Source organism: Pleurodeles waltl, chromosome 7 (assembly GCF_031143425.1).
Source record: "Pleurodeles waltl isolate 20211129_DDA chromosome 7, aPleWal1.hap1.20221129, whole genome shotgun sequence".
Lineage (NCBI taxonomy): Eukaryota > Metazoa > Chordata > Amphibia > Caudata > Salamandridae > Pleurodeles > Pleurodeles waltl.
The window spans coordinates 119,542,717-119,686,895 of record NC_090446.1 but is presented as its reverse complement, the minus strand read 5'-3'; the positions used below and the strand labels follow the sequence as shown (position 1 = coordinate 119,686,895).

The window sequence follows — 144,179 nt, the reverse complement described above, 5'->3', positions numbered from 1 at the left end:
TCAAGACTGTTCGAAGACCATTTAAACTAACATCCACCACCATTATGCATCTGCAATCTGGATTATATGGTTTCAATGCAGGAGCCTCAATTATGGTTCTTTTTATCTCAGTAAAGAGTTATTGCAGTTCTTTAGTCCATACAAATTTTACTCTTTTCCTCAGGAGCGCTTTTGAAGGTTCCCCTTTGCAAGAGTAACAATGCACAAACCTGATGTAATATTCAGCCAGACCAAGAAATGATCGAAGACTATCCCTATCTTTCAGCGTGCTAGCTTCTTGTATGGCTTTTATGAGTGAAAACGTGGGTGCTATCCCTGATGGTGATATTGTGGCCCAAAAATTCTAATTTTTCTACTTCAAATTGACATTTATCTTGTCTACTTGTCATACCCAGTTTCTGATAATTTATTTAGGACTTTATCCAAAATACCATTATGGGTTTGAATATCCTTCTCAAATATCAAGCTATCATCCTGATTAGCTTGTACACCCAACATATCAACAAATAATTTGTCCATTGGTTTCTGACAAATGTTTGCCGCTGACCTCAACCCAAATGGAAGTCTGCAATATTCGAAAGCTCCAAATGGTGTTATAAATGTTGTCAGTTCTCTTGAAGATGGCGTCACTGCAATTTGGTGATATGCAGAATGCAAGTCTAACAGGGTAAAAATTCTGGATTCACCGAAATTTGCTAATAAGTCCTGAATTTTAGGTACTGGGTGTCAATCAACCATGATGTTTTTATTTAATGTGCATAAATCTGCACACAGTCCTAGTTCCCCTGATTTTTTTTTTGTCACAACTATGGGACGAACTCATTGAGATAAATCAGTTGGTTTAATGATGCCTTGTGAATACATCTCCTGAAGAGTTTTCTTCAAATCCTCTCTTATACTAATAGGCACATTACGTACTTTATGGATTACTTGATGGGCATCAGGTTTCAGCTTGATATGATGTGCGAGACCTTTTACAAAACCAACTTTTTGGAGGAAAACATCTTTATAATTTTCACACATTCATTTTAGTGTCCTTCTGCACTGCCTCAATGCTAGCTAACTGGTCATTGCACACACACATTCATCCACCCTCATCAATTTTTTGGATCCAGGAACTAAATACAGGCCCATTTTACCTAAGTCTTTCAATCCAATAATTCTTTTTTCCTTAATGGCCATGTAACATTTGGTAAAAGTAACCCTGCTTAAGTATTCTATTTTGGTATGAAAAAACAATCATATTGATGTATTTCTCACTGAAAGCTTTAGGGTTGATATCAGCAGGATTAAGATTTCATTATTACCCCAAACCTCGAAGAACATAGAATCTCTCAAAATGGTTATTAAGGAGCCTGAATCCGCCATTACTTGGAAAGTAAACTCATCAATCTTGGCTTGTACTAAGGGTCCTTCTAAAACATCAGAATTTGCTGCTGAATTACATTCAACTGTTAACAGCACATTACTTGTTGCTTTTTCTAAAAGCTCTATATTATTCACTTTAATAGATGTTTTGTTGCTTCTGCACACCGCTTGGAAGTGACCAACTTTTTAGTGAAGCACACATTGTTTTCCCGGTGCAGGGCAATTAGAGTTGTTACCAACATGAGTTTTTGATCCACATCTATAACAATATGGTGTTTGTTGCCTCACTATTTTCTATTTCTTTTCTCCTTTTCCGTGTACGGTAATTTCACCAACAGCCTTAGTATGTTCTTCAACATCTTCAATTCTAGTATTTACTACATGAAGTCCCTTCATTTAATACTTTGGAAGAAATCATGGAATGTTCAGTTCCTTTTGCTAAGTCTATGACTTCCATAAAAGTTGGATTTCTACACGATAATAATCTTTCCTGAATTTTGCATGAATAGCAATTGAAAACAAATTGATCTCTAATATGTATATCAATATTTGACCCAAATTCACAAGTAGCTGCTAGTATTCTATACTCTTCTACACTCTCATCAATATTCTGTTTGCGTTTAACAAACTTATGTCTCTCAAATAAAATAGTAGGTTCTTCACAAGATTTGCTTAATCTTTCAACTGCTTCCTACTAGCAATCTATTTCTCCTTCATTATCACATGCTTGGGCTTGCATTGGTGTTGCTGCTGGCAAATTATCAAATAATTTGAACCACTGTTTTCACTTGAATAGTGCTTTTCCAGGATGCTGTAGAAAAGGTGGAGGTTGGACAAATTGGTGAGGCAAACCTTTTGAAGACTTGTTGAATATAAAGTACTAAACATGACTATTCAATCACTGTATTAAAGATTCACACTGTATAGATGTTAATTTTCAAATCTTATCCGAGAAGAATGCTTCCAAAATAGTTCAAATTGTGCATGTCACTGGGGATTAATGACAGGCAATATTGGGAAATTCGTAACCATTAATCATGTTTGTCTCCTATTAAAGTGTGTCAATTGCTGGGTTAAATGGGCACATAAATAATGAGAAAAGCGTGCCAAGCACTGCAGATTATGTAAAATACACACATTTTCCCAAAATATGGCCGCTGTAAGTGTTCAACGTCTTAGTTTTTTTATAAATGTGGCTTGTGTCATACTTTAAATAAAGCAAGACAACAGCATCAATTTGAAGAGTGTTTTTGGCCTACTACAATGCCCAAAGCAAGATGGCCGCCAAGCGTAGACACATCAAACAGTGGACGTCATGACGTAACAATGGCCATCAAAGTAAAAATTGCCAAGCAACTTGTTGGGGTCACGAGGGGATCTACTGTAACCCTAGATGTGTGCACAACATTTGCAAGCCAAATCGCTTGAATTATGTGGGGACAACCTAAATGCAGCAGTGCAATATTACTCACAAACAGCCTGGACTCCAGTCCCATGGGACTCTGATCTGCATGCTCTGGTACGGCGCAGTAGAAGTAAGACAAAGATTGTTGAGTAGCGATTACGGGGTTGGTGGGTGGTTCATCTGTACTCCAGTTCACACTCATCGCCAATCTGAAGTAAGTGACTCCATTCCAAATGGTTCTTGTTAAGATGTATTTTATTACAAAGATAAACACCCACAACAAGCACCACTCCTTTATGTCTTCAACTCACAATGTTCTTTCACCAACTGACATACCTGTTGCTGCCAGAGCTTTAAGAACAATCTTAGCCATTCTACATTCTGGCACTCATATGATAACCTTCTACTTACCACACCCAACTTTTGATAAGAGGTCCTCCCTGCCCTTATCACTCCGCAAGCAACTAGAAGCTGGCGCAGTAATACCATGCTTGCAGGTTTTTCTTGCACAAGTTATCCAACATGTTTACCATGACTACCCTTTTTCTTCTGACACCTGACCTCCAGTGCCTCCACTTATAAATCTATATACCCAGAAAAATCAACATCCTTGCTGGACCTGCAGTCTTTTCAAGTCCCAATGGCACCCTACTTCTCTATTAAGCCTTGCAAGCTTTGCAGTGCCCCGAAGCATTACTCTTTGCTCTGCCTCCCGAATAGGAAGAAATCATTGTGGTAATGTATTATTCTCTCTCATCCTGTAGCTTCCATAAATGCTGATACAGTGTCACATTTTGCTATGGTGATATCAAGCTGCCTTCACTAAATCATTTAGCTTCAATACTTTATTTTAGCTATATGCTATAAAAGTGAATGCATAAAAAAGAAAATAAGATCACTTTGAATACACAGTTACTTCACATAAAGAAATTATCAAAATACAATAAAATATCAATATAATAACATTTAAAAAACCCATTGCTAAAAAAGGTTAAGATCCTATTTGCTAAAAATAGATTACCAATAAATAAATCAATAATGTCACCTGCCGATCCACCAAATATCATCATCTGTCAATGCACTGAAGTCAACCCCTCTGGAATGCAATAATTAACTGATTGGCCCTAAGGCCCTAATATGTATTGAATGAACCTGAACTGGCATGCTTCTTTCTTGGGAACCACTCCTACTGGAGATAAAACCAGCCTCTCCATCTGCCAGTCCCAAAGGGACTCATCCTCCTGCTTTCTGCTGCCTCCTTCTCCACCTTTGCTTGTTGAGCTTATGGGTGATCTTGTGATAATTGCATATTCTCTGCCCATATCTTTGCTGTAGGATCCTAATACCCCAATCTAAACTGTTCTGTTAAGCCATTTAAAAGAACATGGAATTCTTCTTGAGCGAGTACCCCTGTATTCACGTGTTCCAATATTCAAATTTTAATTGGAGTAACTGTCTATGCCCAAATATCCTTAATTCCTTCTGCCCCTGGCTTACTGGAAGAGTCCTGTCCCCACTTGCTGGCTTTGTGAACCTGTCCACCCAAAGCTGCACTGAGAAAACCTGGCGAACATTCACACCAAACTTGAAGTTGTCCCTTTTGCAAAAGCCTCTGTTAAGGGCCCAGCATGGCACATCTGATCAGGTCTTTCCTTTCCAATTCCCACTCAAGTCTCCTCTAGTGGCCATCCCTGAGTCGGCCAGTAAATAATGGACAAACCTCAAGCTATGTATTTTGTTTGCAATGGACTTATCTCGCCATTTATTCAATCCTTAACTCTATGTCCAGTTATGTGCATTGTCTGTCCGCATATACTTCCCATCTGTAATACACCAGCTTCATTCTTCTCTTTAACTATCGGGTATCATTCCTTGCCCATTAATCTCTCAGACCACCAGTGCCACTCATTCAAAGCATCCTATACCACTTCTACAATTTCTCCTTTTCCACCCTTCAAATCCTCCTCTTCTTAATAAACTCTGTCCTCTCCACCCCATCATCACATTTCTTTCCACCAATGCCTTCCTCGTGTCAGGCATCTCTCTGTCCCGCACCCCTTCGTCCCAACATCCTTCAGAAACATGTTGAGGTCAGTCCATCTTCATCAGAGAGGCCACACCAGACCCCCTCCGTCCTTGACTGCTGACATCTTCTGATGATTCCGGGACGGACACACAAGACTGTGCCCTCAGTTTGAGTCTGGGTAAGGGAGCCATTCCATACTCTCCCTCCATCTGTGTCTGCTGGCGCTGCATCTTGCCTGCTGCTCCATCCTCCTACCTGTCTAACCCAAACCTACCTGGTCCTCTGTGTTTTCTGGTGGGGGCTCATTTTCACCCATCATCATGTATCTACCCCTCTGTCCATTCCCCCCACTCCAAAAGCTTCTCCTGCTCCTTACTAAACCACCCTTTCTACAACTCACTACCACTGTGTATGTAGGTCCAGGACATCCTTGCCTCATGGTCTTGCACTCATTCATCCTGATCTTCTTTAGCTTTCTGAAGCACTAGGAAGTGCACCCCCCTCTTGCCAGTTCCCACCTCCACTCACCCTTCCTCTGATCCAAGGGCCCCTCCATCCAGGCCAGCTCCGCACATGAGATTTGGACTAGCTTCTGGCTAGACTCACCCAAAATGGGTGCTCCTTCTTCCTCACTGTCTTCCTGCCAATGGTTCTTCTGTCAGGTGCTGCACTGCTATGTCCTCCACCTCTTCCACTGTAGGGGCTGAAGGGGGCTGCTGGTAGACTCAGGCTTCTCCTTACAGGTGGAGCCCACTGACCTGTTTGCATCTGACCTGCTTTCCATCCTTTTTCAAAACAGGGCCAGCAGTTCTACTGCCCACTGCCGGCTGGCCACACCCACCTTGGAGATGATCTGGCCTCGAGAGTTTGCAGTCTGCCAGCTCCTCCACTGCCTGCCTAGGCGCCGCATGGCCCAGTGAAATATCTTCCCTCTATATTTACCCCCCTTCCTCACCTGGCCCATGGCCTATTGCTGGCTTTTTTTTATTTTGCTTTGAGTAGGGAGGGTAGACCAAAACTACTGTAGCAATTTCCCCATTCTCTCCCTCTGCCGACCACCTACCGGGTCTTGCCCAGGCTTCCCAGGACATCATATCTGCTTCGGATACTGCCTTCTCCTTCCCCTCTTCCATATCTATTCTTTCCAGCCCATCAACTAAGGCCTTCCTCACCACAAAATTCCTACACTACAGGGTGATTTAGAGTTTGATGGAGAGGGTACTCAGTTGCAGCAGCGGTGGAGCACCATCTCCGCCAAACTGAATGTCTGCCCGCAGCATTTATAGATGAGTGGGCCTTCATTATGTTAACAGCGGGGACTACCTTGTCTCCGCCACTGACATAAACCTCTGACTGCCTGATGGAATAAAGGCCATCTAAGGTTTGTCCATGTGTCTGCACAACCAATTTAGAGTAGGCGAACAAATGGCCAGTTTTCACTGTCTGTTACAGCCAGGTTAAACCTGTCAGTTAGTAGCAGTAAAAAATGCAAGAGAATACGTCCCTCATCATGGGGGAAAACTCCTAATGCACGGGGGACGTTTTGTTTTTCAAAAAAATTCCAAAACAAAATCCCACTTTGTTTTCGTTTTGGAAAATAAAAAAATATATAAATTTGCTGTGAGGCCTTGATTTGTTGACGGACCAATCTGTCGAACCCTACAATGTATTGACAGGAACTGCCATGATGGCGGTTCCTGCCAATGCTAGAGATATCTGCTAGGCCGGCGGACATCTTAGAATTTGCCAGGTGGTGATGCCGTCAAGGCAAGAGAGTAGTTTATTCCATTGCCCAATGAAGTAAAACCCATTCTGCCAAACTCTAAATCGTCCTGTAAGTCCTCAACTGCCCCAACACCTATCGTCTGTCACCTACCTCTGAAAAGACCCTTCAAAGTCTCACAGATCTAAGACCCCCTCCCTACTCTTTTATATCTCAAGCAATCCCCCCCCCCCCCCCCCCCCCCCCCCCCCACTACAGTTCACTAACAGCATCACCCGCCAGCAGAGGCCGTGGAGAGAGCTCTTTCTTTGCTCCCCATCCAAACCCCCAGTGTCACTGGTAAGGAGACTGGTCTGTTCTCGTGTTTCATTTTGGAGTTGCATACATAAAATGAAAATAAATATTGTCTGAAACCACAGGAGAAGTAGCTGATCCAGAAATTATTGGCGGCAGTGAAACCTAGAACAGTCCGTGAAACCAGTGTGCAACCTTGTACTGCCGTCGTAGATAGTTTTTAATTCCAATCAACAGAATTAAATAATTTATGGCCACTCTGCTTTTGCTTCCCTTCTGCACCTTCCATCGATTTACAGGGCTGGCTTTGATGTCTCTAAAAAAGTTTGCATTTTAACACATTCCTGTTGTTTAATATAACTGAAACCGCAGAGTGGACAAAAGCTGATAGCTAAATATAACGAGCGCTGGCACGCAATGGGTCTCACCTCATTTATCTGGCATTGCCAATCTTTTTGACAATTCTTTACAGCATCGGAGAAGGGCAAAATACCTTTTGCTGATGCTGTGTAACATCTGAAAGAAAAAAAAGAAAAAAAGAAGCTGATGTGGCTGGTGGCCGCATCATTCCCTAAGGTGTGCACATGTGATGACGTGTGCACACATGAGTGATGATGTACCACCATGCATGTGACCGCCTAGGAAAGGGCCCCATTTTTAATTTACCGAACCAAGATGGCAGACACCACTTGGATCAGTAAATACAAAAAGTTAATTTTTGGAGCACTAAAGTGTTTTTAGTGTTGTGGAGTGGCCAAATGACACTCCAAACTAAAAAAAAAATTATAATACAAATATGGATGGCGATAGATGCATATGGCCGTGAAAGAGAGGGTGGGAGCAGCCTTTTGTGGAAAGCTACTGATAGTGGGCAGGGTGAGAATGCAAAGGAGACACTTAAGGCTGGGCCCAGAGAGGGCTTTAAAAAAAGGCAAATGCCAGGCAGTGTAGGGAAAGCAATAGGCAAGCATGGAGAAAGGGATTAGGGAGAAACGTGGAGCAGGGCAGAGGCTGTATCTGATGGCGAAGCAGCACAGAGGGAGGGAGAGCTAGAAAACACAGGCACTCTCATGGAGTGCGGAAAGTAAAAGTACAAGCATTGGCAAAATCAATAGGCACCGTCTTTGAACTTATTGGCTTTGTGAATAAAGTTTGCTGATGCTGTGCAGCATTAAGAAAAGACAAAGGGCCTCATTATGAGTTTGGCAGTCTCACTGCAGGACTGACAAACTCGCAGAGAGAACTCCAATGCCATGGCGGTGACGTCCCACTGCGGGTATTACAATGTTCCCACCGGGCTGACTAGTGGGAACATTGTAGTACACTGTTCCCGCCGGGCTGCCGGCACTCCAACTCCCTCGGAAATCGCACTGTCTGCAAAGCAGACAATGCTCATTCTGACAGTGCTGGGCAGGGGGGCCCTCCCGGGCCCATACCCGTGTGTGGCTCCCGGCACCGGCTTTCCGCCAGCCGGACCCTACGATTGAAAGGCTGGCAGAAAGCTGAGTTGTAATCAGCCAAGCCAGACAGCGCTGAGTTCAGCGCTGTCCTGACTAAGTACAGCTAAGGGCGCCGTCACCAAATCAGAAACCATGTTCCTGGTAGTGACGGCGGTCTTCAGGCGGGTCTGCCTGCCAGGGTTGATATGTGGCAGTCGGACCACCTGCAGTGTGGCGGTCCGACTGTCACTGCGAGTATGGCGGTCCTCAGACCGCCACACTTATAATGAGGCCCACAATTATTTTTGCTGATGCCGCACATCATTGACCAAAAATAGAAGAAAAAAATTTGGATGACACTATCATGCATGCTTACACCCCCAGGATGACACAGGTGCTATTTTTTGTTGTTGACCACTTAAGATGTTGGACGCCACTTACATTAGTTAATATAAAAAAAAAAAATGTTAAGTGTGTGAAAGCATTTTTAATGTAGCAGAACACTAGGTAGAAAATGGCAGATATCAGGCCACCTAAAAAGTGCAAAAAAGGATCTGAAATGCCTATGTGAGGTAGGAGCACAACAGAGGGGCTGGGGGGCGGAAATAATGGTGGGATAAAATTAAAATAAATGCGAATAGTAGGAGGTGGGGAAAAGTATAATATGAAGGAGCAGGAAACACAGAGCATGGGGAGCAGGGCATAAAGCACACAAGAGAGAGAGAGAGCAGCACGCAGGGGAACGGTCAACATAGAGTGCAGACTGTGGGTTTTTGAGGGAGGGAAGCAGCACATGAGGGAGCGAGCTAGGAAACACAGACACACTCGTGAATTGCTTACAGAAAAAGTAAAAAACATTTCCCTGAATATGAGTAGTTGAGGGATGCAAACCATCTAATCAAAAGAATGGTAAAGAGGCTATGCTTCAGGGGAGGGACAAACACAAGAAGAAAAATGAATGCCATCAAATCAGAATCAAGCACATTAGAGTGATAACAAAGCCAATGTTTAATAAGCAATGGGTGGGCGCTGAGCCTATTGTACGGGTTTTATGTGGCAAACAGGAGGTTTTGCTTAAAGACAACTAAAATCTGTCTGGTAGGTGAGACCTCAAAATGTGCCCTTCTTTCAGCCTGGTCATTCCAGCGAACCCCTCTCTGAAGCTACAAGGAGTGAGCTGGGTTAGATATATCTCTACCTTTTCTATGAATCCTCCATTTATTTAATGCCCAATGTTCTGTTGCGGTAAGCCCTTTATTTGTTTTAAATGTAGTACCACTAAGGAGGTTCTCGTGTGTTTAGTACGTTTAGTACAGTGTTATATAGCATAGATGGATTTGTAAAAGATGCATCAATACAGAAAATAATGTTGGCTTTTGTTTGGTATATCTTGAGGAAGCCCCATTTTACACATTGCCCGTGATTTCAACAATGGGCAAGGATTAATGTGATGTCACCATCAAACTAATAAGTGTTTTTTAAACTTTAAATTCATACGTTTAGAGTGTAGAGGTCTTTTAGTTTTTTTTAAATGCTATATTAATTCAGTTATTTTCATTTATAACAAAAATGCTGATGTATTATTTGAAAAAAAAAGCTGTGAAGTTGCGAGCAATCAAGCCAAATTAGTTGGTCCATCTAGACAATAATGTTTACATTGTGCTTATCTAGAGCTTACAATGTCTGATGAGGCATTGAGTGTAAATTGCTAGTGTTGGGGTATATGCTGTGTTTGTGTGACAAATGTAAATCAGGTGTAAGAAAGGGGAGTATTATGTGCAAATGTTACCTTTTCACAAATTTTGTGTAGTTATTTTTTTAATTTGTTTGCACTTATAGTAGCAAGTGCAAGCCCAATTTGTACTTAAATTTAGGTGCCAGTGCTGAATCAAATACAAATATCACTTACACCCCTTTTTACCATTATTTCATAAGTCTAAATAACGGTGTGTAGACGACGTCACAGCTTGCGTTCTATTAAGAAAAGAGGTGCAGTGTGTTTACCACCTCAAGTACTCAAAGCTCTGTATTTTTCTGTGAGCCATGTTTGGCTTTGTCAAGTAGGGCTGGATGAGTCACATGGAGTTCCAGCCAAATTCCACCAATTACTGCATGGCTGAATTTTTTCTCGCAGGCAGCTCCAGAAGGTATGGTGGCAAGCGAGGTGTGGCATCCCCAGCGCCATTTCCGCCTGCTAGAAAATCTACTTGAGTGGCAGCAAAATCAATTCAAGTAGCTCCGCCCTCTGGCATGTCGCATTGTGCCATTCACATTGACTATTCAGAGGAGAATATGCTACCAGCGCTAAATCACAGCACAACATGCTTGTTTCCATCTGTTGGCAGAACCATGTGAATTCCACCCACCCCTGTTTTAATTTTTTTATTTATATAGCAGAAACTCAACCCGAAGGTATTGGAGTGCTTTACGTTAGCACCAGTTACGTTACACAAGGACACATTCATCTTTTTTCTTTGTTTGGCACAGGCACTGAGGCCCACATTTATACTTTTTGACGCAAATCAGCGCTAGTGCAGATTTGCATAAAAAAGTTTACCGCCGGCTAATGCTATTCCAACGCGCCAGCCGGGCGCCTTATTTATGGAATGACGTTAGCCGGTGCTGCGGCCTGGTTAGCGTCAAAATAAATGACTCTAACCGGCAGCGGAGGCGTAGGGAAGAATGGGGGTTGTGCGTCAAAGAATGGTGCAAGTCAGGTTAGAGTCAAAAATATTGACTCAAACCTGACTAGCGTCAGTTTTTTGAAGCACAACCCCCATGGAAATGACTCCTGTCTTAGCAAAGACAGGAGTCATGCCCCCCTGCCCAATGGCCATGCCCAGGGGACTTCTGCCCCCTGGGCATGGCCATTGGGCACAGTGGCATGTAGGGGGGCCCAAGTTAGGCCCCCTATGCAACTTTAAAAAAAAAATACTTACCTCTGCTTACCGTAGATGGGTCCCCCCATCCATGGGTGTCCTCCAGGGGTGGGCGAGGGTGGCAGGCGGTGTCCCTGGGGGCAGGGAAGGGCACCTGTGGACTGCTTCCATGGTCAGAGACCATGGAAATGAGCCCAGAGGTCCCTTAATGCCTGCCCTGACCCAGGCGTTAAAAAATGAAACTGGTTTAGAGTCATTTTTTTAGGCCCTCCCCGTCCTGTGTGTCATTTTTGCACAGGAGTATAAATAAGGCGCAAAGGCCTTAGAGTCATGTTTTGCCCTGGAACGCCTACCTTGCATCTCATTAACGCAAGGTAGGTTTCCACAGTAAAAAAATGACTCAAACTCCATAAATTTGGCGCTAGACAGGTCTAATGCCAAAGTATAAATATGGAGTTAAGTTTGCGCTGAATTTGCGTAAAAAAATGACGCAAATCCGGCGCCAAGAGTATAAATATGCCCCTGAGTGATTTGGCCAGAATCACAGGATGTTGAGCCGACACACGAACTCGAACCTGGGGCCAGTTGTATGAAGAATCCACCTTACGATTCTCTAATAGCGATTTTTAAGCTATTCCAAAATGGTATGTATCATTTTTGCGATTCGGTAATAGTGATTTCTTAAAAATTGCAAATGCTATTACTGAATCGCAAATAGCGATTCTGAGCCCATTAGCACCTATGGGCCTGTAGGCCCATATTTGCAAATTTTTTGCATTTCCCAAATTGCGAATTCCTAACTGGAATTCGCAATTTAGGAAATGCAAAATCCCAGGGTGCTGGGGCCCTAAGGCCCCCTCTGCTGCACCCCAAAAAAATATTTCAGGACATGTAAGGCACACACACGCCAAAGGATTTAGGAAATGCAAAATCCCAGGGGCATGTGTGCTTTACATGTCAATTTTAAAAATGCATTTTAATGCACATGGTAATCACCAAGTTTTACTTGGTGGTAATTGCGATTCCTTTATGCCCAATTCGCATTAAGGAAAAGGTTGATCCATGTGCTTGAGAAATCGCAAATAAGGATTCCTTATTTGCGATTTCTTATTTAGAGAATCGCAATTTGCAATTCTCTAAACGGGCTCGCAATTTTAAGGAATCGCTATTTTAGCGATTCCTTAAAATTGCATAGCGAATGCCTTTCATACATACTGAAAGGAATTTTTGCAATCGCAGACGGCCGTACGCACCGTTTGCGAATGCAAAAACGCTTGATACATCGGCGGTTTCTAAGATTCCAGGTGTGCAGCTCTGGTCATTACGCCACATCCTCTCCCGATGGATGCTTTTCGGTTCGCACGTGTGATTTATACGAGGTGAGAAGGTGCGTTGCAACCCCTTATCTATTTGATAATAGTAGTTGTTATTTCTAGAGCATGAAGCTACAATACGCTCCTTGTACTCGAGTCATGTGGATAATGAGGATTTACAACGGGATGCGAATTACAATTGTCTCGAAATGCCGAATTCCCAGCATTCGTATCAATTTAAACTTTCCTTCACTCGATTCAATTTAACAAATGCTGCACCCGTGCTAGAATATCCCATAATTTAGTGATATTTTTTTTGATGGAGAGTTCGTCGGCTCTTGCCGCAGGCCGGTCCCTCACCATGCAGGAGACTGGGAACATTTGGAGGGATTTTTGCTCGTTCTGTGCAAGGCTCCTTGTGCTGGGTGTCATATGTGGCGATTCCTCCAGGTGGCGCTCTACTCCAGCTATACTCGGTAGACTCATCAGTCGCGCACCTCCTGTCGGTGCCGCAGGTGTTGGGGGTCTTCCGATTGTCCGTGTAGGGGCGGGGACACAACATTATAGTAGCGCATGTCAACATCTAAGCTGTCACTATTTTTAATTGCATGCATGATTACCACAGGAACTGCACAGCGGCAGCTGTAACACCAATTAACCCATTAACGCGAATACCACCCATGACGTCGCGCCCGTCTTCTCTTGCTGTCCTGCGGGTCACCCCCATGCCTCCGTGAAGTGTTAGCTTGAAGGGCTACTTGCAGTAATGACACTGCGCGGAGGGTGATTCATGCCGGTAATGGCGCTACCTCTCTCCATCCAAATTATCCATTTGTCCGCCTCCCGTTGGCAGTTTACCTATACTGTCACCATGCGCCTTGGCTGGAGAGTGAGTCACCGTGCGCTGCACGCAGGCGGCGATTGGTTCTTCTCGGGCGCACAAACGCATTTTTATTTAGGAAGAGCAGAGCACTGTTGCCATTGAATGCCGTGGACTAGTCAAAGCACGTCGTGCGCGCGCTGCGCAGATCAAGGTTACTTTTAACCATCACTAGTAAGCATCTAATGTCCGCTTGATCCAGCAGACTGAGGAGATGTCTGCAGTGGCGCTCGTGTACTGCTGGTTTGTGAAGCAAAGGGGCATTACGGTGTTATTGACCGGGGCAGGGTGGGGAGTGATCAGTCCTTAATTTGAGCCGGTGCGGGGCACCGGCTCTTAGTTCTCTGCATCAGGCATGTACTGCCATCAAAAGACACATATGGGAAAGACAGAGGAAGAAAAAAACGAAAAAGTGTGACAAAGGCAGAAACCTGCAAGATGAGCTAAAGGGGGAGGGAGTGGCTGTAAATAGATTAAAGAGGCCGAAAATGGCTTCAGGATTAGGCTGCCTCAGTATTCAGTGCTCACACATTTAAATGCAGAAGGCGCGTGTTTCAGAGGAGAGCTTTGGGCGCCAGCACGTTTTTATTTACAAATTAGGCACTGGGAATGACACATTCAAGATAGCTAACTAGCTAATAGATAGACAGACAGACATATATCTAGATAGAGATGTATATAGATATTGCATGGTTAATAAAACACCTTTACAAAACAGACGAGCATAGGATAAAAACAACGGGTTCACGCTGCAAACAAATACAAGAAGCTTAAAAAATAATATTTCGTTCAAGACTCGGTTTTGCTATAGAACAGTATTTGGTCTAGAAAGTGCCAATGCGCCTGTGCAAAAAGTAAAAAAAACAAGACTCTGTAGTTTGTATTCATCTTTAAAAAACGAATCCTTATGTATATGTTTCACTTGCAAAAACTAAACATATTACTGAGTTGGCACTGGAAAGAGAGCAACCGTGATTTAAACAGTAAAAATCACAAAATATAAACATTGCTATAATAAAAGCCCTTCTTGGGTTAACATAACAGATACATTTGCTTTCCTGGGATATAAGATGATAAAACCATCCAGGCGTGGGACCCCGGGGCCAGACTTAAAAGTCTGCCCATGGACGTGGCGTTGGGGTTCACAACTTGTTTAACTTCATTGTGAGTAATGCCGAAACCCCATGCCCCATGGATATGTGGGTCACCCAGGCATACCTCCAGGCGTCGGGCGTGAGCTTCCTTGCCCCCAGCTCATTCCATATCACGCCACTGAGCATGCTGCTTTGATCTCATGACACAGCTTGATGAATGCGCTTTTCCTGGCCACAAGTAGCTGAAGAAGTCCGAATTCCAAGGGAACCTGAGCCACTGAGGCTGATTTTCGTAGTAGGTGGATACATTTATTGATTCTTACCATTAAGGCCTCCAACATTTTAGCATCATTTCCCAGCATAATTTCACTTCCTTGTCTTAATATCGGTAATAGCTTCGCCTGCATTACCTGGATGGTTGGTTCCAGCTGGGGCCCCACAGTTTTTTGCTACGTTTAAGAAGGTGCCCTGGAGAGCGCAGGCCTTGTTTTTAATGGACTCCTTTTTCTTCTGAAAAGCCCCTCTTGAATCTAATCAGACCCCAAGATACTTATATTTTGGGATTGTCTCGATGTTAGCGCCCCCTTCCGGCCACACAGTTCAGCTCCAACTTGTTTGAATGTGGATCTGTAGAAAGGGTACTTATCACCCTCTGCGAAACACTCTAGTGCAAGGATACTCAAAGTACGGCCCGCGGGCCTCATGCGGCCCCTCTGACCTTTACATGCGGCCTCTGGGGGCAACAGGAGCACTGGGCAGCTGTTTGCTTGACTCCCACTAACAAATTTTAAATACACACACAATCATTTATTTCAAACTTAATTGGTGTTAAAGGAATCAGTGCATTGAGATGTATTCCTTTTAAAGTGATAGTTTTCAAACATAAATTTGGAAACATTAAGGCCCGTATTTATACTTTTTGACACTAAACTGCGCTAACGCAGTTTAGCGTCAAAAAGTTTAGCGCCGGCTAACGCCATTCTGAAGCGCCATGCGGGCGCCGTATTTATTGAATGGCGTTAGCCGGCGCTAGCAGACCGGAGCTGCCTGGTGTGCGTGGAAAAAAACCACGTACACCAGGCAGCGCCGGCGTTGGGGAAAATGGCGTTAGGGCGTCTTAAAAATGGTGCAAGTCAGGTTGACGCTAAAAAATCGCCTCCACCCGATTTGCGCCATTTTTAACGACGCCCAGACGCCATTTACATGACTCCTGTCTTAGTAAAGACAGGAGTCATGCCCCCTTGCCCAATGGCCATGCCCAGGGGACTTATGTCCCCTGGGCATGGTCATTGGGCATTGAGGCATGTAGGGGGGCACAAATCAGGCCCCCCTATGCCAAAAAAAAATATAAAAAAAATGTATACTTACCTGAACTTACCTGAATGTCCCTGGGATGGGTCCCTCCATCCTTGGGTGTCCTCCTGGGGTGGGCAAGGGTGGCAGGGGGGTCCCTGGGGGCATGGGAGGGCAGCTGTGGGCTCATTTTGAGCCCACAGGTCCCTTAACGCCTGCCCTGACCCAGGCGTTAAAAAGAGGCGCAAATGCGGGGTTTTTTGCCCCGCCCACTCCCGGGCGTGATTTTTGCCCGGGAGTATAAATACGACTCATTTGCGTCGCAGTCATTTTTTTAGACGGGAACGCCTACCTTGCATCTCATTAACGCAAGGAAGGCGTTCACGCAAAAAAATGACGCTCATTCCTCATACTTTGGCGCTAGACGCGTCTAACGCCAAAGTATAAATATGGCGTTAGTTTTGCGCCGAATTTGCGTCGAAAAAAACGACGCAAATTCGGCGCAAACGGAGTATAAATATGCCCCTAATTATTTCCCTTACCCTGAGAACACCAATAGTAAATTAAAGAGGCAAGTCACTTGGTATGTGCACTTTATGCATGATAGGAACCCAGGCCACCCATAAACATTATAGTTATTTAAATCAAACATAGAAGAACGAGTTACTTACCTTCGGTAACGACTTTTCTGGTGGATACATTAGCTACCTGTGGATTCCTCACCTAATGAATACTCCCATGGCGCCAGCATTCGACGGAAATCTTCTTCCTAGCTTCTGCACGTCGACGAGGACGTCACATTAGCCCACGCAACGCCATCAGACGTCATACAGGCAATAAGACGTCCTCGCCGACGTCAGTACCAACATTTTTTTTTACGTGCATGAGAACAATAACCTTATGCAATGAAAGATCAAGGCAACATCTCATAACATTGCAAAGTACACAACATTTCAATAAAATGGCTATAGGTTTAATATAACTTTTGTTTCTTTTTTTTTTTTTTTTTAAAACAAAACATTTATATATACCAAATATGTATATACACAAAGAAATATATACATATACAAGTATCCATATATACAAAATCTATTGCAGTCCTAAAGACCAAGAGGAGCACACCCAAGGATTACTTGGTGAGACCAAAAAGGCAACGGGGAGGTGGGTGGGACTGTGAGGAATCCACAGGTAGCTAATGTATCCACCAGAAAAGTCGTTACCGAAGGTAAGTAACTCGTTCTTCTGATGGATACAACTACCTGTGGATTCCTCACCTAATGAATAGAGTCCCAAAGCAGTACCGCGCCCGGTGGTGGGTGCCTGTATGGTCAAACCAAGAAATCCTGCAGCACTGACCGCGCAAAATGGCCGTCCCTTCTGACCTCAGAGACCAAGCAGTAGTGCTTCAGAAAAGTGTGAAGGGACGACCAAGTTGCGGCCTTACAGATGTCGACCACAGGAACACCCCTAGCCAAAGCCGAAGTGGCCGACTTAGCCATGGTGGAATGAGCTCTTATACCATCAGGAGGATCCTTCTTTGCTAAAGAGTAACAGAATTTAATGCAAAGAACAACCCACCTGGAGAGTGTTCTCTTGTGGACTGCCTTTCCTCTCCTCTTGCCCACGTATCCGATAAACAGCTGGTCCTCCAGCCTGAAATTCTTCATTCTGTCAATGTAGAAGCTTAACGCCCTCTTTGGGTCCAAGCGATGTAGTCTTTCTTCCTCCTTTGAAGGATGAGGCGGAGGATAGAACGTGGACAAAGTGATTGTCTGGGCCAAATGGAAGGGTGAAACAACCTTTGGAAGGAAAGCAGCCTTGGTCCTCAACACCACCTTATCCGCATAAAAAGTTGTATAAGGGGGTTTTACTGATAAAGCCTGCAACTCACTCACTCTCCTTGCAGATGTTATGGCCACCAGGAAAACTGTTTTAATAACTAAGTACCTTAAGAGTCAAGAATGCATAGGCTCAAAAGGGGACCCCATGAGGAAAGTCAGGACCAAGGACAAATCCCAATGAGGCATAACGAAAGGTTTTGGAGGGTATTTATTCATAAGGCCCTTTAAGAATCTAAGAACTATAGGGGATTTAAATAACGATGGTTGGTCTGGAAGACAAATGAAGGCTGACAAGGCAGACAAGTAACCCTTAATCGTAGCCACTGCACAACCTTTCTGCGCTAGAGACAAAGCAAAAGATAAAACGTCCGACAAATGAGCACGTAAGGGATCAATCTGCCTCTCTCCACACCATACCACAAATTTAGACCACCTATTAGCGTAGATAGTTTTAGTGGAGTGCGCCTGGCCGCTAAGATAACATCCACTACATCAGGTGGGAGAGAGAAGGAACTCAGGTTGCCCCGTTCAATCTCCAGGCATGAAGGTGCAGTCTCTGGAGGTTGGGGTGTAAAACCTGCCCCTGCGACTGCGAGAGGAGGTCTGCCCTGAGAGGGAGACTGAGCGGAGGGCACATTGAGAGTTGGAGAAGATCGGAATACCACACCCTCCTTGGCCAATCCGAAGCTATTAAAATTACTAGGGCCCGGTCTTGGCGAATCCTCCACAATACTCGAGGAATCAAGGGTATGGGTGGAAACGAGTAAAGCAACTGGTCGCACCAGCTTCTCTGAAACGCGTCCCCCAAAGCCCCCTGCACCGGATACTGGAGACTGCAGTATAACGGACAATGCGCGTTCTCCCGAGTGGCAAACAGATCTATTTGAGGAAACCCCCACATCTGGAAGATCAACCAAACTTGATCTGGATGGAGACGCTACTCGTGGTCGGCCGAGAAATGGCGACTGAGACTGTCCGCACATACATTCAAGACTCCGGCCAGATGATTCGCTACCAAGCAAATCTGATGGTCCTTTGTCCAGGACCATAGTCCAAGAGCTTCTCTGCAGAGAAGGTACGACCCTACTCCACCCTGTTTGTTTATATACCACATCGCGGTAGTATTGTCCGTTAGGACCTGAACAGACTGACCGCGAAGGGATGGGAGGAAGGCCTTGAGAGCCAGACGTACAGCCCGCAACTCCAACAGATTGATATGAAAAAGCTGTTCCTCTGGAGACCAAAGCCCTTTGATCTCCAGATCCCCCAGATGAGCTCCCCACCCTAGAGTGGAAGCATCCGTTATTACCGTGGTCACTGGTGGTGACTGCGCGAATGGCTTCCCTTGTGAAAGATTGTTGCCCGCAATCCACCACTTCAAGTCCGTAGCAGCATCTCTGGAGATCTTGACAGAACCTTCGAGATCTCCTTTGTGTTGAGACCACTGCCTTCGAAGGCACCACTGAAGAACCCTCATGTGCCAGCGAGCATGCGTGACCAACAGTATGCAGGAGGCAAACAGACCGAGCAGACGAAGGACCTTGAGGACTGGAATGACCGCTCCATTTCGAAACATTGGAACCAACTCCTGAATATCTTGAATCCGCTGAGGCGGAGGAAAGGCTCGATCCAATGTTGTATCCAGTACTGCCCCTATGAACAGGAGACGTTGAGAGGGCTCTAGGTGAGATTTGGGCACGTTCACCGAAAAGCCCAGGTCGAACAACAACTGGGTTGTTGACTGCAGATGATGCGACACAAGCTCCGGGGACTTGGCTTTGATCAACCAGTCGTCCAAGTAAGGGAATACTGCAATCCCCTTCCTTCTGAGCTCTGCCGCAACCACCGACATCACCTTTGTGAAGACTCGGGGTGCTGAAGTAAGACCGAACGGAAGGACCGCAAACTGTTAGTGTCGCGACCCCACCACAAACCGGAGATACCTCCTGTGCGACTTGAGTATCGGGATATGAAAATAAGCATCCTGCAAGTCGACAGACACCATCCAATCTCCATTGTTCAACCCCAAAAGCACCTGAGCTAGGGTCAGCATCTTGAACTTTTCCTGCTTGAGGAACCAATTCAAGATCCTCAGGTCCAGGATTGGTCTCAACCGACCATCCTTCTTGGGAATCAGGAGGTATCTCGAGTAACAACCTCGACCCCTTTCCTGCTCTGGGACCAACTCCACGGCGCCCTTTAATAGGAGGACTTGAACTTCCTGTTCTAGCAACAGGAGATGTTCTTTTGAGCAATACGATGGGTGGGGCGGAAACTCCCAAAAGGGAAGGGTGTAGCCTTTCCCCACAACGCTGATAACCCTAGTGTCCGATGTAATAGTCTGCCACTTGTGAAGAAAGTGTCGTAACCTTCCCCCTAAAGGAGAGGAGTGAGTGGGGATTGGTGGAAGCCTAAGGCTGCTTCCCCTGCTGCACCCCTCCAGAGGACGAGGAAGAGGCAGAGTGCTGCTGAGAGGCTCCCCTGGTGCGGGCCCTGCCCCTCCCTCTAATTGATCTAAAGGTGAGAGAAGAGGCAAGTTGCTGGAATCTCCCCCAAAAGGAAGAGGAGGAAGAGCCACGTCCAAATCCACGAAACCTCCTAAAAAATCTGGAGGAGGCAGAAGAAGGGGCTTGCAGTCCTAGTGACCTGGCTGTGGCCCTGCTTTCTTTAAACCTTTCCAAGGCCGAATCCGCTTTGGCTCCAAACAGTTTGTCCCCATCAAACGGGAGGTCCAACAGGGTCGACTGCACGTCCGCAGAGAACCCTGAGTTGCGGAGCCAAGCCTGCCTCCTCGCCACCACAGCCGTGCCCATCGCCCTAGCCACCGAGTCAGTCGTATCCAACCCAGTTTGGATGATCTGAGTTGCGGCAGCCTGGGCATCCGAAACAATGTTCAAAAGTCCTTGGGGAAGCTCCGTATATGATGATGTTATGTCGTCCATAAGAGCATAGATGTACCTCCCCAAGATACAAGTCGCGTTGGAGGACTTCAACGCCATACTACAGGACGAGAATATCTTCTTGGACTGTGAATCCAACTTCTTGGAGTCTCTGTCCCCCGGCACCGTCGGAAAGGATCCAGGCGCAGATCTAGAAGAACAGGAGGCCTGGACCACCAAGCTCTCCGGCGTAGGGTGTCTGGACAGAAAGCCAGGGTCAGATGGCGCAGCCCGATACCTCCTGGCCGCAGCCCTATGAACAGCCGAGGAAGATACTGGCTTCTTCCACACCTCTAACACCGGCTCAAGCAAAGCCTCATTGAATGGTAAAAGAGGCTCCGCTGCAGTAGAGGCCGGATGTAGAACTTCAGTCAACAAATTCTGTTTTGCCTCCACCACAGGCAAAGGCAGTTCCAAAAAGCTAGCTGCCTTCCTTACCACAGCGTGAAAGGTAGCTGCCTCCTCCGTATACTCCCCTGGAGATGACAGGTCCCACTCAGGGGAAGTATCCAGACCATGAAGACCCTCACCAGAGTCCTCAATCTCTCCTTCCTCCAAGACTCGTTGGTATTCTTGCTCCTCCAAAAGACGGAGAGCATGTCTTCTAGAATGCAGCCTTTCTTCGATACGCGGCGTCGACATGGCATCCGCCGAAGTCGAGGATCGGCGCCGATCTCCGGATCCATCCGACGCCATGTCCGGCGCCACAGGCAGCTTCGGCGCCGAGGTAGGAGCTGGACAAAGAGAGTCACGTCTTGGAGTCTCCGATGGTCCTGCCGGAGTCACTGGCCGAAATCCCGAAGTCGACGGGATGGAAACCTCCGGGGCCGAAACCTCTGGAGGCACCGGAGCGGACACCGGAGTCGACACCGGCACCGAGCCCACATTCCCTAAAGGGAGAAAGGGCATAAAGGGTGCCGGCCGTAACGGCGCCGGAGCACCCAAGGTAAAAGCCAACGGCCCGAAGGACCAGCTGGAGCACCGCCTGGAGCCATCTGCTGAAAGATGGTATACATCGCATTCAAAAATGCGGTATTATCGGCTCCAGGGGCAGGAAAAGCCGGATACTGGGGTGCCTGGATGGAAGGCGACCCCGACGCCAGCCTCGACGTCTGCGACGCCGGAGAAAATACCTGAGGCTGCGTCACTTCAATCACTGACGAAGTCTGTCCAGGCGAAGTCGGCGAAGCCGGAGAAGGCAACAGCGTCGACGGATGTGGCGTGACCGTGGGACTGACCTCCCAAGTCTTTCGACGCCGAGCCGAAGGCGACCTCGAACGAGACTCCTTGCTGGAATGACGCCGTGAATCCCTACGGCGCCGGGAGTCTCGATGACGCCGATGAGACCTCGGCGAGGATTACTTCCTATGATGCCTTTTCTCCTTCCTTTTTGACTTCGCCATGAAGAGTTTAGCCTCTCGTTCTTTTAGGGCTTTCGGATTCATGTGTTGACATGAATCACATGTTGCGACGTCGTGATCGGAGCTTAAGCACCATAAACAGTCGGAGTGAGGGTCAGTAACGGACATCTTGCCCCCACACTCCCGACAGGGCTTGAAACCCGACTTCCTCTGAGACATAATAACCGCAGAGAAAATTCACACAGCAGAAAATATATACTGTAACCACGAAAGTAACAGTAGCTCCCTCGAAGATAACCGTTTCGAATGCACGGAAAAAAGGGAACTGACGTCGGCACGTCGGCGAGGACCTCTTATTGCCTGTATGACGTCTGACGGCGTCGCGTGGGCTAATGTGACGTCCTCGTCGACGTGCAGAAGCTAGGAAGAAGATTTCCGTCGAATGCTGGCGCCCTGGGAGTATTCATTAGGTGAGGAATCCACAGGTAGTTGTATCCATCAGAAGCAGGTTTTTTGCAGCGCACACCATGAATCATGTATTTCGAGGTCATCTTAAATGTGATAATGCAGAAAAAGGAGGGAAAGTGACACTAAACAATTGCCTAGGATCACACAATTTGGAAAAGTGGGTAAGCCGGGATTCATTCACAGGTTTTCTGGTTTCCCATTGTTTATTTCAGCCACTAGATGTATATCCTTTGCTTCCCCTACACCTACCTTGCCACCAATCCCCCTAGTCACCCCACCCGACTGCCACCTCCCTGGCATCAATGCGGCCCCCAGGCAAGTCACAGACCAAACTTTTTGGCCCCTGGGAAAATGTTTGCGAGTACCCCTGCTTTAGTGGGTCACTAACACTAGCTATCGCCTGTTCCCTGCGTAATTTTACAGGCGTGTCCTGTCCTGAGTAAGTCAACTATAGTTTTCAATAGTATCGGGATTTTTGTTGTGTCTAGCATGCACGCAATCACTCACATGCGCTGAGCCCTTGCCTGAGGCCCAGAGCAGGGTACTGTGGCCTGGAGGAGTGTACCAACTGTGCAGCCCTAGGTCTTGGTAATATGGACTGTGTCCAGGACATAGTCATGCAGCGGTGGTGACATCACACTGTTCTTCTGATATGTACCACAGGAAATGCTCTTTCCCTGTCCGTGGGGAGTGATATGCCTGATGGCCTCACTGTGGGGCCTGAGTAGTATGGGCACCACAAATATGTATGGATATTGGAGTGTAAGTATGTGATATAACCTCCCCTCCCTAGCAAAGTGCACTACTGGAATTCCTGGGCTTTGGATTAAATATCAAACAGGAAGTTGTGGGAGGATGGAGGACAGCGATATTTTAGTTATGCAAAAATAAGTGTTTTGTAGCAGAGGTCCACTGATTGTCTTTCTCTGGGGACCACCGTTTCACTTGATGGAGGTTGTGGGGAGGTGGAGGCATCAGTCTCCTTTGTTGTGCACAGGGAATTATCAAGGGAAGGCCTGGCCTCTGTCTCTCCCAGAAATACTACTCTCAAAGGCTGATGGGTAGCAGGTGCAAGGTCTTTATGTATAACAATGCACATGGTTTGAGTCCTCCAGTTTGAGAAAAGTTGTCTCTACCTGCTGTGGAAACCACCAACTGAAAGAAATACAGCATCTGCTCTGCAGAACAGAGGTTCACTAAGAGAGGAGATCACTTTAGATAGGTTTCAAGGCGATGACAGAGCAATCAACATTCCCTGCCTGCATCATGACTTTAAAAGTGGGAGTAAACATTCTCACTCAACAATTCTTGATAACAGAAGAGATGAGATGGTAATCTACAGAGTACAAGTGGAAATTCTGAGATCAAGAGCAGGGGAGGGACCAATACCTGCAAAATCTGCAGGGAGCTACTGGGGAAGCTGTTACTCTGCCACAGTACTGTAGCCAGACTGGCATGCTAAGAAAGTTGAGTGAAAGCTGTGAATGACAAGAAAATAGTTGAAAAAATACTGAGCTGCATGAATATCTTATCAAATGTATCACCAAGTAAAATAAAATCAAGGAACAGAATATAGAAGGTAAGAATATATTTTTATGTGAATAATATCGTTTTAAAAAATATTGTTTGTTATATTATGTACTTTGATAAAGTTGTATTAAATATCCTGTATATTAGTTATTTAAATTTTAGTTGTTAGTGTTATTAATATAATTGTTTTACCTTTTTAGCATAGTTGTAATTTTTAATGTGTCATTATTTTTTTACATTCAGTTAGTAATTTATAGTTTAGTTGTGAGCTATTGGGTTTGTAGGGAAATAGGAATGTCAACTTATTTCAATTCCAAATGATTGCTTTTATTCTAAATTGCTTATTTAAATGAACATTTAATCAGTAACTAATTATGTAAATTATTTAATTGATTAATTGTTATTTTTATTATTTAAGTTTATATTTTGTATGTGGAATTTTATTTTTATAAAGTTTAATCACTGATTTATAATTTAGTAGCGAGTTCAAGGGTTTTAAGGTAAATAGGATAGGAAGTTATTTTAATAATATTTGTTGTTTTTACTGTTTTTTAATGTTAATGAAATATTTAATTGGTTATTAGATACACTGTTTAATTGTGTATTTTATTTATTTATGTGTATTTTGTGATTTTTAATGTATATTAAATTTTTCTGTAGTTTAATTACTAATTAAAAATTTAGCAGCTGGTAGTTGGGTTTGCGAAGGAATAGAGTGGAAAATTATTTCAATTATATATTTTCTACATATATTACTTTTTATATTAATTAAATATCTAATTGGTAATTAATTACGAAAAGTATTTAATTGGTTCTTTGTTATCTACATTATTTGGTATATTTTAATTCATATAGGTATAATTATTAATAAACTGTAAAGTGCAGATAATTTTTATTATTCGTTTTTGCCAAATTTGTTTTATTTAAATACTATTTTAACAGTATTGTTTTATTGGCTCTACATTTAAAATAAATACATACATTTACAAGAATGTTATTACTATAATTTTCTGTACTTAATAAACTTATTACATTTCCCCTATACTTTGCCATTAGGAGATCTGCATCCCATGGTGGTGAAGATCTCCCTATTACAGAGTATATGGAAATTTAAATTGAAAAAAAGGTACCTAAAGTAAAAAAGTAACATTTTTTTATTTTGTTAATAATTATTGAAAGTAATGCATAGAATTAATTAAAAGTGGTGTAATTACATTTCAATACAAAATTAATGCTACATTTTTTAAATTCAAAAGGGTTAGCAAAATATTTCAAAATATAGTTATAAGTATGTTTTAATCTTAGATAATATTTTAACTTTAATTTAATTTATATATATTTTCACTAGATTAAATAATTTATTTAATAGTAATATAAGTTTCTAGAAGTTTAATTTTGAAGGCCCCTCCACCATTATTTTCTGTGGGAGGGTGTTGCTGTACCAGTGGTTGGCCATGTGTGATGCTGGACATACTCCTACATATTTTTGGGATCTCCCCTTAGAAAAGATAGGAGAGGTGGAGATTTACACTTGTAGGTTTTTGTATATTTTGTAGTACTTTAGTAGAGCTATCGCAGTACGAGTAAACCTACTACAAAATGCAATTTGCAAATGAGGCCTATAATATCAACAAAACTCTAGTCCTAAACTTCCAGTTAAAAAACCTCAGCCTTGAAATCCTAGCCTCAATAGATCTCGTATTAGGGCTCTACTGGCAAAACGGATGCTGTGTGGCACAGCGTCCAGGATGCTCTGTAACATGGCTAAAGAATTTATAAAAAAAAGCTTTGTAAGCATATGAACCATGCATGTGCTTACCTACAAAATGATGCAGCTGCTTTGTTTTGTTTTTTAGTTACCAATCTGGGTTGGATAGGTAACTAAAAAAGGGAACTGCAAAAGTGTTTTTTCTGTAAAGCGGGAAAGCAGCACTAGATGGGGGAAGTAACACAGGGGCACAGTTTGGGCTGAGCAACATGGTAGTAGCAACACAGAGGCATTAGTGGGAGGTGGAAGCAAAAAGGGGGTTGAAGAGGTGGGAAGCAACGTGGGGGATGCCTGTGGGGCGATCAAATGAAAGACAGTAATGTGGAGCTGGTGGGTAGAAAGCCAATGAGCAAGAAGGCGACAAGGGAGAGTGGGGAGAAGAACACGGTGAGAGAGCAGAACATATATCGCAGTGCTTGGCAGGAGAGAAGCTCACAAGGTATACAGGTGGAAAACACATGCTCTGTCTTACATGAAAAAAAAAATAGGCAGTGGAAGCACTCTTTAATACGCCCATTCTACAGGGGAAGGATAACAGAAGAAAAGGAAGGAACGTCCCCACACAATATTGAACAAAAAATAAGCAAACAGAAGCGACAATGAAGCCAACAAATGGTAGGCATTGGGCGGGTTCTAAGCCCACTGTAAGTTTACAATATATCTAGGAACACACAATGCACGTGCTGTCTTAGGTGAGGCCTAAAAAGAGGGTTCAAATCTAAATAGCAATTCAGACTGGTGTACCATACTGAAAAGCTGTATATTTTGGACTTCATTAATCCAACTTGCAACTTTCCAGATTCTGGTAAGACTGGAGTGGAACAATGACATTAATACAGCTCAGGTCTCTCTTCACTGGCTGCCAGTTGAAGATTGGATCAATCTCAAAGCATTCTGATTGGTCCATAAGACTCTTTATTGGCTCTGGCTCACATTTTACCACCTAGATTCCTTATTCCACTCTGGCATCCAGACCTCACTTTGATAGAACTATGTTGCTCAGTCCCACTGAGTTGAAGGCCTTCACCATCCAAGCTGCTGTTACATGGAACTCTTTAACAGAAACCTTATAGAAGCAATCGGATAATTGCAAGGCCATTCTGGAGATGAAGACCTATCTCTATCCTCATTTACAAATACTGCTAAATATCTCAGCTTCTACACTGTAAAGAAGTATCTAGGCTTAAGCACACAGACTGCAACCTCCATAGCAAATAGACAAAGGAATATAGAAGTGTGAGGGTAAAATACCTGAACTTTATCACTCAGCTGTGTCATCCTGTAATGCTTTCCTTTGCCGGTTCTGTTACATCAACAAATTTGACACCTTATGATTTCTGAAGGATGGAACACTTACATGCCCGATCTGAGAGTTAGACCCAAAAGCTCCTCCTTTCATCACTAGAGAGAAAATCTCACCAAACCCTAATTCCTCACTGAGAATATTTCTGTAGTTTCCTTCACCAGGACATTACATAGGATTTATTTAGAGGAAGAAAGTTGAGGTGGGCAAGCCAGCAAATTATTAAGGAGAGCCAAGGGTCTGGCATGGCCAAGACAAAGCACAATCCAAACCATCAAAATATTTGACCTGTAAACCACATAGCAAATCTCATGTAAAAATATGAAAACAACACTTTTAAATCCAAAAAGAATATTTCTTGAACATTTGTGTTTCATTTTGATAAATAAGATTACAACGCTGCATTGTGTGGCATTTATCAAAAGTGATAGTTTCTGAACATGAGATCAGAAACATTCATGAACACCCCGCTCTGACAAAAATGACAGGAGTGTACCAAGAAATGTCAGTTTACACGGACTATCTATATATTGCTTATATTTGCAATAAAGATTTGCAACATACAGGCCATTACAAGATATACAAGAGAGGTTTCTGTGTGATGCTAGCCCTGAACCGAATTACTACAAGGTGCTCTCAAATATCACAATTATGGAAAATGGAACACAATGAAGAAAAGTGATATGATAACTTAGGGCCTGATTACAAGTATGGCAATCTATGGACCACCGTACCCGCTGTGGCAGTCCGACCGCCACATCCTTGGTGGTCTGACCTCCAGATTAGGAGGCTGGTGTTCGGGCCACCATAATACTGCTGCCACCGCCAGGATCATGGTTCCCAATGCGTTGGGAGCCGTGTAAGTCATGGTCAAGCACAGTGGTGCTGATGTGGTGGACTTGATGTCGGCACAGCCGTGCTGATCAAAAATTGCCTTTCCTCTGGCCTTTTCATGGCAGGGACTCTGCTATGATAAAGCCGGCAGAAAGGCAGAGATGGGGCCATGGGTAGACCCCTGCACTGCCATGCCCATGTCATGGGCAGTGCAGGGACTCCCCTGTCAGCACACTCGGAATGCGCTCTGTCTGCCTGTACTTGAAATGGGGATCACCTGTTAAACTAGACCAAACCTGACTGCCTCGGATTTTAAACTTCCAAGATGGAGTTATAGTGGATGGCAGTGGTGTGCTGCCTAAGTGCTACAGATTGGGACACAGACTTATAAACACTTTGGGGCAGATTTATGAAAAGTGGCACTGCACCTATGCAGCAGCACTTTTCCTGCGCCCCTTAGCGCCCTCATAATGCCACCATGGTAGCACCATATTTAAAATATGGCACACCATGGCGGTAGTTAGAGTGACGAGTGTCCTTATTTTTTACGCTAGTCCAGTGCTTTGCAGGATTAGCGTTAAAAATAATGACCCTAATCCTGCAAAGCACCCAGAGGCCCATTGTAATCAATGGGAGCCTCTTTATAACGCCTGCACTTAGCAGGTGTTAAAAAAATGCCGATATAAATGGCACAAAGGAATCTCATAGATTCCTTTGCGCCATTTTTACGGCCCCCTTAGCGCAGTAACGCCCCCTTGCATGCATTATGCCTGGCGGAGGCATAATGTGGCGCAAGGTGTTACAAAGTGACGCGATGCAAGCATTGCACCTCTTTGTAAATATGGCGCAGTGTTTTTGGCCTTGTGGGTCACATTTGCGTGAAGCAAATGACACAAATGTGGTGCAAGGAGGCGCTAGGGGCTCTTAAATATGCCCCTTTGTGCTTCAGGTTTGCATTACTTTTTTAACTCAAACTTGATGCAAAGTGGAGAAGTGGTATTTACGAACCATCACAAATCATGGTTTGTGTTGGACTGTAAGCAAAAGTAATGCAAAGCTGGGCAGTGTGTTGCCTAGCATTACTTTACATCAGGGGGCATTCCATGGGTGGGCATTCTCATAGAACCACCTATTAGTTTTGATGCAAACAAATAATTGAAGACAGGGATTTGCGTTAAAATCCTGCACCTGCTTGAGGCAGACTTAACGCAGAAAAATGTTTCAATTTCTCCTCGTTTTTCCCTCTTTGCCTCTTTGTATGTGTGCTGGATTCGGCAGGACACATACAAAGTAGAAAATGTCTTAAAGGATACTAGAAAGGCCCCCTTCTTGTACAAAAATTATGGCCTCATTTACAAAGGCATTACGCCACCGGGACGTCACTTTTACAGACGTTCCGGTGGCGCAATGCCCTGCCCCATATTTACAAAGCAGCATTAAGCCACTTCTTGAGGCTTAACGCCGCCCTATAAATACAGTCCTTTTACACGCATCACTTTGCGTGAAAGGGGCGTGCAATGGCTGTTGCTCTGGGCATTCCACTGCAACACCCATTACATTTTGACGCTACCCCAGATTTATGAGGCTTCGTAAACCTGAGGCAGTGCCAAAACTCCTAGGGTGGCGTTAGCATGGCGTAACGAGAAGAAATACTTTGATTTCTCCTTGTTTTTGCTTTTCCTATGTGTGCTGCATTGACCAGCACACATAGGACTAGCAAATCACCATTATTGATTGTTTCTGTGCAGGAAGGGACACCTTCCTGTACATAAAAAATAATTCCCTGCAAAGCAGGCACCCTTGCACTGTGGTGCAAGGGAGCCTGCATTTGCGCTAGGCAGCTAATTTTAGCGCTAGGGAAAACACAGAGGTGCTCAGTATTGTATTAAATACAACGCATCCCTGCATCTCTGAAGTGATGCAGTGCTGCGCTGCCAAATTTGGTGCAGCCCTGCACCACTTCTTAGTAAATGAGGCCCTATGTTTACTAAAATCCAGACAGCTTCTTGCACATAAACAATCATTCCCTGCAATGCAGGCACCCTTGCACTATGGTGAAAGCATGCCTGCATTTGCGCTAGGCAGCTAATTTTAGCGCCAGCGCTAGGAAAAACACAGGGGTGCTCAGTATTGTATTAAATAAGGCGCATCCCTGCATTTCTGAAGTGATGCAGCGCTGCGCTGCCAAATTTGGTGCAGCCCAGCAGTAAATGAAGCCCTATGTTTACTAAAACTCAGACACCCTTGCACTATGGCAAAAGGGTGTCTAGATTGGTACATGGCAGCCAAAAGTGCACCTGTGCAGTTTGAGAGCAGAACAGTGGCACATTTCATTAGATATGGCGCTGTTCTTCTTTCTCCAGTTCACACAACACACTGCAACAACTTTACTTGCATTATGTGATTTTTAGTAAGTCTAGGCCTCTTGATGCATCAGCTGTAGATAAGTGTAGCAATTGAAAGAAAACCTCTTTAACAAACCCTGTGTGGACCTGCTGATGTCTTCTCTTCCTGGATGTTGATGTTGCGAATTTCCAGTCTCCACAGGACTATGACAATACCTGAGCACTGCTGCTTCCACTGCTGTTTGCCTAAAGCCTGGAGTCTACTTGTATGAACTGTCCTAGAAGCTGGGGAGTTTCAGGGCCTGATTTATACCTTTTTAGCGCCGCATGTACGTCATTTGTTGACGCAAAAGTGGCGCTTACTTACAAAATATAATTAAAAGTTGTAAGTTTGCACCGTTTTTGCATCAGAAAATGACGCAAATGCGGCACTAAAAGTATAAATCAGGCCCTCAGTGTTGCTGTTTTGAAAGCTCCAAGAGGCAGATGTTACCCCAGAGAAAGAGGAGGGCTACCACAGTAACTACATTAACCCGTTGTGTGCTTTGGACGAGGTGATCTCGTCCAAGGCGCCGGTTCCCCAGGTGCCTTGGACGAGATCACCTCGTCCTGCTATGGGCCCCCGGGAATATTTTTTTCTGTGGGCTATTTCAAGTAAGGGGAGCGGCTCCTTGGGCAAGGGCTGCTCCTCGGGGGGAAAATTATTTCTAGGCCATTACTGCCCCCCCGGGGGCAGATCGGACTAATATTATTAGGCCGATCTGCCCCTGGGGGGGGGGCAGAAAACCACTAGACACCAGGGATAAATTTTTTTTGTTTACTTTTATTTTTTTATGTTTGGGGAGCGACCCCTTAGGCAAGGGTTGCTCCCGGGGCGGCAAATTATTATAAGGCCATATCTGCCCCCGGGGGGCAGAAACCACAAGACACCAGGGATTTTTTTTTTTATACTAATGCATAAGGGGAGCAGCCCATTTGGCAAGGGCAAAATATTTTTAGGCCTTTTCTGCCCCCCCTGGAGGCAGATCGGCCTAATATAATTAGGCGGATCTGCCCCCGGGGGGGCAGAAACCTCTAGACACCAGGGATATATATATTGTTTTATTTACTTTATGTTTTTATGTATGGGGAGCGACCCCTTAGACAAGGGTCGCTCCCCTGGGGGGCAAATTGTATTTAGTCCCATTATTCCCCCCTTGGGGGCCGATCAGCCTATTTTTGTTAGGCCAATCTGCCCCCAAAGGGGGCAGAAACCTCTAGACACCATGAATTGTTGTGTGTGTATGTGTGTGTTTTGTTTGGAGGGGGCAGCTCCTTGGGCAAGGGTCTCTCCCCAAGGGGGCACATTACTGTTGGCCATAACTGCACCCCTGGGGGGCAGACTGGCCTATTTTGGAAGGCCCGTCTGCCCTCAAGGGGGGCAGAAAGCCCACAAGAGACCAGGGAAGATTTGTTTTCAAAATAACAGGTTTGGGGTATGGCCATACCCCCACCCCAAATAAATGGGGCCAAAGTTGTTCTGCCCACCAGTGGGCAGATTGGGCAATTACCCCCGATCCACACCCCTGGGGGGACAGAAAGTCTACTAGATGCCAGGGAATAAAAAAAAGAAAAGAAAATAGTGGGGTGGTGGCTACCAACCAGTATGGGCCTGGTTATGCCCCCACCCGAACTGAGGGGCTAACAGTCTTTCAGCTCTCCCCGCACACTAAATCATCTTATCCCATGGCAAGCAAGAGGACGTTTGATTATTGTTGGTTTTTGTTTTACATTTGGACCATGAAAGCTTGGTAACTCTTAAGATCGTCCCACTTGGAATGGTGAGGGCTGCACTTTTTTTTACTTTGGGACGTTGCCATGTAGAAAAATCCACAAGACCTAGACACATCTGAAAACTAAACATCTAGTTGATTCCAGGGTGGTGTGCTTCACATGCACCCGCACCATTTCCTTACCCACAATGCCCTGCAAACCTGCAACTTTGTTGGAAAGCACACATTTTTCACACATTTTTGTGATGAAACCTTCTGGAATCTGCAGTAATCCACAAAACTCCTACCGCCCAGCATTGTCTCATCTATACCGATAAAATTTCTGCTGCACTTGTCAGCCTAAAAATGTTTTTTTCAAACTGCCCTTTTGGACCCACCTTGGTTCCCCCTCAATTTCGACGTGTTTTTGGCTCTTCCCTGTCACACACACACTTGGCCCACCTACACAAGTGAGATATAATTTTTACCAGGAGATTGAGGGGAATGTTGGGTGGTAGGAAATTTGTCCCGGTGCAGTGATCCCTCACAGAAATGTGGGAGAAATTAGATTTTTTACCTAAATTTGCGGTTTTCTGAGGATTCTGGGTAAGAAAATATTGGGGGATCCACGCAAGTCACACCTCCCTTTACTCCCTCGGGTGTCTAGTTTTCAGAAAAGTCTGGGTTTGGTAGGTTTCCCTAGATGGCCTCTGAGACCAGGACCAAAAACGCAGGTGCCCCCCGCAAAAACAGGTAGTTTTCTATTTGATAATTTTGATGTGTCCAGATAGTGTTTTGGGGCACTTCCTGTTGCGAGCACAAGGCCTACCCACACAAGTAAGGTACCATTTTTATCGGGAGACTTGGGGGAACGCTGGGTGGAAGGAAATTTGTGACTCCTCTCAGATTCCAGAACTTTCTGTCACCGAAATGTGAGGAAATAGTGTTTTTTTGCCACATTTTGAGGTTTGCAAAGGATTCTGGGTAACAGAACCTGGCGAGAGCCCGACAAGTCACCCCATCTTGGATTCCCCTAGGTCTCTGGTTTTAAAAAATGCACAGATTTGGTAGGTTTCCCTAGGTGGCGGCTGAGCTAGAGGCCAAAATCCACAGGTAGGCACTTTGCAAAAAACACCTCTGTTTTCTTTGAGAAAATGTGATGTGTCCACTTTGTGTTTTGGGGCATTTCGTGTCGCGGGCACTAGGCCTACCCACGGAAGTGAGGTACCTTTTTTATCGAGAGACTTGGGGGAATGCTGGGTGGAAGGAAATTTGTGGCTCCTCTCAGATTCCAGAACTTTCTGTCACCAAAATGTGAGGAAAAAGTGTTTTTTTAGCCACATTTTGAGGTTTGCAAAGGATTCTGGGTAACAGAACCTGGTGAGAACTTGACAAGTCACCCCATCTTGGATTCCCCTAGGTCTCTAGTTTTAAAAAATGCACAGGTTTGGTAGGTTTCCCTAGGTGGCGGCTGAGCTAGAGGCCAAAATCCATAGGTAGGCACTTTGCAAAAAACACCTCTGTTTACTTTGAAAAAATGTGATGTGTCCACTTTGTGTTTTGGGGCATTTCCTGTCACGGGCACTAGGCCTACCGACACAAGTGAGGTACCATTTTTATCGGAAGACTTGGGGGAACGCTGGTTGGAAGGAAATTTGTGGCTCCTCTCAGATTCCAGAACTTTCTGTCACCAAAATGTGAGGAAAAAGTATTTTTTAGCCACATTTTGAGGTTTGCAAAGGATTCTGGGTAACAGAACCTGGTGAGAGCCTGACAAGTCACCCTGTCTTGGATTCCCCTAGGTCCCTAGTTTTCAGAAATGCACATGTTTGGTAGGTTTCCCTAGGTGGCGGCTGAGCTAGAGGCCAAAATCCACAGGTAGGCACTTTGCAAAAAACACCTTTGTTTTCTTTGAGAAAATGTGATGTGCCCAATTTGTGTTTTGGGGCATTTCCTGTCGCGGGCACTAGGCCTACCCACACAAGTGAGGTACCATTTCTATCGGGAGACTTGGGGGAACATAGAATAGCAAAACAAGTGTTATTGCCCCTTGTCTTTCTCTACATTTTGGCCTTCCAAATATAAGACAGTGTGTAAAAAAGACGTCTATTTGAGAAATGCCCTGTAATTCACATGCTAGTATGGGCACCCCAGAATTCAGAGATGTGCAAATAACCACTGCTCCTCAACACCTTATCTTGTGCCCATTTTGGAAATACAAAGGTTTTCTTGATACCTATTTTTGACTCTATATATTTCAGCAAATTAATTGCTGTATACCCGGTATAGAATGAAAACCCACTGCAAGGTGCATCTCATTTATTGGCTCTGGGTACCTAGGATTCTTGATGAACCTACAAGCCCTATATATCCCTGCAACCAGAAGAGTCCAGCAGACGTAACGGTATATTGCTTTAAAAAATGTGACATCGCAGGAAAAAGGTACAGAGTAAAACGCAGAGAAAAATGGCTGGTTTTTTCACCTCAATTTCAATATTGTTTTATTTCAGTTGTTATTTTCTGTAGGAAACCCTTGTAGGATCTACACAAAATACCCATTGCTGAATTCAGAATTTTGTCTACTTTTCAGAAATGTTTAGGTGTCTGGGATCCAGCATTGGTTTCATACCCATTTCTGTCACTGACTGGAAGGAGGCTGAAAGCACACAAAATCGTAAAAGTGGGGTATGTCCCAGTAAAATGCCAAAATTGTGTTGAAAAATTGGGTTTTCTTATTCAAGTCTGCCTGTTCCTGAAAGCTGGGAAGCTGGTGATTTTAGCACTGCAAACCCTTTGTTGGTGCCAATTTCAGGGGAAAAAACACAAACCTTCTTCTGCAGCCTTTTTTTCCAATTTAAAAAAAAAATGAAATTTTCACTGTATTTTGGCTAATTTCTTGGTCTCCTTCAGGGGAACCAACAAAGTCTGGGTACCTCTAGAATCCCTAGGATGTTGGAAAAAAAGGACGCAAATTTGGCGTGGGTAGCTTATGTGGACAAAAAGTTATGAGGGCCTAAGCGAGAACTATTCCAAATAGGCAAAAAAAGGCCTGGCACAGGAGGGGGAAAAGGCCTGGCAGCGAAGGGGTTAAGAGACTGGTGAGTATGCTCTCCTGTGCCAACATTTACTTTTGACCTCATTACGGGACCCCCATTTTGTCCATCCCCGGATGCTGTAGCCGTTTTCCGGTGTGGCGGGGCCTGGTCCTATAACTGAACTCTAGGATTGAATGCCTTAATAAGTGAATCTAAGTCACATCTGGGGGTCAGGACACAACTCTGCATGGCTGTGCAAAGATCCAGCACCCAGGTGACATGACTGCTTTCTGGATCCAGAGGTAATCTGAGTAAACGTGAAGTATTTTAAGACCCTACATCATATCTGAGACTCAGAACCCACAATACCTAGCCCTAAACAGGAAGCTATACCTTGCTCCCTAAGCCATTTACCACTGGAATTTTAGGGTTGGACATTTTCAACCACAACTAGAAGATTCTAAGGTAAATATTCTAGAATTGTTTATACAACCAGTGACAATGAAGTAAAAGCTCTACTAGAAACATTATTGAGTAATAGACATTTTATTAAAGGTTTAATAAATTTAATAGAAGTTTGATATTAATCTGAATTTACAGTTTTTGTATCAGTCTTAGTTCACAAAAAGCGCCATAAAGAGTTAAAGGTTTTGGTGGGAGAGCACTTACTAAATTAGTATCTCTGCAACATACCCCGCAGTCATCGGGGGTAAATTATTTCAGCAATGGGCAACTCAGGCGCGAAGCATCATGGGTGTGAATCTCAACAGGTTATCAGCGGTCCCTCGTTTTCTGTACGAGAGGGTTGTATCAATGTGTATCATGAACTGTAGTTTGTGAACAGCACAGAGATCGTGTATAATATGAGATCTGTGGATTTCATTGTAACAGTGTTTTCTGTTAAAACATACATTTCTCATTATTTATGAATTACGTAATACATGATGTATTTAACTTTTTAGAATGTGATACTTTAAAGGCATTAATAAAGTGTTATGGTATTTTTCAGTGTAATAATCCTGGCTGGATAGTCCTTCTTTATCGTGGCTGTAATCAAGATGTTACACTCCATCTAGTGCCACCCTCCACACCACCTAATAGTATCAAGGTCTAGACAGTTATCACGAAGAAGTATGATGGCTTTGAAGCCACACTTCCTATCACAGACATAGCACCCAATATCCTGGTCAGTAGGGAACACTTTTGATGCCACTAGAATATCTTAATACTTCCTTGATTCTGGAAAAGCATGACATCCCATAATGAAAAGAGATTGCTTGCAGTGTGAAATGTGTGTGCAACTCTCAGTAGAAACTCCCTTGTCCAGTTCAAACAACGATGTAATCACGAAAATGTATTTTGTCTTTGCAGCAAAGCTTTTTGTGATTCTCCTGCGGCCTTTAAGGCCTTGATTACACGGAGATGTTACTTTAACTGAAAAAATATGTTCTACTTTGACCTTTTCAGCAGGGTGTTTTTTGTTGTGTCTACTTGCATGTGTTTCTAAATTAAGACACTTTGTTATAAGCCTTGCACAGGGCTTTCAGAAATGCAACTATCTGTTTCATTTGTAAGCAGAGACTAAATAGTGAATGTTTTACAACTAAAAAACCTAAATCAAGTTTACCTAAGATTGCACAAACTTAATGAAAACCGGACAGGCCCTGTGTCCCTTTAGGCAGTCGAACCCGATTAGAACTTTACTCACTGGAACAGCAGACCACTTTTCACTTTGTTGTGGGTGGATCTTGTTGAATATGAGCCGCAAGACATAGATCATTGTAGTGTGCGGGATGCGGAAGAGACCACATGAAATAAAACTGTATGTGGTGGAGGGGGTGATACATTGTCAGGGCAGTATGAGGCAACACTCAGTACAGTTAGTTTACACGTATTTACATTACACATATTTACAATTTGAGCACAGGGAGATAGGGATTTTCCCATGTTTAAACAATTTATTAGAGATGTCTGCCAAAAAAGGATTAGAACATGGATCTAAATCTCCAAGGTTAGCAAATTAAGCACTAGACCACAGATACACTCATTCCTATATGTACAAAGGAGGGAATGGCTGTGCATCCTTATCACTCATTTAATGTACTTCATACACATTCAATGAGGGACACTTACAACTGTTCAGAATCTGCAATCATACTGGTATTTGTTTAGTACAGCAGTGCACAACACCAAAATCCGACGATGGGAGTAATACGTCAGGGGCGCTCTCTTGTTTGGGTGCATACAAAGAGTTTGTAAATCAGGCCAGGATACAACACAAAGCATCTAGTGCACCACCATCCCAGCTGACTGCAACTATCCTCTGGTTCCACGGAAAAAGATTGATGCACAAGAAAGGAAACTCCTTGTGCAAAATTCTGGAACCCTAGGTGCAAGAAGACAGTGAAGTGCCAGATACCTGATATGCTTCAGGCATGGTGTCAGTGGTCTGATCATTTTACTGAAATGTTTGTGAGTATTGTTTCAACATATGATGAGTGGATAGGTCCTGAAGAAGTCACTGGTTCAGAGGATCCTAACATGGCAAAACATGTAAATTCAATTATCTGTGGGGCTTATATTTAACTATAAGTAAGATACTACACTCTTTAGCAAAGCACTGTGTTACAAGATCTGGATGTTGGTTAAACGTTTTCCTTCAAACACCTCTGCATGATTTGCACATTGCTGCACTGTGCTTGAGGGCCAGAAACAAGAGTTGAGGATTTACTTCGTGATGGTGACAACAACTGTGTGCACTTCATAATGTAATAAGATGCAACTGGAGTCAGCTTACCGCTAATTTCATACGAGTCTCCTACTTAACAATATCACAAGACCCGTTGATGATGACTATGAATCAGTTATATGGGGGCTCTTTTGAGGAGCATGCCTGCTCACTCGCAATATTTATATGCGATTAAGTAACTTCTCTAAACCCTTTGAGTTGTGTTCTAGGCTGGTTTGCCAACCTTCTTATGGTCAACCCAGTCCAGAGTGCACTCCTTACAAGTGACATCCAGCACCAAATTATATTGTTGTGCACTTGATATCGAGAGGACACCCGAATGGTGACGTTTCTTCTCCCTCCCTACTTATTGTGTTTGGCAATAGTAAGTGACCTACACAAATTCTCTCCATGTCAGGATTGTTCCGTAATTTTTTAATCCATGCAGTTCTAATGAATGTGACACCACTACACTTTCATGTGTAAGTATATTTGGCCACATGTGCACAAAAGAAAATGGAACAAATGTGCCTGTACCATTTTAGTCCATTATAACCTCAAGATCCTGGAAAATGGAGGGCTAAAGGCAATTTCTGTGTGCAGTGATTCTGTATGAGCTCGTTCTTCCTAAGACTTTCATAAGGTGAACAGCCACACAGTGGTTCTGAGTAAGGGCACAGGCATTGCTAGAAGGAAGCTTGGAGCTACAATCCTTTCCTCTGTGAATATTTGCTTGAACATACCCAGTCCACTGTTCTTGCCTGGAAAGCAATCACAGCACCTTAAGGCAATGGACATTTATTTTTTATAACAGAAACTAATGTCATCTTAGCCAGATTCCAAGCAATAGGCGCCTGTGGATACCAATTCCATGGTGATGCCATCTTTCACTGGTTACATAAAGGGAATATGGACACAACGTTATGCATAAAGAATACATTTCCCTAACTTTGATTTCTTGTGCCTTTAGTTTCTAATTCAATGCATTTTTTAATACTCCTCCTGATTGTAGAACCGGTGATCAGATATAGCACTGCTTTGAATCTGAAGTGCAGAAGCCCAGAGGGACATAGGACTTCTCCAATACGTTCACATTGTGTTGAGGGGTCTTTCAATGGACTTTTCTGTGACACTTTTCAGTGCCTGGCTAATACACCCTGTCTCCTATATCCTTTTCTCATGGAAGGTTCAGGTGGTCCTCTTGAAAGTGAGTCCACTGTCGTCCATGAGGATGGCCTCCACTCGCTCTCTCTGTAAAAAACAAACATACAGGATTTAACATGGATCCCACAGTACCCATAATCAGCAATGTCTAAAGGTTTGTCAGAGCACCAGACTCTGTCCTAGCTGCCACACAGGCCTAACTACAACTGTCACCCTACCAACCATGCACCTCGGCAAGGCACTCAGGAACCTTATGTGAATCGATTGCTTGCTGGCATATTCAAGGATATGAAGTGCAATATAAATCCAACAGTACATATGCACAGCTATCACTCTGCTTTGCTCCACTTCATGGATAATGAAAGCTACACGTTTATTGCAAGACCATATCTATGGTCTCTGCCAGACATGCACAATACCAACACAGTTCCCACATCAGCCACACCACACTTAAAAATACTTGCTATCCATCCATATTCTAGCATCTGATGCTTAAATGTCCTATATTTCATTCCTTTTTGCTTCAGTGCACAATAAGGCACAGTGACAAAGATGCATCATGTGCACAACTCTGATCCTCATATGTAACATCAAAACCCTGCCACAAAAGGCATATGATAGAGTCATGCTTTTTCATCCAAAGCACTTACATCGCAAAGTTTGCTACCTGACAACAAATGGGCTTCAAAGCCTCATCAGGAGTATGAAGTACTACAATGCAATCAAAATAAACTAGATACTTTATTGTCATTGTAGTGGTTAAAATGTATTTTACTAACAGCAAGGGCGGTGCAAAAATCATAAAATGCTGTAAACTGGGGATGTCCCTCTTTGGTCCTAAATAGAACGATAAATCCATGCCATACCTTTCCAGATAACTAATTTGTATATGAGGTTCATCCACATTCTGGCCCAGATTTACTAAGCCTTTGCATTGTCCTTGCCTCATGCAAGGCAACACAAGGCAATGCAAAGTCGTAAGTAAGATTCACAAAGCCACGCAAGAGGCATTTTGCGCCGCCTTGCATGACTTTGTACAGAAATGTTTTAGTGGTAGGCATTCCATGGGTGCAGCATAGGCATTCCCATGATGCAGTCCCAAATTTACTGAAATCAGCGAACCTGGGATTGCACCAAAATAGTATGCCATCTTCACCATGGCCTAACAAAAAGAATAATGTTTATTTCTCTTTGTTACTTCCTCTTTCAATGCATGATGAATTATGCATCACTCATAGAAAGAGGAAATTGCCTCTTAGGATTGTTTTTGTGCATGAAGTTATCCCATCCCGCACAAAACAACCCTGCCTGTAACATAGGAATCTTTGCACCATGGATAAAGGGTGCCTGCATTGGCACTAGGACAGTGTCAAGTGTGCAAGGGCAGAAAGAGAGCTGAAGAGCATGCTATTTTAGTAGATATTGCACTCAAATGGATCCCCTTGTCTCTCACTGACAGAACCCAAAGCTCAGTCTCCCATCATTCACTTCAGAGCCCAAGAAGATCACCTGTTGAGTCCCCCAAGGATTGTCCCTTAGCCCAACCCTCTTCAACACCTATATGACCCCCCCCCCCCCCGGCAGTCAATGTCAGAACACACGGACTCAACATCATCTCCTACACTGACGACACACAGCTCATCCTCTCACTGTCTGAAGATCCCTCCACCACAAAAGCTAACTTCCACAGATGAATGATGAACGTAGCAAACTGGGTAAAGGACAACTGTCTCAAACTCAACACCTAAAAAATGGAAGTCCTCATCTTTGGGAACAACACCTCGACATGGACTGACACATAGTGGCCCACAGAGCTCGGCACCCCCCACCCCAACACACCACACCCGAAAACCTCTGCATTATCCTGGATAGCAAACTATTCATGAAGAAACAAATCAATGCAGTCTCATCTGCCTGCTTCCATGCCCTTTAAATGATCCGTAAGATCTTCAGGTAGCTCCCAGCAAAAACCCAAAGGACCACCATGCATCCCATCATCACCTGCTGACTGGACTATGGAAACACGCTCTACGTAGGGATCCAGACAACACAGAACTCAGCTGCAAGACTCGTACTTAATCTCCCCAGATGGACCCACATCACACCCCATCTCAAAAAACGACTCTGGCTCCCGATTCAGAAGAAATGCCAGTTCAAGATGCTGACCCATACCTGCAAGGCCCTGCACAACAAAGGACCAGCATACATCAACAAACACCTGACCTTTCATCAACCGACCAGACACCTCCGATCAGCTTCCCTCTCGCTCGCAACCACCCCACGGATCTGTCGAGCCAACAACGGAGGAGGCTCCTTCTTGCTTCTGGCAGCCAAGGCTTGGAACAACCTCCCCCTGCACTTCTGGAGCACACTGTCACTCCAGCAATTCAGAAGAGAACTAAAGACCTGGATGTTCGAATGATCATACCTCCACCCAGCAGCTTACAGTTCCAGTGCTTTCAGACGCTCACGGGTGATTTGTTGCACTCTTTAAATGTTCGATTGTTGAATTGACTGATCAGCTCTCTCCTGTTAACACAGCTCAGCAACTTTGCTTGCTGCCCTGTGTTGTCTGGACTTTTAGTAAATATACCCCTCATTGTATTAACATTTTCTTATATAACTATCCTGAATATTTTGCATGGAACAGGCTCCCCTGAATCTACACTGGAAACCCCAATTGGAGGGCCACAAGATCCGCCACACCGTAGAATTTACTTGTTATAAGGAAAACTCATATCTTATAACCTCACCACTAGCATTTACTGAGGTTGCGGGCAGGTTAAAATACTCCCCATGTGGACATAAAAACCCCCCCTTGTATAAATTGTTGCAGACATAATTCTGCCCAGGAGAACATCATATGCCGAAAGGCCAAGGAATTGGCGATATCCGTGCTGTAAAAATCTTGCAAATATTTTAGGAAACCCACATGCTCTTTAGAAGAGAGCCCCTGCATTACACGACTGAGGCACTGGTACAGTAAAATAAAAATGTTCTCAAGTGTAGTATCTGTGCCAGTGACCAGTCAAGGACATCTTTTTATCATTTCACCAGGGACGGACCCGACAAATGCAACCAATGGATGGCAATCCTCCTTCAGGCTAGTAACAAGCATGACTTGGCAAACTTGTATTTCATTTTTTTCCTCTGCCACTTAAACATCCCCCAAAAAGTCTGTGCCCAAACCCACCAACATTCTGATGTAGCAGAAATGTTAGTACTGTCCCTCATGTCACAGTGATCATCTAGCCATGGCACTTTATGCATTATGTTAAACAAAGTATTAATAGTTTTAGATTGTAAAGTGATGTCTGAGAAGCCATGTTAGTGTGCATCCACCTTAGACCAATCACTATAACTTAGATGGTACCAAGAATAAATTACATTTGGAGAATTAATCTGTCATTAGGTTATATTTTAGAGTCTAAACTAGGAGCCTGCATTGAAACAATATTAGATTTTTGATGTAAAGTGTTTTAAATTGGTATGCAGATATAGAGAAATGCAGTTTTGCGCCACACTAATGGAAATGTATTGACAAAGTTATTTTTTTCTAAAGGTTCTGTAACCTGAATGCTAATGAAGATGTATTACTGCTGAAATGATAGTTTCCATATTAAAATGTGTATTCGTCGAATGATTAATGTGCTGTTTTATTTCACGTGCATTAGCCTAAGTGAGGCCTGCTAATCCCTGTATTTGTGACTATGCAGAAAATGCAAGCCATCTTGTTAACCTTCTTTGAGAATTTGCTCCTAAGAGAATGCTAGCTTGGTAAAAAGATGCCTATTGTTCAATCAATCAGTATTTGTATAGCGCGGCTACTCACCCGTGAGGGTCTCAAAGCGATGGGGGTAGGGGAGGGGCCTCATCCGAAGAGCTACGTCTTGAGGTTCTTCCTCAATTCAAGTATTGTTCTACACATAGAGTATGAGAAAATGTCCGTGAGAATGGAACATCCTGGACTGTGGACTGACAAAATATTTCTTTGTTTCAATCTTGTGTGGAAGTGTACAGGTGGACACCATTCTCATGACAAAAGTGGGAACCATGCTAATGTTTCACGTTGGAGTCGCATGATCGATTTCTGTTGGATGTTGCCCCTTCAACGTCAGGTGGACTGGTGAACTGACTAGTCATTTTGCCTTATGAACTTTACTATATCGATGCCCAGCTCTATTTTGTTCAAAACCAGGAGAAGAAGAATCCCCAAGAGGAGGAAGCAGAACTCTTTTGCCCTGTATCCTGAATGCTGCGCCGCATGGACTCTGAGAGGTATGTTCCCCTCTGCCCTTGCCCCCATTGAAATATATTGCTGAGACTTAGAGATATCTCCCCAACCCAAAGAAGAAGACTCTTGAATGAGCTTCTGATATGCTGACACTTCCCTTTTTTACTTACGTTTTACCAATTTTAATTAGTGACCTGTAGCCCAAGATTACATTGTTTTTACAAATGCTTTTTGCCCTTTTTGTCCTTTTTTGTCTTTTGCCCACATGTGTTCTGCCCAGCACATGTTATTTCCTGATTGGATAATCTGTAGGGTTTTCCCTTGTCCAAACTAAGCTGAACCTCAATAATTAGATTTTTTTTAATGCTTATTAAAACTGAGCAACACTTGTTTTCTGTCCATCAGATAATTTTATTGATGTTCTGTTTCATATTATTTGCATGCCTAATTCTCTTACCATTAGTTGGCTGGAACTTATTTCATTGCCATTGTCAACCCTTGGTGATTCTGTATCTTTATAATTTTGTCTTGAGAATTGTCTACATGATTTTGAGCCTAAGTTTGTAATAAAACCCCTTAACTTTATTCCTGACTGGAGTTTTTATTGCATGGCCACATGGGTCATACTTTATAAAATAATAGGTTTGTATTAAGATTTGTTGTTCAGTTTTTCCATCCCTTTATGCTGCATCCAAAGATCCGTTGACCTCGTTGGATATTGATTCCTGCTAAGGAAGAAAATGCTCAATCAGATCTGGTAGCAGACTGATGATTTGTCCCATAAGGGGGGGGGGGGGGTGGGGGGGGGGGGGAAACCCATTTAAGTATGGTGTTAGGGGGATACGATTCGCCCCATGCGATTGTTCAGTCTACATTTTTCCCACTCCACATTCTGTCCCATGGTACATTACAAATACTGCTGAAGTTCCAGCGTTGTTCCTGCAGGAGAAAGATGTGTGAGTATTAATAGGGTTTTGCGCTTGCTTTGCTTTTGGATTGAATGTCTGGGCTAAAGAGTGATGTTGTGAAGTGTTTTGTGGAGTTATCATACTTGTTTGATTGTGGCGCTTGCTGCTAAAAAATGTCTGCGATTGTTACTGTTCTTGACGGGCCCGTTGAGGCCTAAGATCGCGGGATAAAGCACAAGTGTAGAAGGCTTGGATAATTTATTGTCTGCAGTGAGGTTCTCATGAGACGGCCTTGATAGTGCCAATAGTTTTCCTTGAATGCTTGCAAGTTTTGGTTGGTATTAAGTGAATCCTGAAAGCGAATGGAGGATCTGTCTCAACTGGAGTGAGGTTTGCTGGTCAAGTTTCACTCATTGTGTAATTGTGAAAGCTACAACCGGAAAGAGCATCTCTGTACAGTTTGGAAGTGTTTGAATCCCTATCCTGTAGTGTGCAAACAGTTTGTTGGTTTTGTGCGCAATATTCTGCATTAGATGTGTGTGAGAGACAGTTGCGAAGGGACTGCATTGCTGAAAGACGTAAGTATGACGCCATTCTGTACCATGCTAGTATTGGTCGGTTGGTGTGAAGACTCGCTGGTATTGGTGGACAGTGCTGTGTTGCCATTTGTTGATAACATCGAGAGAAAAGGATTGTGGGATTGAATTTACCACCTGATTTGAACGTAAAGGTATTTTACTAAACGTAAAGGTATTGTGACTTATTGGAATTTGATTAAAATTAAGTTCTTTAAAGCGTTAAAAAGTGCTTTAAAAGTAGATGTGTTTATTCCATTTAGAGAGGGTATAGAGATGACACTTGAAGGTACTCCAGGTCACTATGTATATTCTTAAAAAGGTTTTAAGGCATGTTTGTCTCTTGATCAATGGTGCAAGATTACTGAGAAAGAAGGTACATTACTATTTCCCTGTTATGGAACTTTTAAGAATTCTAGATAATTTGAAGTGAATGCTTCATGAGATGAAACCGCTTCCAAGACCTGCACAGTTTGAAGCATTTAGTATTTGGGACTCATAGCAAATGACTACTAAATATGAGACCAGAATGCAAAAAGCAATCAAGACACTTGGAGAGGCAAGATGGGATGCAGAACAGAATATATGGAGAGCAGACATATTTGAGGAAGTTAGAATGTATCCAGCAATTTCTAGTGAAGATGGGGAAGGCACTAAACCCAAGACTAGGAAAAGGACAGGAAAAGCAGCACATACAACAGCTATTAAGCTACAGTTACATATGAGAGTAATTTAGATGATGAGTTTATAAATCAGATCTTCCTAAATTTTACGCCTCCATACCATTCAGTTGAGGTAGGAGCAAGAAGTGAAACTGCACAAAATGTAATCCCGAACATGCCTACTGCTCCAGTTGCACAAACCCTGAATCAGATAGCACCAGGTACACCAGCAAATCAGTGACAAAGATTCCTGAAGCAAATCAACCAGTTCAGCCTGTGGCAAGTCCTAATGTGAATCAGATTTTGCCAAATTCTAATGTGAACCAGACGGTGCAGACACCTTATGTGAATCCGCCTGTGCCAAATTTAATTCTGAATCAACCTGTGAAAATGGTTAGTCCAGGTAAGTCAATTCCAAATGTTTATCCATCCTAAACAGAACATAGTTTTAGTATTGTCTTAACAGGACATAGTGTAGAAATGACAATGCCTCAGAATCAGACAAATTATATTATCCAGATGCATTAACCATTCCTGTGACTATAGGTCCCATTGTTCCCCTGTATGCTCCAGGTACGTCTGGAAGCAATGGGCATTTGTTAAATGTCCAGACAGTTCCTGATACACCAGTCACATTCACTGGAATGTCACCAATTGGCGCACAGATAACAGTTTATTTTAACAATTCAGAGATGGCAAGAATGGGATCTCTTATGAGACTATTGACCCCTGCACGAATTGCAGATCCAAACCCAATGACAAGTCGGACAGGATTTAACTCTGATGTGTGGTTTCCTCAGAGAGCCTCACCCTATTTTGTGCCCAGATCAAAGCAGATCTTGAACGTTAATTGCAGCACTCCACAAGGAGGCGTACCCTTTAACACGCCAGAGAACATGTACATTTTTAGTACCCCACATCAGCAGACTGTAGGTCTGTCAAGAGCAGACGTATTGCAGAATAATCTTGTGAGTTTATGAGGCTTCACTGCACAGCAAATGAATGAGTGGGTACATAATTTGAGTCCTGAAGGTGCGACAGGTTTAACAAATTGTAATGCAATAATAGAAGAGACCCCAGAGAGAGAGAGATCATTAAATGTGCCCAGACTGAAATTAGAATTAACTGAAATTATATTACAAACGTTAAATACAGCCCAATTGGAAACTTATACAGAAGGCAAATTGCGGTTCATGTGCAAAGACATTACTCAACATACAGTACAAGCTTGTGAAAGATTAGCTTATGTAGCTGAAAAATATGATGTGGTTTTGGAGCAATCAAAGCCCCTTAAGAGAAGTTATAGATTGTAGTTTATTACCAAAGATATAGGGCCTCATTACGAGTGTGGCGGTCCGAGGACCGCCACACTCGCAATGATAGTTGGGCCGCTGCACTCCAGACGGTCTAACCTCCACATTACAAACCTGGTGGGCAGACCCAAGAGGAGATCACTGTCACCGCCAGGATCATTCCCGATGGGCTGACGACAGTTTGAGTTGTACTCAGCTTTCCGCCAGCCTTTCCCTGGAGGGTTCCATGCCATGGAAAAGGTGGCAGAAAGAGAGTGCTGAGGGCCACCGGGGGGGCCTCTGCACTTCCCATGCCTAGGGTTCCCCTGTCCAGCACCATTGGAATGTGTACTGTCTGCTTTGCAGACAGAGCACATTCCAATTGTGCTTCTGTGGTAAGATACTGGCCTCTGCTCCCGTAAAGGAGCCGAGGTCAATATCGTAGCACTGTTCCCGCCGGTCATCCCAGCAGGAACATTGTAATTGTTGCAATACTTTGAACATTTTGTATTAAACAAAATAAAAAATAACAATCCATAAAACACAGCACTAGAAAATGTGTTGGGCTTTAGAGGGTCTATATTTACTATCCCCACTTTAATCTATGCAACAGGGAAAGTATTGGACTTTAAAAGGGGTTACATTTACAATTACCCACACAACTTGCCCTGAGCAGCTTGTACCTCAGCACCTGAATACCCTTGCGGGTAATTAGCGGCGCTACATAAATCCTGTTTGAAACATTTAAATGCACCACAAAATACAAATATTTAAATTAGGTGTAGGTGAAAAATTCTGCTCCTCTGGCGAAGTTTGCAGAATTTGATAACTCCACACTATGGCCCATATTTATACTTTTTGTAAAAAATTAGCGCCGGCTAACGCCATTCTGAAGCGCCATGCGGGCGCCGTATTTATTGAATGGCGTTAGCCGGCGTTAGCCAACCGGCGCTGCCTGGTGTGCGTGAAAAAAAACCACGTACACCAGGCAGGGCCGGCGTAGGGAAAAATTGCGTTTGGGTGTCCACAAATGGGGCAAGTCAGGCTGAGGCAAAAAAATCGTCTTAACCCGATTTGCGCCATTTTTTTACGACGCCCATCCCCCATAGAAATGACTCCTGTCTTAGCAAAGACAGGAGTCATGCCCCCTTGCCCAATGGCCATGCCCAGGGGACTTCTGTCCCCTGGGCATGGTCATTGGGCATAGTGGCATGTAGGGGGGCACAAATCAGGCCCCCCTATGCCACAAAAAAAATTTAAAAAAATACTTACCTGGACTTACCTTAATGTCCCTGGGGTGGGTCCCTCCATCCTTGGGGGTGTCCTCCTGGGGTGGGCAAGGGTGGCAGGGGGTGTCCCTGGGGGCAGGGGAGGGCACCTCTGGGCTCATTCTGAGCCCACAGGTCCCTTAACGCCTGCCCTGACCCAGGTGCTAAAATCCGGCGCAAATGCAGGTTTTTTAGACCCGCCCACTCCCGGGCGTCATTTTTGCCCGGGAGTATAAATACGACGCAATAGCATCGCAGTCATTTTTTAAGACGGGAACGCCTACCTTGCATATCATTAACGCAAGGAAGGTGTTCACGCAAAAAAATGACGCTAATTCCATGGACTTTGGCGCTAGACGCGTCTAACGCCAAAGTATAAATATGGAGTTAGTTTTGCGTCGAAAAAAACAACGCAAATTCGGCGCAAACGGAGTATAAATATGCCCCTATGCGTGTAACACGGAGTACATGCTAATTCCCACCATCTGGTGTATGGTGGGATTTTTTTCTCCGTTTGCATGTGCAAGAGTTGTTTAGGTGCCCACAGGAATGAGATTTGCAGGCCGATAGCATGCGTATGCGAGATTTGCTGCCTGCTCAGGTGGCTTCCGGTCACCACAGAGCCTTCCAGCACCATTTTTGTGATGCTGGCGAGCAGTCATGGCTGCTTTTTGAGCAGATTTTCTATTCGAGAAGCAGCTAATTCTACTTGAAAAGGCGTTTTCAAGTGAATATTCTACTCCAACGGACCGTTCAGGTTGTTTTTTAGTGCAAAGAGCATTTTTTTTATTTTATTGAAGGAAGTGCTACAGAGTCTCCAACTTCCTGTTCCTTTACAGCAGGCTCCTCCCAGTGCTTTGTCTGTCTCCTTTTTACTTGGATTTCGAGGTAGAAGGCGCACTCTCTCTGTCGGCAATTCCTGCTGTATATATACACCCTTGGATTGTAGGGACTTTGTTTTTGTGATATCACAAATTGAAAAGAATTTGTATAAGAGTGTTGTTTGTTTGATAGAGGGCATGCACTAGCATTTATTTGTACTTTTATTCAATTTTTACATTTGATTGTGGTGGGTGGCCTGGAGTTTCAGTAGGGGCCTAGTTATTATTTTGCATTTCATTTTTTATCTTTTGCAAGGGAAAAAGGTTGCACAGTTCAGTACATGTTCATCCATGTTAAATTTGCACCATTCATTTATTTTGCTATGTGAACTAGTCTGCCCATGGACCATCTAGTCAGTACTAGACATGGGCACATGAAACAACCGTTTCCTTGGCATATGTTTTTTTAAAGCATCATTTCGGCCACAGATGGCATTGGATTGAATTGAAAAATGCAGGGTTTTCTTTTGTATTTCACCTTTTTTCCTTCTAAGTGTATGTTGGTGGGGTAATATTTGATGTCTTGGGAGGATATGTGTTGTTGTAAAGGTTTTATAGCTCGCTTAATTGAAATTCTTGGCATTGTTGAATTAATGATCGTGTTTTCTTCATTGTTACCATGCCTACTTTGTCTGGCCAATGTGTGTGTTTACCGTATGCCACCATTTGTCTTTGTTTGTTCTCCATGCCATGTAGCTGGGGGCCATTTTGTGTAGTCAGTGTCCCTAGGCCTCCTTGCTTGTTTGACCATGTGGTCTGTTGTCATTTTGTGTATGCAGTCAGTGTACTTTTGCCATAGGTCTGCATGTGTCTTTGTTCTCTGATGACTACTTGCTGGTTGTTGTTGCTGACCATGTGGCCAGCGGCCGTTTCTTGCAGCCAGTTAGTGAGCTTTTACCAAAGGTCCACAGGTGTTCTTTCTTGTCCATGCTTCCTTGCTTGTTGTTCTTTGACCACATGGCCCACAGCCATTTTGTGCAGCCAGCCTGTGTGATTTTATCATAAGCCTGCATGTGTTCTTCTTTGCTGTCCATGCTTCCTTGCTTGTTGTTTGACCATGTGGACAGTGGACATTTTGTGTAGGCAGTCAGTGTGCTTTTGTCATAGGCCTGCATGTGTTCTTTTACATCAGTTTAATTATTATGCTTAAGGGTCGTTGTGGTTTACAAATGCATTTTTTCCCATTTTTCACCAGCACCTCCTTCCCTCCTAAATCCCATTGGGTTCCTCATAGTCCCCTAGCACACCAGCAATTATTTTTTTTAATTTATTTTGTATTTATTTATGTTTTTATTTTTATTTATGATTTTTAAAATGTGTTTAATTATTAGCTTTTTTTATTTTTTAAATATGTATTCTTTTAATTAAAAAAAAAATCCATCCATCCTGTCCCACACCAGTATTCCTTTTTTAAGGAAAGTCATTACTCATTTTCCCCTTTACCCCCCTGCCTACCATAGGCGTACTGCCCCACGCACACCATCATTAATTTTTTGAGGATTATTCCATTTTACCCTGGTTCCCCTTGCCTGCCATATGCACACACCAGCATTTATTTTTTAAGGATTATTCCATTGTCCCCTGGAGCCCCTGCCTGCCATAGGTACACACTAGCATTATTTTTTTAAAGATTAATCTTACCCTGGACCCCCCGCCTGCCACAGGTGTCACCCCGTAGGCGCACCTATAGAAAAACGTTACATCAGTATGTTGTTATCCTGATTGAGAATTACATATTATGTTGTGGTGGTGTGATTTGACTTGAAAGGATACACTAACTACAATAAATTATATTGTCTGTACTATGAATAATTAAAAGAAAAGTGCAAAAATGCCAAGTTTCACTAAATGATTTTCTTGATTGTTTGCCTTTAAGTGCACAAGACCCACAGAGTACCGCCAGACAGAAGGCTGGCATAAAGTGACATGAACACAACACGTGGGTCCTCCAGGCCCTTCCACTTGTGCAGCTAAGTGGCACTGCCAACTGACAGAGCTTGAAGGTGACCCCAAAGAAAGATGCTGCTAAGAAAGTGGCCCTTGAGGAGGAGAAGAAGCAGATTTTCACCACTGGCATGCTGACTTTAACCTTTTTCAGGAAACTTGTGCCTGGTGCACCGTCCTCCAGCCAGCAAGCTGAGAGCAGCACTCCTGCATCAACTGCACCACCCCAACCCAAGTTCAAAGCCATGTCTCTTAGCGAGGCAGCCACTGCCATCATGCCGATGAGCAGTGAGTCTGAATAGGAGTTGTCTTAGCTGGAAACTAGTACCCAATTGTCACAGGAAACTGAGCAAAATGGACAACAGGAGGAGCTGCAGCCAGCAATAGTAGATCTTCCGGAAGGAAGAGCAGACCAGGAGGTTGCGCTTCCTGCTGAGCAAGATGTACCTGTTCTTGAACCATTGGCTTCCCATTTGACAGCAAGAAAAAGGAAGGGTACTCCTCTTGCTTCTCCAAGGCCCCTTTCTGATGATCTGAACATGGATTGGACCCCCTGTGGGTCTGAGATCCTCCATGATAGACAAGGGAAAAGGAAAATTAATGAAAGCCTTAGAATTATGTAAGGGGAGGAGGATGAGCGTCATTGTCACGGAAGCTGGTTCAGAGGGCATCGCCATTATGATTACCCTCCTATTCTACCTGCTTCGAGGGATGTGGCACTGGTACCACCACCACCACGACTCCCAGCTCCCATATTTGTAACCTCCAGCTGAGGCCTGCATCCACCTCTACCTCAGTCAAAGTACACACTGCAGAGAGGCAGTCACTGACACACCAACCTACCCCCAGTTCTTCGGGCATTGGCAATGGCACCAGGGGCCCACCAAACAAGTTCTCCCCAGTTTGGGACTTCTTTACGATTAGCAAGCAGGAAGATAACATTGCAATTTGGTCCATTTGCCACGTCAGAGTTCATAGAGGTCACACTATGGCACTGGAGGTCAAATGACCCATATGAAAAAACATCATGCAATTCGGTGGGAGAAGCACCTTAAGAGAATTGCTGCAGGTGGTCGTGGTTATAACAGAGGGGAATCAGCTCTGATCATGGTGGGAGGTGAAGGTGATGAGCAAAAAGAGTATGACAGCTTTACGCAAAGCAGCACTGTCCCCAGCAGTGCACCAGTAACATCTGCCTCAGCAGCCTCAAAATGGCATAAGAGTCAGATAGAAACACCACAGCATACAGTGTCTGCCCCAAGATGCACATTGAATCTATCACCTCCTAGTTCTCAGACATCGCCTGCGTCAGTGGCACCAGAAAAAAAATCCAGGCTACTATCACAGGCATGTATATGCAGGAGAGGCCCTATGAACTCAACCACCCAATGGCTCATTTGTACAATGAGAAGCGGGATAATATGTTAGCCTTGGACCTCCTCCCTTTTTCTTTTGTGGAAGAAATTGGATTTTTAGAATGTGTGGTGTCCATCTGCCTGAAATGGAAGATTCCCACTCTGTGCTGGGATGTGAGGCAGTGTGCTCCCAACCCACCTTCCTGTTTAAAAGGCTCCCTTGAGCCAGTGAGCTGACAAGCTTTGGAGATGCACCTGTGTGCCTGTGAGTGGTACTTGACCTGAGAGGATTTTGGCAGCATTTCCAACAACCACAGGTTAATTTTCTTTGTTCTCTACTCTCTACTGATGAAGGGCTAAACCCAGAAACACGTGTCTAGAGATATACAGCAATGTCTGCACCAACTTTGGTGAAAAACTACAGATAATTTTCAAGTAAGCACTAACTGTGAACTGCATTTCCCAGAATGCGAAGGGGCGAACTGTGCTGGGATGTGAGGCAGTGTGCTCCCAACCCCTTTTCCCAGTCTGACCTATTTTGCCTGAGTTGCTGTTTCAGCTCTCCAACACGATGTGCTGCAATTGGTTAGACAAGCTGTGCAGCACAGTGCCGTTCACACAAGCCACCTGACGACAGACATGTGGACCATTTGTCAAGCAGCTGATTACATGTGTATCACTGCACTCTGGATCTCTTTTGCAGGGGTTAGGCAACAGCTATCTACAGGGCGTAGCACTGAAGAAACTTTGAGAGCGTTCAACATGCAACAGTAGCTAGTTTCACCATGGAAAAATCCTATACAGCTGCAAACATCTTGGAAGACTTGAAAAGCAAGATGTTTGAATGGCTGCAACCCAGAATTGGATTTGTTGCCACAGACAATGCCAGTAATATAGTTAAGGCCATGACAAATGGTGCCTATTTCAGGGTCCTGAGTTTGGCGCATTCCATCAACCTGGTTGTGCAGGACTTTCTAAAAAAAACAGAAGACATAGGGGGTGATTCTCACCCTGGCGGGCGGCGGAGGCCGCCCGCCAGAGTTCCCCCCTCCAAAATACCGCTCCGCGGTCGAAAGACCGCTGAGGGTATTTTGGGTTTTGCACTGGGCTGGCGGGCGACCGCCAAAAGGCCACCCGCCAGCCCAGTGCAAAACACCCTTCCCACGAGGATGCCGGCTCAGAATTGAGCCGGCAGAGTGGGAAGGTGCGACGGGTGCAGTTGCACCCGTCGCGAATTTCAGTGTCTGCAAAGCAGACACTGAAATTCTTTTTGGGGCCCTCTTACGGGGGCCCCGCGACACCCCATACCGCCATCCTGTTCCTGGCGGGAGAACCGCCAGGAACAGGATGGCGGTATGGGGTGTCAGAATCCTCCATGGCGGCGCAGCTTGCTGCGCCGCCATGGAGGATTCATTTGGGCAGCGGAAAACCGGCGGGAGACCGCCGGTTTTCCACTTCTGACCGCGGCCGAACCGCTGCGGTCAGAATGCCCAGCGGGGCACCGCCAGCCTGTTGGCAGTGCCCCCGTCATTTTAGCCCTGGCGGTCTTGGACCGCCAGGGTTAGAATGACCCCCATAGTCAGCAACATACTGACCATCTGCAGAAGAATCTACACTCATTCCAGCCACTCTTTTAAAGCCTGAAAGTAGTTGAGGATCATTCAGCATGCTAAGAGAGTACCATTTAAAGCCCTCATGGAGAAGGTGCAAATACGCTGGAACTCTACCTATTCTATATCTGTTTGAGCAGTACAGACTGATCAATGACTGTATCATTCAAAGCGGAGGGGATGCAATTGGGAAAAGCATGACCATGGATGTGGACAAATGGGATCTAACCAAATGCCTTACACATATGCTACTTCGTTTTGAGGTTTTCACATGGGAATACAGCAAAGAGGACAGTACAATGGGCCAAGCTATCCTGTTGTTCCATCTGTTACAGGACCAGCTAAAAGAGGAGTTGCAAAGGTTCGCAGGTGTGAACGAAAACGTGGTTGAGGGCTTAATCCTTAACTTGGCTGTTGATAAAAGGCTGCAAAGAGACATCATGTCATCCAAAGAGTAAGCTTGTACCACACTACTTGACCCATAGTACAAATAAATACTATCAGCTTTCATTCCTTTTTCAGAAGGGGTGTTTCACATTACACAACGTGGATTGTTAAGCAAGCCGAAGACCTGGAAGAAGAACAGCTGAAAATTAAAGTCCTGCTCTCAGACACAAGTTTTGGAGTGCCATCTTCAACCTAGAGAAAGGGCAGTTCATGTTGTCTTATAGCAGCCACCACCAGCAATAAGAACACCGGCATCAACCACAACAACAGGAACAGAAGAATTGCCCCCAATGCCTGTGTTGGCTTGGTTTCAAGTGTCAGGCCTTATATCCAGTGCAGGGGCGAAGGCAAAAGAAGTTGAGCAACTAGCAGCACCAATGACCAATCAGAGGATGTTCCAGGGGTATCTGGATCACTGAAAAGAAGTCTATGTGGATCAAAACCAATTGGGGTATTGGTATGGGAAGATGCGCCAATGACCGGAATTCAGCAGGTTGGCAATAAAGTATCTGGCTTGTCCGGTGGGTGGCCAGTGTGTCTGATGAGCTTGTATTCAGTGCAGCTGGCGCAGTTGTCACAGTGAGAAGGACCGGTCTTTCACCTCAAAACTTTTAGAGATTGACCATGATCAAAACGAATCAACACTTCATACCACATAATTACACTGTACTGAAATACCACAGGAGGAGGAGGAAGAGGAGAAGGGTGATTTGTCAGACTCAAGTGTGTTAGCTGACAAACTTGCACAAACCACCTGAGTTTGAGGACGAACTCTATCTCCCTGAGTGAGTAGGCCACCAAAGATTTTTTTAAATTCTTTATCGTTTAACTACTTTGCCAAAAAAAACAAATATATATACCTAGAAGAACATTATGTTTGTGTCTGACTTATGCTGCCCCACCATTTATAGGCACATGTATGGCTGGATTGGAGTTGAGCCAGGATGAAGTGAAGAAGCCTCCACATTCCCTTCAGGACATTGAAGACAATGCCTACCTTCCTCCTATGTCTATCCTTATTTTTTCATCACCTAGCAGGGTAACCCCAGAAGATCATTTGATTTACAAGACTGACAAATTCAAATGTGTTGCTTGCATCAAATAGGATATACAATTGTGTACCTATCACCGTGCTTGGATTGAAAGAACTAACTATTGCACCAATGAGTGATGATATTGTATTGAGTGATTGTGGGTGATGATTCATGTGATGGCAGATAGTGATGCAGGGTGCTTAACTAATTTGTGAAGTTGATTTTGATGATTTGTACTGCTTGGGGCATGATGGGAGATCAATTTCCTGAAGATGATTGGCCATTTCACACTTAGCAAAACTTACTTGCAGGGTCCACTCCTATTTTCTGCTTTTTCAGAGATGAGACCAGTCACTTTCGTAAGCAAACATAAATCTATCTACACAAAATAAAATACTCATTCTGTTTCTCTTCTTGCTCTTCAACAGCAGTGCACTACAGGTCTATCTCACTCAGGATGATGGAGTTGGACTGATTCATTACTATGAGTAAGAGGGAGGGTGGTAGGAGTTTGGACAGGACTACCTCAACAGCCAGAAGGAGGAAGTTATCAACTTCTAAGGGAAACCATGATCATCATCATGATGATGATGATGATGTCGACTGAGAGAAGTGCATTGATTTGGGAAATGCTGCGGAGTGTGTGTGTTGGCTTAAATGTGAAACTCCTTTTATGTGGTCGGGAAATGTGATGCCACATCATCACATGATGCACACACTCGGCTAAATTTCATGACAGTTGTGAGCTTGATGAGCCCTGCACAGGCACCTACTTGGCCATGATGGGTTGTGTATTGCACTCACTTCTCAGTTAATCAATTGCATGAGTCATAAAACTAAATGAATGATTGTAGCAGCCTATGATTCTACTCTGCCTCTGAGACTTCTTGGTACACTCCTCGTGAAGCATACCTTTGGTCCTTCTCCTTTACTCTACAATATTGTTTCTACTTTACAATCTGCAGGCCTTGTCTTCACAAAAGGCCAAAGCTCCATAACACTCTTGCCTACCTTACCAGACCAGTTCAGCCAGGCACCCAAGGGTGATGGACATATCGAGAAGACTGCAGATGCACCGCCCAGTTTGGCAATACAGTATCATTTATTTTTAACAATCATAATTTTTAGAACTGTGTTTACTTCACTCCATAATTTGTACTTTCAAACCTAGATGACGGAACATTTAGATATATAGGCCCTCATTTCAACCTCGGTGGTCTTTTGCCAAGACCACCGAGGTTACTCCGGGCCGAAGACCGCCAGTGGTGGCGGTCTTCCGCCAACTGTATCATGACTGCTGGCAACCCTCTGCCCTTTTTCGGACAGAGAGTCACCAGCAGCCATACTGCCGGTCGGCGGTAAAGTGGAGGCTGCTCCAACTCCACCGCCACGTCATCAGAACACCGCCCACCGAATTACATCCCAGTATTCGGCGTGGCAGTGTTCTGGTGACGGGGTGCTGGTGGCGGAGCAGCCCCCATGGATCCCGTTCCCTCCCGGAGGGGGGTAGGGTGTTGTGTGCGTGCATGGGGGTGTGCGTGTGAGTGTGTAGAGGGGTTGTGTGAGTGCATGTATGCATGTGGGGGTGTATTGTGTGTATGGGAAATGTGACGTATATGTCTGTGTGCATGTATGTGTGCGAGTGGTGTGAGTGTAGTGGGGTGTGTGTGTGTGGGTGTTTCTGTGGGGGGTGGGAGTGGGGAGGGGGTCCTACCACCTTTGGTGGACGGTAGGAGGGTCATGGGTGTTGGGGGAGGGTAAAGGGCAAGGAGAGGGGGAGGGGGAAACCCCAATCAGTGCCAGTGAACAAATTCCCTGGCACTTATAGTGCCTACTGCCATGGATTTTGTGGCGGTACAAAACCCACGAAATCCATGGTGGTATGCGGGGTCCTGATACCGCTGGCGGTCTAGTGATGGCTGCCGGGCTAGAGACCGAAGTCTCCAGCCCAGCGGTCATTACCACCCTGGCGGTCGAAGTGTAAAAGTGGCGGTTTTGCATGGCGGTAACCGCCATCGTTGCAATTCCATTTTTTTGTCCGCCACTTTTACACCACGCTAGGGTTGTAATGAGGGCCATAATATTGACTTTGGTCTCTAGGGCAATGCATTAAAACGAACAGTGGCAGACTTATTCCTTCATTTCCTTCCACAACAGACTGACCTTTTGGCCGGAGCTCGCTCCCCTGCGCCGACAGCACCACCTTGCTGTGCCGCTTCTCCCCACCCCCACCCACGCGACCGATCCCGTGTTCGAGGCCCTCCCCCTCATCCCTGGTGTCCAGCGATGCTGGTAAGTGTTCTACCCTGTGCATTTTGTTTGTGTTATTGTGCCTTCCCACTGTTTCTGACCAGATCTTTTTACCTTCTGTCTTCCGCTGTTCTCTGCTATTCTGTGCAGTGTGTTTTGTTATTGTGCCTTTCCACTGTTTCTGACTGTATCTTTCTACCTCCCGTCTTCCGCTGTTCTCTGCTATTCTGTGCAGTGTGTTTTGTTATTGTGCCTTTCCACTGTTTGACTGTATCTTTCTACCTCCCGTCTTCCGCTGTTCTTTGCTATTCTGTGCATTGTTTCCTGTTGTTGTGCCTTTTTTCCACCGCTTCTGACCGTATCTTTTTACCTTCTGCTGTTCTTTGCTATTCTGTGCATTATTTTTGGTAGTTTTGCCTTTTTTCCACTGTTTTTACCTTCTCCGGGCCATCTCGACCCTTGTGCGCTCCCCTGGCTCTGCTTATTCCCCGCCGCTGCGTCCCTGCGTCCCCGCCCCCCTCCCGCCCCCATTCGCTCTCCCGTTCCCACCCACCTCCCCCTCTTAATGGCGGTCGCTGCGAGGCCGCACCGCAGGCGCACCGGAGGCAAGCCCGTCCGCGCTAGTCCGTGCCCGGACCACGTCCATTGCCAGTCCCCCTGGCCCAACCAGCCAAAATCCCCCCAGACTACACTACCACCCCCACTCGCTCCTCTCCCTCAACCCCGGAGCCCACCCCAACTGCTTTCAAACCACCCCCACACACACACACACAAGGCCCCTTCTCCTGCCGCACCTGCCTATTCTCCTGCTCCACCCCCCACCAACACAACAGCCGCACCCACCAACAAACCCCACAACCTACACAAGCCCCACGCAAATGCCACCTCTACCCTCAGCAACACCAAAAGCATCCCCGCAAACACTATCACACATCACAACAACCACACCACCCGCAACCATCTCAGCTGTCTGCTACTAAACACCCGGTCCCTACACAAACATGCCATAGAACTCTGGGACCTCATCACATCACACTCACCCGACATCGTCTTCCTCACAGAAACATGAACAAACCTCACATCCGAGCCAGACATAGCCACAGCCACCCCGGAGGGCTACAAACTCCAACGCAAAGACCGCCTCAACAAACCAGGAGGCGGCATCGCCATCCTTCACAGAGACACCATCAAGGTCACCACCAACACCCTCGACACTCTCAACCACGCAGAACACATGCACTTCCTCATCCACATCAACAACACCACCACCCTCAGAGGTACACTCATATACAGACCCCCAGGACCACGCCCCCCATTCTGTGACACCATCAGCACGCATGCTCTCACCTCCACAGACTACATACTCCTCGGCGACTTCAACTTCCACCTGGAAAACCCTCACGACCACAACTCCTCCTCCCTCCTGGACAACCTCACCAACCTGGGACTCAAACAACTGGTCACAGCCCCCACCCACTCGGCTGGACACACACTCGACGCAATTGTCACCTTAGGCCAACACATCACCTACACCCACACCACCAAATTCCAATGGACGGATCCCCATTGCGTCCACTTCTCCTATAACAAACTACCCACACACCGCCACCAACACACCACCCCCTACCGCATGTGGGACAAGATCCCCACTGAGCTCCTGAACTCCCAACTGACACAAACCTCCCCCCCCCCCCCAACATCACCGACCCCAACACCGCCGCACACAACCTCAACAAATGGATCACCACCTGTGCCGACGCTCTCGCGCCCCTCGGAAAAAACATCACCACCCGCAATATCAAGAACGCCCCATGGTTCACCACTGATCTCCACGAGTCCAAACGCAAATGCCGCAAAGCAGAGAAAACTTGGAGACAAGAACCCTCCACCACAAACTTCTCCGCCCTCAAAACCACTACACGCATCCACCACCAACTCATACGCACCGCCAAAAGAGCACACTACAAGGAACGCATGGACAACAACTCCCAAAGCAGCAAAGAACTCTTTACCATCATCAAAGAGCTCTCCAAACCCAAAGCCAGCAACCGAGACCCCACTCACACACAAACCCTCTGCAACTCCCTCTCAAATCACTTCCATCGCAAAATCCTGGACATACACAACAGTTCACACCATACACACCCTCCACACGCACCCTCCACCCACCCAACACAAACCCACCACACACATCCCCCAACCTACTCACCACCTGGGCCCCCACCACCAACGAAGAAACTGAAAACACAATGAACTCCATTCACTCTGGCTCCCACTCCGACCTATGCCCCCACCGAATATACAACAGGGCCAGCCCCGCCATCGCCCCCATACTCCGAGCCATAATCAACAGCTCATTCAAAACCGCCACCTTCCCAGACCTCTGGAAACACGCGGAAGTCACTGCGCTCCTAAAACAAAAAACAAAAAAGCTGACCCAGACGACCTCTCCAACTACCGCCCCATCTCCCTCCCCCCATTCCCAGCCAAGGTCACGGAAAAAATAGTCAACTCCCGCCTATCCCACTTCCTCGAGACAAACCACACGCTCGACCCCTCCCAATCTGGGTTCCGCAAGAACCACAGCACAGAAACCGCTCTCATCGCATGCACCGACGAAATCAGATCCAGAGTCGACATGGGCGAGACCGTAACACTCATACTCCTGGACCTCTCCGCAGCCTTTGACACTGTCTGCCACCACACACTCCGCACGTGTCTTCACGATGCCGGGATCAGCCACAAAGCCCTGGACTGGCTCACCTCCTTCCTTACCGACAGAACCCAAAAAGTCCGTCTCCCACCCTTCCAATACTCCGCCACCAAAATCACCTGCGGAGTCCCACAAGGCTCCTCCCTCAGCTCCACACTCTTTAACATCTACATGACCCCACTAGCCAACAGCCTCTCATACGCTGATGACACACAACTCATCTTCTCCCTCACCCGCAACCCCAACACCGCCAAAGCCAACCTACACACTGCACTCCTTGACACCGCTGCCTGGATGACAGCCAACCACCTTGAACTCAACTCCAACAAACCCGAAATAATAATCTTTCGCCCACACAAAAACACTTGGGACACCTCATGGTGGCACACCACGCTAGGCCCCGCACCCACCCCCGCAAACCACGCACGCAACCTCGGCATCATCCTGGACTTCTCCCTCTTGATGACCCAACAAATCAACGCCCTCACCTCATGTTTCAACACACTCCGCACACTGAAGAAAACATTCAAGTGGATCCCCACAGAGACCAGAAAGACAGTCACCCACGCACTCATCAGCAGCAGGCTTGACTACGGCAACACCCTCTATGCCGGCACCACACTAAAACTCAAACGCAAACTACAGCGAATCCAGAACTCAGCAGCATGACTCATCCTCGACCTCCCCCGACATGAACACATCTCACCACACCTCAGATCCCTCCACTGGCTCCCCATAGACAAAAGGATCACCTTTAAGATCCTCATCCACGCACACAAATCGCTCCACAACACCAGCCCAACCTACCTTAATGAAAAAGTGACCTTCCACACTGCCACAGGCCACCTCCGCTCCGCCGACCTCTCTCTCGCCACTGTTCCTCGCATCAAACACACCACCACCGGAGGCAGATGTTTCTCCTACCTAGCCCCCAGGGCCTGGAACTCCCTCCCCACCCACCTCCGCAAGACCCAGTATCTACTCTTCAGGAAGAGCCTTAAGACCTGGCTTTTCGAACAGTGATCTCCCCTCCCCACCTCCTTTCTCCCCCTCCACCCAGCACCTTGAGACCCTCACGGGTGAGTAGCACGCTCTAGAAGTCTCTTTGATTGATTGATGTGCTGCTCATTGCCTTGATTAATATTGTATTGTAGTGTTTGTATTTGTCACACATTTTTTCCCAAATCCCCTTTTCCATTCATTCATCAAACCACTAACCCTCTTTCCCCAGGTTGTGTGATTTATTGAGATCTGACTTAATTTACACCTTAAATGGATCACACACTTGGTGAAGCGGATGTGGTAAAAGCGATACCAACTCACTGTGGAATCTTCTTTTACCTAAGCAATAGCTCACACCAGCCCCACTTACCCATCCATGCATAAAATGAATCCATATTTTATATGTAAAAGAACATAATTCGTCAACATCATCATGCAGGCCCTGTTTTGCATAAACGCTTAACCATGTCCACTCTAGACTTTGAGTCCACTTTGCCTGACTTGCGGATTTCCTAACTTTAGTTTTTATTACATTCCATGCTCCCCATTGCTTAGAAGAAGTTACTATTGTTAGCTTTTGTTAAAATATCAGGTAGTGTTTGTTGTGTCATGGTGGTAGTAGTCTGGCCACAGTCTTTGTAAAGTTATGATATGAATGTAACCCACCCACTCTGTGCCTTTCTTTCAATTTAGTTGCCTGTGATGGATAATCCTTTTTCAGAATTCTAAATTTGGAGCACACCTAAGTGGGAGTTGGACCTTGCTTGTGATGTCTTCACTGTTAGTGCACTACTACCACCACCATTAAGAAGGCACCATGGGAACCCCTGCAGTAAAGTTTTAGAAGATTAAGAAAAGTAGGAGACATCACTTCATCTATTCAGGTACGAGAACTATGGCATGAAGTAAACTAATTTAGTTAGTAAGTAACTAACTTCTACTGCAGATAGGTAATTGATTATCTAATTTGTTGTAGGCAATATAGACAATAGCAGCATACCCTCAATGGTCAATATAATTACAGAGGCTAGTAAGACAAGGGTATAACTAACTATAATTAACTGGTATATACTTTGAGAAGCAGATTAAAAAACAGGCGGTGAAAAGGCAGCAGTACAAAGTAAAACACAAAAAACGACTATAGGGCATAAGGTGTGATAGAATAATGTTTCCGAAGAGGACAACTTTGTTTTGTGATTAATTACCGGCCTGTCCAGCCGGGAAAGCAGCATCACTGCATATAGGAGCAGGTCTGTGTGACTGAAATAGATTGTCACATCTTGAGCAGCAGGTTGGGACACTTACAGCAAATCCAGCAATTTTAGTTTGAATCTGCTTACTTTAGGAAATGACTTTTGTTTTTATTATTTCGTGTGGCTCCAGCAACCCACTTGGGAAAATACGACATAAGGTGCAGGACTACTGTAACCAACATGTACTTTGTACTTACTTTAAGAGGACCACTCGGGCAAGACTGGTGCTAAAATAGATAAATCAGGTGTGTAAAGAAATGGCTCCCTGTTGCAGTTACCCCCCACTTTTTGCCTGATACTGATGCTGACTTGACTGAGAAGTGTGCTGGGACCCTGCTAACCAGGCCCCAGCACCAGTGTTCTTTCACCTAAAATGTACCATTGTTTCCACAATTGGCACAACCCTGGCACCTAGGTAAGTCCCTTGTAACTGGTACCCCTGGTACCAAGGGCCCTGATGCCAGGGAAGGTCTCTAAGGGCTGCAGCATGTCTTATGTCACCCTAGGGACCCCTCACTCAGCACAGACACACTGCTTGCCAGCTTGTGTGTGCTGATGGGGAGAAAATGACTAAGTCGACATGGCACTCCTCTGTGTTTTACCCAATTGTTCAGTGCAGGACTGACTGGTCTGTGCCAGCCTGCTGCTGAGAGACGAGTGTCTGACCTCATGCGGTGAGAGCCTTTGTGCTCTCTGAGGACAGAAACAAAGCCTGCTCTGGGTGGAGGTGCTTCACACCTCCCCCCTGCAGGAACTGTAACACCTAGCAGTGAGCTTCAAAGGCTCAAGCTTCGTGTTACAATGCCCCAGGGCACTCCAGCTAGTGGAGATGCCCGCCTCCTGGACCCAGCCCCCACTTTTGGCGGCAAGTCCAGGAGAGATAATGAGAAAAACAAGGAGGAGTCACTGGCCAGTCAGGACAGCCCCTAAGGTGTCCTGAGCTGAGGTGCCTCTGACTTTTAGAAATCCTCCATCTTGAAGATGGAGGATTCCCCCAATAGGATTAGGGATGTGGCCCCCTCCCCTTGGGAGGAGGCACAAAGAGGGTGTACCCACCCTCAGGACTAGTAGCCATTGGCTACTAACCCCCCAGACCTAAACACGCCCTTAAATTTAGTATTTAAGGGCTCTCCCTGAACCTAGAAACTAGATTCCTGCAACAACAAGAAGAAGGACTGCCTAGCTGAAAACCCCTGCAGAGGAAGACCAGAAGACAACAACTGCCTTGGCTCCAGAAACTCACCGGCCTGTCTCCTGCCTTCCAAAGAACTCTGCTCCAGCGACGCCTTCCAAAGGGACCAGCGACCTCTGAATCCTCTGAGGACTGCCCTGCTTCGACGACGACAAGAAACTCCCGAGGACAGCGGACCTGCTCCAAAAAGACTGCAACTTTGTTTCAAGGAGCAGCTTTAAAGACCCCTGCAACTCCCCGCAAGAAGCGTGAGACTTGCAACACTGCACCCGGCGACCCCGACTCGGCTGGTGGAGAACCAACACCTCAGGGAGGACCCCCGGACTACTCTCCGACTGTGAGTACCAAAACCTGTCCCCCCTGAGCCCCCACAGCGCCGCCTGCAGAGGGAATCCCGAGGCTTCCCCTGACCGCGACTCTCTGAAACCTAAGTCCCGACGCCTGGAAAAGACCCTGCACCCGCAGCCCCCAGGACCTGAAGGACCGGACTTTCACTGGAGAAGTGACCCCCAGGAGTCCCTCCCCCTTGCCCAAGTGGAGGTTTCCCCGAGGAAGCCCCCCCTTGCCTGCCTGCAGCGCTGAAGAGATCCGTTGATCTCTCATAGACTAACATTGCAAACCCGACGCTTGTTTCTACACTGCACCCGGCCGCCCCCGCGCTGCTGAGGGTGAAATTTCTGTGTGGGCTTGTGTCCCCCCCGGTGCCCTACAAAACCCCCCCTGGTCTGCCCTCCGAAGACGCGGGTACTTACCTGCAAGCAGACCGGAACCGGGGCACCCCCTTCTCTCCATTCTAGCCTATGCGTTTTGGGCACCACTTTGAACTCTGCACCTGACCGGCCCTGAGCTGCTGGTGTGGTAACTTTGGGGTTGCTCTGAACCCCCAACGGTGGGCTACCTTGGACCAAGAACTGAACCCTGTAAGTGTCTTACTTACCTGGTAAAACTAACAAAAACTTACCTCCCCCAGGAACTGTGAAAATTGCACTGTGTCCACTTTTAAAATAGCTATTTGTGAATAACTTGAAAAGTATACATGCAATTGAAATGATTCAAAGTTCCTAATGTACTTACCTGCAATACCTTTCCAACAAGATATTACATGTTAAATTTGAACCTGTGGTTCTTAAAATAAACTAAGAAAAGATATTTTTCCATACAAAACCTATTGGCTGGATTTGTCTCCGAGTGTGTGTACCTCATTTATTGTCTATGTGTATGTACAACAAATGCTTAACACTACTCCTTGGATAAGCCTACTGCTCGACCACACTACCACAAAATAGAGCATTAGTATTATCTATTTTTACCACTATTTTACCTCTAAGGGGAACCCTTGGACTCTGTGCATGCTATTCCTTACTTTGAAATAGCACATACAGAGCCAACTTCCTACAAGGTGCCTGCAATTTAACTAGCTGAAGAGCCACATATCTGGTCTTCAAATGAGGGAAGAAATGTGTGGAACGCCTCCAGCAATGGCTGCACCTACGAAGGTCAAATACTTCATATTTCTCTGCTGATAAAGGAATTTACCCAGAAACACGTGTCCAGAGATGATTTTAGAACACAAGGCCAGAAATAATGAAAACGCTTTCAGATTTCACTGTGAGTTGCTGGCTTTGCTGTTTTCCCGATTACTTAACCTGTTGGCAGTGCGTTTTTCGCAGAGGACAACTTTGTTTTGACAATAATGTTTCCCTTTACTTAACAAAACCCCCTCTCCACTAACAACAGGCCCACCCCTTCCCCAAATAATATCACCCCAACCAATGTCCAAAGTAAACGTCCAACAAAGAGTCCTAAACAAAGCCCAAAACTGCCCCAACTTCCCCCCTTTCCCCCCCAACAAAAGACCATCCCACCAAAACAAAAAATAAAAAAGGGCGCAGAAGAGGGCGCTTTCAAGGAGGATCTTCAGTTCTTGCTGTTGAGCCTCAAGGAAGGCCATTCGAGACCCCAGCTGTGTCAACTTGTGCAGGACACAGTGTTGGAACTGGCTGTTTAGGTGAGGTGGCAGCAGTGGCGGGGCAGGTGGCTGCCAGCTGCTGGCACCACTGGTGATGCCACTACTGGTAGGTTCAAGCCTAAAGCCGTGGCAAATGCCTCAGCCTCCTACTCCTTCTCCTCCAGTGCCACCAGCCGTTGGTATTCAGGGCGGATGGCCTCCAACCCCTGCTGCCGCAGCTGGGCTGCTATCTCCTGCTTTGTCGATAGTGGTGGTGGACCAGCAGGAGTAGCTATATCAAGAAAGAAAAAAAGAAAATTGTGAACAATGCTCTATGCAAACACTTGTTTAAAATGATTTAGTGTCACAGTAGCAGTACATTAAAGGGTCCCTAGAGGAATTGGAATTTGATGTGGTTAGGAGAGTCACAGGTCAATTTTTTACCCATGCATGCCTCACATAAAATTACTGACTTGTTGAAAGGAATTAATGTAGACTAACACAAGATTAAAAAAAATAGTGATTTTTTTTTTCTTTTAAAGGATTTCCTAAAAAAAACTAAACAGGCACTTTGGCCCTCATTATGACATTGGCGGGCGGCGGAGGCTGCCCGCCAATCTCTTTCCGCCATCAGGCCACACTGGTGGCCTGAACCCCATCGGCCCTTATTTGAGTTCCCCGCTGGGCCAGCGGGGATCGGAATCTTAACATTGCAGCCAGCTCCTAATGGAGCGGAGCAGATTACAACCGCCGGGACCACCAGGCTGCAGGCTGGTGGTGTTGATTGTTAGACTGCGGTGGCTCTGCCACGGTCATAATGTGGCGGTCAGACCGCCACAACTGCGGTGGTCCGACCGCCACCATGACCCTGGTGTTCTGGTGACTGCCAGGGTCATAATGACCCCCTAAGTGTGGAAAAATAAAATAAATTACCTCTCATTAATGAGTAAGGCATTATGCACTATGGAGTACAAGTATTCTTGTTGTGTTAAATTAACAGAGGCATGCTAGCTAGGGTGTTGGGTACTTTGCTACTCTCTGAAGTGTGCAGTTGGGTCAGCTGTAATGGACAATTATCTTTATGTAATTCCAATGGCCCTGCTCTTCTCCAAATGCCTTTTTATTCTACCTTGACTCCAAAGAGGTTGTAATAGGATTATTATGATACTACGTCACATCATGTATACAATTCAGATGTCCTGTCTGCTGTAAATAGATGGTGGGAAAAACGATGCACTGCAGTACAGGAAAAAGAATGTGATAAATAGATTTTATTTGGTATGTTCGTCACAGAGCATCCTATTTGCAAAACTCAAAATCAGAAACTTAGAGCCTCATTACGAGGCTTATGGTCTTGAGTCCGCCAGCCTCGCAATGGCTTTCGGAACACCACACTCCAGGCAGTCTGACCATCACATTAGGACCCTGGCAGCGGGACCGCCATCCCTACCAGGAACGTGGCTCCCAACATACTGACGGCAGTCGGACTCGTGGTCAGCCACAGTGGCTCTGAGTTCTTCACAGCCGTGCTGATCATGAGTCCCCTTTCCGCCAGCCTTTTCAGGGCATCGTAACTGCCATGAAAAGGCTGGTGAAAAGGAAGTGCTAGGACACAGCTCTCGACCATGTTGTGACAGTGCGCATTCTGAGGGTGCTGTGGTGCTATGGTATTGGCCTCGGCTGTCTTAAGGGAGTCGAGACCAACACCGTAGCCCTGTTCCTGCCAGGCTGACGTGTGCGAATGTCGTAATACGATGTTCCCACTGGTCAGCCCGGTGGGAACATGGTAATGCGACTGGGTGGGTGAGGCCGCCAGGTTAATGGCTGTCTCATCCCTGCAAGTTTGGTGGTCGGCACGCCCGACCACCAAACTCTTAATGAGGGCCTTAGGGCCTCATTAGGAGTTTGGTGATCCCACCATGAAACCGCCAACCTCACGGGAAGGATGGCGGTGGCGGCCTCCCCAGCCCTACTACAGTGTTCCCGCGAGTCTGACCACAGTACATCACTACAGTTCGGTTAGCAGCATCTTCCATCAAAAATATAACTTTGGGCATTTTTTGGGTTGACAATGGTGGAAAATTCAGGTAACAAAGCCAACCAAAACCTTTTGTAATGGAGGGGCAGAGCTATGATGACTGAATCATTGAAGCAGAATGAATGGGTGGAATAAATTGGACAATGAAGGACATATAGTTTGGATGGCAAACGCTATAAGGAGCATCCTGATACTACTTTCCTGCCATGCTGCACTGTCATTGAAACTGCTTATATACTGAATGATAATACACACTTTGGGGGCAGTCACCATGACCATGGCCACTCTCGTTTTACTATTTGAGCATGAAAAAAAAAAGCCTTCCCAACAAACGTGTAGAATAGCTTACTTGGCCCTGCAATCATCACATTAGAATACCTAAAGTCGGTTCTCTTAGTCTTACAGTATCAGCCCACAAGATATATAAGGGAGGGGGAAAGCTTACTAACCAAGCAGAAGAAAGATACAGACTAGTACAGACAGGAGGAGGTTGGCTACAGAAACATGAAATATAGAAAAAAGGATAATGCGGGGATACAAGAATTAACAAACATTAGATAGAATGCAGAGGAGTTAAAAAAAAAAAGGAGACAGTCACAGCATAAAAAAACAAGGACTAACTTTTCTAATTGGGGAGAGGTAAAAGTTAGGGAAATAATAATATTAACAGGAGGACTTACTGGGGCCAGCAGATCTGTAAGCAATGGCTGCTGTGCTGGTGGTGGTTCCACCATCCACAGCACTGGTGGTGGCAGCCCCAGCTTCACCATGCCCCATCTCAGATGCCGTATTCTTGCAGTTGGATGCTGATGTAAGAAATAAAGATAAAAAATGGATTAATGGTACAGTTAATCTCCCAAATAATATTTTGACAGGTAAAGGCAAATGCAGTAACATTGTAATTTTCTAAATCAGATCGCCTACAGAACTAGTATCTAGTTAACCTATTCCTAATTTCCTAAGCCCTATTCCGAATTTCCTAAACTACATTTTGAACTACTAATGCATTGCAACAAATGACCTTTGCTTCTCTGCCCCCTTTGATGGGTCAACTTAGTCTCCATTTAGATGTATACTACACATCACTGGGAGAATGCTTGTGAATGTACATGCTACATCAAGAAAGCCTCAGAGAATCCTAGCTCACTGATATTACTACTACCACTACATTAGTGACAAGACATAGGAGTCTCCATGACTTCTTAATTAATCATCCAAAGCGAGTGCTGATGAGTATAATTAGGTAATGCCAAACACCTGGCTAGCTGAATTTGGATCAAATAATATTTGTAACATGATATAAACTTACCTCTGAGTGTGGCCAGCGTTGAGGAGAGTTGGCGCAGCGCATGAAAAATCACTGCTGCCACCTCTGCCTCTGAAAAAATGACGTGAGGCTGCACCCCTTCCTGGTACTGGAGACCCCAAGGTGTACTGCTACCATCTGCACTTTCGCTAGCGCTCCCTCTCTTACCCTGGTCTGCCATGGCGCTGGGTGGGGAAAAAAGAAATAGGAAAAGTAAGAATGAATTAATAAAGGAAGAAGCAAAAAAATAAAGGGAAAAACAAAAAAAAGTACAAAAGTAACGGAAAAAGAAAATAACATAAAATACAGAAACACAAAGACATACACTGATAAAATAAAGGTAAATGAGTGGTGAATGAATGAGAAGATTTAAATTGGATGGAAAATCAGGCCCAGCACCATGCACAGAACAGGGAGCAAGTAAAACAAAATGGCAGCACCCATGCGGACCACATTTTACTCAGTTTGTGCTCATTTTTCAGTGTGGAATGTGCTACTGGCACGAAATAACAGTGCGAACTGGCAGCCGGGCATAATTCCACCTGTTCACGGACTTGCGCAGAATATCATGGAGTTTTTTTGGAACTCTGTGGAATTCCACATAACAAAACTCCTCAAGTTCTGCCCAGGCCTAATTTAAATATATTCAAAATAACAAAGTATTATAGATAAATAAATGTATATGTAATATGAAAAACAAATTTCATACTACAGAATCAATGTCAAAATATAAAAAAAATTAAAATATTTCAAACAAGTACACTTCCCTGCTTATTATCAAACAAAAGAGAACAAAGAAAATGAAAACAAATAAATATAAACCTCTTTTTCAGAATTGTACTAAATACACTGATCAATAAAATAGTAAACACAACACCAAAATAACATAACAATTAGACAAGTAAATATTTTGCATAATTACCAATTAAAAGGTTTAATTAACATAAACAAGTCTTAAAATAAAAAAAACAATGTATATTTTCAATAACTTCTAACCCTAATCCCATACAATTCGAACAACCTGGCACTAGATATAAAATTACTAATTAAATATAAAAAATGCAAATTAACACATTGAAAATTACAAGCTATACTAAAAATATTTTTATAATACTACTAATACTTAAAAATAAAAAGCCTAATGTATATTAAGTTAAATAAAAATCAATATTTGATACAACTGTATTAAAGTAAATAATGTGATATACAACCATATTTTTTAAAAAATACACTCCTAAAAAAATAAGTATCATCTATATTCTATCCCACAATATCTTTTGGGTTTACAATATTTTTTACACAATAGTTTTGTATCACAATATTTTTCCATGACATAATGGTAATTCACTCTTAAAAACATGGCTGAGGTCGGTATGTAAGTCTCTTGGCAAGCTTAGATTAAAAGGCTTGCCCTGCCCCTATGATCTGTTGCTGCTTCCACTATCAGTTCTCTGCATCCCAGCGAGCTGACAGTGGTCTTGCTTGGAAAAGCAGGTTGCACGAGGTGTGGCCCGCCAGACCCGAAGGCTCTGTTCTGGGTTGCATTCCATGTCATGGGGAGCCCTCAGTGCCCACGCATAAATGTTATATGGGCAGGAGCACAAAAAAACGAAAATACCTCCAGCTGCTCTAGGGAGACATGCGCCTTTTATTATGGAAAATGTAAAACATGGTAATTAGCTACGTTTTTCTTGTTCACAGGAACATGAATATAAATTTAAGATGGTGTACTTTTAGTACAGAAGATACATCATAATGTTAGTTTAAATGTAAATTTCAACAAAGTCCTTTTTTTTTTTTTTTTTTAGAAAAAAGACCCGCACACAGCGTGAAATGCTATTATTGAAATACACACAATCTTCACGTTTCATTTTTTCCTTTAAAAACGTAGGGGCATATTTACAAGACAGTGGTGCACCACTCCTGATGCACCACTTATCTTGCGTTGCCCTACCCCACTCCAAAGACACCATGTGTGCTCCATATTTACAATACAGAGAGAGCACCACGGCACGTGTTAGAACAACAGCATCAAGTATGTTGATGCTACTGCAGCGCTTTGCAGGATTAGCACCAAAAAATATGGCGATAAACCTGCAAAGTAAAGAGAAGCCTATAGTCCAATATGGGTGCGTCATTTTAAAAACTGCCTTAGGCAGGTGTTAATATGACGCAAACATTTTTTTCAACATGCTAAAATATGAACTCAAAAAATCAAGCTGACTGCATGCTACAGGAACCTGATCCCACGAAGTTCACTTTGTTGAGGTGTTTCTATATTCAGTGTCTGAAAATGTGTATTTAAAATATGAATGAAATGCAAAATAATATATAAACTTTATTTCGCAAAAATGCTAAAACGTAGATAAAGTTGGATGTCCATCAAAATGTTTGATGTGTCTGGGCATACCTGACGTACAGCAATCACTGCAGGATTATCCAGACATATAGCGCCTCGATAGAAGGGAAGGAACTCTGGATTCATATGCCACCAGCCCAACTTCTTTAGCTCTCCCTATCTCTAGGTCCCATTGCCCCACCCTCTTCCCATGATTGTGCTCAGATCCCTTTTTCTATGCGTATTGGTCTTCCAGATATCTATTTTATTATGTCTATATCTGAGCCACCTTCTAGGACTGGGTCCAATTCACAAACGGCGAGGAAAAAAAAAAAAAAAAAAAAAAAACTGAAATGTCCTTCTCTGATGTTAATTCTATGTGGGATTCCCAAACAATCTGAGTGGCAGCCAGTTGAAAATGTCCTTAAGTACTTACATGCATAATATTTACACTTACGGAATATAACCTGAATGTGCATGTAATTGTTTTTGTTCCTTGCATTAAATATTGGAATAGTTACTCCCCATTCTAGTCATGGACATGCTTTTACTCCCGCCCTTGTGATGAGTCAATAGAGAGTTCCTGCAACAGGATGCTAGAAATAGTGGCCACGTGAATTGCCAGAACCCTACGGATGTATGGGTTTTCCATGTTTTCAGATGCATGCCCACCCTGAAACACCACCAAAGATTCCCCTAACACTTAAACTAAGATTGTTGATGTTTCAGCATACTGTCTGAATTTCCGCATTTCCTATTCCCATTGCAATAATCCCACTAATCCTGATTCCTGGAATCAGAATTGCGAATTTGCCCTTGCAAATTGATTTTTTTATGCACCTTCTTAAAAAGGGCATAGCCACTTGATTGGATATTTACTTTCCAGTACAAAAGGCATTTTGTGTTGGGAAGGTGCTCTTTTTTCCAGAAGAAATAGTGTTTTGAGCTGCTTTTTGGCTCCTTGTGTGAATTGTGTCGTACTTGGGCATTACAGCGCAAACACCCATGGGCTTTTTTTACTTGAAATCTGTTTATTAAAAGTTTTCCCCAAAACAATACAAGACATGTTCTCAAAATTACTACCCCTACCATTCATAGATAGCATGACATATCAATATAATACTTCCCCAGGTAACAATAAACAAATGTCACAGTGGAGCGAGTGCCCATGGGGGTGCAGGACACCCAGTGAGGGGGGTGTCCCTGGCAAAGGGACATGCCATAAACCAGGGAACAAGTAAACAAACATTTCAATCAAGCTTAGGTCAGAAGGTGTCCCAGAGGACGCCAGAACCTTCACATTTCCTCGGTGTGGCATGAGGAAGTCCCTTCAGTGGTTGTGCGGGTACAGAACTGGGGCCTTCAGGCGTGGGTTGAGTATTGCTTTCACTTCCTAGTCAAAGAGCTGCAACACTAAGTATGGGCGGGGTAGATCAAGTGTATTAAAGTTAAGAGAGATAATCAAGTAGCGGTTGCCAAGTACATGTAAATTTGATATTAGTATGGTCCGATTTGTGAGACAGCTGCTCCACATGTCAGAGGTGCATGAACCATTTGGCAGTGGGGGGGGCACAGTCTTCTTCCAGGCAAGCGCTACCAGCTGCTTTGCAGCACCCAACATAGGTCTAAAGAGTCTCCAATCAGTGTGTGGCATCGCCTCCAATGCGAGAGGTCAGATGTGTCCCAGAATATCCTTCCAGTGAGTAGTGATAAGAGAGCAAGGCCACCAGGTGTGGCAGAAGTCTCCCGGCTCCTTTCCACAACACCAGCAGAGGGCAGAGGCTGTTGGACAGAGTGTGCACCCATAATTTTTAATGCAAAGCTCAATCTACTTAGTTAATTAGACTAGACTTTGTTTAAAAATACATAAAGCCTACTTGAAGCAGATGCTAACTTGGAGAAAGGTTTTTATTTCTCTAAACATATACATTGTATGTGTGCTGACTATAGCACACTTCCACCGTCTGGCACAGGATTTTGTATGAAAAGAGTAGGCTTTCAGTAAACAATTAACGCTAGACATCATTTTCACACCTCTTCACCATGGTGGAAAGGTTGTGCATGGCGCTGGGCAGCCTGTTTGTGCACCAGTGCAGGTGAAGAGAGCAGCAGCAGGTAATTTTAATAAATAGGTCTCTGTGCTGCTTTCGCCCCCTTGCACAACACTGCACTGCAAAGTTGGTTACTCTGCTGTGTTGTAAAATAAATAAATCTGCACAAGATCTGAAATGGTGTAGTGTAAGACACATCTGGCCAACTGTGTTGTAATTACCATGTACCATTTCAAGATTATATCCAATGAAAGAGGCCTTTTTCCTTGATACTCTGTCAATATTTTAAACCGGTTTCACCCTTCTCTACCGCATCTCTTACTTGTGGCTCCTATCTTTCTCTCTTAACCCTGAAGCTGCTCTTTTACATCATCCAATCTAATAACAACAAATCTTAATGCAGAAACAGTAGAAACTTACCTCAACATGTCCTAGGGGATCTGGGGGGTATCGTATGTCTTGATGTGGTGGGAGAAAGACCTGTAATCTGAGTGCATCTCTGGCAGTGGGTTGGCTTGTAATCAAGTGGTTTATTTCTTGAGACTGGGTTTAAAAGAAAATAACAGAATAAAGTCAGAAAATTAGACTATAGGTTATTAGAGAGATGGATACAATATTTTTGCCCTCATATTCTTGATACAATATTTTGTCCCATGATATTTTTCTTTCCGATATTTTCTCTAAAGCTTCATTTTCCATAGGAACTTTAGACACAGCTACAGCCCAATCTGCTAAACAGATTTACTACACATTTGACAGAAAGCCAAGTCTCAATGATATGGCGCAAGCCATCTTACGACTCAGGACTCAGCTGTGCACCCGCCTCCCCTTATTTAAAAAGAAACGCCCGAGGGGATGGGGCAACCAGGAGCCAAGGAGGCCCAGGGAGGGGGCTGCATCCCCCCCAACTCACTTAAATTGAAAATATAGGCCTGGGGGAGGAAGTCTCCGGGGCCCAAGGAGGCTCTAGAAGGGGGGCTGTGTGCCCCCCTCCCCTAATTCAAACATAAGGACCCCAGGGAACAGGGTCTCCTGGGCCCAAGAAGGCTCAGGGAGTTTTTTTTAATTTTTTTAAGCTTGGTGGTGCCTCTAGAAAAGCATTTTTTTAATGTTGTCGGGATGCTGAAAAAAGTAAAGCAGACCCCAGCAACATTAAACAAAAAGTACGTCTCCAGTAAGTCCCCTTAAAACCATGATTCCAGGAGAGCTTACAGTATTTTTAAAGCAGTCCTAGACGAGCGCTATGCTTTTCAGCTGGAGTGTAAGGCCCTTTTGTGGCTGTTTTTATGACTGCGTTCTGTGGGCTACAAACTGTTAAAAGAATGTCTTAGAGACATGTTGTTTTATTTAAAAAAAGAAAAAGAAAGGTCTGAGTCTTTTTCTTTTACATTTTTCAATCCACAAATTGCAATAATAAAAAAAAAGAATCACAGGCATATATATATTTTTTTTAATATTAGTTTATCAAACATTCTATAATAATCATTATTACTAAATGGTGCACTGTGTGAATTACTGAAATCTACTCTAGATTAAATATGTTGTGATTTCTGGAGAAAGATGATAAAGGTTGTTATATTTTGTTGTGGTAAAGTCAGTAAATCTACTTGATTGCAGCCAGGACATGCACAAGCCAGAAGGCTATCCATTGCGGGGGGTTGGCTGCTTGGAAGTGGCTGGACGCAGGGCCTGGCTACAGACCAAGCCCTCCTGCCAACCCTACACCGTGAATTGCCAAAGGCCGTGCATGGTGTGGGGTTGGCTGCAGCAGTGGGGGGTGGATGTAGGGCGAGGGTTAGCTTTACATAGGGGGTCATTACGGCATTGGCGGGCGGCGGTAGGTAACCACCGTGCGGCCGCCAATGCAGCCGCACTCCCGCGGCCCCCATCACGACATTTCCGCCGGCCCAGCGGAGATGAGGCCGCAACATAGGAGCCGGCTCCTAACGGAGCCGGCGGTGTTGCGGCCGTGCGACGGGTGCAGTTGCACCCGTCGCGCTTTTCACTGTCTGCTATGCAGACAGTGAAAAGCTGTCCGGGGCCCTGTTAGGGGGCCCCAGGACACCCCTTACCGCCAGCCTCTTCCTGGCGGTGCAAACCGCCAGAAACAGGCTGGCGGTAGGGATGTCATAATCCCCAGGGCAGCGCTGCCCTGGGGGATTATCACCGCCGGGGCTAAAACGGCGGGAAACTGCCGGCCCCGGCGGTGCGACCACGGCACTACCGCCGCGGTCGTAATAAAGGCCTCCGTACCGCCAGCCTGTTGGCGGTACGGACGCTACATTACCCCTGGCGGTCTCCGACTGCCAGGGTCGTAATGACCCCCATAGTCATCCCAAGTAACTGTAATGCATGCCTTAAGGTAACTATAACTCAGCATGGGTCGTTGCCTTACCGCTTGGGGAACTCTCTATAGAGTGAGGCAGACCTGATAAAGATTAGGAAGGCCCTTGAAACTTTGTTGTTCTGAGAATATTTGACAGTGGTGTCCGGTGGGGGCACTGGCATTTATTTTTCCGCCTCAATCATTTACTGCGAGCGAAGGAAACATGTGGGAAAGACAGACGAAAAGAAAAACGAACAAGCGTCACAAGGGGAGAAAGCAGAAAATTGCAATAGTGAGCTGAAGGGACAGGGAATGGCTCTAAATGAATTAAAAAGGCCCGATATGACTTCAGGATTACGCTGCCTCAGTATTTTGTGCTTGTACATTTAATTGCAGCAGCTGCGTGTTTCAGAGGAAAATTTTGGGAACAGGCACATTTTTATTTACAAATTAAGCACTGGCTTTAAGGGACTGGCTTCAGATTGCAAGTAAAGTAAAACAGGGTGTCTTACCCCAGTCATCTGACGTGACCAACTGGTCATTTGTGTAGTGCTGGGTCCAGAATAATAGTAAATACATGTTAATATTATGACTGACTAAGGTAGAGATTTTGACTTTATTCTATTTGTTGCTTATTCTTTTTAAGAAGAATGAGGGTTTGTTATGTTATATCAAATGTATGACCTAAAACGGGTAACACATTCTTGATGTCACTTATACCATAAGGGTAATGTGCATGGTACATAATTAGTGTCTCTGAATTAGTTTATGTTTATGCATTTTAGTGATAAGTCCTGTTATATTAACATTGACCCTCGCAAAGCCTATATGTGTAGCGGACTGCCTACATCCCCAGTTTAGAATATTTCACCTTTTTGGAAAATGCGTAGCCGAGGGCATGACCCCCACTCTGTATGCTTCTGTGAAGTCACATCTTATGTTGTCGGTGACCGTGGTCTGTTAGTGTGCCTGTTCATTAAGCCATATCTTTTGTTGGTGGTAGGGAACAGTTGACTGACAGTGTGTGTGTCTGTCCTTTAAATTTGTGCAAGCCCCAGAAGTGACAGCTAGTGAGGTGGACATGACAGGAGCGATGGAGCATACGCTCTGAGAGACTGCTGCGATTCTTCTCTTTTTCAAACGAGATGTGCTCATGGTCTAGGACAGACGGCTGCCGGTCAATTGTATGTAGTAAGTGAGCATAGAATACTATATTGGCAAATTAGGTACTTATATTTTTTACTATGAAACAGTCATGAACGTCGGACTAGCCAGGGACTACCTGTGGACCAGCCTCCCAAAGAAGAAAAAGTGACCACTGCAAGCTTAGCAAACACATGTATTAGTTTTTGGTGATGCCTGTGATGTCTAGTGAGCCGGCAGAGGTCTGCTATCCAGTGCCAGATGTGGCGGTACTGGCCAATAATCCAGTCGCCACTTGACTACTTGTTAGGAGCATTAGCTGGTAAGTGTATCAGGATATGCTGAATACCCTAGTGGTCAGTTCAGGTGGCCGTATCTAAAACCCACAGTCGTGGTCAAAATTTTCCATTGGCTGGGGCAGCCAGAGATCTGGAAGCACCTTGTAGGGCCGGCAATAGTACCAAGTGCCAGTACAAAGCTGGAGAGTAGGTTGTCACCTGGGTCCTGACCTGGAAATCTAACAGTGATACTTCTGGATCCACTTGGGTTAGGACAAAAAGTCAGTGGTTCTGGAATCAAGGTGATCTCTTACAGACACTGCGATGGATGCCCTGGCCAGGTGGTAAAAGCGAGGAACTCAAGACTTTGGGTACAACTAGAAGTAATGCTAGGAGTCTGGGCCGAAGCAGGCTCATGCTTAGAGATTGTTGAAAGTAATGACCCTTCAAAGGTTCCAAATGTCATCATGCTTGTGATGCGTTGGTGTTGGGCAGATGACTGTGGTGTCGTCACCAGTACCGGGGGACACCACTAGATGGTACAGAGAGGGGGGAGAGTATCCACCCCTCTCATGGGAGATTAGATGGACTGGACAGGGACAGAGGAAGGGGAGGTGATGAGGGAGGAGGAAGGAGGAAAAAGGGCGGGGAGTGAGATGAAGAGGATATCGGAATAAAGGAGCACGTATAACACTAAGCTGTGTGTCCTGTGATTAATCAGGCCTGCAGAGACTTGACAACTGGCGACGAGGTGGGCCTACCCTCTTTGGTAGCGCCACCACCCACGACGACAGCCACCCAAAATAGCCCAGCCAGGAGCAGAGGAACAGCGGTGCATCCACACGCCCCGCAAGGCCCGTGAACCATCCCTCAGCACCTCAACACCACGTGGTCAGCAGCGACCACATCAGGTACTCACCGGCCTCTCTTTTGACGGGCGCTCGCTCGTCGAGCAACCTCCGCCCGCTGCCGCGCTCAACTGCCACGCTCGGCGAGCACCGCACGACGTGCGCCTGCTCCCGTCTGTTTGCCTCCCTGCCGGAAGGACTCAGTGCCTCTCCGCGCGAGTGCGCCGGGCTCCGCCCGCCTCGCGCCACGCACGCGCAGTACCAGCCAGGCCGGGGAGCGCCCCCGGCATCCCCGGTCCATCAAGGAAATCCGCGCCTCTCCACGCGAGTGCGTCGGGCTCCACCCGCCTCGCGCTACACCCGCGCAGCACCAGCCAGGCCGGGGAGCGCCCCCGGCGTCCCCGGTCCAAAAAAAAAAAAAAAAACAAAGAGGAAGAAAAATAAAATACAGCCACAGCAACGGCTGGCCAAAACAGCTACAGAGCCACGGCCACACAATACACAACGGAGGAGGGAATGCCCCCCCCCACCCTAGCCAACAGGGAGCAAACCGTGAATGCAAAGACACTCTCTACACAGTCCAAAACAAAAAAAAAAAAAAACTCAACAACCAAGAGCGCACAAACAGGCCTACCCAAGCAGCACTCCCCACCCTTCGTGATACCACCTGAGACAATGCAGACCACGATGGCTGGTGTACCACCAATAGAGCCTTTTACTGTAACCGGTGCGCCGCCCACCCAAGCAGCAAAGTGGAAAGTCTGGGTAGAAAGACTAGAAACGTACTTTGAAGCCCTAGACATCAAAGCCGAATGGCGCAGACCCCTTCTCCTCCACATCGGTGGAGCGGACATCCACAGGATCTTCAAATCAGTCACAGAAGTACAACCACGCACATATGAGACACTAAAAAGAGCGATCACAGCCCATTTTGAACCGTATGCCAACGCTGACTACGAGAGGTTCCTACTACGCCAAGCACGCCAAGGCACAGACGAGTCCGTCGACGTGTTCTACAACAGACTAAGAGAGCTGGCCAGCACCTGCACGCTGCCCGACGAGGAAGACGAAATCCGTGCACAGTTTATACAAGGGTGCTCGTCATCAAAACTAAGAGAGCGCATTCTCCAACAACCAAACATGCTCATGAAGGACATCCTCACACTAGGCCGCTCACAGGAGTTAGCACGTGCCAGAGCAGCCCACATGGAACAAACGGCTACAACACAGACAAAAACAGAAGTGGCCAACGTAGTAAAGACAAACCGCACCACGGCAGAAAAAAGAACCATATAAAGGAAGACTATGGGGCAAACCATGCAAGTGGTGCGGCGGCCCAGCTCCACACCCGACCACCTGCCCAGCGTGGGGCAAACTGTGCAGTGCATGTGGGAAGCTAAATCATTTTGCAAAAGTCTGCAAGTCTACTCCTAAGCCAACGAACAACCCCACAAAGAAGTCCGTCAAGATGGTGGAAGTGCCGCTAGAGCAAGATTCAGACAGTGACATGGACAACGACCAGCACACAATCCACGTAATCCACGCAGTAGGAAACCGACGCCTACCCACGTGCACAGTCACAATCCAAGGCTCCCCAACACAAGCACTGGTAGACACTGGCGCATCCATCAACCTAATGGCCATGGACGTCTACAACCACCTATCACAACCGCGGCCAGCAGTCCGGCCCACAAACATACAAGTGTTTGCATTCGGAAACAGCCGACCTTTGAACATCGCAGGGGTGTTTACAGCGGATATTACTCACGACGACACAGCGATGCCAACCAAAGTATACGTCTCCAAAGACGGAACAGGCTTCCTACTTGGCTGCCGCACGGCCCAAGACCTCAACCTGGTACATTTCGCTTTCACAATCCATGAGAACACACTGCAAGTACTACTGCAAGAGTTCAAAACTCTGTTTGAAGGCATTGGATGCCTCAAAGGACCGCCACTGCGCCTCCACATTGACAAGTCAGTGGCCCCCACAGCGCTTCGACACCGACGAATAGCATTCCACCTACGCCCCAAGGTGGAACAAGAACTACGACTCCTTGAGCAAGCAGGAGTCATAGAAAGAGTGTCGGGCCCAACACCGTGGGTCTCCCCCATCGTAGTCGCCCGAAAACCCAAGCAACCGGAAGCAGTCCGGATCTGTGTCGATATGCGTGTACCAAACCTAGCAATCAAAAGGGAGCGACACCTAACCCCGACAATAGATGACATCCTCAGCGAGCTATCGGGATCATACTGGTTTTCCAAAATGGACCTTCGGTCTGGATACCATCAGATCATGCTGCACCCGGAATCCCGACCCATCACCACATTCTCCACCCACAATGGCCTCTGGAGGTACAAAAGACTAAACTTCGGCATCTCCAGCGCAGCTGAAGTATTCCAGCATGTCATCAAAGAAGTCCTGCAAGGACTCCCAGGAGTCCTTAACGTAAGTGACGACATTCTGGTCCATGCACCCACCGTAGAGACCCATCTGAAGAGATTGCGAGCAGTGTTTTCCAGACTACAAAGCAGAGGGCTGACTCTGCACAAAGACAAATGCGAGTTCCTACAGCAAGAAATCTGCTTTTTCGGATACCGGTTCTCCAAAAACGGAGTCGGCCCGGACCCCCTAAAAGTCAAAGACATCCAAGAAGCACCAGCTCCCACATCAGTTTCAGGGGTAAGAAGCTTCCTAGGCATGGTCACGTATTGCAGTCGCTTCATGCTGAACCTGGCAGACATCACGGGACCCCTGAGGCAGCTCACGCAAGCAAACAGACAGTGGCAATGGGGCGAAGAACAAGAACAGGGGTTCCAAGCCACGAAGAAAGCGCTATCAGCAGAAACCACGCTGGCATTCTTCGACCCACAACGGCAATCACAACTAGTAGTCGATGCCAGCCCCACCGGGCTAGGAGCGGTGTTGGCACAGAAGCAAGACTGTGGAGAGTGGGCACCCATTGCGTTTGCCAGCCGCACACTCACACCGACAGAACAGCGATACTCACAAATCGAACGAAAAGCTATCGCTATCCACTGGGGGTGCCGCCACTACCACCTCTACCTGTATGGCAAGCCATTCTCAATCGTGACAGACCACAAACCACTACTACCACTATTCAAAGGTTCGTCCTCAAAACCACCACCGAGGATAGAAAAATGGATCCTGCAACTCCAGGAATATGAGTTCACACTGGAATATCAACCAGGCACAAAGAACCCAGCAGACTTTCTCTCCCGACACGCTCGCACAGCCACACAACAGGAAGTAGAAGAAGCACAAGAGACTGAAGAATACGTCAGAATGGTAATAGAACGTGCAAGGCCCTACCCATACCACTCAGCGAAGTAATTGGAGCAACTGCCCAAGATGAATGCCTACAGCTCGCCATCACAGCAACCCGAACAGGAAACTGGCGAGCCTTACAACGTCCCGACGCATTCAGAACACAAGAAGCGCAAGCTTGGCCCAACGTCCTATTCAATATAAGACAAGAACTCTCCGTGAGCGAAGATGGCTGCCTTTTGAGAGGTCTCCGACTGGTCATCCCTCTGAGTTTGACAACCAGAACGGTTGCCCTAGCACACGGGGCACACCAAGGAATAGTAAAGTCAAAAGCCCGCATCAGAGACAAGGTGTGGTTTCCCGGCCTAGACAAGCTTGTGGAAGACACAGTCAGAAAATGCCTGGTGTGCCAAGCCAGCGGCAGCCCAGATCCCCCAACACCGGTCATCACCGAGAAAGGGCCAACAGCACCATGGCAACGAGTAAGTGCAGATTTCGGGAGCCTCCCAGATGGCTCATACATGGTTGTGGTGATTGACGACTACTCGCGATACCCTGAAGTGGAAGTCGTACACTCCACATCCGCCCATGCAGTCATTCCAAAATTCGAGAAAATGATGGCCACCCATGGACTTTTCGGAGAGGTGCGCACCGACAACGGGCCCCCTTTCAATGGCCATGAATGGGCAGAATTCTTAACGTCTAAAAACAACAGACACCGGAAAGTCACACCGAGATGGCCACAAGCAAATGGTGAAGTGGAGAGGTTTGTAAAAACACTCAACAAGGTTATTCGCATAGCAGTAGCGGAAGGGGAAAACCCGGAACGAGCGATATATGCTTTCTTAAGAGAATACAGAGTCACGCCGCATGCCACCACAGGAGTCACCCCCAGCCAGCTCTGTTTTGGGAGAACGGTGTCAGACGCAATCCCACATCACCCATCGTGGGCTGAGAGGCCAACACCACCAAACAAATCAGAAGAAAGAAGAAACAGCACCAATGCACAAGCATCCAAGAAACGGAGAGCTCGGGAAACGACCATACACATCGGGGACACAGTTTTAGTAAAGGACCGCCACCCAGGAGGGAAGTTCCGCCTCCCTTTCGAAGCACAACCTTGGACAGTAACAGCGAAGAAAGGCACCATGATAACAGCCCGACGAGGACCGGAGACAGTAACACGAAATGCAGCACTGTTCAAACACATACCCCAGGCAACAACTGACAGAAGACCCGGAGATAGCGGCGAAGAGTGGGCGGACCTGAATACAAATACAGACAGGCCAAGGAGCGTAAGCAGTGAAACTACAGACGGGTCAGAACAAAGTACAACCCATCCAACGACGGAGCAAGGAACAAGCCAACCCACTGGCAGGACAGCGTTCAAAGAGGGACCAGAGCGGAGCCAAAGGTCGGACCGGTCCAGAGCAGGAAGATACATGTTAAGACAGAACCCAGGCCCTTCCCGACATTATGAGAACTATGCCGGTGATTGAACAAGCCAAGAGGGCCCCACCACTAATGCCAGAGATAGCTGTGAGGAAGCCCACGGGGGCAAAGAAAACCGGGTGCCAGATAAGTTGAACGTTTTCTGTTTAGTTTGATCCTCTCCCCCGTTGGGGAGGGATGTGGTGTCGTCACCCGTACCGGGGGACACCACTAGATGGTACAGAGAGGGGGGAGAGATATCCACCGCTCTCATGGGAGATTAGATGGACTGGACAGGGACAGAGGAAGGGGAGGTGATGAGGGAGGAGGAAAAAGGGCGGGGAGTGAGATGAAGAGGATATCGGAATAAAGGAGCACGTATAACACTAAGCTGTGTGTCCTGTGATTAATCAGGCCTGCAGAGACTTGACAATGACTAACCTCATGTCTCCATGGTGGACACAATCTGTTGGGTTGTAAATCCAAATAGGTTCTTCCATGCAACTGGGTTGTTCCGCACTGGGGATCAGTCACTCTTCCTTGCAGATACAGGCTCCAGTGGGAGTCAGTCCCTCCTCCCTACAGATGCAGTCTATCAGCTTTCCCATGTAGGCTGGACTTCCTTTTCCTGAAGACTCAGCAATTGCAGATCCTCCAAGTTTACCTAGACGTAGCCTGAGTCCAGACCAGGAGAGTGGCAACCAGCAGAGATCTACACCTTGATCTCAGTTCATCTCCTCTGTATGGGTGGGCAGATGCTCCGTGGTTGCAGAGAAAATGTTGACTGAAGTATTGCTTGAAGGATCTAGTACTATCCTTCCTATGTGGCCAGGTCTAGTCAATCCACATCACCACAGTATTCAAACTCTGTGAGGCTCCTATTGTACTAAAGATGCACGACCCTCGCATACTTACTTTGTCATGGAGTCATAAAGTATTGCAGCCATCTGTTGGCAGGTTTGACCAGGTCAGTATCCAATGAGAATTGGCCTCAGACAGGATGCCAGATTATTTGAAAATGGAGATATCTGTAGGAAGAGTGGACAGGGTACACTTTGTCTTGAAAAGAAAACCGTGGCTTGTGGGCTACCTTTCCTATGCCCAGAGTCAAATGATATGGAAAAGGGGGGAAATTAATGTGCACTTGCAGGCTTATTGGTCTGAGAGGGACTCTGAACAGCCTTCCACAAACCTGATGACCATCTAGTCCAAACACTCACAAAGGGAGGCTAATGGGTCCACCTTTCACTCCACCAGGCAGGCGAGAAAGTACCCACATGCACTCTTAACCATATACACGTAAGCATGTAAACACTCTACATGTTTTCCAGATACGACACAGGTAAAAGACCCAGGGCAGGCAAACTGCAAAGATTTCACAAGGAAAGAGTGGTAGGCCTTTCCTCTATAGGGATGCAAGTAAAAAAGCCAGAGGTCTTGGCTAGTGATACTGCTGCCGCCACGTTAGTTTCTCAAGTTTGGTTTGAGGATACTGTAGTTACAGTGGACTAGAAAGATGCACATTGGGCATACCTTCAGGATCAGAGCCCTGCTCTGTCTCACATCAGTGTAATTGGGAGGATCCTTGCTGGACTAATGTGATTGTTGTGATAGCATTTGGGTGAAATGGACCGAGGGACATTGAAACAGTCCCGGTTCATGGTAGCATGCCTTAACCAAGTTATGGAGAGGAGGCAACAAGGGGATTGGAATGGGACAAAGGTCCAACACTATGAGGGAATCTATCCCAAGAGAGCCTGATGCCAATACCCCTGCCAATATTGTTAACTGACATCTTGGTAACCGCTTTCACACGTTCCTCAAAGGCACTGGACAAAGGAATGAGGCAAGGAACTGATTTGCATAAAGAAAATGGCAGCCAGCGTCAGTTTTAGCTTAGGACGGTGGCGACTGCAACACGAGTGGCTCTCACGGAGGACAATGGTAAGGTTTTGAGCCCCCATTCCACTACCCAGAACGCAATACGGGAAAGTGCGAATAAGGGAATGCCTTTTAACAGTACCTGGCTCAAACAAGAGGGTAGTGGTTGTGCCTGCTCAGCAGAACATGATAAAAGAAAATGTAATACTTCAGTTGGTGCGTCTATCGCTCCCATAAGTGAGTGGGCCAAATATGGAAAGGGGCGGGTGCAGGGTGAGATAAAAGAGGACGGTTCTGGAAACGAAGCTGCTTTTCTTGGCAGTGTCATTTATGGTGAAGTGAGTGACGCCAAGGTCGACAGTGCCAGACCCGGGCAGATTGTTTTTGTGCTCCATTAATAACTCGTGTAGCTTCTTTCGGGCCTCTAGTATGACGGGTCCGGGCGGCCTCAGGCGGGCCTGCTGTGGCTAAAAATAGTAACACTCCTCCCCCCGCCCTCCTTCAATCCCCAGGGGTGTCGGAGGCGAACGCAGTAGGTGGCTATCTGGCTGGCAAGCCTAAATCAGCCATTTGCGATGTACACAGTGAGCGTAGCGTCTTCAGGGTTATTAATGACTGAAAGGCTGTGTGTTTGGGCTCCTCGGCCAAGTCTGACATCATGTGATTTGGGGATACTGGCTCCAAAAATATCATCCCGAATGCCTCCTGGCTGAAGTGAACTATTCCTAGAGCGGGCTGTCTGGAAGAGAGCAGCAAGGAGTTAACGATGCCCGGGGCAGCAGAAAGGGTTACGCGAGGCCATTGGAAGAGAAGATCACATTACGCGTGCGCCCCCTTGAGGGTAAAACAGTCAACGACGGCATGTCACCATAGATTCAGGACTGGGACCATCGGCTGGCTGAGCTGGCTGCTCACTCGTTAGGCCCGACAGGATTCGGCCTACTTCCTAACCCGATAGGGAGCAGACTGGCCTACACGACAAACTTAAGTGCCCGAGGCCTGGTCTGACAGGTCAATATGTGAGCCGCATTTTTGGCTGTTTGTGGGCCTGTATTATGGTCCGGGTGCCTGGTTCTTACTGTTGATTTCCTAGATATACTACTACAAACATTGTCGGCAGCAAGCACATGCAGTCTCTCCTACCCAGTGGGCGGGACCGGAGGGAAACGACGTGTCCATACTTTTTAAATGAATGATAAACCGTTCCCCTACTTTTTGGGACGGTAAATTCCATAGTGTAAGTGTTTCAGTTTAAGTTTCATTCAGGGACTCTCCTGTACTGTGAGATGGAAGGAGGAGCCAACAGTTTAACACAAAACAGGCCTTCTTGCCACAGTGCCTGCTTGCTTGAAAGAAATGCAAATGCACACAAGTGGTTAATCTGCAAATGTAAAGGGGGCTCAGAAGCGGGTACAGGCTTAATTGATCTAATCACGTGAAACTTTGTGATGACAAAGATTATGCTTTTCCACTGGCAGTGCAAGGGTGTTATGTTACCAGCTGAGCTGTGAAGTGTGTGCTTTTCAGGACAGTCATATAAAAATAAATAATTAAGTAGTCTGGGTATAACTAAAAATCTACATTTTGTAAGCACCATTTTATCTGAAACCTTTGACACATTTAATAGCATTCTATCTTATACCGTGTGTAATGCAAGTTTAACATAATGACTTGCATGTTATCTGTGCTTTCCGTCACTGGCTGGGTCCTCGTAGCACTAATACATAAGCCACTATACTGCATTGCACCAAGATGTTATTCTGTGGCTTTATGGTTACACACACACATCTGCAGTGCATTAACTAACAGACGTTTCATAATATACACTAGTGCGCTGACCACTGATTAATAAAAAATAAATATAAACAAGTTAAGTTAAAGCAGTGACTTATTTTATATGTAGCTATGTGAAGGGGAAAACCGAAAAAAAACGTACAGAATGTTTTTTTAGCCACACCTTTGACCCGCCCCCACGCCCACTGACCCCTCCCCCATGCCATGCAGCATCACAGTTCCCATACTTCTTTAAATGACCGCTGCATCCACCTCACAAAATACCAACACAATGTTACAAATTCTAAACTGTCCCTATTTGCAAATGTCTACTTCGTTAGCTATCTGATTCACTAATGGAGGACACTTTTATTTTAGTGCCTTGGCCTATTTCCAAGACATTGATATAGTCCAATATTCCATGAAAGATTAGTCACATCTGTTTAGGTCTGGGTTGACAACCAAGCTGTAGCCAGACATTACATGACAAACGTAAGAAGAGCTTTGAGAAGGCCTACTGAAAGAGGGACTTTGGCTCTGTTTTCATAATGATTATGTTCAGCATAGGATTTGATTGGGTACTAATTGTGTGCTGCCACCGAAAAAGAGTGCTTGTTCCACTCCTATGGTCTCCAAAGTGTTTTTGCCGCCCCAATGATGGCCGATGCTTCAAAACATAATGACTAAGTGCCTACCAAACGTAATGATACAGTGCTTACTGTGGTCGTTTCTTTCTTAACATGGTGTCAATGATCACCATAAGGTTCACTTGTCTGCTACTTACATAGGAAGTGGACAGTCACTACTTTAAACCTAGTTTGTTGTCAGAATTAATTTGTTCCAGTTTTTGTCGGGTGGTAATCTTTTTACTGATAACATTTGTGTATTTCCAGTACTTCCTCACTGCAAGACAGTCAGTCTCATGGCTGAACACATTCTTGGGAGCCATCATGGTTTGGGATGGATCGTGATACATGATTAGACGTAGGATTAGAGCGTTGTCAGCACCTCCACCAGTTCTAGAGTACTGTACAGTATGCCAAAGTGCTCACTGGCCATGGGCCTCGCTTGTGCTTCTACAGTGTGTAAACATTGCCCGAGCAACACTCTGCTGGTTGGCGTTTGCCAGACAGTTTGCCGTGGCTGGCACAGCTTGCGAGTGCAACAGCAGCCATAATTGTCTGCAGGTCGGGAATTTTGGATGGTGGCACAGGAGGTGAGAATGGGCAAGTAGTGTCATGGATAGCAATCATTTTGTTGCTGCTGATGATGATGTACCTCTCTCCAGCCACCGTGTCCCGTTACTTCACAAAATGCGTTCCAGTTCCTTTAGAGGGAACACATTGAAGATGACTCCAGTACAGTGCTTTAAATAGGAAAAGATAAGTGCAGGTGCTTAGTGACACGAGCTAGAAGTGTGGAGAGTGGGTAGGGCTAGGAACGGAGCTAAGGGCAAGACATGATGAAACATGACTTCTATACCAGTTGCAGCACATACCAAAACACATGAGAAATAAGTCTAAATAAACAAAACAAGTAAACACAAAATGAAAGCGAAATACAATAGTCTAACATTTCTTTTGTAATATTTGCAGCTTGTTAATGCCATACTGTTATGTGCTGTATTTGGCACAATACTATATATTCTTGAGCATGCACACACACAGAAAGAAACAAGCCAACATGCACACACTAAGCATTCCACACATTTCCTTTGAAATACCTCATGAAAGTGTCCTGGTTCTCTCCCTCTTTCATTCACTTTTCTCTAACACCAAAACCTGCACATACACGCAGGCAAACACATACATAAGCAGACACTCGCTCAAAAGACTCAGGTGGGATTAAAGCAATTTTAATCCCCTTGACTCCCAATACCTTCTTAATTGTCGCTGTCAGTAGGGTTGTCTCCACTCCTGTGTTTGCACAAATGCACATGATCACGTGAATGTGATAGACCGCACCGGGCCTGAATGGACCCTGCTCTGTCAAACACAGTGTGATGGTGAGTACCCGGACATTAGGCAAATAGGCCCTGCTTAATACCTCAGCAGGGGGTCAGTTCAGGGCTACAGAAGCACCTTGGCTGTCAGAGGCAGGTTCTACTCTGACAGCCTAGTGCTCACCAGCACCAGCAGCTAATGAGCCTACCTTTCAAGAGTACTGGTACACTACTTGGCAGCAGACAAAGTGCCGGTATTCAGAGTGATAAAAATAAGGAGTGCCGGTACTCAGTACCTGCGAGTACTGGCCCATTTAAAGCACTATCTCGAGACGAGTATTGAGTAAACAGAGGTTTCACCTCACTCATGGGTGCAGCTCCAGTCCCTGCAGGCCATCATCACTGGAACATTTCAGTACACAAGAAACATGGATAACAGCTTGGAGAGCAAGCAGAACACAGAGCCCATTCTGGCAGCTCACATGCTCATGCATCAGTAAGACTTACAAGGGACTCTCCTTTTGGAAGACAGTAACTTTCATCTTAAGGCAGAATCTATTTGTGAATGATTCTGCATGCAATAATAATGTGCTACAGAAACTATCAATTTAGTGAGGATCTGGATTATATATTTAGGGCCTGATTTAGACTTTGAGGGTGGGTTACTCCTTTACAAATGTGATGGATATCCCATCCACCGTATTACACGTGCTAAAGGATATAATGCACTTGTAATGATCCATGCTTGCCAACTTTCAGTTAAATTTCAGTGTGTGTGAGGAGATGGAGCGAGATACATGCTTGCCAACTTTCAGATAAATTACACTGTGTGAGAGGAGCTGGAGGTTTAAAGAGTTGGGGTCTGTAGAGTGGCGGGATAGTAAGTCTACTGCTTTTATGATGCATGAGGGGGTGGGGAAGAGTTGGGGTCTGTAGAGTGGCGGGATAGTAAGTCTACTGCTTTTATGATGCATGAGGGGGTGGGGCTTTGTGCTGAGAACTGGCCATAACACCCCTTTGCACCTAAAAACAAAATCTTCTGAGACTACTGTTAATGTCCTGGGGAGTTTGCAAAAAGACCATGAACATCAGCAGTGGCACCCTCCAAACATGAGCTGGAAACCCCCACTATACTAAGGGTTTTCAGCTCATGTTATCTCCCACTGTGTCATATCAACTCCTCACCAGGAGACCGTGTGAGTAGAGCCAATATCAAGTGATACACAGTGGGGCCGTGTGTTGGCAGGTCGAGGGTAACTCACCTCCCAAACTTTAAATAAGGCTCTTAGCTCTGTAGCTTAGACTAATCTGTATAATTTGATGTAAGGTATATGCTGTTTACTACTTGTTTAACAAAATGTATGTACATAAGCGTGCTTCACTGCTAATATTCTACAACAGCAAGGCTTGTGCAAGTGTGTCTATGTGCACCCTTGTGTTCATGTGTATTAGAAGTGGGGTTTCTGGTTGGCTAGGGTATGCACCTCAATCAGGCAGTAAGCACCATTCTAGTCAGGACAAGAGCGCTACACACCTAAGATAACACCTGCTCACCCCCTTGGTAGTTTGGCACAAGCAGTCAGGTTTATCCCAGAAGTCATGTGTAAAGCATTTGCGCAACACACACATGCCAGTGACACAGTAAATACACCACAAAAGAGACGCCACACGTCCTTTATAAAATATAAGTCTTATATTGTAAATATAGATCATGGATTGAGAACAGCGTAAATCTCAGATACTGTGCATAAATCATAAACCAACATTACATAGTTCATAAGTGCTGCAAATAAGGTCCCAGTCCTGTATGACATCAGTACAACAGGAACTTTGGTAGTTACCACTATACTTGCATAATAGTCTTCAAATGGTATAAACCAATTATGACTGTACACATTATATACATTCTGGAGTCACAACACACCCTCAGGATATTTAATACAACCTGTGACATGAATCATCAAAAGGTTCTCTACCTGAGCACCGAGTGTAATACAGCTACTCTCACTTTAGGAGTAATTCTCTGATAGCCTTGTCAGGAAGTAAGTTAGTTAGGGAAATGAGTAGACCGCTGGAGTCCTTGCGTGTCTACTGGATGTAATACAGCAGTTTTCCTATTGCTGCCAAGGATATCCCTATAGCCCGCCTACGGTGGGCCCCTCGTCTGTCACTCTCCAGTCCAAGTAGGTAGGACCGGCAACTTGGGACCAGCGTCTCCACAAGCTCCCAGCTATTAAAGGGCTGCCCCAGTGTATACCCGAGGCAGTTATGTCAAGACCACACCGATCCAAGTTCAGGATACTTCATCTCTAATAGTGAGGGGGGGGCAGTGGCTGTAGGGGGCCGCACTCCTTTTGGGTGGCTGGAGATGGGGTAGCTTCCATGCAGGGGCCCGCCTCCATCCATACAGGTAACCCTTTGAAGATGGGGTGTGCTTCCTCCCGGCCAGGCAGCACGCCTGACACCAGGGAGCCCCGCGGCCGTGTGGTGATCCACAATTGCGAAATGGGGGCGGGTGTAGCTCCTCCCACCGTGTGACGTCTGCCGAGTTCAGCCCTTCCTACGTGAGGAGCAGTTGTGGGCTCCCTTGGACCCCATGCTGACCAGTGGCTCCTCCCCCAGATGAATACGGCGTTTTGGTGTCGACATCATGGCAGCTTCCTTCAGGAGGGGGTCTTGCAAGGGGGAGTCCTTAGCGGCTAGCGGCAATGTCGCACACAGAGTGATGATGCTTCAGTATGGCACTCATCTTTATGACTGTAAGGTCAAGCGCACCATGAGCTGTTGCTCTAAAGGAGTTGCCAAGCACTGGGAAACATGCTACTAGTATGAAAGGAAGCGTTTGGGAGGACCACGCACACAACCTCAGCGTCGCCCTCGACTCAGCACTCAACATGACAAGACAGGTCAACGCCATCGCCTCCATCTGTTTGCACACCCTTTGACTCCTATGGAAGATCTTCAAGTGGATCTCAAGTGACTGCCACAAAACCGTGACATACTCCCTAGTCACAAGCAGACTTGACTATGGCAACACCCTCTATGCTCGAACCACTAAGAAGAACCTGAGCAAACGACAGCAAATCCAAAACGCCTCCGCCAGACTCATCCTGAACATCCCCAGTCGAGCACCTGAGAGATCTCCACTGGCTCCCCGTCGAGAAGAGGATCAACTTCAGGCTCCTCGTGCACGCCTACAGGGCCCTCTACAACCTTGGACCCAGCTACCTCAACCACCACATCACCTGTTATTCCCCTGCCAGACCTCTCCGCTCCTCCCAGCAGTTGCTTGCCACTGTACCCCGCATAAAGAAGTCCTCGGCTGGAGGGGGATTGTTCACCTATCTTGAGGTAAAATGTTGGAACTCCTTACCTCTCCACCTCAGACAGTCGCTACCTCAGTTCAGGAAGGACCTCAAGACCTGGCTCTTTCACTAACCCGGAGTACATTCTCCACAGCACCTGGAGGCCCTACAGGTGAGTAGCACACTGTAAAAAAGTCTAATTGATTGAAGCGTTCATCTCATGCTGCATATACGCATATATGTGGTATCAGGCAGTAAGCCCCACAATGAAGTGCTCACCATGCGGTTATCAAAAGGCATAGGCAAAATGTTCACCACGAGCTGGCGTTTTAAAGAACACAGAGCAGGCCACCAAGCCCTGGGAGAGCAGAGGTGGGAGGCACAATGGGTGCAGAAAGCAGATAGACCAGCACAGCCAGACAAGCAGTCTTTTGGGGCAATCTCTCCTGCCTGGTAATTCCACAGGGTTTAGGGACCCACAGTGTCAGGGAGCATATGGCAACAGGGCAACATACAGAAAAGCAATCCAGATCAGTCCTTTGTGCCACCCAGGAGGAGCCAGGCAGCAGGGCAACAAACAGAAGAGCAGTCCCAATGAGTCCTTTTGCATCTCAGCAGTCCTTCTGGCAGAGGTTCAGTCCCAGTTCCATAAGTGCTCTAAAATCATGGGCTTACAACCTTTCTACTTATGCTCAAACAAAACGCCCAGCTTCTAGGAGGTAGAAGGTCCCAGCCAGATCTGACTTGTTCAAGGAATGCCCCTTCTCTACCCTGGCTCCAGACATCAGTAGGGGGGTAAACAAGCCCTTTGTGTGAGTGCAGGGCACAGCCTCGTCAGGTGTAAAGTGTGACCCACTCCCTCTCTCCCAGCACAGGAAGACCATCAGTATGCAGATATAACTCAGCCACCCATCAGGGAGGGTTAGGTGTGACAGTCTGACAAGGATGCACAAATTGGAGCTGTCACCTTGCCCTAGAAGTGGATTGGAGCCATGCTGCAAAGCACCAGTTATGAGGACAGAGAAATGCCCACTTTCTAAAAGTGACATTTCTAGAATAGTAATGTAAATTCCACCTACACCAATAAGCAAGATTTTTTACTACATTCCAAACATATCAAACATGCCCACGCTACTCCTTATTGATCAGAAATTACCACTTAGACATATAAAAGGGAATTTCTAATGCAATCCTATGAGAGGAGCAGCAATCGCAGTAGTGAGAAACTAAATAGGCTGTTTGTCACTACTAGGACATGTAGTACATAGAAAATATATGCCCTACCTTTTACATACACAGCACCCTGCACATAGGGCTGTATAGGGCCTACATTAGGGGTGACGTAGGTGTAGCAAAAAGGGAGTATAAGCCTTGGCAAGGGGTTTGGCTTGACAAGTCAGTGTGACAGTAACCTGCACACGCAGGCTCTGCAGTGGCAGGCCTGAGACATGTTTGAGGGTGGCACAAACTGTGTTGCAGGCCACTAGTAGCATTTAATTTACAGACCCTGGGTATATGGTATACCATTTTACAAGGGACTTACATGTAAATTAAAACAGGTGTAAGCCAATAAGACCAAGTTTTATGGGGGAGAGCACATGCACTTTAGCACTGATTAACAGTGGTAAAGTGCCCAGAGTCCTATAGCCAACAAAAAGGGTGTCAGAAAAATAGGAGCAGGTCAAAACGTTTGGGGATAACCCAAGCAGAAAGGGCCATTTCCAACAATGTGCATACATGTCTGGTTGCATGGTGTGTGTGTGTGCTCTTGCATACATGGATTTATGTGTTGGTGTACAAGTGCATTACATTTGTTACACCTCGTAGCAAAGGTGAGTTCAAGTTGTACTCAGTGAAAGTAAATAATTGATGAGTGATTCTTTATAAAAATCATATGTCAAAGTGATATACTATGCTAACATAAATGTTTAAATTGGGAGGACGCAGATATGTGCTAGTGTTGTGAGTCACGTGTTCTGCACTGTACCATGCAAGCAAAACAGAAATAGCCATTTTGATGGCTTCTGCTCCTCACATAACAGTACCTGTGCTCTGAGCTCGAGAAAGCACTGGAAGAAATGTTTATTAAGTCTCGGAAAGGCACAGCCCCCAATGACACCGCTTCAAGTTTGGGATTAATGAGCCCAGGGTGATGATATTAGAGGCCATTAAAATGTATTTCCCAAGGTGCCATTCATGTCTTCACGGCGCCATAATCCGCTCAACAAGCGGAACGGATAAGCACAACCTAACCCAAACTATCCATGCTAATGACTTCCTTTCTCCTCACCTCCAATGTGCGCTCCGGAAGCAAGGATTCAATTAACACACGATGAAGGCTTTACAAGTTAGTTATTATTGCTCTAAGAAACATGTCATACTGCCAAAAGAGTTTCTAAAGTGTACTTTTTGGGATATCCTGCTAGATTTAATAAGGTAGTTATGGAGCTACTTCTAGTCCGCATTTGCAACGTAGACATTTCTTTTTTTGAATGTCTACATTTTTTATTTGCGTTATTGTGGCAGAGGATAGTTTTTTTTTAGGTCTGGCCTGACACAGTAGCCGTCCTTACACCTTATGTGATCAACAGAAAACGAGTTTTAATTAGTACAACTTAATAGGGACTTTGGCTTTCCCTGCCCTGGATTCTGGAGGACTAGCAGAAGTTGCGGTCTCCCACCGGAAGAGTGTTGCATGGCACTCCTACTGCTTGTGGAGGGTTTGAGTACCATCAAGCCAGCCCAAAGTGCGGACACAGCATCATTTTACAAATGCATTCGTAGGGTGCAAAGGGAACTTCACATAAAAATATAAAAGACGTGGATGTCCCAATACAGAGTTTAGGTTGAGGAAGGAAACATAGCTGCAATAGGCTATAGCAGTACACGGAAGTTAGGGGTTACAGCATAGTACTTCACGTGCAAGTTATAGGAAACTAGTAATAATCCTAATGACTAGTTCAGAGTGAGTAGTATGGTAGTGTGAGCCCAAGGTTAGCAGTACGCCTATAAGTGCAAAAGGAACAGTATGCCTATATGAATGGAGGGATGGGCAGTGTGCCTGTGTAAGTCAAGGATGCAGCTTTTTAAAGCTGGACTTATTGGCATAATCAGTGCTTGTTTTAAAAATGATCCTTGTTCCAGTTTTGGAACAGTTGATACGAAAATGTCCTTGATTTAAAAGTTTTGTATAAACATGGCCTCACATCAAATAGTTAGTCAACTATTGGGCAGTGACTACTGGCTCACTGGTGGACTAGCTGCATAAGGCAACATAGTGCAGCACTCAAATCTGCTGTGTTTCTTTATAAACAGGCGGCAAACACAGCAGTATGGTTGGCATGACGCACAAACAGGGTGTCTTGCATGATGCACAGCTTGAACCATGATGCAGAGGTAAGTGTGAACTGTCCATCTTACGATTGACTCTGGAAACATACCTACAGACATACACTGCATTTTTATTTTTAGAAATAGACATATTTCTTCTTGTTTATGCCAGCTTTGAGGGAGAGTTAGTTTCTGACACAAAGTCCGATCTCCTAATCTTAGTAGCTTTGGCTCTGTGTCAAAATGTTTGGATATTTGTGTTGATCTACCTCAGTCATTTCCCAATAGTACCCCTTGATTCAAGACAGTGCAAAGCAGTGCAAAGGTGTTTTTGATAGGGGTGGGGGAAGACTTCTGCTCCGATGGCAGAGTCTGCAGAGTTTTCCCCTCCCATGCGGGGCGCGAAGTTCCAAAAAGCTCTGCAAAGTGCAGCGGAGAGGAGTTTTTTCTCTGGCTCGCATTCACCAACATTAAGTTGGCGAGCACAAGAAATTGTTAAGTTGGCGGCCGCAAGCGAGATATCTGAATGCGAGCGGTCACGGTAGGCCACGACCGCTCGCAATGAGAAAGATGCTGCTTGCATCGAGGAAGCTGCCGCTTGAGTAGAAAATCTACTCGCGCAGCAGAAAGAAGTTAGCACCCTCTAGTGCTCCGTGTGATGCTGTTTGTGCTGATTTTAGAGTGCGGGAAAAGCTTCTGGTGCTGAAAATCAGTGCAAACAGTGCGACTTACCCAAACTCCACTGTTGGAGGAACTCTGCGTAGCGCGGCAGAGTTTTTTTGCCACTTCACAGTGCTCCACGTAGCAGAACTCCTCGAACCCCACCCCAGCCTAGTTTTTGCAGTGACAAATACCAAATGTCTTTTGGACTGGTTAGTAAATACCCTTGCTAGATTTTGCATTGCTTTGTGATGGTGCAAAGCTTTATTAGATCTGGACAATAATCTCTCTGAGATGGTGCTGTTTTTACTGTAGCCTTCTACATTCAAAGCTTATAAAGGAAAGTGCTCCTATTTTGCTCATGCAGTGTCCTCCATGTTTAAGGATTTTGGTGGGTCAAAATACCTCTCATGCCACTTATTGTCAGGGTGGAACTGATCACTGTCTTATGCACCATATAGCAGGGAAAGTTCTCACTATATGTTAGCTGGGGGTGAGAGGTCATTTCGCCCCAGGATCAGTAAAAAAATTTTTTTCTTGGGAACCTTAGAGTGATGGTTGTTAATAACCACTGGGAAGTTCTGATGGATTATTGAAATTGTAAGGCAACAGAAGGGTCGAAAGCCACACTCTGGTTGCCTCATGTCACTTGAGTAAGATAGTAGGGTTTTCGGCCCTGATAAACACTAATTATGAATCCTACATTATTTGAACCTAAGTTAGTCATTTTCTGAACCTGTTCCAAAAGTTAAAGTGCTTTACAGTGCATATACAGGTCATGAATGGTAACCAAAATCAGTACTGGCAAATATATTCAAACCATTCCCACAATCTAGGAGGCCATGATATGCAAGTACAATGTTTCCACTGGGGCATGGTTGGGTCATGGCAGCCCACCCTGCTCTGAAAACATGCCCTCCCGACTATAAAGCAACACATTAACCTAGAATAGGAAAGAGAGGGGAAAGGAAGCATTGTTTTTTAAGGATAAGTGGGATTTAACTGCCTTACAAACAGTTAAACAACAAGGGGAGGAACTGCTGGGTTTCATCCTAAAAGAAAGTAGTGGTGTCTTTGTTGGTCTCCTGTGCTGCAGAAGACCAGGGTCTTTACAGGAATTCATTCAACCATTTCTAAAGATGGTTACTAATCTTGCCTTGACCCAGCCCAATTTTTGGATATTGGGAGACTTAAATATTTGGGCGGAAAGTAGAGTCGGCCATAAGAGTAGGAATTTGCTAGATTCTTGTGAAGTACTGGGTCTGAAGCAATTGGTTAATGGCCTGACGCATCAAGGAGGTCATACTCTTGATTTATTCACTGGTGATATTTGAATTAGTCAGACCTAAGCCAGAAGTAGCAGAAACAGTAACTGCAAAAACAAGGCAAGCTAGAGCCTGGTTCAAGCTGAAGAAGCTAAAAGATAATAGGATATTTGATCAACAAAACTGCTTCAAACAGGAAGACTCTGTGCAGGAAAATTATGATCACCTTCGTTCCACAATTACCGAGACGTTAGATAAAATAATACCTATAAAATCTGTGAAACCTAGACAGTCAGCTCCCTGGTTTATGGCAGACCTCAAAGAATCCAAACGTAAGTGCAGAAAATTGGAAAGGCAGTGGCGTAGGACTTAGCACTAATAACACAAATGGCAGGGGGCTACTCACTGCATGCACCTAGCCCCTATCAGCTACTTTATATTACAGAAAATCATGAGCCCAAATCTTGCTGAAGCGTTCACACATTACAGCACCTGCCGCCAAGGTGCAATCCTTAATGAAGGAACTATACAGAATATAAATGTCAATGGTGCACCACATTCAATAGATTTGAAAAGTCCAACAAATCAGTATCATTTCATTTGTCTCTTTTCTTTATTCTTCTTTTTGTTTAAAAATAGAGCACATTCATAACCATTAGCCAACGCGTTTCATTTCCAAAACAGGACTTCTTCAGGGCTTTTTATGTTTTTGTTTCGAATCGATTCCAAACCATCATATTCAGAAAAGTAGTTGCAATGAAGGCACTAAGTGTGTGCCCACTTTATTGTATTACAGCCCTGAAGAAGTTCTGTTTTGGGGACGAAACGCGTTGAAGACCAATTATTGATATGAAAGAAGGTGATGCTTTTCAGCTTCTGGTCCCGCTCACGTTTGTAGCAAGGATCGTGGAAGATCAGCTACTGGCATAGATGAATGTACTGTTTTTCTGTGGAGGTAACATGTTGCCTTCATTGCAACTACTTTTCTGAATATGATTGATTGGATTCCATAAAAAAAAAAAAAAGCCCTGAAGAAGTCCTGTTTTGGGAGCGAAACGCGTTGGCTGATGCTGTTTTGAATGTGATCTATTTTTAAAGGAAAAGAAGAATAAAGAGAAGTGGCGTAGGACTTACTTTTAAAGATGCATTAAATCAGTTCAAGATGGAAATTAGGAGAGCTAAAGAAACAACCATTATAGAAACAGCAGATAAGGCCAAAAAATATTTAAGATAGTTAGAGCTTTAGCTGACCCACAGTATGCCAAACATTCAGTGAAACAGTCGCAGCAATTGTGTAATAAGTGGTCAGAATTCATTCATAATAAAATGCAATTAATTTTAAAAGACATCAGGAAGGAATTTGACCTTGTTGATAAAGGAGGTCTCCAGCTGGATGATCATAGATTAGTCAATAAGATCTTAATGTTGGACTCAGAAGGAAATGAGAAAGATACTAGGAGCAAATTAGACAACATAGAACATATAAGTGCAGAAGATTTCAGGGTGTTAGCTGTCTATCTCCTCCGGTTCTTCACTAGGTCCTATTCAGCCCATGATCTGGAGAGACAGGGCAGACAAACTGCACCCGGGTTTATTGAGGGTATGTAACCAGTCCCTGATTACAGACCAAGTCCCTCCAGCATGGAAAAAGGCATCTGTTAAGCCATTATTGAAAAAAACATCTGCTGACGTAAATGATCCTAGAACTACCGGCCTATCTCCCAGCTTCCATATCCAGTAAAGATCATAGAGAAATATGTCAACAGGAAATTAGCAACAGGTTTTAGCAAATTATCTGGAACACCATGATATTTTGGGAAATAAGCAGACAGGTTTTAGACGGGCACAGAGACTGCTTTAATCCATGCGATATATGAGTTGAGAATGAGGGTTGACAGCAGCAAAATATCAGTGTTGATTTTATTGGACCTGTCAGTCACATTCGGTACGGCCAACCATCAAATGCTAAATAGCAGAATGAAGGGAATTGAGGTGGGAGGCATTTTTTTGGACTGGATAGAATCATATCTGAAAGACATCAGAAAATTGCACTTCCCTATTACCGATCCGATTTTAGAAAGGTAACCCATGGGGTCCCACAGGGTTCTGGTTAAGCCCCATCCTCTTTTTTATATCTACTTGCAACCACTATTGAGACTAGTTAAATCAAATGGAATTGCCTTTGTCAACTATGCAGATGATACTCAGGTCGTTCTATCACTTGATAATAATAGCCCATCCGACTTAGATAGGCTGCACATGTGCCAGCTAGAGATGGCAAAGTGGCTTAAGCAGAACTGTCTGAAATGCAATGAGAGTAAGACTGAGTTCCTCTGCTGTACGCCTACAGTGTTATTCTCCCTCTCGAGTACTTTTTGGCTCTGGAACACCTCTGGGAGCATTGATACTGCCCAAACTGTTCAAAACTTGGGGATTCTCTTGGAAGAAAATCTCTTGATGGACACCTACATTAACAGAACAGTGGCAAAATGCTTTGGCCTACTGAGAAATTTAACAAAAATGACTGTCTTACTGCTTCAACCAGCAAGTAAGATGGTGATGCAATGTGCAGTGCACAGTAAAATATACTTCCACTCCTGTTGGGTGTCCCTGACTATCTACTTCAAAGACTTGAGAGGGGCCAAAGAATGGCAGTGAAGCTTGCACTCAACAACTCCAGGTATGATTTAGCCTCACGGGCCTTAAGAGAACTGCACTGGTTCCTAGTGAAGGAAAAAATAGTTTTTAAAGCAATGTGTGTAATTTTTAAAGCTTTAAACAGGATTGAGCCCACTCTTTTGAAGAAGGAGTTTTGCCTACGGTCAGTATCTGCAAAGTTTTAAGAAAGTGAGATTAGGTGGGCGGTCCTTCCAGATGAATGCTGCTCAACTATGGAATAAACGTCTGCTATTCCTTAGAATGGATAGAAATTTGTATAATTTCAGGAGGAATTAAAAAACCTGGCTTTTTCCTACCATGTAGGAGAACCTGGAGTTATTTTTTTGGGCCAGCTCCATGTTTTTACAGATAGTTATATAGCTTAAGGAGGTTTTCAAACCTGGTTGTTTGCTAAGTTGTGGAAGAACCAGGGGTAAACAAGCAAGCAGGGTTTTTACTCGGTTCCATGTGTTATGGGCAATTTGTTAGTGTCATGATACTTATTAAGATGAATGCAGCACTTTATGAATGAGTGTTAATAATAATAATAATAAAAAAACAAATAATAATAGCTGGCAAACCACCAAGGAAATAATACAGTACCAGCATGAACAGCTTTGCTGTGTGAATTGCAAGACACAAATCTGGGGGACTCATACCAAGTTTCCAGTACCCCTCATTTGGCCAGAAATTGGGACATGGCTTATATCATGATTAAAAATAGTGTACAAGGGTTGCCACAACCCTTTGTGGTTTCCCTGCACGCCTTACACTACATAAAATCTGGGAAAATGTGTACATTGCAAAATCACACAATTAGAAATGTACAGCATTATCTGCCAGTCCAATCTGTGGAACATGGGGAAAAACCAACTCCTCAGAATCGTGTTCTAGCTTCTGGGAGTAAGTAGAAACCTAAAGTTTGCATGAAGGCAAGCATAAGCTATATTGTGCTCAGTGAATGGCTTCTGGATGTTTTTATTGAATAACTTTATTATGAAGAGCTGCTAAGAAGAGGTCCCTAATAAATGTTGGCTGGCCACTAGATAATAACGTTAAAACTGAGCTGCGAGGCCTATCCTGTTGGTTATTATGTGAAGTAAATAAATCACCTGAAGATTTTGAGTACCAAATCAAGGTTGCAAGCACCTCAAAGGGGGTAATCCAACACTACAAATAAGCAGATGAGAAGATGTGAAGTGGGTGGGTTCTCCAAGCAAAGAGCTTTCAGTTACTGAGATGTTCAACAGCCAATCAAACAGGGTCCGCCCAATGACTGATAAATGCAAAAAATGTGGCTGCAAAAACCAGCTTGTCTTGGAGAAAATTCCCACAGACACTTTAAGAGGTAGAGAGAGGTGTCAGTCGCTAGTTTGGCATTCATGAATACCAGGGTTCAGTTCTTTAAGGAAAAACAATAAGACTAATTTCTAAATCAGGCAAGAGGGTTAGAAGCATTTTTCCTACTTCAGGTAAAATTACATTTTCCTGCTCCTCCCTCTTCTATCTTGTGGCAACATTTTGTTCTTGTTGTGGAAATCTGAACCTCTTCTGTGGCTAGCCCCTAACTGCAGCCGCCTTCATTTTGCCATGCCTTTGTAGATGCCCTGTTGGAAACTGCAAAGATGGCAGCCTGAGCTTACAATGTAAACCGATGTGGAGGACGAGTTCTACACCATGCTTTTGGGTGGAGAACAGGGACAGCTTCAATGAACAATCATACAGGTTTGTGTCTGAGTGGACTGGACACCAGAACATCTATCTCTATTATGTCCAGAGTGAGTTTAAGCCTTTATGGTTAGAGACACTACTCCCAGCTAGTCAAACATTGGCAGAGAGGATGAGTTCTACACTTTGCTTTTGGTTGGTGAAGATCAAAAAGAGCTTTAACGAACAATCAAACAAGTTTGTGTCGGCGAGGAATAGGCCCCAGAAGATCTATCTCAATTAGGTCCAGACTGAATTTATACCAGCTTCCTTAGAGACCTTGCTCCCAGCTAGTCAGACATTGGCACAGAGGACGAGTTCTACACTTTCTTTTGGTTGGTGGAGATAAGGGATAGCTTCAATGAACAATCATACAAGTTTGTGTCGGCGAGGAATAGGCCCCAGAAGATCTATCTCAATTAGGTCCAGACTGAATTTATACCAGTTTCCTTAGAGACCTTGCTCCCAGCTAGTCAGACATTGGCACAGAGGACGAGTTCTACACTTTCTTTTGGTTGGTGGAGATAAGGGATAGCTTCAATGAACAATCATACAAGTTTGTGTCGGAGAGGAATAGGCCCCAGAAGATCTATCTCAATTAAGTCCAGACTGGATTTATACCAGCTTCCTTAGAGACCTTACTCCCAGCTAGTCAAACATTGGCACAGAGGACGAGTTCTACACTTTCTTTTGGTTGGTGGAGATAAGGGATAGCTTCAATGAACAATCATACAAGTTTGTGACGGAGAGGAATAGGCCCCAGAAGATCTATCATAATTAGGTCCAGACTGAGTTTATGCCAGCTTCTTTAGAGACACTGCTCCCAGCTAGTACAACACTGATTGGGAGTTGTTGATTAGCTTGGATTATCCAAATCCTTGGCTCGCCTGGTGAGTCATCTGCATAGTAGTGAGTCTGAAGAAAGAAGGAGAAGTTCAGGCTTATTACGGGACAAATATGCAGATTTGAAGGCATGGGAGCCAAAAAAAAAAAAGAACTCGAGAGACCCACAAGGATTAATTGCATTACACGGCTTGACTGAAAATGTTTTGCTTGATTGACAGGGCATGATTTAGGTTGGTGAAGGAAACAGCTTGCATGCTGCGGTTGTTCCTGGGTATGTGAGCTCCCTCTGATTCTGCCTGTTTGGTTCTGTTGATGTCCTGAGAGCATGCATTCCAGTAGCCTATGGATGTTTGCATTGGATTGTGTGACCTCGTGTTCCTACTACCTACACCTCAGCGTTAGCTCCTGTTCCTATTGCAGTAAAGCACGCTCTCTATTCTGAAGTTGAGAACCAGCACTCTTGCTGTGTCTACTAGGCTTTGGCTTCTTATAAAGAGAAATGGCACTCCTGCTCCCTACTAAACAGCATGAGTGCAGTCTGTTCAATGTCTGATGGAGAGAGGCTGCACCAATGTTGCCTTTGCTAGACCAGGGATTCTCATAGGGGAGACTGCAGTCTTGCTGTCTCTACTAGGATGCTCTGACCATGAGAGCCTGCACTTAAGCTGCCTTTACCAGGCTGTGGTTTCTGACAATGAAAGACTGCAGTCCTGCTGTCTCTGCCAGGTTGTGGTTCTAATGATGGAAGGTTACTCTCACAGTATTCCTTCTAGGCCAGGGATTCTCATGAGAGGAGACTGTGGGCCTGATTACAACTTTGGAGGACGGTGTTAAACTGTCCCAAAAGTGACGGATATACCACCTACCATATTACGAGTTCCATAGGATATAATGGACTCGTAATACGGTAGGTGGTATATCCGCCACTTTTGGGACGGTTTAACACCGTCCTCCAAAGTTGTAATCAGGCCCTGTACTTTTGTTGACTCGGTCAGGCTACAGGCTTTGATGATGAGAGCCTGCACTCCTGCTGTATCTAACAGGCTGAGGGCTTTTCAGGAAGAAAGGCTGCACCTTTCTTTCTTGTAACCAAATGTGGTTTTTGGATTGGGAACTGCTTGCTCCCTTACTGACAGATTTATTTTGATCTATAGGTAAGAGCTACCATTCCTGCTGCAGGTATCAGACTGTGTGTATACTGGGGGAGAAGCGGCCTGCCCATGCTACCTATATCAGACTGTATGTAAGCTGATTATGAAAACTTACACTCCGGCTACCTTTTATGTATAATGACGATGAGATGTTAAATTCCTGCTTCCTGTGTCAAAATGTGTGCTCTATTGGTAAAGCTGTGTATTTGTGCTGTCTGTGGCAATCTGCCAGGATGTTGGAGATGAGACTGTACAGCCCAGCTGCCTCTACCAGACTTTGTATTGCTGGTGATTCAACTGTGTATTGTATTGTATTGTAATCATATTTATATAGCGCTTACTACCCCTGATGAGGCGTCGAAGCGCTGCTCATGCTGACTATAAAAAGGGGATCTTCATTATAGTTATAAGCACTGAATTGTCCTATCCACATGCAGGATCCTAGAACACTTCGGGAATGAATCAATCAATCTCTCTCTCTACACACATATACATACACATACATATAATATATATTTCCTCAACAGATGGACTAATGACCATCAGACGGCTGCACCAATCCCATCCAAATGCGTTCAAAAATTAAATACGCTCGTATTCAGTTCAAAGGTTTATTTCCTTTCACAGGTAACACAGAATCCTGAAAGGCAGTGTCTGTCAACGCGTTTCGGCAAAACGCCTTCTACTGGACAGTTTGGCTGCCGAGCCAGCATCGTTTACATGCAAATTCAAAGTCCTTCATTTATTTCCATAGCACCCTGGTGTGTTGTTAAACAGCGGCCATATTAAAACATGCAAGGATCATTATTTAAATACAACAATACAAAGAGTCACCTATACTCATACGAGTATTTTACCATAGATTAGGATTGAAAAGTCATGAATAGTGTGTATGTATCATTTACGAGGCCTAGGCACATGTAATTATTTCTGTTGGTTCAAACATTGGTTCTAGATTAGCTATTCGACGACTAAGAATATATATGTAGATACTGTAATTGATTCATCATTGAGACCACAATTCTCGATTGTTCAATTCAGCCTATATTGGATCAGAAAGTCGGATGTTGTTTTACGTATGTTTTAAAATTATATTTTTATACATTATATTTTTTTCTCCTTTTTCTTTTCTACCAATGTATCATTTTTTCAGTGTATAAACATCATCATCCGAATACCAATTTAATAGATATTATAAATACTAAAAAAGTATAAAAACTGATGAACATAAGTAAGTGCATAAGTTATCATTAAACATGAATCAATATTAAAAATGGGTAAAATGGTTAATTTGAACCAATCACCTATATAAAATCGTATAAAATTGTAACGACCGATACAGAATTGTTAAATAGTTAATAAATTGATTATATGAGACCCCCCCAAAAAACACGAAAAGATCATATGTAATTTGTCAGTGTATCCTTCATCATCTATGACAACAATCAAGTGCATTACGTTCATGTTTGGAACCTCTTTTATATCTTCAATTGATCTCATGTTACTAGTAATGAATACACTTACTGTTAAATGAAGAGTGGTGTGTGGTCTCATGTTGGAATTATACAGATAGAAACGGATCTACAGCATCTTATTCTGTGTTTATATATTAAGAATTATCATTTTATGTATATGAATATATAGCTAATTAGTGCCAAATATCAAAATTCTAATAGATTATATGATGATGGTTCAATATGTTTCTAATACTTATACATTCCAAATTAATTCTTCTCTATCCTTATCTGTGTAATAGGTGGTTCTATAGACGCATGTAGGTAAGTTTGTCAACAAACAGGGCCTGAGTCTAAAGTGCATAGTGCTAAGATTCTACAATAATGGTACGTGCAAAAAAGAGCATATAAAGTGCAGCTGAGTGTAATAAAACCCTAAAAATGGAAAAATGTGTTTTTGGTTAATTTCTTTGTCTCATATCTTTTTCCTTCTATATATATCTATATATATTGATTCTATATTCTGCATTTACTGAACTACAAGGAGCTATAATTAAAAAACTACAAGAAGATATAATTAAAAAATCAAAAGATCAAAAAAACATCATCAATGGCACAATGTGACCTACACAGTCATTTATACGACCTTTTTGCCTCCAAGGAGCATAAGATTACAATATATGGACAAAAGTGTCTAAATTTACGCAATATGATCCATTTGGAAATTCTTTTGTAATCATTTTAAGCTAATTCTAATCATCTCCCCTATCCTCATAAACAGGATGCTAATAAACTGTTACCAAATTGGTAATAGTATTTGCAGAAATGAAAGGCATTAACATTTATTTCTAAATTCAAAAGTAAGTACAATAGATGGTTGTACCATCATCTGAGGTGGACATGTAGCTCTGCATCAAGATTATGTCCCCAAGGGGATTCAGAACCTAATAGTAGAATCATTTTTGATTCCATTTGTCTAAGTTCTAGTATCCTGTTTCCAGCTCTGGGATTGTTTTTAATGTGTTTGATACCATAGAAAGATAATGTACTACAGTCTCCTTTATGTACATACCAGAAATGTTTGGCCAGAGGATAGGTTCTATCTTGATTTTTTATTGCTCTGAAATGTTGTAAGAACCTAATTTTTAACTTGTGAATTGTGCTTCCAATATATTTTTTGTGGCATCCACACTCAATGGCATAGATCACGAATTCAGTGTCGCATGTAATTCGATCTTTGATATCGCACTGACGACCATCGAACGTTTGGTACTTGTGTGTGTTATGAGCATACTTGCAAGCCTTACAATGGCCACATTTCCAAAACCCCAGACTTTTTTGGCTCAACCAGGATATATTAGCTTTTGACGAAAAATAGCTTCTAGTCAGATAATCTCCCAGTGAGCGCGCTTTGCGATAGGTGATGGATGGGTGTGTATCTATATGGTCATTGATGATAGAGTCATTCTGTAAAACATGCCAATTTTTTGGGAGAATAGTTCTTAGTGAATCATGCTGTTGGTTGTACTGAAAAAATATTCTAGGTGATGATTGTTTGGAGTCCCTGCTCGTCACTGTGTTATTAAAAAGTAACTCGTCTCTGCTTTTGTTCTTAACCCTGTGTAATGCATCAATCAAAATTTTGAGAGGGTAACCTCGGTTTAAAAATCTATCCACCATTGCCCTGGCCTCCAAATCATATTTGTTCTCATCAGAGCATATTCTGCGAGCCCGCAGTAACTGGCTATAGGGTATGCTCCATTTCAATGCCAGGGGATGCCCACTATTGGCATGTAATATGGAGTTGCAGGCCGTGGGCTTGCGATATATAGTTGTTTCTAGCTGATTGTTCTCTACTTTTAGTTGAACATCTAGAAATGAGATAGTGTCTCTGCTGTAGGTAGCTTCCAGAAAAATATTGGATTGGTTGCTATTTAGTACATTTATGTAGTCCAACAGCAATTGTTCTGTACCACCCCAAAAAATGAACAAATCATCTATGTATCGCACCCACAATATCACTTTGTCCATATAGATGTTATTACTATCTGACCATGCCACCTCCTTTTCCCACCAGCCCATGTATAAATTGGCATATGTGGGAGCAAAGGATGCCCCCATAGCTGTCCCTTGTTTTTGTAGAAAGTTTTCATTGTCAAAAAGGAAAAGATTATGTGTTAGGCAGAATTGTAGCATAGATAAGAGCATATTTGTGTGCTCAAGAAACTCAATGGATCGTGTTTGTAGAAAGTACCTACAGGCTTGTAACCCATATTGATGGATGTGTATAGGTATGCTACATCCATGGTGACCAATAAGTAGTCTTTATGCCATGGGATATCATGTATCTTGGCCAAAAAATCATTTGTATCACGTAAGTATGAAGGTAGTTCTGTGACAAATGTACCTAAAAACAAGTCCAAGTATCGTGAGGTATTCTCAAGCAATGACTGATTCATACTGACTATCGGTCTACCTGGAGGATGAGTTTTGTTCTTATGAATTTTAGGTAGAAAGTAAATGCATGGAATTTTGGGATAATCAGTTTTCAAGTACATATACTCGTCATAGTCCATCATTTGCTTTGTGTGCCATTCGTTTAACATTTCATGGTATATCACTTGGTAATGAGTTAGGGGGTTGGTCATCAATTTGTCATAATGATCTTTGTTCTTTAATTGCCGGGAGGCTTGTTTGGTATAATCAGTTGTAACCATGACGACAATATTGCCCCCCTTGTCTGAGGGTTTAATGACAATTGACGAGTTAGATCTCAGTACATTTAAGTCTTTCCAATCTTGTTGGGAGAAATTAGGTTTCACCTTTCTCAGTGTCTTTGATGGGCCTTTGCTGCGAAATTGGTCGATATCATTGATCACTAATTCATGAAATGTGTCTATCAAGTTGCCACTAGGTAGTGGAGGATTGAATCTACTCGACAATTTTAGATGGCTGTTGTCATGCAAGTTGGTTACAAATCCCATCTGATTAAGCGTATCCGTACTCTTGTTCATGTCATCATCCGTGGAGCATCTGACTTCATTGCTGTCACTATCTAGATCATTGATAGCTATAAGTTGTGAACTGTCAGCAATATTGAATCCCGAGAATCCAGCTCTCTGATTGACCTTATCTACCATTTGATTTATATCTTTATTGGAGAAATGTTTAATGAGACGTAATTTGCGAACACATTTATACAGTTCAATGCGAGTGTTGACATAGTCCCATTGAATATTGGGGCAGAAGCTTAATCCTAAATCAAGAATACGTAACTGATTGTCTGTCAGGGTGCTGTGAGAGATATTCACAACAGTACTCAAGTGATTCAATTGGCTGACTGGTATGGGATTGAGTTCTAATTTGATTGTTGATTGCTTCTTCTTCTTGCCCCGCCTCGTCTTCCGCTTCCTCGGCCGCGCCTGCGATTTTGCCCAGGAGGTGGCGTGACCATTTGCATGAGGCGCATTTCCCCCTGAAAATCCAGCTTGTTTCGTGGTATCTCGTCAGCAGAGGACTCTATTTCTGAGCTATCGTCAGCAGATATAGGTTGTACAGCACAATCAGCCCCACTCTTGGACATATCTTTGGTTCTTGCAGTGTCGTATTTTCGAGCAAATGTATAGATTCTTCCATGCTCGTAATCCATCTTATCTCTATTAAATTTGTGTGCTTTGCGTGATTTAATTTCTTCTTCCTTGTATTTAATTCGTTCTTCCATTTTAGCTAATTGACTAGAAATTTCTTGTTGATTGGGCATCTTTTCCAGCTCTTTTGTAAGTTGTTCAATTTTGGTGATTTGTTCCTCCATTCGTCTCTTGGCTTGAGTGATTAAAGTTCCCATGAGTTTAGTTGAGCAGTCTGCTGTTTGCATTCTCCATTCTTCCAGTAGGTCTGGATCCATATCGCCTAGGGTGGGTAAGATTAAAATATGTAGGCCTCTGGGTATCCTGCCACTCTCGATGTATTTAGTTAATGAGGTCATTTCCCACCATTTTTTAAGTTCAGAAATGCGTGCTTTCTCTAATTGACTTATGATACTGGAGGTAGATTGTATCTGAGCCCCCATGGGTCCACTATTCATTCTAGAATTATCAAACAGCTCGGCTGCAGCTAGTTCCCACAGTTTTCTCCGTTCAGCCATGTTGTGTAGAGCAGGAAGTGTCCACAATATTTAGTCACTTTCCGATGTTTAGTTCAAAGCCACTAAACGGAGGAATGAAAAATGCAGAAATGCAAGGATACGGACAAAGTTCTATAAAACAGGACGCCGTGTGAATGTAGACCAGTCCACAACTGAATACTGTGTAGCTCGTTAATTATTTATGATAGCAAAATAGTTGACTTCTATTGGACAGGAAAGCCGTATATCTGACGGCAAGGTAAATTCTTTACTGCCGTTAGTTGTTGGTTTGTAGTTCGGGCCCTGTGCCGATTACTCATATGAACGAAAATAGCCTAACTGCTGGGGGACCGTAAACATCACCTCGCAGGCGTTCTCCAACCCCCCGAGAAAAGGTAACAATCCTACCGTGTCAGTCCGGCTCCGTTTTCTTCCAATTGTCGAAGGCACGGTGCTGCGTGAGAAACGATTTCCAAATTCCTCCAGTAATACAACCACGCGCACTCAACCGGCGTGCCAGCCGTTTCGCGTACCGGAGACCACGTTCAAAATAATTCCTCAACAGATGGACTAATGACCATCAGACGGCTGCACCAATCCCATCCAAATGCGTTCAAAAATTCAATACGCTCGTATTCAGTTCAAAGGTTTATTTCCTTTCACAGGTAACACAGAATCCTGAAAGACAGTGTCTGTCAATGCGTTTCGGCAAAACGCCTTCTACTGGACAGTTTGGCTGCCGAGCCAGCATCGTTTACATGCGAATTCAAAGTCCTTCATTTATTTCCATAGCACCCTGGTGTGTTGTTAAACAGCGGCCATATTAAAACATGCAAGGATCATTATTTAAATACAACAATTCAAAGAGTCACCTATACTCATGCGAGTATATATAATGTCTGTGTTTTTTGGATGAGAACCAGATGAGTCCTCAGAAATCTTTATCTTTGTGGAAAACCGTATGTGGTTCATTACAGCATAGCACCTAAATCTCACCAATTTGTCAGCAGAAGTGATGGCTACAAGGAAAACTGCTTTTTATGATAAATGCTGCAAAGTACCTTTCTGAATTAGTTCAAAACGAGAACATTCTAATTTGGAGAGAACTATGTTAAGCTGCCCCTGGATGGTAGGGTCTCCTTACTGGGGGAAAGACTTTTTAAATTAATTTAAAAAATAATTTTTCACTGGGAATCTGAAAACTGCGGATTGTGAAGGACTTTGTCTGTAAAACTGTAACAGCAGCATGATATACCTTGAACAAGGAAAACTTCAGTCTATTTTTGGCCATCTGGAGATTATAAGGGAGTACACCTCCTCTTTGCATCTAGTTGGGTTGATATTGTTATGAAAGCACCCCATGCAGAACCCCTTTAAATTTGAAAGCGTAAGAAGTCCTGGTAGATGAACACCTTGCCCCTTCAAGATATCCATACATTCTTGTGGAAGGTGTACATGTCTATATTCATGTTGAGGAGCCAGGCTGGCAAGTTTAAGAATGAAAGAATGGGAAGGTGGATGTGACCCCCATATTTGAACAGAGGATCCGTTCTGTACAGCAACCTCTTTGTGAAGACTCTGAGAGGTATGGAAGGTTTGTGGAGCACCACTGATGGAGCCACTTCTGGGCTATTAGAATCATCCAAGTGTTGCCTTTTAATAGTTTGATGGTGGCCGTTTATGGAATCAAGGGTATAGGTGGACATGCGTAAACAACTCTCCTTGACCAGTTTATTAAAAGGGAATTCCCAAATATCCCCGGTTGGTAGAATCTGAAGGCATAACTTGGGCATTTATTGTTTTCTTCATTTGCAAACTGATCTATCTAGGTAAAATGCTATTTGCAGAAGACGTCGACTAGCACTTTGCCGTTATGGACCCACTTGTTATTTTTTTTAAACATCCTGCTGATGGTGTCTACCTCCACATTTTGAACTCCCAGTATGGACTGTCATAGTTTGGAGATTCCCGGCAATCAAAAAGCCCCGGATAACCTGACCTTCGAAGGACAGAATTTTGGATTGATTTTCTTCCTGTTTATTGTTCATTGTTGCCGTGCTGTCTGTCTTAATTAAAGGATAGTTCACTTTCATAGCTGGAAGAAAAGGATTTGAGGGCCAGGGCCAATGTTAGGTCCTAGGAGAATTATATGGTAGAACATCTCTTTTTCTTACTATGTGTCCAAAATCTATAGATGATCTATTTGTTCCCCAATCCCAGGAGAAAGACATCTATCTCTATAGCCAGTGAAAGTGTGTCCTGATAAAAATAAATGTCTTTCATTCCACATGGCACCACTATAAGAATGATTTGATTGCAGCTTCTGTGACCTAACTTGTCTTCATGGCTGGCTAGGACTTGGCACCAATGATCCCCCATTCATTGTTGCAGTGAATTCATCTGCAAATCATGCATGAGGGGCCAAGAAGATTCCATGGGCCTCAGGAATTTTATATTTGACGGGCCAATGGATGTACATTTTTAGAAGATTGTGACTCTCTCCTCTGAAGGATAAACTTTTGTTGATTGTATATCTAGGAACACTCTATAATAGTGAATGGTTTAGAGGATTCTGTGTCTGCAGCTTATATTTCTTCTGCAGCCTTGCTGGTGCAGCTCTCACTGAAGCTGTACTGAATAACAATTCCATTTCAGGCTCTAACAGGCCAGAAACCAACAGAAGGCGTTAACTTATGGCTGAAAAATGATGAAGAGTTTCGAAAATTCGATAGGTAGATGTTTGTATTGTCAGAAGAGAAATGATCCAGTTCGTTGGGACCTCTCAACCCTGGTTGAACAGTGTGACAAGGTCTATGGGAGACATCCTAAATGGTGGAGAATCAGAAAGAGTATGGAAATAGTCTCTAATGGAACAGTAAGAAGATTGGGTATGAGATCTTGAGCAGTATGCTGACCTTGAGCATCTAGCTCTTGACGAGAATGATGCCTACTTTTTATAGAGTATCATCCTGTGTCCTATAGCGCCGTATAGCAGTCCGAGCTAGCAGTGGTTGACAAGGGAGCGGACGTAAAACCAATGGAAGTGACTGACTAGGAGGCCAAACGAAATGGTACTGCCGAAGCAGGAATCGGAGTGACAGGGGCTGGTGAAACACACTGGAGAGATCCTGTGTCTGATGAGAGATTTACCAAAGGTGAAATATGGCGTGATGGTAAAATCTCCCTTGAGAATTCAGAGTCTGAGGTGCCAGGAACTCTTAACCTCTTGAACTTGGGAACCAATAACCCTGAAAGATGCAGGGACTTACTTAATGTTGTCCCTTTGGAGTAGAGGCCTGCTACGATGTTTTGCCCGCTTCGATTGTGATGAGTGTATCACATGAATTGTCTGGGATACCTCAATATCGAAGGCAATCTCAAAGTCGATCCTGTTCTTGACAGCTTAGGGCAGCTATTACTGACCTCGACATCATAAACCTCGAAGTCAAATAGAATGTTGGTGCTTCTCTTGATGGGAATTTTCTCTCTACATCTTCCTATAGTGGAGTCTCTTGAGGTGGCGGAGCGAGCTATGATAGAGGAAGCCCCTTTGCCACTTGGACCTTACAGAAGCAGATTCTTGGCTCCTTCATTGATGTCTTGAAGGCCATGCAGCCTGATTCCCGCCAGTCCTCAATTGTCCTTCTGGGCGTTGTTATGTGTAAGGAAATGCCTCCTTGGCATGGTTACCCCCTGACTTTTTGCCTTTGCTGATGCTATGTTTTGAATTGAAAGTGTGCTGAGGCCTGCTAACCAGGCCCCAGCACCAGTGTTCTTTCCCTAACCTGTACTTTTGATTCCACAATTGGCACACCCTGGCACCCAGATAAGTCCCTTGTAACTGGTACCTCTGGTACCAAGGGCCCTGATGCCAGGGAAGGTCTCTAAGGGCTGCAGCATGTATTATGCCACCCTAGAGACCCCTCACCCAGCACAGACACACTGCTTACCAGCTTGTGTGTGCTAGTGAGAACAAAATGAGTAAGTCGACATGGCACTCCCCTCAGGGTGCCATGCCAGCCTCTCACTGCCTATGCAGTATAGGTAAGACACCCCTCTAGCAGGCCTTACAGCCCTAAGGCAGGGTGCACTATACCATGGGTGAGGGTACCAGTGCATGAGCACTGTGCCCCTACAGTGTCTAAGCAAAACCTTAGACATTGTAAGTGCAGGGTAGCCATAAGAGTATATGGTCTGGGAGTCTGTTTTACACGAACTCCACAGCACCATAATGGCTACACTGAAAACTGGGAAGTTTGGTATCAAACTTCTCAGCACAATAAATGCACACTGATGCCAGTGTACATTTTATTGTAAAGTACACCACAGAGGGCACCTTAGAGGTGCCCCCTGAAACTTAACCGACTATCTGTGTAGGCTGACTGGTTCCAGCAGCCTGCCACACTAGAGACATGTTGCTGGCCCCATGGGGAGAGTGCCTTTGTCACTCTGAGGCCAGTAACAAAGCCTGCACTGGGTGGAGATGCTAACACCTCCCCCAGGCAGGAGCTGTAACACCTGGCGGTGAGCCTCAAAGGCTCACCCCTTTGTCACAGCACCGCAGGACACTCCAGCTAGTGGAGTTGCCCGCCCCCTCCGGCCCCGGCCCCCACTTTTGGCGGCAAGGCCGGAGAAAATAATGAGAATAACAAGGAGGAGTCACTGGCCAGTCAGGACAGCCCCTAAGGTGTCCTGAGCTGAGGTGACTAACTTTTAGAAATCCTCCATCTTGCAGATGGAGGATTCCCCCAATAGGATTAGGGATGTGACCCCCTCCCCTTGGGAGGGGGCACAAAGAGGGTGTACCCACCCTCAGGGCTAGTAGCCATTGGCTACTAACCCCCCAGACCTAAACACACCCTTAAATTTAGTATTTAAGGGCTCTCCCTGAACCTAGAAATTAGATTCCTACAACAAGAAGAAGGACTGCCTAGCTGAAAACCCCTGCAGAGGAAGACCAGAAGACAACAACTGCCTTGGCTCCAGAAACTCACCGGCCTGTCTCCTGCCTTCCAAAGAACTCTGCTCCAGCGACGCCTTCCAAAGGGACCAGCGACCTCTGAATCCTCTGAGGACTGCCCTGCTTCGACGACGACAAGAAACTCCTGAGGACAGCGGACCTGCTCCAAAAAGACTGCAACTTTATCCAAAGGAGCAGCTTTAAAGAACCCTGCAATCTCCCCGCAAGAAGCGTGAGACTTGCAACACTGCACCCGGTGACCCCGACTCGGCTGGTGGAGAACCAACACCTCAGGGAGGACCCCCGGACTACTCTACGACTGTGAGTACCAAAACCTGTCCCCCCTGAGCCCCCACAGCGCCGCCTGCAGAGGGAATCCCGAGGCTTCCCCTGACCGCGACTCTCTGAAACCTAAGTCCCGACGCCTGGAAAAGACCCTGCACCCGCAGCCCCAGGACCTGAAGGACCGGACTTTCACTGCAGAAGTGACCCCCAGGAGTCCCTCTCCCTTGCCCAAGTGGAGGTTTCCCCGAGGAAGCCCCCCCTTGCCTGCCTGCAGCGCTGAAGAGATCCCTTGATCTCTCATTGACTTCCATTGCGAACCCGACGCTTGTTCTAACACTGCACCCGGCCGCCCCCGCGCCGCTGAGGGTGAAATTTCTGTGTGGGCTTGTGTCCCCCCCGGTGCCCTACAAAACCCCCCTGGTCTGCCCTCCGAAGACGCAGGTACTTACCTGCTGGCAGACTGGAACCGGGGCACCCCCTTCTCTCCATTAGAGCCTATGCGTTTTGGGCACCACTTTGAACTCTGCACCTGACCGGCCCTGAGCTGCTGGTGTGGTAACTTTGGGGTTGCTCTGAACCCCCAACGGTGGGCTACCTTGGACCAAGAACTGAACCCTGTAAGTGTCGTACTTACCTGGTAAAACTAACAAAAACTTACCTCCCCCAGGAACTGTGAAAATTGCACTGTGTCCACTTTTAAAATAGCTATTTGTGAATAACTTGAAAAGTATACATGCAATTGAAATGATTCAAAGTTCCTAATGTACTTACCTGCAATACCTTTCAAACAAGATATTACATGTAAAATTGGAACCTGTGGTTCTTAAAATAAACTAAGAAAATATATTTTTCTATACAAAACCTATTGGCTGGATTTGTCTCTGAGTGGGTGTACCTCATTTATTGTCTATGTGTATGTACAACAAATGCTTAACACTACTCCTTGGATAAGCCTACTGCTCGACCACACTACCACAAAATAGAGCATTAGTATTATCTCTTTTTACCACTATTTTACCTCTAAGGGGAACCCTTGGACTCTGTGCATGCTATTCCTTACTTTGAAATAGCACATACAGAGCCAACTTCCTACATTATGTAATAAGGACACTATACTCGGTTCGATGAGAATCCGGAAAGCAAACAATACAAAGGCTATGGGGGGGGGAGGGGTCTGTCTGCACATTTTTGTGCCTATGAAGGGCATTTTACAAAGAGAAATGGGAGACCAAAAGCTTTTTGTCAGTGCACACATAAAAATAACACTTTCAGTACCTAAAGATGCAGAGTGAAACTGTGTTCATAAAGTTCAAAAGGATTTCCCAAGCAAAAAAAAAAAATATAGAAGCCAGGTCAGTGCTCCAGGATCCCATCACCAGCAGTTAAAAATACAACAACCTGGCTCAGCTGCCACTGAGAGGGCATGATGGATACTCAGGCGGTGCCTTTCCTCAAAAGAACAGTGCCAACTTCCAAGCGTTTCCACACTGCAGCCCACTTGGATAGATTGCACTCCTGTTCACATCGTTTTCGGTCTTCGCGTTTAATCAGTGACCCTCGCCGTGTTTACAATTGGCTTATGTTTTTCAAGATGATTAATGGACTTTGGCAAATATAGCTCACATTAGGCAGTCAAAAGCTTTGCCCAGGATGTTTTTAAAACTGGCTTTTCAAAACTGAAAATTAGATTGTGTGTGTGCTCGTATATAATTTATATAAAATGTGCTCGGGGGGTCCTGTGCACAGATGGGACATTTCAATGCTTCTGACTGTAAATGAAGACCCCTTGAAGAACGTACTTGGCTGCTGTCTATTGCACATTGTGTGAATGATGAGCCTGAATCCGTAAACTCCTGCTGCCTTTACTAGACTATGCCTACAAGTGGCAAAGCTGTGTGCTCATGCTGCTTGTATCAGATGGTGTGGATGTTGAAGATGAGACCTTCCACTCCTGGTACCAGCCTGTGTGTGCTGGTGGTGAGGGTGTGTGCACATGCTGTCTGAATCATTTCTTTGGTTCCCTATATCCTTTTTCAAATCCTTCTGCCCTCTCCATACATCTTCACTTGGTGATCTTGTTAGTTCACTGCATTCAACTATCACTTTTTTGCAAACTATTCTAAGATCTTACTTCCTTTCCGTATTTTTTTTCCGCACTGGACTTTAAAAGTACATCGGAAGGCTAGACTTAGTAGTCATCAGTCCTTAATGCATTTTACTTTTCTTTCTATAAGTCAGAGAGAACTCAATTCTCTTCCATTCTGCCTCTTGGGCCCTCTTCTATTCCTTCTCCATCCATTTCTACCCCCTTGGGTCTTCCTCCACTTACCACTGGAGGACCCTAGAAGGAGATGGGAAAGGATGTGATTTGGCATGAATAAGAGAAACTAGAGAAGTGATAGTGGAGGTAGGGGTGAAACAAATTAGTACAAAAAGTTAGCCATGGCCATGAGGCCCACATGGCATGTGTCAGGTATGCGGTCTTGCCCGGTGAGTAGCAAGTGGCTGATATCTTGGAGCCATACACCAATTAATTTTTGTCTTTTCTTCCCTTATGAGCCTAATTGCACAAGCTATGGACATTGGCCACTTTTCAGGGTGCCTAATCTGGGCTTCTCTCTCTTATCGGATTCTTCTGAGCAAAATGTTAGTGTGTATCCATTACATCAAATCTCCAGACTTAACCCTATGACTGCAATGCCGTGTCAATGGCCCACACATCATATTGCATTCAGATAGAATGGGCCAGGAAAAACGCAACCTACACCAAGCCCACATACATCTCTGCTTTAAAGCCATGAAAGGCAAGATCAGTAGGCCGTTCAGCCTGCTAGTGCCCTTTAAGGCACCTCATAACCACCATAATCTCACTCTTTCCTCTGACATACCAAAAGTCACATACCATACCAGCTCACAACTGCCTCATTCAGATCAGTCCAGCTATGCTTCCAACCTGAAGCCTCATCATATGAGTGAGAGCCTTTTTGCTACCACATGATAGTAAACAAACAGAAAGTTTAGGCGGGGCTCTATCACTTGATAATGCTGATAGAGAGCAGGGAGCATTTTTCACCACATTGTAAAAATTATAGGGAATAATGAAAGCATCAGTATATCACATTGTAAAACGGGCAGAAAGTAGGGGGAGCATCAATAAACCACAAACAGAAAGGAGATAGCCAGAAGATAGAAAGAAGTGAGCCTTTGTGCATCACATGGTATCAGCAGAAGCGGATGAGGGGGTACATAGAATCAAGGAAGGTGATAGAGAGAATGGGTCTCTGTGTCATCACGTAAGGCAGAGAGAGGGTTAGAGGCCTCTACACATCATATGATAACAGGAAAGACAGAAAAAGCTTTTTCAGTACTGACTTTCAAGCTCTGGTAGCGAAGTCTCAGCACCCGGACACGATTCCTGGCCTCTGCCGCCTTTAGTTGTCCCACCACTTTGGCCTGTCTGATTTGCTCTGCATCCTGACGCAACCTTGGTGCTGCTTCTAAAGCCCTGGCCTCCTCCTTCAGCCGATTGCGGGTGCTGAGCACAGACATCTCCACTTCTTTACTGGGCTTCTCATAGGCCAGATAGCGTGCCCGCTGCATCGGAGTCATCTTCTTCAGATCCACCTCGGTAGAAGATTTGGAGAACTTTGCAGCAGGGTTTTCTTTGAAGCTACCCATGCTTTTTCCCGCCATTGTTCTCTTCCAGTATGAAAAATTCTAGCTATGAAACAAAAGAGAAATATATATTTTGGAAATACCTAAATAATGTATATAACATTGGTGAAAACGAAAACCATTATAATGGCCAATACTTGTTCAAAATGATATACACTTAATGCAGAAGCTCGTAAAGTTGGGTGTCATAAATGCGGACTCTTTCAAGAGCATGAAGAGGAGTGAGCTAAAAAATATAGGCAAGTGTTAGGAATATGGATGTGGAAGGATATAAAGGTTAGAATGATTGAATAAATGGAAGACTGATGTCCTGTATGAATGTTAGAATATGTGAGGAAAGGAGTTAATAGGACACATTTTAAATCGTATAAGGTTGAGATCTTTTACACCACATTTTTATATCTTATCAACTTTATATCTCTCTAGCTACCCAAGGGCAACCGCCACTAGGTAGTTATAATTATTCTATTACCCCAATACTGACTCTATATTTGGGTCAGAGTGAATGAGAAAAGAAAGGGCCAGGTACGTCTGCATTCAAACAAAATGACTATTGCCACATAAAACAAACATAGTGTAATGGAGACTAAATATTGCAGCCTATTAGTTCCCGATTTCTGAACTACACCTTATTCCTCTTACAACACAGATGTCCCTTGCGTCAACCAATGTGAGACCATTTGAATGTCCTTGTAAATTTACGGAGACAAAGCAGTGTTCCTCGCATCTTTATTTGCGAGTACAACATGTTAGCATGTTGTGCACCCAAATAAGCATTCAGCTCACATCTAACTGAAGAGTATGCGTCCAGAAAAAAACGATTGTGTCCTTCCTATCTCCAGTACTAAATTCACTGCTTTAGTGCATTGCAAAGAAGAGTGCTCTGTCATGAAGGAACCTAGTTTAATGCATTAGAAAAGTAGCACCTAGATGGGCCCTTTAAGTCCACTGGGCCAGTTGCATATTGTATAAAAACTGGAAACTCTAAGGGTCTGATTTAGATGTTGAAGGTAACGGCCCCGTTGGTTTTCTGACTGAAAAGCCGCCCACCACTAAGACGGTCCGCCCGCCGTATTTAGATGTTGGCGGTCCCATAGACTTTAACCCGCCTGAGTCCCAACGACTCTGTCAACGAATCCTTTCCACTGCCACGGCACCATAGGAAAGAGTGGCTGATGGCGGGACTTCAGCCACATTTACTGCGAGCAGATTTGGATGTGCCATACCACCAAGCAAAAAGTGGCGGTCTGATCTCCACTTCTGATTTGGCAGATTGGGGGCAGAAAAAGGGGTGAACACTCATCTTTTCTCCCCATTCAACATTCGTTTGTAGCTGAGCATGACTGAACAGGATCCTCCATTGCTGCTGCCACAGGACCCCGGAGAAAACATGACCCCTCTGTCGCTGGACATGAAGGTAGGTAACCCACATTGGCTGTGTAGATTGGGGGGTTATTTTATATGGGCACGGGACCACTGCAGCCATGTACATGCCACAGTAATTTTCTTAAATTACTGTGACATGCACATGTTGGGGACACCGGTGGGACAAACACGGGTGGGAACACAACACATATCGAATACAAACACAGCTGTCATTATGGCATCAGTATTCATTGCCAAATGAATGCTGGCACCATAGTGACGGTACATTCACACTTGTCAGCTGTGCCGATGTGTGCACATCATGAGGGACATGTACCTGTCATGATGTGCATGAGTTGTATATGTGAGTCGGCACATGTATATAAGTGTGCAATGCGATTGGCTGGTTGAGGTGGAGGGAGGTGTAGTAGGTGATGTGGTTGTATCGGTATGTGTGCCACTTGCATATGGTGTGGATGTTGTTGTGTAATTTGTGTTGTGTTGTGTTGCTGCGTGCAGAACTCGGGAGCATGTGGTGTGTGCCGCTTGCTGTTGTGATGTGTGTAGTTGTGCTTGTGGGTGCGTTTGTGTAGATGAGTGTGCTCAAAATACTTTTCACACCCTATTTTCCTATTTAGACTTTTTCACAACTTGAGGTAGTGCAATTATCTTCTCGTCCCTCCTCAAGCACTTGTGATTCCTGTTGTCAGTAGCCGCCAGTGACCACCAAAACATGGCAGGAATAGGTGAAATTATGAGACAGCGTTGACCAATTTATGTGGCAAGAAAAGTCCAGTTCTGAATTTACAATGTCTCTTGCTCTAACTCAAGAAAATGTGAGACGTATTGCTTTGCAAATGTTTGTTATATATTGTATATATTTACATTTGTTTGCACTTTCCCATGCCTGACAGTTAAAAATAAAAAAATAAACTGATCCCAAGAATATAAGAGGGAAGACTCCCAGCAGAGGACTCCGGGAAAAATAATAATGTTAACTGTACACAGATGTAACCGATTTTTATCTTCATTTGGTTAGAGGACCAGACTCCGAGCTCTTTTGTTGCTGAAAAAAACAAAAAATTCAAAAACTTTGCAACCCTGTATCTGGAACTGATGAACCATGACAATGTCCTTCCCATCCACTCGGGGAGAAAATGTCATTAATTTTTCTTTTATACCACAGATTCCCAAGGTAGTCCGGATGTTCGGAATGGTGGAAGTGCTCATGAACATAGTAATTGTGTTTTGGGTGAGAGAAACAAGGGAGCTACCTAGAGGACCTAACCACCTCCTCTCCAGTGTGTACATCTGGATCCTGCTGCACAACCCAGCACCTTTCAGTTTGTCACCATCAGTACGAGACATCCTCCACTGCATTGAGGACAGTTGGGCATGCTAGAAACACTGATGGGGTAGGAGTTCTGTGACCCTTGCAAAAAGCAAGCGCCTTGATCACCCAGCTCCTTAAAATAAACAATGTAAAACACGTTTCCCTGTTGAATTAATTTAAAATACAACTCTGTATTTTACTGCAAAGGACAACCACTACTTAGGTTCCACATTTTATGTTTTTTCCAACCCTTCGTGGAGGAAGTTGAGCAGGAAGTTACTGAAATAAAGAGGAAGTGGCGTGCGTTGGTTAGAGTTAAAGACGTCAACTGGGCCTTCTGCCCAGTGAACAGCAGAACTTCACTTAAGCATTACAGTTGGGCAGTGTTCTTCGCGCCATGCTGATACTCAAAATACAGTGGGCTCTCAATAAATAAATAGTATTACATTGGGCATTTTAAAAGTCTTTGTTCTTGAACCAGACTACTTTCATGTGGGTTCTGTATCACCCTGTGAATTACATTCTGAGACCACATATGCATAACCCAGGATTGTAATGCAGTGTGCCAAAACACTGGTTCCTGCAGCGCAGCGGGCAGGAAGTGAAACTCAGTCGTGCGATTTCACAGAGACAATTCCACCCACTCGATCTGTTCTAGGAGTAAAGAACAGAAGATGTAATCAGTGTCCTGTGGTCAGCATAGCAATACCCTGAACTTTAACTGTCAAAATAATAAATCTTATGAATATAAGGAGTAATGATTACAGTAGCACACGTCTCACTCTGGCCTGAGGTGTAGCCACCTGGCCATGTACTTACAGTACCACCAAAAAGAAAAGCGCTGATTTTCATTACTTGATGATCTTTTGGGTGCTGCTATGAGCTCAAATTATATGGTGCCTCTGATATGTGCTGGCTGTGAGGTTGGGTCATCCTACTCTGCTGTGTTGTATGTGGCGGGTATAGGCTAGTGCAAGGAGGTGGAGTGGAGGTGTCTGGAGGGTTTGTGGAATCTCGGGTGGTGGTGGTCAATGTAGGTGGGTTCAGGGTCAAGCAAATTCCTTGAACACGTGAATGAGGAGCTTGAACTGGCATTTCTTCTGAACCAAGAGCGCATGGAGTTTTTTCTAGGTTGGGGGTGAGACGAGGGAGATTTAGGATGTGTTTTGCTGCTGCATTCTGGATTGTTTGTATTATTTGAACTAAGCGGGCCTTGATACTTTAAGGGTGTTTCCGTAGTTCAGACAACTGGTGATAAGGGCTTGAATGATGGTGTGTTGCATGATTTGGGGTAGCCAATTGAAACTTTTACATAACATGCAGGATGAAGATGCATGGTGGTGACACTGCATTGACTTGGGACCTCCTGGTGAGTTTGCTGTCCAATTAGATCCCAAGATTCCTGGCGTGCTCAGCTGGGGCTGGATTGAGCCCCAGTTCTGTGGGCCATCAGGAGGCATCCTAGGGGGAGTTGTAGCTGCCAAAGATCAACACTTCAGTCTTGTCTGAGGCAGTTATTCCTCATTCACTTGGCGATGCTGGCAATGCACTGGTGGAGGTTGGTTCTGATGGCAGTGGAGTTTTCAAGGAAGAACAGGATGAGTTGCGTGTCGTCAACGTAGGATATGATGTTGAGTCTGTGGCATCGGACTATGTTGGCAATGGGGGGGGACATATAGATGTTGAAGAGGGTGGGACTGAGTGATGAGCCTTGAAGGACTCCGCAGATGATTGGTTTGAGTGTAGAGGTGAAGGTTGGAAGGTAGACTTGTTGTGTTGTGTCTGTGAGGAAGGAGGCAATCCATCTGAGAGCAGCTCCTTGGATTCCTATGTTGTGAAGTCTGGCCATGAGCATGTGGTGGGGGGTTGGTGTTGAAGGCTGCTGACAGATCTCAAAGGATAAGGGTGGCTGTCTCACCTTTGTCGAGGAGGGCCTGGATGTCATCTGTGGCCGTGATCAGGGCTGTCTCTGTGATGTAGTTGCTGGGGAATCAAGATTCAGAGATGTCCAGGAGGTGATTATGTTCCAGGTCAATGGTGAATTGTTGGTTGACGGCTTTTTTATGACTTTGGCTGGGAAAGGGAACAGGGAGATGAGTTTGTAGTTGCTGAGTTAATGTTATTTGAAGGTTTCTTCAGCAGGGTTTTTGAGTTCTGCATGCTTCCAGTCTTCTGGGAAGGTGGAAGAATCCAGGGAGGTGTTGAGTAGGGTGGAAAGTTTGAGGCCGATCCTGGATGCTCCTAGGATGAAGATGTAGTGGGGGCATGGTTCAAACGGGGGTCCTGAGTGGATGGATTTCATGATGGTGATGGTTGCCTGAGTGGTGAGATGATTCCAGGTGATTAGCCTTGGGATGGTTGTGTGTCTGGAGGTATGGCTGTTGAAAAAGTCTTCAGGCTTGAGTTGGGGTTGAAGTTTGTGTAGATTTTGGTGAATTTGTCATGGAAGAAATCTGCTAGGCTCTTGCATAGGCTTTAGAAGGAGAGATGTTGCTTGTCGCTGTTATGGGTTTGGTGAAACCCTTGACTATGCAGAAGAGATCATTGCTGTTGTTGGGGTTAGCTTTGATGCATGGTCAGGGCTTTTTTTGTCTCGCATTGTTGGCGGTGGTATAGACTGAGATCTGATTTGTATTCAGTTCTGTCTGTTGGGTCTTTGTTGGTGCGCCACTTTCTCTCGAGGTTCTTGCAGTGGTGCTCGGCTGTCCTAAGGTCCTTCTGTACCAGCAGCTTGCTTTGTGGATCTTCTGAGTCTTGATCTTGATGGGGGTGACAATAACAGTGCAGTTAGTGATCCGGGTGTTGAATCTTCCGACGTCCAGATTCACATTGTTGTGGAAATAAACAACTTTAAAAATGGTAATTATGATAAGTACTATAAACTGCTTGGAAAGAAAGAAGGTTACCTGGAAGTGGTTGTTAATTGTGAACATAAATATTGAAAGTAACAGGAATTAAGAAGTAACCTTTGACATACGTGGAAAGGTTCATGGCGCAATTCTAATTAACATATTCAAGAAAGTTGTCCCATGCATGCCCTCATCCCAACCACAGTTGTGTCGAAACAGAGACAAATAACTATGAAATTGGTAACTATTATCACTAACGTATGCTGCCTTGAAAGTGAAGGACTAACTGGATAAATACATTATTAATAAACATAAATATTAAAAGTACGAGAGGAATTGGCAAATAACCGTGGGCTCATGTAGAAAAGATTCATGGCGTCTTTGTGAAAGACTTCGTACATAACTGTAAGAACTCAGTTAGAGGGCAAAGGCCTGGGACAGATATTAAGTATGTTGTGAAAACAGAAGATTAACAACAAGGAATTTAAGAATGAAGCTGTGGACCAGAGGTGTTACAATAAACAATTATGTTTTGAATGCCAACGGTTGGAAAGTGTGGTGGGGCTCCTGGTGGCCATTTAAGTTAGAAGAGATCAAAAAAAGGGGACAGGCAGTCATCGGAAGCAATACCACAGGCGCCATATTATATGGGTGAATATTGAATCGATAAAGTTAATAGTACTGTAAGGCAGCATAAAATTATAAATAATGTACTAATAAATGGTAAGCACCCTACCAAGCTCCCAACAAACGTTGTTCATATTATGAGTGATGGCAGCGGCAGCTGGCTCTCATTTACAGTGGGGGGTGAGGAAGGGGGACAATAATAATACAATTTAAAAAAACGGCACTTACCTTAGGATGGACGTCCACCTCTCAACATCTCTCCTGGGTCCAACGTGGGACGGGACCCAGGAAGCTGCACTAGCCAATCCTGGCCCTTCTTTCATGCTGGTAGCCAGCATGAAAGAAGGGTGAGGATTAGTGGGAGGGTCGCCTCTCAGTGCTCACAAGAGCACCACAGGCCTGTGTTTTCTCTAAACCAGCTGTCTACTGGGTTAGAGAAATTTAAAGTGTGCATGGCAGGCTGGCTGTTGCAAGACAGCCGGCCAAAGTGACATGCGTACTTTGAACAAGTGCACAGCACCCTGCTGCCATTCTGCAGCAAGGTTCAGGAAGGAGGTTCTGAAAAACAAAACGGTAATAAAGAATGTTTATTACCATTTTATTTTTCCATTCTGGGGCATTTTTCTTAGCAAGGCGACGCTCTCTGCTCTCATGGAGGGGCCGCCACTGAGTGATGGTCTGCCTCATTCCTCTAGATGCACTATTTAGTAGCACTGTAGTCTGTTGTACCAGCATATCTAATATTGCTGCTATGTACCCTTACTGCAATGCCATTGATTTGGCCAATTTAATATGAGATATGCGTTTGATGATCTCCATCAGTATCATTGTAAATACTCCATCGAACACCAAGAACATTCAGCCACAGCTTATTGAATTTGATGTATTCACCTAACATAGGAACATACCCATTGACATAATTCACAGCACATCTTCATAAGCTGAATCAGATGCTGTTCTGTGGTGGAACGATAGAAGAGGGACAACCATTTGGATAAGCACGGCCACTGGCTACTGAAACATCTGAATTGAAACCAGAATGAACCGGACACATTTTATAGCGCCCAGAGTATGACTTATTTGTCAGCACAGGTATTCAGAACCAGAAGTAACTTGTTAATTATAGTTCTCAGAGCTGGTCATAGAGTGATCAACCAATTCCTGGCCTTTGTGAACACGAAAGATGGTGCCTATTGAGCTCTGTTTACTTGCCTTGAATAAAAAGATTGCAGTGTGGTTTGAGGACTGGAGTCTTAGTATATAACAGTAGCTCAAAAGGGCAAAGAGAAGATGTCACAGCATCCATGACAGATATTAACAAGCACTGGCAAAACTAATAGGCATTATATTTATATGACGTGTAGATCAACCAAGCACATGCCACCCTGCATCAAACGTATTGGCTTTGCCAATTCTTGGTTGTATACAGGAAGGCGAACACAGACCAAAGCATGTGAAAATAGGTTGCTACAGAAAAACAGTTGCATTATTTTCTGAAGCATGCGTATTTTTCTGCAGGTACGTTTGTTAGTGTTGGCTCACGAGTGTTGACGGACTGCTCGCATCTCATTTCTGAGGTAAAATCATTCCATCATGCACTCAGTTGGAAGCTGAAAAGAAAGGAATGGCGATACTAATATACTGCTGTAGGCTGATCCAATACATGATTGTCAATGTCTCAAGTCAATGACTTAGGATCTGGAGCAAAAGAAGCCAATAATTCAAGGACGGGGACTGAAAGGCCCTTAAAGTAAGGAGAGAATGCAGTATATTTGCCATGAATGGCACAAGAGCATCATAGCATCTCTCTTCGAAGGATGCACAAAGTTGCTTGGGGGCAGAAGTCATTGGAAGATTAAGCTATTCTCTTTGGATTGCTTAAGCCTGGGGGAGAAATGGCAGGGAAAGAGTTAACAGCGGCTGTGTTACTCGCAGTACCTTCAGCCCACTTTGCATGTTGTAGTTCAGAAAGTCATGTACAAAGGCACGTTTTGCAGCCTAATTCAGAAACAGCAGTTGTGCAATGATTAGTGGGAAAGGCCCTTGGTCCAGTGAGCTTTAACCTGCAAAACAGCCCAAATTAAGGCTTCACACATCATGCGTGGAGGGCCAACCTGGTGAGACATTACCTACATCACCTTCTCTCGAATTGGCTGTGTCTAGAGGTGTCAATTTTTAAATGGGCCACGCGAAGCAGATGTACATCAGTGGCACTTCAAGTTATGCATAAAGGAAGTTTGATTTCTAAAGAAAGTGTCCAGGGAATAGTCATATTACTGGCAGTTATTCTGCTCAGTGTTCCACTACATATGCTCTCGGGTACAACTTGTAAAATGAAGGAAGCAGGGAGGAGCTGGGCTATTGTGAGGTGGCGAGTGGCTTGGTGGGTTGAACGCTTGCTGCGCAGGAATACACTGGTCAGATACCCAGAGGTCGGAACAATGCAGAGTGGCATTAGCGTTTAGTCCTGCTGGGAGGTGGTTGGGCACAGTTAAATTGGTTTCAACAATTGTGAGAACATACTCTTCCAGTTAGGCGTGCGTACTCACACATCTGTTTAGGAATTGTCAAAATCAAGGTAGTCAGTTTCACAGTTTCAGCTGGGTTAGGCCGCTTCTGTCATGTAATGGTATGCCATTTTAGGGTGCAAACCACCGTGCAAAGCGTGAGCGGATGGAGCTAATATAGCAAAAACAGACATTTTCTGGTGGCAGGCCAACCTAGGTAGTAAGCGATTGCTCCTCTGCTTATGTGCTTTGTAACTGTTACTGATATGAAATATTGGGGCCCTCAACGAATAGTGCAGGATATGACACAGTTGGTACCACTGAGATCCAACAATAAAGGCAGCATCTCCTACAGTTGGTGAACTGACAAGGCAGGGACTGGCAGCACCAGGTTCAGAAGGACGATGTCAAAGTTGTCTTTTTTTAAGTTGCTAAGAGGGTGGAGCCTAGATGGGTACTTGGTCAGGCAGTGAAATATATACACCATATAATAATTAGGGCTCCCAGTTTTCCGTTTTTACTGATTTTTACAGATAAATATAGACAGAAAACCATTTATTCTCCTGTCTGAATTTATTTTTAAATACAGTAAAAAACATAAAATATGCTTTCTTTGGATTAATTTTCCTACTGTCATTCATGAGTGCCTGGTCTCCGGTGTACAGATTGAAGGGAGGGAAGATGAAAAAAGATAATAGATTGCTTAATTAAGTGAAGATCTACAGTTATTTATGCTCTTCTACAATGTGAGTGTTTTCAGATAACGCTTTTGCATGGTATACTGCTGAAACCTTTTGGATATTCAAATGCAAGTATGCATTGATCAGCTAATGTGGAAAAATACCAATTGCAGCTTCACTTATACAGTGAACAAAATAAAAATGGATAAATATGAAAAACAATGAGAAAAAGTAAACATAGATAAATACAGTCAGAAATGTTGGAAAAATAAATACTATAAAACCAGGAGTCCTAATAATAATGCATGTCCTCAGTAGCTTCAATCCGGAAGGAGGCTAATAAGGCTCTTGTGCCTTCATAGGTCATCTAAGTACAGGTTCTCGCCTGGAAGAATTCAGGCAGCATGCAGGTGTGACATTTCTATCAAGTCAAAAGCCAAATAAGGTTGACATCACTAGTGGATGGTTTATTTCATAGGCTCATCTTCTCAGGAAGGGCCTCAAAACCTGGCTTTTCGACAGTGATCCTCACAGCCCCTTGCCCCCCCCGTCCCCACCCCCCGTGCCTTGAGACCCTCGCGGTGAGTAGCGCGCTTTATAAATCTCTTTGATTGATTGATTGATCTGTTAATCGGCAACAAATGTCTCAGCTAAGAAGCAGTCTGTGGTAACACATAAATACCCACTGACTAGACATCAAGGTGTAGGTTTGGCCCAGTTTGTTTTCATTTTGTACCATATCCACCAACTATGGTCGGTCAGAGGAGTGTCTAGGAAGGCTGGTAATTATGTCAACAGGTATTGCAGCTCACTGGTGGTGCTTTGTAGTAGCATTGTTCAGAACTGAGGCACCCAAACTAGCACTCACAGTTTCCTATGGCCTACAGCGAGAGGATGCTGTAGAGAGCATTTCTCTGTGAAGTTATTTATTCTGTCACTAGAATGTGCATGAAAGCCAAGAATCTTAACTCTGTATAAGTGTTTCAGGTGACTATGGGGCTAGTTAGAGGGAGGGCTGGCCTGTCAGTGGTCCAGGCTTTTTGCCCTACTTCAGGGTTGCCCACAGTTTTATGTTTCAGGTCGGTATTTGGTTGGTTAGAAAGAATGACGACCTGGGTGTAGAAGAGGGATGACCTGGGGTGTGACGAGTTTGTTCACCGGTGCCCCGGCCAGTACAGTCTGTTAAGTAGGTTGCTGGTTTTGTAAATATGCAATTCATCTTTATCATGATGTCATATTCAGTACTGTATAGTTCTTTGATATATATTTGGTGGCATCTGGTTACTGCCCACTGAGAGGGGACATAAAAAGGAACACATGTGAATTCTCAACGCAGGACTATGCGTCATGGTATTTTTTTAATGATACTCTGTGTATTGAACAAGTTTAAAAATGCATTGTGTGATTTGCTAGGTAAATTCAAGCTATGTCCTACTTGGAATATCAACAAATGTGTTCCTGTATCTTATTTTTCATCCCAACCATATGATTGGTTTGATTAGGACAACTAAATTACATGAGTGAGCGTCCTATGACAAAAGCACCCCGCAAATAGCAGAAGTAAGATATTAGTTAGTTGAAGGGAGTTGGCACTTGGATGGCCTGGAGGCTTCCTCTGTATCCACTAAGTCCTCCAGATTTCCTTGAGAACCTTTTCCTGTTGTGCTCAGCAAGCGCTACATGAACCCGATGTGGTCATCAACAGGGACAGGTAGTCGCTATACAGACATATGTCTCCCTGGGAACATCCTCTTTCTATCAGGATCCCCCAAGAATGCTAGTGCACCAGGCCAATGAAAACTCGCCCACCCTGACCCCCTAATTGTTAAAACTTGTTCAGGCGTAGGTGGAAAGAATGGCAACTAATTATATATATGGCAACCAGAGACAAGTATTTCTGGTCTCTTCATGAGAGTGTCAGGTGGGTATGGAAACTGTTAGAAAGAAGAATCACCTGCTGACCGTCCAGGCTTTCTAGCCATATCCCTGGGTTGTCCACGGTTTTATGTTTTCATGGGTTATGGCCAATTTGCTCAGTGGTGCCGTGGGCAGGGACCGTGAATTAAGCAGTCCCCTAGTAGCTAGTTTTGAATATATGTATTTCATCTTCATCATGATGTCTTAATCAGTATCGAATAATTCTTTACTCTACATATATTTGCGGGTTCTTGGTTTCTGCCCCAAGGGGGCGTAAACAGGAACATGCAATAGTATATGTCATGATATATTTTAACCTTACTCTGTATATTGAGCACGTTTAAAAATGCCTTTTGTGATTTGAGTAAAACCAATCTACATTCTACCTGGATTACCAATGAAGTTGTCCCTGAGTCGTGTTTGTCTTGCTAAACATGGTTTGGTAAGCGTACTATTCTCTGTTCTAATGAGAAGGACTAAAACAAGTGACTGAGTACAATTACTGAGCAGCATTGGACCCCATGTCAGACAACTAGGGAGAAGCATAAGAGCAGGGAGAAATCCAGATGCAAACGAACATATGTGCATATCTTTAATCTTTTCTTGCACACTCTGAGGCTTCGACTTAGCAACTTTCGGCCCCTCCAGACCCTTACTAGTATACATCCTTCGCATTCACAGACACAGAACCGGAGGTTGAATCTTCTCTTACATCGCTCCTGAATCGTGGAATATCACCGCCACCTCCTCTCTTCTTGAGTTCCCCACGAAGCTGAAGTCTTGGTTCTTCGAGTAAGTCCTCATCAAGGGCTAGCTTCTCACACCTATAGAGCGCCACGAGACCCTCACAGGTGTTAGCGCGCTCTACAAATACACATAACATAAGAAGCTCTGCTACTTCAGAAACAGCCACTTTACAGGAGTTTCAGTTTTGGGTAACAAGAGAGGCGTGAGAACTGGTAACAACTACCAGCGTCCCAGGTTGCAAAATACAAATGCATTTCTTTGATCCTCTATTTATTACTTTCCTAATATTAACCGATAGGCAAATAGAGCTGCGTGGCCTACAGTAATACGTACGAGGCAGCATGTAGCATGTCAGAGTGTTGAAGCGTTTCTAAACTGCTTGTTCCCCATAGGGCCTGCTACTGAACGCCCCGCTGCCTCTTTTTTTAGGTACAACACTGCCACATGTCGGCCAGCGCACACAATCCAAGTGTTACAGTAACATCTGTGACAGGCATCATACCATATCTAGCAGCTACATTTATCGGCAGAATACCCATTGATCATTCGCCCCTTTGATTCCCACTCAATAATTGTGGAATAAACAGTAGAAAAGACCCACAATGACATCCGCCTCCAACAAAAAATGTTGCTGACATACCGAAGACTGCGGTTACCGTTGAACAAGCGTGGACCTAGATTTATTTTGTCTGCCCGGCTCCCTCCGGATTTTCGTGTCCTTTACCTCGCGGGAATTTTATCCTCTCCCTCGGACCTCCTTACCTCACAAGTCGCTTGTCCATTCGATTAGAGAACCGCTGGCTCTTCCAAGAAGGAGCCACTTGCCTTCTCTCATTTAGCGAATTATTTCCTGCTCTATTGGTTGCCCTGTGCCCCTCCCATCTCTATTCTACAGTATGTTTTCTCAGGGACTCCTGTCCCTTTCTAAAGCTGTCTGGTTACCTCTTTCGTGGCCCCACTTAGCTATACTCCATTTGGAGACGGCTCTGTCCCTGGGGTCTTTTTTTGTATTCTATAAGACAGTTTACCCTTCTCCAGGGACCTCGTGCAATCCATTTTGTCAGTGTCTCGTCTTTCTTCCCTCACGGGTTTTTGTCCTCTCTCATTGCTTTATTTGTCTTTTACCGGGTAGTCTGATGTCTTCCCCTGAGGGGTCACTTGTAATCTCACTCGCGGGTCTGCTCCAGTTCCCTTTATTACGCTGCCTTTTGTCCCTTCACTCTTGTTATTTCAGGGGCGTCTTATCCCAGACCACGGGCTCACCTGGACCGCCTGTCATGTTTCTTACCCTTTGCTTCTCGCGCGGCCTCTCCTCCCGCGCTGAGACTCCATCTTGTGTTATACATTGGTTACCGTGGTTACCGCGTCCCTAGCAACGGCAGCCACGTTCGTCGCGCAATTGTGCGTCATCGCGTTTTTTACCTTTTGTCAAGTGTTTTAAACAGAACGTACGAGTTGGTTGGGGGAGTTCCGAACAAACCACTTTCATTATGAGACAACACGTGCGTTAAATGGTATGGAAATATGGGGGATTGGGGAGCGAGTCTCCAAAAGGTGCGTGGCCAGGGGAGTAGCTTCCATTCGTGCAGCAGGTGCCTTGGCACTGGGGCTGAGATAGGTGAGGGAACTCTGTTGAACCCTGATTATTGTTGTATTTCACAGTTCAGACATGGACTTGGGGTCTCATTTCCTTCTTCGAACTAGGACCCATGACACTGGCAACACCACTGAGGGCGGCCTCTGAAGAGTAACTATTATTAACCCTTTCCAGAGTCCTGGCATAACTAATTAACGGGCACGGGTTAACATCCAACATAAATCTCAATTATTATTGACACCTATGCCAGGAAGTGAGAGTACGCCTAAACTCCAGAGCTCTCAATCGTAGTCAGCTATAAACACCTACTCACATACATACCAATTGACCCGATTCAGGGGGAGACTCCCAATTTTGAAGCCAAAAATGGCTTTAATTTGCCTGTCTCCCACCTGAAATTTCCTCTGCTTCAATAGAAATCAATGGCATAAATATGTTCTCCTGAGATATATTTTTTTTAATCTCCCACTTTCCTCTACTAAAATGTTGGCAAGAATGTAATCAACTCACAAACATCTACAGATGGTCAAGTTCACAGTAAGAACAATACCAGAGTAATACACTGCACAAACAAACACAGGAAAACAACATCCGGGAAAAAGCAAATTCTTTTTGGGAAATACATTAAGCAAGCAGGGGCTACCTCACTGATGTGGATTACTTACTGTTGAGGTAGTAATGTTGAAAAATCAAGTGATTTACCCTATAAATGACATATATATGGTCCAATAGGAGCCTGTTTCAAAGTCTGCTCTTAATTACTGTCAGGTCTGAGACCCGGAAGGACCCAACCAAGTTAAAACGCAGGGCATCACAACCTAATTTTGGTGGATAGATAGGGAAATGTAGATTGAGGTAGAACCAGAGTGAACAGTGGTGAATCTCGCTATTTTCAACAGGTGCAACACTGAGATATAGCTGCCAAGTTGTGAGCTCCATCTGTGGCTAATTAGGCCATTGTTAGAAATGGGGTTTTTGGTTGGCAGTCAGATTGCCCTCTGTCCAAGCAAGAACCCTCACTCTAGTCAGGGTAAGTCACACACAATCCAAAATTAGCCTGTGCCCACCCTCTGGTAGCTTGGCACGAGCAGTCAGGCTTAACTTCGAAGGCAATGTGTAAAGAATTTGTGCAATAAATCATACAATACCATAATATAGCACCACAAAAATACACCACACAGTGTTTAGAAAAATATATAATATTTATCTGGGTATTTGCAGGTCAAAATGATTAAAGATGCAATATGAATTTGTAAAGATATCACTGAAAAGTGATATAAAGTGTCTTAAGTCATTAAAAAGCAAACAAAGTCTCTTTCAAGCACAAAGTACCTGGTTTCTGGTGGAAAATCTCCGCAAAGGGCCGCAGAAGAAGAGCTACGTGGAAAAATGGTGTGTGCGTCTATTTCTCCCCTGCACACACAGACTTGCGTCGTTATTTTTCATGCGGGGAAGTCGGGCGTCGTTTTCCGGCGAGCGGACAGTCTCTTTCTGTGGTCGCGGGGATTACCAGATGTCCCGGGGTCTGTGCGTAGATTCTCCTGCTTGTTTTCCGGCTGCGCGTCGTTCCGCGGGGCTGTGCGTCGAAGTTTCGTTCTCACGGCAGGCGTCACGTCGATTTCTCCTGTGGAAGTCGGGCGGCGTTGTCCTTGCGAGGCCGTGCGTCGAAGTTCCGGTCGCCCCGAAGGCGTCGTGTTGATCAGCGTCGGTGTGCGGCGTTTTTCTCACCGCGGAACAAGCTGTGCGTCTAAATTTTCGGCGCATGAAGAGTCCAAATGAAAAAGAGAAGTCTTTTTGGTCCTGAGACTTCAGGGAACAGGAGGCAAGCTCTATCCAAGCCCTTGGAGAGCACTTTTACAGCCAGACAAGAGCTCAGGAAGGCAGCAGTCCTTTGGAGAAAGCAGACAGGTGAGTCCTTTGAGCAGCTAGGCAGCTCTTCTTGGCAGGATGTAGTTTCTGGTTCAGGTTTCTTCTCCAGCAAGTGTCTGATGAGGTAGGGCAGAGGCCTTGTTTTATACTAAATTGTGCCTTTGAAGTGGGGGTGACTTCAAATAGTGTCTAAAAGATGCACCAGGTCCCCTTTCAGTTCAATCCTGTCTGCCAGGGTCCCAGTAGGGGGTGTGGCAGTCCTTTGTGTGAGGGCAGGCCCTCCACCCTCCCAGCGCAGGAAGACCCATTCAAAATGCAGATGTATGCAAGTGAGGCTGAGTACCCTGTGTTTGGGGTGTGTCTGAGTGAATGCACAAGGAGCTGTCAACTAAACCTAGCCAGATGTGGATTGAAGGGCACAGAATGATTTAAGTGCAAAGAAATGCTCTCTTTCTAAAAGTGGCATTTCTAGGATAGTAATATTAAATCCGACTTCACCAGTCAGCAGGATTTTGTATTACCATTCTGGCCATACTAAATATGACCTTCCTGCTCCTTTCAGATCAGCAGCTGCCACTTCAACAATGTATGAGGGCAGCCCCAATGTTAGCCTATGAAGGGAGCAGGCCTCACAGTAGTGTAAAAACGAATTTAGGAGTTTTACACTACCAGGACATATAACTACACAGGTACATGTCCTGCCTTTTACCCACACAGCACCCTGCTCTAGGGGTTACCTAGGGCACACATTAGGGGTGACTTATATGTAGAAAAAGGGGAGTTCTAGGCTTGGCAAGTACTTTTAAATGCCAAGTTGAAGTGGCAGTGAAACTGCACACACAGGCCTTGCAATGGCAGGCCTGAGACAAGGTTAAGGGGCTTCTGAAGTGGGTGGCACAACCAGTGCTGCAGGCCCACTAGTAGCATTTAATCTACAGGCCCTAGGCACATATAGTGCACTCTACTAGGGACTTATAAGTAAATTAAATAGCCAATCGTGGATAAACCAATCAATAGTACAGTTTACACAGAGAGCATATGCACTTTAGCACTGGTTAGTAGTGGTAAAGTGCCCAGGGGTCAAAAGCCAACAACAACAGGTCAGAAAAAATAGGAGGAAGGAGGCAAAAAGTTTGGGGATGACCCCGTCAAAAAGCCAGGTCCAACAGCCATGTTTTTTTTTTTTTTAAATAATTCTGGGACTTGTAGTCGTATTTAACACAGCATAAAACCAGGGGTACGAGTCAAAACTTCTAAGAAGAGATCAGGATTGGACTAAGTAGTTGTGCATGGACTTGGGCATTTCGAAGTTGTGCCGAGTTTGACATTGCACAGTTCCTGGTGAGCGCACATTCAATACATTTTTTGAAGACACTGGGACTTGTGTACCTGCCTAGAGCATAGTCACTGTGTCTCTGGCTCTTCTACTCCAAAAAACAATTACCTACTATGTAACGGCTACTTCTGAATACATAATAAACCAAAGAATCACCACAAACAGCAGGTTAATGAGTGAAAGCAACAGGCTGCCTTTGTGGAATAACCTAAGAGAGAATGTTGTCAGAACTTGCATATTCACCCATATTCACCTGCATATTCCTTTCAGTGACTTAAGATCCTGCTCCAGAGAACTGTTTGTAACCGAAATGTCTCTCAGGCCTTAACTCTACATGTTCTGTGAGTGATTAAAGCTTGTACTAGTCTGTCTTACTAGATCTATTCTGTATGGAATGGAAGATTGTGCTTGCTGATTTCTCTGAGAGAAGTAAGCTTGCATTTCTTCTGCCTTGCTGTTCCTGGTCAGTGAGGAAGAAAAGCTTGTACTGCTGTTGTCTGATATGCACTTGTCAAATAATGGGAAAAACATACATATCCCCGTCTTCCTATTGAAGCTTGCAGTGTTCCTGCTCAACGTGTACCGATCTTAAGACAAAGGGATGTTTTCACTGATGCTGTCCCATGTTATGAAAAAAACCATACAAGGATGACAAAAAAAAAAACAAGCATTGGCAAAGGCAATAGGTCTTGCCTATGCAAGAGCTGTTGGCTTTGCTAGTGTATTTTAGCCATGTTGTACACCAATGTGGTTGCTATTCAGCATGACTAAAAGTTAGTGGCATAGAGTGGAGTGGCCAAGAGTGGAATAGTGTGGCGAAGACCGGAGTAGAGTGTTGCAGTGTGGAGTGTCGTGGAGGGTTGTGGAATAGAGAGACGTAGAGTGAAGAGGTGCAGAGTGGAATAAAGTGTCATAGGGTAGAGGGTCATGGAGTGGTGTAGAGTGGAATAGAATCATAGAATGTAATGGCGTTGAGTGGAGTAGAGTCGTGGATTGGCGTAGAGTGGTGGGGAGTGGATTAAGGTGAAGTAGAGAGGCATATCCTGTAGTAGAGCGTAGTGGAGTAGGGTGGAGTAAGGAGTCATAGACTTGAATAGCCTAGAGTGGAGTGTCGTAGGGTGGAGTAATATAAAGTTTATAGACTGGAGGGGCATAGAGTGGATTAAAATGTCAGAGAGTGGAGTGGTGCAGAGTGGAGCAAAGATGCATGAAGTGTTGTAAAGTGGAGTGTCATAGAATGGAGTAGAGTGGCATTGTGTGAAGTGGCATAGAGTGGACTACAGTAAAGTGGAATGCGATGGAGTGTCATGTTGCAGAGTACAGTGGCTTAGAGTGGAGGGGCATAGAGTGTCATAGGGTGGAGTGGCATAAAGTGGAGTAGCGTGGTGTATAGTGGAATAAAGTAGTGTCAGAGTGGAAGTGCTTATAATGGAGTGGCGTTGAGTGGAGTGCCGTATAGTAGAGTGGAGTGGTGTAGCCTAGAGTGGAGTAAAGTGTCAGAGTAGAGTGGCACAGAGTGCAGTTTTGTGGAGTGCCAGAGTGGAGTGTTGTAGAATGGAGTAGAGTGGCCTAGAGTGAAGTAACATAGAGTGGCATACAGTGAAGTGGAGTGGACTATAAGAGTAAACAATATATGTTCTCTACAATTCTCATCCAGTGCTTGTTCTGGGCCATCCTTATGATTGTTACTTCTTCTTAGACAATGAACATATAAATGTGTTACTTTACCTTTTAGCATCAGGAGCTCCTCTTTTTCTCCACATGTTCCCCCTCCTCTGGATTTTAGACCCTTACCCCCCAACCTTCCAGATCCCCAACACCCACCTTTGCTCTACCCCACTCACCCTTACGCCCCTGCCCAGCGGACCCTTCCTGACACCACTTGCCCCATACCGTCCCACCATCCCAAATCTGTTCCCCCTTACCACCAATGTGGGGGAAAAATTGCAACCAAATGCTCCTTGGTTTTGCCTAGCAATGGACACTCTCCAACTCCCTGAGAAGCCTGAAATAAATAACCCTACGGACTATCCCCCAACATCCCTACTATAGCCTCAACCCTCTTCCAGTATCCCCAAGTAAAAAGGTAATGATCATAGGGAGTTTAGACTACATCCAGACTAGCAATGGAAAGTCTCAAGATACTCTCTTGCCTTCATCTAAAAGTTAAAGAAACAAACGCTTTCACCTTTAACAATTTTTAATCTATTGGAGCTCAACAGAAATGCTTGTAACCCTTACCTTGAAAAGGCTTGGCCATTTGGTGGAGCTGCCATATCATTTCCATTGTTATATGGAAAATCCGGATCCCCACTTATTTCATAAGTGAATGGTGCGGTACTTTGGCGGCTATCATGTGGAAAGACACTTGTTTAAATGTAAATGCAAAGGTAGAAAGGCCGGGGAGATAGGTTCTCAAACCTGGAATCCTCATGCAAATTGGCTGGCAAATCTAGATGTAAATAGGCTACGCCAGCCTCTGGATTAAAGAGGGACTAGAGAGGATCGGGCATTATAATTAATATACTTGTTTAACAACCTCTGGTGATGACAGAAAGGGTCAAAATGCAGAATTTAAAGATAACAATATATTGTATATTTAGGTGAATCTGCTATGGGTTCGATGGGAAGTATTTATGCTGTATAACTTCATTTTCTCTGATTCTCTAATTTTTTTTTAAATTCTGTAATTGGGGGATAACTGCACAATTTGCAAAAAAACATAGACACAATCCTGACAAACTGTATTGTATTCAGATTGGTCGTGTTTGGTATGACTGTAAGGTTAGCTGACATTGTAGATAGATTACTGATGAGAAACTAAGAGGGTACTCAATCCTGTGTTGAAAGAAATAGTTATGATCATTAGGAAAGTACAGCAGACGCAGAAAAACGTTAGAACGTTTGAAAATTACCGCCACTAAAAATCCAAGAGAGATAGAAGTGGCTAGAGGAGATTAACTCTGAAAGTTTCTGGTCACTGAATAACAAAGGCACTTTAGACAATGGTAACATTATTATATGGGTGCATTATTTTCTTACACATAGCTTATGGATTACTTAGCGCTTCTCACAGTACTGAAATTAATTAGGCATCATCGGTGCCAGTCTGTTGCAAAAACTGATTCGCTAATCTATGGGGGTTACACATGGCTCAGGTGGCTTCACCTCAGATTTAATTTCAAACACTTCTTGATGATTTTGAGGACCAATGTGTCTACAATATAGTTTTCATATTCCTCCAGAATGTCAGATAGGTCTCTCCTACTGCCGGTCCAGGGTCGGTTGGGCATCATAGTTAACTATGCTGCTGACCCTTGCTGAATGGAATAGTAGTTTCTACTCCAGCATGGCTGTAGCTGACCTCTGCTGGAAGCAAGCCCTGGTAGAGGAACGGACAACAGTCTAGCACAGTGAGTTTGACAGGAAATCCAAATCTTTATGTTTGGTCCAGATCTCCCCTTAAAGTCATGACCAGGCCTCTCCTGGTGAATTCCTAATCAATGTTAGCAGTTGCTCACTAAATTGTGTTTCCAACTGTAATGACATCTTGAGGTGGCATTTCCTACTCCTAAGGTTGCAGGTAGCTTCAGGTGGTCACTGTTGGCCTGATTGTGAAGGCTGTTGCTCGAAGTCCATTGTTGCCAAAGTCTTGGTGCTTGCAAGCAAATCTGAACAAGCATCCCAAACTTTCAAACTGTAGAAGGAGATGGAAAGTTCCTGGACTGGGATACTTAATATGGCCAAGTTAGGTCCTGCATCAGCTGTCTTTAATGATGCCTCTGCCATAATGTACACTGGATTGACCATCAGTATATTCTTGCCCACCTCCATGCTTGTTCTGAAATAGTGGTTAACAACAAGACCAATGAGGGAGTCTGAGCAAGATCCATCTCTCTGTTTGACAAAGGGTACTGTTTATTCATAACCCAGAGAGAATTAACAATATGAGAACAATACAGTGCAAGATAACGCAGCCCATAATTTAAAGTACCACAGTGAGTCGATGCTGTCTATTCATCCTTTTGGCTCAACGCAACCCCAGCAGCACCACCAAGAGCATCCAACTTAACAATGAAGGGCTCCATCATAGAGGGCCTGCTACCTCCAGTAGTTGAAAACCTTTCTTGCACTCTGGATTTCACGTGACCTGGCATGGGATCTTCGTTCCTCGCAGCCCCAAAAGACGAACTGCCAACTAAATGTACCTAGGTACAGAACTCCAGTTACAAGAAGTGGTATCTGCTTCTGGTAGGTCCCCTTACTTTATCGTTTACGTTTAGAGGGTTAATCCAAGCATGTTTTATTTAGACAATCTATACAGAGCCTCCTGTGGTCGTTTTCATCCTCACCTTGGTCTCATTGATGGTTTTGTAGGTTTTGATTGAAATTGATAATTTGGTATAGTAACTGACAAGCTGTTACATTCAATAAAGTACCAGACGTGGCACATCTTTTGCCAGCTTCAGGACTGCAGTTGTGCCACCAGTCCATACGAGGAGGTTGATCAGAGAGGCAGCAATGCTTAATGTGAAAAAATGTAAGTGCAGGTGCCCAAAGTTAGGGGCCCGCTGCGGACTGCTCCTGCCTGAGTTGCTGATACCAGAGCTGCCTAGGTTTGATTCTTCCGCATGCATCTTTCTTCCCCGAGCCAACACTTCCTGTCTCTTTTTCGCACTCTTGGATTTTCTTTCTCATGTCCCTATTTTTTGCCTTTGCTGCCGTTTCCTTTCTTCCTTCTCTCTTTTCTGCATTTCTCTGCCTTGCTCTGAGTCAAAGTCTGTAGATGAAAAATACGTCCTAGTCCCCATAATTGAATGGCAGTGTCTCTCACCTGTAACCAACAGCATAAAGTAGGCACTGCATGGACCATATTGGCTAGAGCAGGGTTCTGCAAAGTCAGTCCTGGAGAGCCTGGTCCATGCCAGATTTTTAGCATATCCACATTTAGAAAAAAGATGTTTCAGAAATCTACATTTTTCTAAATGTGGATATGCAAAAAATCTGGCATGGACCCGGCTCTCCAGGACCGACTCGCAGGACCCTGGGCTAGAGGTTTGGCAACACTTTCCGATGATAAGCAAAACGCAAAAATAAATGTTGTCCTCTTATCCGCACCGGAAAAGCAGAATCCTCACAGCCCCCCACCACCCTGCACAGCACATGGAAGGCCCCCCTCCAGACTCACTCTGGAGCTCTCTGAGCAGAGTACAGTCCTATTGAGGGGGCCCTGGTGCACTCGGCGCCCCTGGGCTGCGGGGGCCTTTGTTACGCCAGTGGCGGCCGTTCCTTTTTGGGAAGGAACAAGCACATTTCTCGTGCAATCTTTGGTTTTACTAGTTTTCCCAGGTTGCATTTCCAGTGTGCTCCTTTTCTATTGCATTTCTGCATGTTTCCAAATCGTCCCAGGATGCTGTCCTAAGTTTTTCGTCACCTCAGTGCCCGAATGTAGGTGATGCCCTATTAAAATCAACCTTTTGGCCACTGAGGTCACATCCTGAGTTCATCCGCAGGAGGAAGGACATAGAGGGCTTCAGAGCTTACTGTACCAAAGACTGAGAGGGGCCTGCTGATGCTACTCATTGACGATGCAGAAATAAATGTAACAGCCTTAGCAATTAGCTATGGAGTTACCTTACCAGGTATCACCAGAAGTCTGCTAAGAGTGGGCGGCTTGCTTTGGGATTGTGCTAGCATACGCTTCTCTCAGAGTGTCCCCACTTTTGTATATGTGATTCTAGTGTCCCGGGATAGTCGGTGGGGATGATGGTGGGCATCTACCTGCAGCTTTCAGTTTCTGCAGGCTGATGGCATTGTTTCTGGCTTGCGATTCTTCAATTTCTGTTTTGCCGTGGTGGGTTGTTTATCAGCAGGCATTCATATCACGTTTTCTCATTCCATGGCTTTGGCTGACTACATGAGCACCAACCAGAAATCAGAGCAGCGGGAGGCCGGGGATTTAGATGGTGTCATCATCAAGTGAGGGAGGTATTCATGGACTCATTCTTAGGTTTTGGAGTAGCAGCCACATTCAGGAGAGCCCACAGCATGTCATTAGCCACAGCAACATCAAAGATAGCCCGTTGGCACTTGTGTACTGGCAAATGCTCAAGGGGATGGTCATCAGTTTTGGGAAGAACAGCAGAACTCTGCTGCCTCAGCTGTGTCAGCCCTACTGCAACAAGATACTGTTTAAGTCATCTTTGGACACGTACACGCTGCTCCAGAAGTCTCCGCTAGTGCCATGTCAGCTCCCAGACAAGGTACACTCACTGCTGCTGGGCTTGAATCTACTTAATCTGTGAAATCCCTGGTGTGGAATTGCTTCACCTATCAACAAAACAAACCAAATATAGCAAGGTACTCATTTTGCTGCAGGCCTACCTGCAGGGGAAGTTAGGTTAACATTTAAGAACATTAGATCAAACTGCCCATGTTTGTGCTCACCTCAATATTGTTAGGATTACACTCGTAGATCCCCTTGTCCCAAAAAGTAAAGCTCCACTAAATAAGAAGTGTTGGAAGTCAGACAAGCCTGTCAGAAAATCTATCTGAATTATTCTGATAATGAAATGAAGACCCGGTTTTCCAAATCAAAACAAACACCCACACTATTTCTCAACTATGTGGCTATTATAAGGAGTACTTGTATACGTGTTGTGTGTCTCATTATTATTGTTATAATTAATATTAATATTATATCAAGAACTCAGTGGTTAATATATAAAGTAGGGCGAAGGTTAGGACAGCCCCTATCAAACGTAATCATAGGTCCCTAACTTATTAGTTCATACCCACCCAATGTATCTGCAATGGTTTCAGCCAATCAGCGTAAATAGCTGTATTAGTTCACTAAGCTTAAGCTGAGGTAGAGATGGTGACTGCCTGAGGTGCAGGGTGTTCCAGCTCTTTGACCCAAAGTAGGCGAAGGATCTTCCACCAGCTGAGGTCTTCCGTATGCTAAGCCATGAAAAGTTTTCCCGCGTACCTTATACTGTCATCGGGTCAGCAGTCAGATATCAGCCCATCAGCATCTTCCTACAGCAGCTGATCTAAATGTCCAATCCCACCCCTGCACTAGTACTTTGTATATCGATTTGGCTAATGATGTCCTATGGGACAAGGAAAAGGGTCATTTTTGCTTTGCCCCAGATCTGCTACAGAAATATGCCCTTTTGCAGAAGCATACATAAGCTTATGCTACTTCTCTACCTTCCTTTCTACATGGATCTCAGCAACATCATCTTCTCTTAAAGCCATGATTGGAATGCTGCACCAGAGAATTGGAAAGGTTTCCCGCCTTCTCTGCCTTGATAGTGTGGACATCGAGTTTCTAAATTGAAAACATGGCGATGAACACACACTAGTTAGCGTTACCATTCTCTATGCCTCTATATGCCATGTTTTTAGGCAGTTAGGACTGTTTTGCAAGTATCATGCATTATTGGCATACAAAAGCCCTGTCACACATTAAAAAGCACATTTGACTATCCGAGAGAAAGCAAGCAGTTGTATTTCCACAGGTGCACTGGTTACAATTTCCTCTTCTTTGCCTACAGGGACCCCTAAAGTATCACCATTGCCAAGCAATGCCAGCTTTCTGCAGCCATTTATGCCACAAATCTTGGACCACCAGGTGCTTTACAACAGGAAGTGCCATCTTGTTCAACAGCTCAATACCCTCACTGCCAGAATATTGGCTGATAAACTTTTGCAATTTTTTGTAGAGAACATGGGTATCTGATAGAGACTTCTAGCCGCAGACTCCTTACCTTTGAATTTCCCAGGCGTCAGTCTGGATCCAGAAGATTTTTCGTGAGCAATACCCCTGAGCGCCAGTAGGTGGCGTAGATTGGCTCCCTGTGGCATCGTCAGCATCATCCGTGCCAGAAATGACATCTGCATCACCTACGTAGGCGCCACCTCTGCGCACTGACACCACTTCTTTTATTTCCATGCCACTTAGCGCTGACCCCCAGAGAAGAGCTATTCCTTTGTTGCTTTTGGACATGATTTTTAAAACTTTTTATTGACATCTTTTTCTTAGGTTTTTCCTCCTGTGTGTGTTGGGATGTCTTCGAGGAAGACAGGTTTTAAATGGTGTGACAACTGTCACTGCACCACATCAGTTGCAGGCCCACACCTTGTGTGTCTGTGGTGTGTGGAGCACGACCATAATAATACAATATAACCACTGAAATATTATGCTAAGAAAAATACGATAAGGCAATGCACAGTATCACATTTGACTTTGTATAGTTGAAACGTCACACAATAACAATTTAATACAGTCAATTAAAAAACTACACCCAACATAATAAAATATTGACCACGGCCTCTTTCAAAGGAAACCCTTCAACTAGTAAATAAAGTGCGAACATGCTGTGTGAACTTTTGCCATAAAGTGTATCTGTTTGACTTGATACCATACTATAATAAGGTCTAAGGCAGTTAAGGGGCGAGCGATTTTACTTGTATACTACAATCCCTGGCCTAATAATGTTGGTCCCTTAAAAAGTTTAAAATACAGATCAGACCACGGAATACAACCTCTGGGGAGAACTATGATTCTAATCTCAAATGGGAACACAAGTCAAAAGACCCCGGCTTAGTAGTGCTGGTCACTTAAACAAGCATTTGAAATGCAATGGGTCTCGCATTTGCTCGAGTTAGAGCTATTAGCATTGTAAATTCCTAACTGGACTTTTCTTGCCACATAAATTGAAAATGAAAAATAAAACAGTTGACATAAGCAAGTTAGTTCAAAGTGCAACGGCCGCCGTGAGCGTGAAGGAGAGATGCAAAAGGAAAAATAAGTTTGCTCGCAGTCAAACGTGTGGGCAAACGTGCAATTATCCATGTAACAGGGTTGATGGCCAAGGCGTAACAAAACTGCCCCAAGGAGGGAACAACATAAAGCATTTACCAATGATAACAAAGGATTTTTGAAAGGCAAGCCCATGAATGAGTAATAGTGATGGGCGTGCAGGGGGCGTGGTTAAAAGCCCACAGATAGATTACAACACGTCAGAGCGCTTGCGCCCTCGACCTAAATATGTAAAATATAGATCCAACCACGAAATATAACCTCTGGGGAGAGCCATTATTCTATTCTCAAATGAGCACACAAAACAGTCACATACTGGATTTTGCCAGCTCCTCAGCAGCTGAGTTCAGGAATCTTACTGTTTTACATGCCAGTTGCACAGAAGCTCCCTCTAGTAAGCATATGACAGCTGGCCAACATGACCTAATTTGCAGAGCTCTTAAAGTCAGGCGTAAAAGTCTTTGTCTATGTGTTAGCAAGGCCGGGCAAACACACAGCAGATGGAGCAAAGATTATTTTTTTGGGCCGCAGAGCCGGCACTCTGAATTTGTCCAGTGCTGTTTCCAAGGGGGCGTAAGATCCTTCGATGCGAACACACCAACACATATTAGCAGGAGATCATGTTTCTTGGCCTCTGAGAAGTGCGTAGATAAATATGGCTGAGACCCCGAAGCTGCATGCCCTTTATTTGCTAGAGTAGTCTTGTCCATGACAAAGGATGAAAGTTCAGCAGCTTTGTTTGTGATGTGTTTAAAAGCGGCATAATCCATGGGGGTGTGCCAAGCGTCTTCTAGTCGAAGTGCGGCAATCAAGGAATGTAGTGATGAGAACACAGTTCTTTATGTGGGCCTGCCTTTCTGTTTCCACACAAATCCGATGTGCAAGTGAATTAGCGTTGGCTGCATGTGTCCTCCAGCAGAATTTTACCAGGGCAGTCTGCGTGCGTGGGCCCTGGTGAAGTAAACCAAATTCAAATCTGATTTGGGCTTGCAACACCTACTGTGGAATTGCAAAGAGTTTTTTTTTTTTTTAAAGGCTTGATTGTAGATTGTTTAGGGTTACAGCCTCTTTCCCTTTGATCATTTCCAAACCATAAGATATTGAAGGCATGAA

General features: G+C 44.7%; 1 protein-coding gene across 1 annotated transcript; it reads right to left on the bottom strand.

Moving 5' to 3' along the window:
* Positions 1–35,421: 35,421 nt before the first annotated feature.
* Positions 35,422–130,781, bottom strand: LKAAEAR1 (LKAAEAR motif containing 1). Its single transcript, XM_069243227.1, has 4 exons — positions 130,726–130,781; positions 117,110–117,458; positions 73,503–73,625; positions 35,422–38,868 (listed from the first exon to the last, which is right to left on the bottom strand). The coding sequence occupies exons 2-4, from the start codon at positions 117,428–117,430 to the stop codon at positions 38,806–38,808; spliced, it is 507 nt and encodes a 168-aa protein (XP_069099328.1). The 5' UTR covers positions 117,431–117,458; positions 130,726–130,781; the 3' UTR covers positions 35,422–38,805.
* Positions 130,782–144,179: the final 13,398 nt, after the last annotated feature.

Bases quoted from the DNA above. Each gene is read 5' to 3' on its own strand.
- LKAAEAR1 (XM_069243227.1), bottom strand. From the start codon at position 117,430: ATGGCGGGAAAAAGCATGGGTAGCTTCAAAGAAAACCCTGCTGCAAAG. The intron at 73,626-117,109 runs GTCAGTACTGAA...TTTTAAACCCAG, and splicing joins TTCGCTACCAGAGCTTGAAA to TCTCAAGAAATAAACCACTT. The intron at 38,869-73,502 runs GTAAGTTTCTAC...TGTTTTTTACAG, and splicing joins ATCCCCTAGGACATGTTGAG to AGAGAGCGAGTGGAGGCCAT.